General features: G+C 46.2%; 1 protein-coding gene and 1 long non-coding RNA gene across 3 annotated transcripts; one reads left to right on the forward strand and one right to left on the reverse strand.

The window, feature by feature from the left end:
• Window positions 1–30,208: 30,208 nt before the first annotated feature.
• On the forward strand, window positions 30,209–120,552 carry EPAS1 (endothelial PAS domain protein 1). Of its 2 annotated transcripts, XM_025405670.1 has the most exons (16): window positions 30,226–30,761; window positions 81,084–81,274; window positions 90,436–90,587; window positions 90,999–91,083; window positions 94,898–95,016; window positions 95,143–95,348; window positions 104,067–104,173; window positions 109,863–110,010; window positions 110,707–110,921; window positions 112,039–112,229; window positions 112,802–112,912; window positions 114,166–114,656; window positions 115,545–115,671; window positions 115,859–115,973; window positions 116,313–116,486; window positions 118,374–120,552. In XM_025405670.1, the coding sequence occupies exons 1-16, from the start codon at window positions 30,736–30,738 to the stop codon at window positions 118,523–118,525; spliced, it is 2,610 nt and encodes an 869-aa protein (XP_025261455.1). In that variant the 5' UTR covers window positions 30,226–30,735; the 3' UTR covers window positions 118,526–120,552. The 2 variants fall into 2 exon arrangements, with proteins under 2 accessions (XP_025261454.1, XP_025261455.1); XM_025405669.1 differs by lacking the exon at window positions 118,374–120,552 and having other exon boundaries at window positions 30,209–30,761; window positions 116,313–116,810.
• A 5,546-nt stretch (window positions 120,553–126,098) lies between these two features.
• Window positions 126,099–127,674, reverse strand: LOC112636976. Its single transcript, XR_003122362.1, has 3 exons — window positions 127,525–127,674; window positions 126,920–127,156; window positions 126,099–126,289 (listed from the first exon to the last, which is right to left on the reverse strand). It is a non-coding gene; the product is annotated as an uncharacterized LOC112636976 (long non-coding RNA).
• Between the last annotated feature and the right edge of the window lie 16,505 nt (window positions 127,675–144,179).

The raw sequence follows: 144,179 nt of genomic DNA on the forward strand, positions 1-144,179 counted from the left end.
TTACATATTAGTGCACATACTTAAAAATCCTATCTCGGCTGGGCACAGTGGTTCATATCTATAATCCCAGCACTTTAGGAGACCAAGGCAGATGGACCAGCCTGGGAAACATGGTGAAATGCTGTCTCTACAAAATATACAAAACTTAGCTGGGCGTGGTGGTGTGCACATGTAGTCCCAGCTACTTGGGGGCTGAGGCAGGAAGATCGCTTGAACCCAGAAGGTTGAGGCTGCAGTGAGCCATGTTCATGCCACTGCACTCCAGCCTGAGCAACAAAGTGAGACCCTGTCTCCTGGAAAAAAAATAATTATATATATATCCCATCTCTGTCTGCTGAAAGAGCCTAGAAGCAATAGCATCCCAGTGGCAATGAGCACACCAGCTCTCACAGGTTTGTTTAAAATATCATTCTCCAATAAGAGAAACCAGGGAGAAGTAGATGATTCCAGGTCAGGGGCAGGGAAAATGCAAGATGATCCTGAAGCATCTTGTGGTGCCAGAAAGATGTGAGACAATATGAAAGAGCTCCCAATAGCCAAGGCTGGAACAATGGGAGGAATAAGATAAATAATGGTAATAATAATATTATTAGATTATAACCATATAAATATCCATAAGTTTATTCTGATATAAAGAAATAATTGGAGAAATAAATAAGTGGGAAGGAAAAGAATCTCTTCCTTTCAGAAGAATTTCAACTAATAAATGTGGAAGGAATGAAGGAAATAGAAAAATCACCATTAGAACACTACAGTAATAATATCAAAGGCAAGATCCACAATAGATATTAAAATTAAGGGGCAAAAATTTGGGACGAAAGATATTTGCAAAGTGTCTTTCTCCAAATATTTATTAACTACAAAGGTTAAAATTGTAGCTTGACAGTAGGGAAACCCAGAAGACACCACCTCAACTAATTATCAAAGTTAACATCCTCAATAATAAAACATACAGACATCCTGTAGCCCCTGGTATGATAGACTCAGAAGAACACATTGGCTCTATGCTATTCTTGCCAAAAATCTATAACCACAATATAAACATCAGAAAACCTTATACAGACCCAAACTGAGGGACATTCTACAAAATGTTCCAGTCATGAAAAACAACGAAAAACAGAAACTATCACAGACTGGGCCAAGAGACTAAAATGACACGACAACTGAATACAATGTGGGATCCTGGCTTGGATCCCAGAGCAGAAAAAGGGTATTAGTGGAAAAACTAGCGGAAATCCAAATAAAGGCCATAGTTTGGTTAGTAGTATTGTGTCAATGTTACTATCTTAGTTTTGATCATGGTCATATGATTATACAAGAGACTAACATTAGGAGAAACTAGAAGAATGTATGAACACTCTCTTTCTTTTTGCAACTTTTCTATAAGTTTAAAATTATCTCAAAATAATATGTTTTAAAAAGAAGGAATAAATGCTTTGCTGCTCTCTGTATGTTTTTCAAATATACGTAGTACGTTAGTAAAGTGGTATAAATGTATTAATTTATAAAGTAATAACTATGACATACTGGTGGCATGTGTGCTAAGATATTTAACAGTGGGAGTTCATGGTTAAAAAGGTTTGAAGACCACTATTCTTCAGCACAAGCAAGAAATTCTAGACATACTTACTGTAGTCAAGCTCACATATAGCCAGAAAGTGAAATAGTGGCTCCAGGGGCTGGAGGAGGAGGGAATGGGGAATTATTGTTCAATAGGTGAAGAGTTTCAGTTTTGCAGGATGAAAAGAGTTCTGTGGATAGATGCGGGTGATGTTGTGCAACAATGTAAATATTCTTAATGTCACTGAATTAGACACTTAGAATGGTTAAAATGGTAATTTTACAAGTATCCTATCACAATTTTAAAAAGAAAAACAGGACTGCAGAGTTTATCACTCAGCTCTGCACTATCTCAGTTTTACATATTTCTTGCAGGTTAGATTTTGCTTCCCACAGGCTTCACGTGATCTAGGTCTGGAATACACCTTGTTCTGGAAGGCATGGCACCAGGCTGAGATCAGTTTATGCTTAGTGCATAGATAGAGATTGACAGGAGTTGGGAAAGGTCAGAGTGCACAAAGGAAAACTTACCACTTGTGTTCATTTGGGGGAAACCATTAACAAGGTTTCATTGAAGATTATCTCAATCTCCCAGAGACAAGAAAAGCTTTCCTCAGGTCTTTGAAGCCTGGCGACTCCAGGCTCAGATGTAACCTGGGAGACGCATGCTCCTTCTCCATCCTCCTTGACCACCTTTCTGAGGGCACTCAGCCCAGGCTATAGGTGTTCCTTGGTTCTGTGATATCTTCCTACCTGATTTATGTTTAACCGATTTGTATTTGTCATGAACCCATCTGTAGAGGCAAGGTTATGCCATGGTAATGAACAATCCCCAACATCAATGGTTTCAAACATCAGAGGTTTATTTCTTGCTCACTCTGCACATCTACCATAGGTTGGCTGGGGGTTCTCTGTGCTCTCATCCCTGTGGATCCAGGATGATGCCACAGCCACTTTCCAGAATGTTGTGGTGACCATGGGAGCTGGCTCTTGGAGCCTTTGCCTGGAAATGACCCAGGTTGTTTCTGTGCACATTTCATTGGTTAAAGTGTGTTACAGCCAAGCATGATTTAAAGTAGATAAGAAATTCTAATCCTCATGTTATCTATTATTGGTGAACAATAATATAGTCCACCACTCTTGTACTTTCCCCACAACATTTCCCTACTCCCAAGGGGAATAAGTTTTGGGGCTGGAGAGAATCCCCAGTCCCAGCCCCCCCCCCCCCCCCCAACCCCACACCACCGAAAGAATCCTTAATGCCTCTGCCTCCTGGAGGTAAGGCCACAAAGTCCAATTAAGATCATTTGTTTTGGGTTTAGAGGTCTCTGTTGCTACCCTGGGAGCAACAGAGACCTCTAAACCCAAAACAAATTTAGTTCTATTTGCACGCTCCAGGCTGAGTCCATCCAGATGGCTGTGAGGGTCCCACCCTACTCCTTCTGGGAGAGGACTCATGGCCATTGATGAAGAGCACTTGTGGGCTGCCCACCGTGGCCCCGTGTGACTCACTGGTTTCCCAGAAGCTAATCAGCCACTGGTGATTAGTGATTCTCCAGCCCTTTTCCCCTCTACCCCTACTGGGAATCCGTAGCTGAATCAGGAGCTGCAGTCCCGGAAGATTAGGAGAATCCCTATCCATTATTTGCATTTTTAAAGGCAACAGCACTAGTGAATTTTTTCCCCTTGTTTTTCTTTTAAGATAATGTAATGTAATCCTTATTTTAAGATTGAACCCTTAGCAACAGAACACATGGGAGGGTGCAGTGGGTGCAATGTGTCCGTGTGTATGCATAATTTCTGTGGTTTAGCTGGGTTTTACCTTACACTGATTTAACAAATTACTCACTTCCTATACAACTTCACTGCATTCTTAAAATAACCAATTCACGTTGTGCATTTAAAATACTAAATTGTCTCATAAAAATCCAACTTACACCCAACTTTTTGGGAGCATTGTTCCTTCATAAAGCAAAACATTACTTTGTTGATGTTTCTCAGCAAATTCCTAGAACTACAGACAATATGGAAATGGAGAGTCTTGGATATAACAATTGGAATATTTGTGACTTGCCCAAAACTTGCTTCCTTTTAGGATAGGGGATTTCTAGCACGGAGGAAACAGATTCATATATTTGTTCAACAAACGTTTGTTTGACTGAGTGTCTTCTAAGAGCTGAGCACTCTGCTAAGTACCCTAGAAGATAGAAGGAGTGATTAGCACCCATCTCTCTCTGCTAGGAGTTTACAGTGTGGATGAAGGATCACATTTCACTTGCAGGGCATCCTCCCTAGAGAAGTATTTTCCTACCCAAAGACCCAGTGAGGAAAGTGAGACCTAGAGAGATTAGGGCTCTGGCCCCAGCCCACACAGCCCCTGGCTGAAACCTCCTTGTGTCCAGCTCCATACTTATTCCACTGGACAGGTCCCTATGCAGATGGGAGCTGCAAATGCAGCCTTTACCCTACAAACAATCCCTACCCTTTTCTCCCAGGCACACATCCCCTTGAAAGTTATCCCTGGCAGATATGACTCTCTCCACCAATCCTGTGGCCTCCCAGGACCCAGCCCCGCCAAAGGACAGGCTGTGGCCCCAAATCAGTTAGGCACATGGAGCATGTAAGCTCAGGTTTCTCTATTTGCTTAAATTAATCCTTTGTTATTGTTCGACATTAATGTCTTATTAAATCAGGGTGGGCCTTCACTGGCATGTGAATGCTGGTAAAGGTTTGCAGAGCTGGGCATAATTGTGCTCTGGGTACAGAAGTCAGCATCTTAGTTTGCCAAGATGGGTGTGGTGGCAGCAGCAGTAGCCTGGAGCAGTCTTTCAGGATGTGGGAGATCTTGTCCATCACATAGCCAGGAGGTGATGGAACTGTCCTGGCTGAGAAAGGCCACTGGAAAAAGTTGGTCCCTCCTTTACAGTCAAATCACATGTTTCCCCCAAAGGGAAGGCGATTTTAATGTGAATGGCGCGATACTAATGAATTGAGAAATTTCTCCAAACCTGACCTGCCATTTGGTGTCAAGACCTCTTCTATGGAAGTTCTAAGAAGGGGTTGGGAAGATAAGTTGGGCGCCCCTGGAGGCTGATCTGAGGCCCCCAAAACTTCTGCAAGAACCCTTGGGGAGCCAATCATCTTAGAAAGCCAGTGAGAGTGCACACACCTCCACACAGGTAGGGGGCTAATACCTTTTGAATCCCTGCAGAAAGCAGCCACTTTGAGCGCAGAGGTGCTGGACAAGGCAAACTGGCTGATGTGGTACTTCTGTTTTACTCCTTGAAGGGTTATGGCTATAAACATAAACACCCCTGCAGTTATAGTTTAGAGTTTAAAGAAGTGGTCTAACCAGCGTAGTCCCCTGGGCAGGATGTTATTTAAGCTACATGGTTTTTCTTTTCTGTCTTTTTTTTTTTTTTTTTTTTTTTTTTTTTTTTTGAGACGGAGTCTCGCTCTGTTGCCAGGCTAGTGTGCAGTGGTGCGATCTCGGCTCACTGCAACCTCCAACTTCCTGGTTCAAGCAATTCTCTTGCCTCAGCCTCCGAAGTAGCTGGGACTACAGGTGCATGCCACCACACCTGGCTAATTTTTGTATTTTTAGTAGAGACGGCGTTTCACCATATTGGCCAGGATGGTCTTGATGTCCTCACCTCATGATCTGCCCGCCTCAGGCTCCCAAAGTGCTGGGATTACAGGTGTGAGCCACTGCGCTTGGCCACCACATAGTTTTTCTAATGCTTCCATGTATTCCCTCTCATCAGGCCTCCGCTGTATCTGCTCACCTTCTTTAGAATGTCTCCCACAGAAATACTGTCTCTTCTCTCTTTCTGTACTTTGTTCATTCCTCAATTCCAGGCAGCACAAACGACTTGCCTCTAGTTGAGAATGTTGAAGGCATTCTCTTCATCTTGCATTTCTCGTTTTAAAGTAGATAAGAAATTCTAATCCTCATGCTATCTATTATTGGTGAACAATAATATAGTCCACCACTCTTGTACTTTCCCTGAACATTTCCCTACTCCCAAGGAGAATAAGTTTTGGGGCTGGAGAGAATCCCCAGTCCCAGCCCACCCCCACCCCACAGACCCTACACCACTGAAAAAATCCTTAATGCCTCTGCCTCCTGGAGGTAAGGCCGCAAAGCCCATTGCACAGATCATTTCCGGATGGTAGCATAGTGCCAAGCACCAAGTGGCTGCTCAGAGGGTTCCAGAATTGACTAGAATGCTTCTCCCTGAGAGACTCGATGGACTCTGTCAGTGGCTGCTTTCCAACTCCCCTGGGCGCCAGTTCCTAATCCAAATTCTTTACCCCGGATCTCAACCATCTTTCACTTAGAAATAATTACTAGAGATGAAGGACAGCTTCTTCCTTAGTCTTTGGTTTCAATGAGGAGGGAATTATCTGTGCACTCCTGGCAGGTTACTCCACCATGCCTGACCCCTGACAGAGGTGAACTGCGGTAGTGACTGAGTGAGCAGTTTGGGAATGGATCAGGACCCAGTTGGGTGTGCCTCACAGCAGGTAGTTTGCACTCTAAGCTGCTCTGACAGGCGTAGGGGTAAAGGATGTACCAACTGGGGGTGCCTATAGTAGGTTGGGGGTCTGCTGAAGCTGGTCTTCTCAAGGGCCCCCTTGGGAAGTCCCTGGTCCTCAGCAACTCAGTCCATAACAGAGCCAACATCTTTCCATCCATCCGCTGATTCTGTATTTCAGAACTTTGGGCGTGGCACAGTGGTTCACACCTGTAACCCCAACATTTTGGAAGATGGAGGTGGGAGGATTGTTTGAGGTCAGTACTTCAAGACCAGCCTGGGCAACATAGTGAGACCCTTGTCCCTGTAAAAAAATTAAAAAATAACCAGGTATGGTTGGCGTGCATCTGTAGTGCCATCTACTCAGGAGGCTGAGGTGAGAGGATCACTTGACCCCAGGAGATAGAGGCTGCAGTGAGCTATGATCATGCCACTACACTCCAGCCTAGGCAACAGAGTGAGGCTCTGTCTCCAAAAAAAGAAAAAAACAGAATTTGGATGGGGAAAATATGATTGTTATGCATCAACCTCCTCAGGCTCCAACAGGCCCAGAAAGAAACTTAAGAGGCATTTTTAAGAACTGTCTTGGGGCCCAGAGGCACATGGGAAGCTGGGTGCCCAGGGTCTGGAAGCCTGTTTTACAGAGTGGCTATCTGGGTCTCTAAATCTGTTCTTGGTTGCTTTTTCTCCTTAGGGCCTCTTAACACATACAGACGCTTGGCTGAGTCCCGGAAGCTGCAGTGTTGACTTAGACACTGTTCTCAGCCCGGTGTAACTACCCAGGGTCAAAATGAGTCAGCAGGCACCCCAGGCCCTCATTCATTTTCCACAGTCTCCTGAAGGAAATCTCTGGGCAGACGGGGAGGTATTAAGGAACCACCAGGGAGCTGGGTTGAATTCTGGGTAAGGCAGGAAGGATGATGAGGTGTCTCAGGAAGAAAGTCAGGACACCCCCAGCACCCATTCTCCCTTTGTAATTAGAGCCCCCACCCATCTAGCTCTCTGGAGATCAGGAGTACTGGCCAAGACTTCCTGTTTAGAGCAAACATTTGCTATAGCTGAACTTTGTCTCCAATCCCTGAAATGGGTACATAGGAAGGGTACCCTGAAGCTGAATAAAACACATATCTTAGGGATTTAAGTCAGGCTAAACTTTCAGTGTGTACTTCCTGAGCCAATTGTGGAGAATTCTTAGCTTTCCATTTCCCTGAGGAGTTAACACTTGACAACTTTCACGGAGGAGTGATTGGAAAAACACTGCTCTAAAGAAGTCTTGAAATTTCTGGGCCCAGTGTGAGCCCCAAATTAAACAATTCTAGTAGGTCACTCTATCTTTAACCGGCTCAACTCTATGACCCAGATGGAGGGAGGGAGCTGCCTACCTTGGGGACGTTCCTGCCTTATTCAGAATTCAGACCAGCTCCCTGGTGGCTCCTTGATAACTCCCCATCTGCCCAGAGATTTCCTTCAGGAGACTGGAAAATGAATGAGGACCTGGGGTGCCTCCTGACTCATTTTTACCCTGGGTAGTTACACCAGGCTGAGGACAGTTTCTAAGTCAACACTGAACTTCTAGGACTCAGCCAAGCATCTATACATGTCAAGAGGCCCTAAGTAACTGGCACTGGGTGATTTTACAACTTGGTTAAACCCAAGTTGTCACTTCCATGGCTAGTGGATTGATCATTTACCAATCTTTAAAGAACAGTTCTGTCAAGCAAACCTAACCAATCCTTCTCTGATGTGTCAGACATATTTCAGGATCTCTTGGGGTTTCAGAGTACTCTTGGAACTATCATTCCCATTGCACAGATCTGTCCACTAAGAGAGTAGGAAGCTTATGGGAGGAGCTAGGGCATTTAGTCTAGAGAAAGGATGACTGAGTCTACAAATACAGGAAGGGCCAGACAAATTTGGTCTCTCCCAGAGAGCAGAACCATGTCCAATAGATGGAGGGAAGGAGCTGCCTGCCTTGGGGATGTTCAAAGAAAGACTGTATATGCATCAGCCAGGATGCACAGAGGGAGTGTTTATGTCTCCCATGAGGCCTGGTTTCCAAGACACTCCTACCTGTTATGGACTGTGTTCCCCCGAAATGTGTATGTTGAAGCTGTAACCCTCAATGTGATGGGGTTAGGGAGCAGGACCTTTGGGAGGTGATGAGGTATTGATGAGGTCATGCAGGTGGAGTCTCCATGATGAGGTTAGTGCCCTTATAAAAAGAGGATGAGATACCAGAGCTTCCCAGCCTCCAGAACTGTGAGAAACAAATGTCTTTGGTTTAAACCACCCAGTCTAGGGTATTTTGTTACACCAGCAGGACTGGCTAGGCTACCACCCATGAGTGATGGGGCTGAGTCTACACCAACCTTATGAGATGCCCTGAACATTATAAAAAAGAAAGAAAATGTGCTCCTTTGTCTCCTCCCAAAAGCAGGCAAAAAATTCCTATGGTTTGTACTTTCATTGAATTATGGATAAACAGGAATCTGACAAATCTTCATGTGCTTTCCTGGGATCTGGAAGGTGCTATTTAGCGATGGCCTGGGGGCAGAGGTATTCTGGCCTTCACTGTATCTTATGAGTCCATGAGTATCCTCAAAAATCCCCCACTTGGAGATTGTAGTGACAGGTAGAAACCCAAATTACCAGAAGGTGACATTGGCTGGACCACTACTGCCAGAGACCACCTCTCAGGTTTTCTTCTTTTCTGTTCATCCAACTTCTCCACCATCTAATTTGTGTGGCAACAATTGAGGTCTAGGTCAGAGGCAAAAAATAAAACATGCGGGAAGCCAAGGAAGAAAGGCAGGCCCTTTATGTGGGAAGAGCAGGTGGCTCTCTGCATGGTGAGCCTTGAGAGACACTTACAAAGTGCCTTTGTCCCCACTCCCACCCTTTCCATACTCCCTGACCCCTCATTCTGCAAAGCTCTGCCCCACCACACTGCCATGGTGCTTTGGTTTACCGACTGGTTATACAGCAACACCAAGGCTGGATCCAAGGTGTTCATTAATTCAGCAAAGTTCCAAGTAGTCATCATAGAAAAAAAATATATGAATCTTGTTGATTCATATATTTATTAGCATTCTTCCTTATGTTCTTCGTTATGTTTCCTTTATTTCTAACCTTGAAGTGTTTTAAAGTTACAGAAAAGTGAAAAGAACAATATAACCAGCACCCATATTTTCACCACCTAAAACAAGCCTTCTTTCTCCCATTTGCTTCTAATCACTTTATTTTGCAATAAATAAACATTTCAGATAGAGCTAAGTGTCCCTGTGTTCATGCCCCAATCCTACTCTTACATATCTGTTTGTGTCTCTTTCTTTTTATATAAACAAATATAATTATAAAATTAAGAATGGGTACCAGGACACTGGGATATTTTCAGTGCTTGGGACCCTGTTTAGGAGGACTTTGGGGTCCAGGAGAGACCTGTCATTCAGCAGTGAGGTGACCCGCCCCCTGGGCTTGTACCCAGCAGCCAGCAGGGCCTTGTGAACTCAAGTTCTCTCTCCTTCTCCAGGCAGGCAAGGCAAGGCAGGGTAGGGCTGCTTCCTAGAAAGCTCCGCCCAGGCTTCCCCGGCTGGCTGGGGGGAGGTGTTTCCGGGACGCAAGACCCCGGCAGCCTGGCAGGGCCGCCCCGCGGAGGAAGTGCTTTATTCTCCGAGTGGCACGTTCGCCCCAGGCCGTGCCAAGTGCCCCGCTGGGCGGCAGGGAGTAAGTGGAAACCGCGCCACTCTGGGGGGCCCAACTAGGCCTTGGGGCTTGCAGGGAAACCCGAGGGCACTCACTTGCTGGCGCCCTAATGATGGTAGCATTTCTTACACACATGCCTACGTCTTACAGCTCTGTGCTGGGCACTGGAATTACAAAGACGGTTTCTTCCTTCATTCATTTGTTCCACAGATAGTCATTGAGCCTCTACCTGTGCCAGGCACAGCTCTAGGTATAGGGGAAACAGCTGGGGAACAAAATATATAAAGATCTTTGCTCCCCTGGAGTCACATTCCCCAGAGACAGACAATGAGTAATAGACATAAGAAGTGAGCATATTCTACTATAGATGTTAAGTGCTATGGAAAGAAAAAAAGAAAGGAAGAGGATAGCAGGGTCGGGGAAATTAATAATAGAAGGGGGAGCGGGGAGAGAGTTGCCAAATTAGGTCTCTGGGGGAAGAGCATTCTAGGTAGAAGAAATAGAGCATGCAAAACCCTGACATGGGAACCCGCCTGGTAGAATGTGATTTATGCAGAGATGGTTTTCTCCCTCAGACACTTGTGCCTCATCTGGACTCCCTAAGCTCTCCTAGAGGAAAAAATGTAAAACTTCCCCAAGGCAGGTCCAACAGTGAGTGGCCACATCTGAGCTCCAATGGCTACTATGATCTACAGGATGAAATGTATACACCTTGGGACACCCACAGGTATCCTCATTACCTGGACCTTGTGTATCACTCCAGTTCCATTTCCCACCCGTTTCTACTTTCTCCCCTGCAGCTTGACCCGTGACTTGTGGTTCTGTAGTTGCACCATGATGCTTTAGTCCTTGGCTCAGAGCATCTCCTGGAATGCAATAAATGTACTTTGCTCCTACCTGTATTTACCCAACAAGCCCTTTCTCTTCCTTTAAGACTGTTCAACATCACCTCCTCTGTGAAGCTTTTTTTCATTTCCCTCTGAACATTCCAGCCCCATCCTCTGCTTGTTTGACACCTGGCACAGATCTCAGCCAGCAAGTGTCTGGCTACATTGCAGCCATGTGTTGACTTGTCTGTGGCCCCACTGGATGTGGTTCTGTCTTCCTCACCTCTGTGTCCTCAGCATCCAGCACCTGCCTCATGCAAAGTAAGTCCTCAAGAAAGACATGCTAGGTGACCGAGTGGGCAGTGCTTGGTTGCTTTGGGCCCCTGAGAGGGCCCTGGAGGCCTGCACCAGGCAGCACCTGGCCCGTCTTGAGCTATTTAGCAGACTGTATTCACAGCTGTGAACTCCCGGGACACGGATTTCCTGTGGGTGAGGGACTGGCGGGGAGAAAGGCCCTCCTTTTAACCACAGAAAATGGCAGGCTTGGGGGCATTGTTATCCAAGAGAATAGGAGGAGCCGCCCTTCTCCCTGACCCCACCCTTGCCCTGGGTGCCAGTCTGTACTGGTGCACAACTCCTGGAAACCCTGGTCAGAAATGTGCTTCCTCTCCCTCCCCCAGAGACTCTGAGCACTCCTGGGGCAGTGGCGCCTCAGCTGCTGAGACCAAGGTATACAAAGAGTGTGCTGGGCTGGCGGATTGGCCACCACTCAGCCCCCAAGGCCTGCCCAGTCTTCCCTTGAAAGTCCTTCGCCACTGGTCCTTTTCTTCCCATTCCCACCTCCACCGTCCTAATCCATGCTCCTGGCATCTCACCTGGATGGTATGAATGTCTCTGACTCACCACTTTGTCTATAATCCCTACCTGTTCCTACTGTCTCCTGCCAACGTTTAGAATCACCTTCAGATACCTCTTTTCAGAGTCACCTCTTTGTTTGGAAATTTGCAGGTGCCTCTCATTGTCCAAAGGACAAAGTCTGGACACTCAAACCTGGCATCCTTAGTCCTTTGCAAACTGACCCCAACTCCCTTGCGTGTACTTTTCCCTACTCCTCTCCTTCACCAACCTCCTTCCAACAGTCTACACACTGTCCCTCAAATGTCCCAGCTCTGTGCTTTACCTGTCCTGAAAGCCTTTCCCAGTCCTCTGTGGCAGTCCAGCTCTAACAATCCTTCTGCACTCCCAGACAGTCCTGGCTCAACCCATGTCTGAGCTCTGTGTCCTTTGTGCTTACACCTCTACAACAGTTATTTGATAACCAGTTGGAAGGTCAATCTTGAAAACTTTTAAGATCCCTTCAGTCCTGCAGTTCCACGCTACCATATGTTTTTGCTGTTATTTTTCACAAGTCTGTCTTAGTTCTCCATTTACAGAGTAAGAAACCTGAGGACCAGACCTTGCCTCATATCGGTCTGCATCTTCTGTGATATAGTAGTGCCTGGCACAGGGTAGCCTCAGTATGGGTTTACTAATGGAAAATTCCAGACCCCCATCCCCAGGTATGTCCATTCTCAGTAGTTCCCTGTTCAGTTCCCTTATGCAGGGGCTCTCACATACATGTCTTCTGAAGGGGAGCTGATAAATATATACATATCAATATGTGCATATTAATATGTTTGTCCTCCAAAGGGAATCTGCATCATGAAAGGTATCTTGAAAGAACATTCAGCTTTACTGGTGGGATGCCAGTTATCAGCAAAGGCGAAATGCTTGGTGTAGGAACCTTCCTTAGAGCCATCTCCCTACCTTCTTTCCCTGGATGTTCTGCTGGCTCTAGACTGGGGGGATAGAAAGAGGAGAAAAAAAAATCATTTACAAGGAAACTCCCTCTCACTCCTTCACTCTATGCAAACTTTACCTCCCTAGATGTCATCCTGAGAAGAAACCCTTAATATGGGTTGTCAGGGTGAAGGGAAGGAGGGATCATCCCCGTTCCTCCATCACTAGTCAGCAAGGCTGCCTGAGCTCCAGCTGGCACCATGCCTTGAAGGAAGGAGCTAGCTCAGTCCTCCTGGGCCAGCAGACCTGCTGAGAAGACAAATGTTACTCGAGTAAAGGAGAGTGAGACAGACTGTCAATGGCACATAGGGTTCAGAGCAAGAAAGATGTGTGCAGGAAAGAAGAGGGAGGCGGAAACAAACCTGCATTTATTTGAGCATCTGTTATATGCCAGGCACTGTGCTGGTCACAATCATCATCTAATGTTCTCAACAATCTTGATAATTGTCCTTAGCTCCATTCTCCAATATAGAAGTTCATTTCTTCTCAGACTCTTTCTCCATTGTTCTTTTTTCTGTTTTTTTAAATAAGCTCATGAAGTATTGATAGTCATTATAGATATGGTATATAAAAGAATATAAAAGTATATGGAAGAAAATAAAAATCATATATAATCCCATGCCCAAGATAAAATCATTGCTAGCATTTAAGTGTGTGCATTCCAGGTTTTAAAATTCATTTTAAACATATATTTAAAATACACATTTTAAATATATACAATTTCCTGTTCTTTTTTTAATGACTTTTATAACTGTTATAACTTTTATAACACAAATATTTCCATGTCATTAACATTTTAAAATATACATTTTAAATATATACAATTTCCTGTTCTTTTAACGACTTTTATAACACAAATATTTCCATGTCATTAAAATTTCTAACAAGCATCTTTAGTGCATTCACAGTGTCCCATTATGTGGAGATACAACTAGTTTCTTAACTGTTCTCCAACCGCTAGATACTTTGTTTTCCTACCTTTTAAAATTATAAGTAATGGTTTAATCACCATTGAGTCCTGGCTCTTTATACCAACATGTTTCACTGAATTTCTGATTTTTAAAATACATTTGAAGAAGAGGAATTACTGGGTCAAACAATGTAGTTGTGATTTTAAATAGTAGTTTATTTTCTCATTTTAAAAGTAATGCTGGTTTACTGTGAAAAGCTTAGAAAATATAAGAAAACGTCATGTATGACCTTTCAAATTACTATTGTTAACCTTTTGGGGTGTTTCTCAGTCTATTTTCTAATGGCATACATAATATGTAAGCATAAATATAGCTGCTTAAAATTGAGATTATACATTATGTACGTTATTTCCTGCTTATCAGCAAATATTGTATTGTAATCACATATCATCAATCTATAAAAATATTTTTATTAGCTATATAATTCCACTTTAAGAATGTATTATAACCAATTTAAACATTCTTTTACTCATGGCCCATTTAGATATTTTTCCAAAAATTTCCTGTTAATAACTCTGTGATGAACATCTGAACATCTGTGAATATTAATCTTTGACCTCATCTCTGATTATATCCTTCAAACAGATTCCTAGAAGTGAAATTACTAGGTCCTAGAAGTGAAATTACTAGGTCAAAATGCACGAGCACTGTTAAAGCTGTTGGTACATATTGCCAAATTGTGTTCCAAAAAGCATTCATAATAACCAAGTGGAGTCTCTCCATCTTATCACACCCTTGTCAATACTGATTATTATAGATTAAAAACTATAGTAGCTTTTCAGAAATGAAATATGTCTCATTTCTTTAATTTTCACTTTTATTATTAAGGATGCTAAACATGTCTTAAAATGTTATTAGCTACTTGGATTTCATCTTTTGGAATTATCTGTTTGTGACTCCTGTCCACTTATTGTTTTTGTCTTATATTTCTTTTCAAAATTTATTTATTTAATTTTTTGTGACACAATCTCACTCTATTGCTAAGTCTGGAGTGTAGTGGTGTGAGCTTGGCTCACTGCAGCCTTGACTACCTGAGCTCAAATAACGCTCCCACCTCAGCTGAGTAGCTGGGATTATAGGCACATACCACCACACCTGGCTAATTTGGGGGTTTAGAGACAGGATTTTGCTATGTTGTCCAGGCTGGTCTCAAACTCCTGGGCTCAAGCAATCTGCCTGCCTCAACCTCCCAAAGTGCTGGGATTACAGGCATGAGCCACTGCACCTGGCCCTTAGTATACTTCTTGTTGTTTTAGATTAATTCTTTATATTTTAAGGATGTTAACTCAATGCCTGTTATATTCATTCTTGAAGAGTTGTCCAAAAAAAGAAGAAAACAGCCCCATTTTTATAGAAGAGGAAGCCAAGACTCAATGAGGAAAGTGAATATCTAAGGTCAGCCAACTGGCAAGTGGCCTAGCTGGGATTTGAACTCAGGTATGACTGGCTCCAGGGCTCTTCATCAGAAAAAATAATAAGAGAAGGAGCAACAATAGCAGTAGCTGTGGAAGCCTCAGTGGTAGAACTTGAGTATGTTCTGTGGGATGACTAGAGGTCAGCTGTTGGAGGGGTTGGGGATACATATGGGGAAGGAGAAGGAACAAAATGCTGTAGACTTGGGAGCCAGAAAGGGACCTGGCTTGGTGCCAGCTATGCATCTTTCTACCCATTGCCTCCAAGCTGAGGAACATGCTCTTGGCACCCCTCATCCCTTCACAACCCTTCAGAGGATTGTCTCCAGCTACTTACCCACGTCTTCTCCAAATCTGCCACGTGTACAGCACTGCAATCTTTGACTTGCCCTCAACTGTATATTCCCAAGGCTTTGAGGGGGTCCCTTTTATCTCTTGCCCCATTATTTAGGGATGAGAGGGGCCTCAGAGGCAATATTCCCTGCAGAGTTTAGAATCTAAGGACTTCTTTGATCAACTTTTCTTACCTAATCACGCTTATTCCAACTCACAGTTCTATGATCCTTGCTAATTGGCAAGGAAAGAAAGGGGAAGAGGAGAGAGAAGAAACAAAAAAGAAGATTGGATTGCTGATTTCCTTAGGAGGGGTGCCCATGCTCTCCCATCTAGTCTATAAGCTCCTTCACTTCCCTGCAGCCTCTCCACCTCTGCCTTTCTCTTCCCCTAGCAGAGGGTCTGCACCAAGGAGGGGGCTTAGTAAATACCTGAGGATAACTGAAGGGGATCAGTCTGCTGCTGCAAAGGGCTTGATGCTCTCCTCCCTGGCCCAGGAAGGAAAGGAGGTAAATAATAATAATAACCATCATCATCATCCAGTAGTTTACTCTTGCATTGCAGTGTCAGAGAAGTCCCCTTTGGGGAGTATGGGGAAGGTGATGTAGGAAGGAGGAAGAGGAGATGCTCCTGGTTACTTGCCCTCTCTTCTCTTTCATGGCTCCATCTGGGCCTGTCCTTAGGGAGTTTGGAAATGCCTAAAAATTTATCTTGGCATTTAACTGCATTGTGGGAAATGGTTGGAAACTTGCAGGTTTTGGAGCTGTATGGAAGTAGGGATGGAAGGGTAGAGAGGCTGCGGTATCCCTGGTAGGGGAAGAGAATTGTGAAGTTCTGCAGGTTGAAGGGAAAGAAAACAGAAACATGACCTATGGAAATGAATGAAGAGCCTCAATAACCTACAGAAATGAATGAAGAGCATCAATGACCTACAGAAATGAATGAAGAGCATCAATGACCTACAGAAATGAATGAAGAGCATCAGAAATTGTTAAGTGTAGTGTAACTTTAAAAAAATACTTTTTCAATTCTTAATGTCTTTAAGACATAACTATCTAAAGCAATAACAACAACAATAATAGTGGGGCTTATGACATATGCAGTACTTAGGTATATGATAACAGTAGAACAAAAGATGGGGGTTACAAAAGGGAATGACACTGGTTTAAGTTCTTTTATGTGATTTCAATGTAGACTATGACAAGTTTAAGGTACGTATTATAATCCCTAAAATAAAATCAATCGAAACAAAGAGGTTTAGCTAAAAAGCAAATGGAGGAGGCAAAATGGAGTACTAACTAATGCTTGATTGATCCAAAAGATGGCAAGAAAAAGGAAAAAAGAACCAATGGGACACATAGAAAATAAATGATGGCATGTATTCATTGCAATATTATCCCCAAAGGGAAGAAATTCGATTATCTCTAAGGTCTTTTCTAGCTTTCAGTGTCACCAATTTTAGTCCATACCTCCCCCATCAGTTTCCACTCAGGGAAACTGAGGCAGATCTAGTTAAGGTTCAATATGGCAGGACTGGGATAACAGTCTGGCCTGCTTATGTCTAGGATTCTTATGGCTCTTATGTCTAGGATTGGCCCATTGAGTAGAGGGGACTGTGCTTATGGATTTGGGTTTGCCATTGAGATTAGAGTGCCAAGTTAAGGTGGTTATTAGGGATAGGATTAAAGTTAGAAGAAGGTGTTGTTTTCACAGTCAGGCCTAGGGTTAAGGCCACATTTAGAGTCAAAGTCCGCTCTGGAGTTACTGCTAGGTTTGGCTTGTTGGTCAGATTGGAGAGGGGGCGTGAGCCTAGGGCTCAGGAGCCTTAGATCAGTGGGGATGGGGTGACCCAGCAGAGCTTGTGCAATCTCTGATAGCAGCTATTCACTCATATTGGGCATATCGTTTCCCATCGTTAATAACCTCTTTTCCTTCATTCTCTCCCAGGACTTTTCTCTCTTTCTTTTATCAATGCAGTACAATATCCATTCATTCAAAAAAAACCTTCATTGATTATCCTGTAAGTTCCAGGTACTAATCTAGATACTGGGGATGCAGCATCAACAAAACAAAGGCCCTGACCCCATGGAATTGATGATCTGCTGATGGGAGGCAGGAAACAAACATGTAAACAGATAAATGAGATGATTCCAGAGAGCGAAAAGCAGGCAGTGGGACAGAGTGATCTGGAGGACAAGGAAGCCCTGGGATTGAGAAGGAGGCAGGCTGTGGAGAGTCAGTGGGGGAGAAGCATGATGGCGGCCTGGTGTGAGAGATGGGGAGGAAAGCAGCTTAAAGAAGGTGAGCCACCTGCACTGTGCTCTCTCTATTGGGAAGCCATGGAGGGTGTGAGCCAGGAGTGACACAGTCTCATTTGAGGTTTAAAAGATGACTATGGTTGATGTGTACAAACTAGCCTATGGCAGAAGAGAAAACCAAACAAAAAAAGAATAATGGACTAAGAGAGAGGAGCCCTGGATCCCTCAATATGCTGTGTGATCTTGGATATGCCACTTAGTCTCTAAATAAATGCTGATAGTAACATCTGTGTTGTTGATGTCCAGAAATAAGGCGGGCATCAGTGCTAGACTGTTTAAAAAGTTACTTTTAAAGAGCAAAGGGCTATACAAAAGCTAAGTCTGTGGTGATTTCCCTCCTCCTTGGTATATGGACACTTGCTAAATGCAATTGATGATGTGGGGTGTGTATAATAATAATTTGAGTTAATTTCCTCCATGAACATTGGGGCATCTGAGACATCACTTGCACAGCGGCTGGTTAGCTAATTTGGTTAATGAGGCCAGACTCAGCTGTGTAACCCTAGAGCTAGCCAGATTCTTCCCCTCCATTCCCAGACCAGGAATGCTCAGAGACCCTGATCGACAGCTTTTAACTGGATATTGCTGGTCACCACCAGCCCCACTGAGAGAGTGAAGACTATTTCCTGTGGCTTCACTGCTGAGGCAGCCCCTGGTGCAAGGAATTCTCACTCCTCAACCTCTGGGAGTGACACGAGCTTCAAGTCTGGTGGCCCCACATCTCCAAGGCAATTGGTGGGGGTGGGTGGGTGGGAGAATTCAGGGTCAACAGAAACCCCTGGGGAGGTGCACATGTTTATTGTGTTGTTGTTGATGTTGCTGATGAAAGCTTCCCTGTCCTTAGTGAGAAATAAGAGAAATAAAAGCCTGTGGCACATGAAGAAAGGTTTTAGTGTTCCTCCAGCAGTGTTATCTGTGTCCAGACCTGGCCCTGCAGGCCAGATCTCAGTGATAGGGCATTTTGTTTAACTACACACATGCACAATGCAGAAAACAATCAACTAAATAACAACAACAAAATGCAAGAAGCCAGACCCCATCTGCACATACACTTTGAGTGGTGCTATAGGTGATTTGTGTGTCTGAACACTGTAGAGGCCTTGGAGATTATTTAATCCTTACAGCACCCTCTGAAGTAGATAACTTCATCCCCATTTTACAGATAAGGAAATTGATATCAAGAAAAGTTAATGGATTTGTCCAAGGCTATAGGATGAATTACAGAGCGGGGAGGCCGACCACATCAGTCTGATTCCAAGACGCCGTGCTCTCTGGTCCTCAGGCTCGGACAGTCCCAGAGCATTTACTGTACCTTTTCTTTCTTTCCATGAAGCCCAGAGTTCCCAAAACCCTGGAAACTCCTCAGGCCAGAGATGATGGAGGACAAGCTGAGACCTCATAGGGCTGTTTGTCATTCAATCCATCAAAAGACAAATGCTCAATCAGCTGGGCTGCATTAATTGAGGTCTGTGAGGGGTCTGTCAGGACAGGCAGGAGGTATGCATTCCTATGAATAATTTGAGAGCAAGATGCAGCCGTGTCTGCAGCCAGTGGAGGGGTAGTGCTGGCCACTGGGAAGGAGCTGACCAGGGGTTAAGGGTGAGGCAGAGCCAAGGGATGCAGGGTGTATTTGGAAGAGGGCAATGCCATGGGCTCAGATGCCACCATGGGGAAGCCAGAGGTCTGACTGCTTCCCTTCCTGGGGCCTGGGACTCAGGGTCCAGGATTCCTCTGGATCCTAGGAGAGGCCAGGCCAGGGCCACTGGGAGCGCCAAGCAAAGCCTGCACCCACATCTCAGGCTTGCCCAAGTGGCCCAGGTGCCAACCCTGGCCCCATCCTCCTCTCCAGGGCCATCCTTGGCACTGCCAGCTCCTAGCTAATGTCTGGATGAGTGACGGAGGTTGCCAGGGTCTAGATACAGGAACGGGGCTAGGAGCAGGGGTTTCTTTCTATGTGCAAGGAGGCCCCGGAAGAAAAGGGAAAATCAGGGGAAGGAGAGGTTCTCATGGAAACACTGTGTGGGGCCAGGGCCATGCAGCACCCTCTAATTTGTGGGGCTGGGCTGACAGCTCCCCTGGGGTGACAGAGTGACTGGGTGTGGGGCAGGTGGGGAGGGAGGGCAGGAAAACCTGTCCTTCCTGTCAGGTGAGCCTCCCTGCCTGCCTGCCTCTCTCTCAACACTATTTTTAAAGCATAACCAGAGGCTTACCACACTCCCACCCAACTGCTCGGGGGGAAGGGGAGGGAGTTCACCCAAAGAGTCCTACACTAGTGGAGCGGGAAGGGAAGAGGGCCTTCTCCTCCAGAGGCAGGCCAATGTAGCAATGGCAACGAGCAGGGAGAGAGTCTTTCCCAATACTTAGAAATGCTTCTGAATTTTAATAGAAACTGATTTTTAAATGATCTTACATAGAAACTAAGTTTTAAAATGTACTGAATTTATATTACCCTAGTGTACAAAATGTAGTTTCTTTGGTTCCTTCCGAGGCTATTTTATCTTGCTAATGTTCTCCCTTTGGAAATCCATTGGTATAAGAAACACCAAGATATTAATGATAGGATATTAATAACCACATTTGTATTGTGGTTTATACAGTGACTTTGGGCTTAGTGTTGCATTTGATTCTATCCCTAAGTGTGTGAGGTGGGATTAGAATTCTCGTCTTGCAGATGAGGAAGAGGGGACTCAGAGATGTTGTTCGGGTTGGTGGAGACCTAACCTGGCCTCCAGGATTCAGGCTTCAAGCCCCGCTCTGCTCCCTCCCCTTCTCCCACAGTGAGCTCCACAGCATCATCTGATCCAGGGATTTCTAGGCCCACAGGAGAAAAGGGCAAGTGAAACTGCTTCCTATTCCAAGTCTGGCCCAGCTCGGAGCAGCTGAGCCCACACAGACCCAGTTTAGATGGGTTCAAACCCTTATATTTATATTGAGCTTTAGACTTATGTCTCATTTATTTCTCCACCATATGAGGAAGATATGTTTCCTTTAATTTGGCAGAAAAATAAAGTTAGGAATCAGTGGGAAATGGGACTTCATTGCATGTCCTAACGCCTTCTCTCAGGTTCTCTCTGCCATACCTCTCTAGCATTCCTTACCCTCAGGCTACCCCAGGACCACCCCCAAGGCCCAGCACAGTGTTGGGTTCTTAGGTACTGGCCTGAGTGACTTAAAGCCATTCATCTTTCCCTCCAGCTCCTCATAAGCAGTCTGGCCAGGCCTGCAGAGAGGAGCCTCTGCTGTCTGTCATCCAAAGACGGCGATGGAAATAGCCTTCTTATCTCTGTAATCAACATGGTCATTGAAACCTTCAAACTCAGTAGAAACTTCTAGAAAAAAAAGATATATTTACTGAGAAAGAGGAATGCGGAAATAAGAGAAGAATTGGAGAGGAGAAATAGAAGAGAAGGAATAGGTACAGAGAACAGGTGGGGGCAGTGCCCAGGGTGAGAAATTGAATGGAAACTTGCAGGGTCCAAGGACTCCCCACTAGGTCCACTCTTCCCAACTCTAGAGACCTCTCTCATGTTCCCTATGCCTAAGAATAACTCCTGAGTTGGGCCATAAGGGAGTCGGATTTGCTTTTGACCCCATTTAACATCCTCAAGATGCTGTGGCCTCCACAGCCATCCATCTGTACTTCCAGGCCACAGATACTAATCAGTGTCCCCTCCAACTTCAGGGCTGCAATAATTGGCTCTTTGCTTAGAGTAAAGTACTCTAGGAGATTCCATAACTCATGGGAATGTTGCTCTGATGTTAATGGCTACTGTGCAAAATTTCAGTTTTAAGAGAACATTAAGGTTTATAAAAATTGGGCTGAACAAGAAAGATACATCTTCTCGGGAAGAACTTGAAGAAGGTGACTGGTAACCTGAGTCAACTGCTGCACAGGTTAAAGGCATCTGCACTTGGTTCCACAGATGCTCCTGGAGTTTGCAGAAGAATACTCACTACCGTGCTTTGGTGTCACCACTGCTGTGATGGCCACTTAATTATTGGGAACAAACCCAAGGTAGGAGAGCTGGAATGTCATGACTAAAAGATGAGGGTCACATCCCATTCATCTCCAGCACAGGCATTACTGTCATCCTCAAAATGCCCTATCAGGCACTAACTTGGGTGGTCTAAGTACTGCACAAAGTCAGTAGCAGCTGATAGTCTAGCATGGGCAATAATACCTAAATCTCTGCAAAAGGTCTTTTGAGTTGCTCCTGTATGACCTGACGTTTGCTTTGTGGATTATAAGAGAAGACTCTGTCCTAATTCTCAACCCAGAATGCTCTTCCTTCCCTGTTCTAACTAGCAAACTCCTGGTCACCCCTCAAGATGCAGCCAAAATGTCACCTTTTCTAGAAGCCTTCCCTAAGTTCTCCTTCCTCCCACCTCCATCCCCAGGCAGAGTTATTTCCCATTCTGAGCTCCCAGAAAAATGGGGTTTTCTCTTTGGAGGCATGGTGGTGTTGTTTAGAAGTCTGTCTCCAACAGGAGAGAGTGAGCTTTAGAGGGTAGGGCCATGTGTCATTCAGCTTTCTCAGCTGAGTTTCCACCACGGCCATGCATATGGACTGGACAGTCAATAAAGGCCAACGAATAGAAGAATTAATAGATGAAATTTATTCAACAAAGATCAGAATGCATGCAGTCAAAGAGGATGGTGCCTCAAGCACAGTGGAATTTGAAAAGGAAATTGGAAAGCTGCATTGTGTAAGCACTATCATTTTATTACTTATAAAATGAGTTTTCTACTCTTAACAGGCAAAGCTAACTTGGAATTGTGTACGGCTCTTTTCATTACTCTTATAATTAGGCTCTTAATTATTCTTTAAAACCTTGGGCACATGAACTTCACTCTGTAATTCTTTCATACACAGTGCACTCTGGGCTCTCTGCCTTGAGGTCATCTACTTAGAGATTTACCCCTGACATGTTTTTAGGCCAGAAGGCATCTCTTCACCATAAATTACTATCTGATCAGGATGCATTTTAATCTAGTCTAAGATGGAAGTAATTAGGAGAGCTAATCTGGTATCATATAAAATTAACAATTAAAATTAAAATTAACATTTTAATCTAGCCTAAGATGGAAGTAATTAGGAGAGCTAATCTGCTATCATATAAAATTAACAATTAAGATAGGGCATGCTGGCTGGGTGCAGCAGCTCACATCTGTAATCCCAGCACTTTGGAGGCTGAGGTGGGCGGATCACTTGAGGCCAAGATTTCGAGACCAGCCTGGCCAACATTGTGAAATCCTGTCTCTACTAAAAATACAAAAAGTTAGCCAGGTATGGTGGCACATGCCTGTAATCCCTGCTACTCAAGAGGCTGAGGCACAAGAATCACTTGAACCCAGGAGACGGAGGTTGCAGTGAGCGGAGATTGTGCCACTGCACTCCAGCCTGGGAGACAAAGTGAAACTCTGTCTCAATACAAAAACAAAGAAGATAGGGCATGCCAAGACCCACTGCCTAAAGGTTTTGAAATGTCTGTATCTCGTCTTCCTTCCACTGGGTAGATCATTGAGCACATAGGGGCCAGATGGCCTTGAAACCCCAGGATTCATGCACCACAGACTACAACCCTCTGAGGAAACCAAGAGAAAATCCTCGGAGTTTAAAATCTGAAGTATTTACAGTCACATTCTCAGCATTGCATCCCTGGTTTTCTTCAAACGGCAAAGACAGAGGTATGCACTTAAGAGAAATGAAAAGTTTACAGTGAGGTTTGTGTAGAACCCTATTTCTGAGCTTGGCAGCAGCAAGGTATATAAGCATGTACAAGTGTGTATGTGCAGGTGCATCTGGGGACATGTCAGTGTGTGCTTTAGACATCACCCCTGTATCTCTGTTCTATAACACCATGACTTCAGAAGGACCCACATTCAGTCCCCAGAATGATGCAGATATAGAAGGCCCTTACAAAGTCACTGGGAATCATAAAGGGGCAAACATTTTCCTCATTCTTAGTATATTATTTATTGAGTGTCCATTTTATGCCAGGTGCCCTGCTAGGCATTGAGGACGCCAAGACATTTTCCCATCTAGCATCTCTACCCCATCCCCTTACTTGCCTCATCTTGGCCCCTGTAGGGTAGGAGGGAGAAAAAAACAAGGAGTAGGAGAGGCCTCCCTGTCTGCCTTCCTTCCTTCCTTTTTCCTTCCCTCTTGCCTTGATCCTTCCCTTCCTTTCTCCCTCCTTCTCTCCCTCCCTCCATCCTCCTTCCCTCCTTTGTTTCTAGCATGGATGAAATATCTCTTTGATCTTCCCTGGCCATGGCTGGTGCTTCCCTCTTTGGTATCTTTGTCACCTTGCATGTAACCTTCCTGGTCCCCTGGGACTGCAGTCCTCATGGCTCCAAAGGGGCCTCACCTTCAGCTGGTCACTTATGGTCCTCCTTCAGCCTCTATCTCTAGTTGCACCTCCACCTTTTTCTGCCAAGGTCTTTTTGAAGAAGCCCATGTGGACAGAGTCCCCTTAAAAATTGCTGGGCACAGTGACTACTTGGGAGGCTGAAGCAGGAGAAGTGCTTGAGCCCAGGAGTTCAAGGCTACAATGTGCCATGATCACACCTGTGAATAATCACTGCACTCTAGCCTGGGCAACATAGCAAGACCCTCACCTCTAAATTTTTTTTAAATTCTAGGTGGTTATTCTTTTCTTTCTTTTTTTTTCTTTTCTTTTCTTTTTTTTTTTTTTTTAGGTGGAGTCTCTGTTGCCCAGATAAGAGTGCAGTGGCGTGATCTCGACTCATTCGACTCACTGCAACCTCTGCCTCCCAGGTTCAAGCGATTCTCCTGCCTCCTGAGTAGCTGGGATTACAGGCACCCACCACCACGCCTGGCTAATTTTTGTATTTTTAGTAGAAACAGGGTTTCACCATGTTGGCCAGGCTGGTCTCGAACTCCTGACCTCAAGTTATCTGCCTGCCTCAGCCTCCCAAAGTGCTGGGATTACAGATGTGAGCCACTGTGTCTGATCCTAGGTGGTGATTCTTCTTGCAGGTTCCACATCCGGTACCTGCATGCCATGTGCCATACTGGACCCTGTGATCACTGCCCAGATCTCCCCTTAGGAATGAAGGACACATTCCCCCAGATGCTGTTGCTCAAGGTCACAGCCTTTCCCCAAGGTCAGCCAGAAACAATGATCGATCTGTGGCAGGGGTAGAAAGGTCCCTTGGCTCTGTCTTGGGACAACTCTGAAGGGCCATCCCAGCTTCAGATCTGGGCAGTGGGGGTCCACTTCTCTCTATGATCCTGCTTCTTCTCTTTTCCTCCTCTGGGTGCTATCCCAAGAGCACTCTCTAAAAAACCTTCCTCACATTAATCTTCCCCCTCAGAGTCATCTTCCAGGAAACTCAACCTGCCACACACTCCCTTTCCATGATATAGGCAAGAGAGAGTGACTTCCAAATGGAAACATCCTCTACAATAGGCCTCTTCAGCCAGCTGCTCACCAGTGGGCAGTCTCCTGTGTTCCACAAGCTCCAGGGACACATATCAAGCTCTGTGTGTGGTCTCAGGTAAGCCCTAGTCACTGGACTTAAGAGACAGGAGCAAAGCATGTCCTCTCTCCATGGTATGGGGAGGAAAACTGACCACAATGTTGACAACCCAATCCTAGAACTCCAACTTCGAGTCTTCTTCTGTATCAATCCATGCACTCCCTTGAGGTGGACAGTGGCTGGAGAAGGCATGCAAAATCATTTTCAAGGAGCTCTTTCTTGTGTTCTACATTTTGGAAGTGGCAGTAGTTGGCATTGATTGTCTTGGGAACTCAGCTGAAACTGAAGTAGGAAGAGGCCCATTTTAACATTTTGCTACAGGCCAAAGCAATGCCACAGGATAGGGAGGGTGTCTCTGACTATGCCCCCACGGGCCCTGTCCTCTATGCCTGTCTTAGCCAGGTGCCAGAGAAAATTGGATGCTTGGGGCCCAATGTCATCATTTTTAGCGATACAGCACCTTCATTTCTACTCATGCCTTTTTCTAAGGTGGGGCTGGCATGTCCTTCTTATCGGCCATTCCTTCCACATGGGTGTTATTTTATCACCTCAGAGGTCACACTCATTAGCCCGGCAGCTGGGCCAGTCCAGGCTAGGCTTCTCCGGGTCCTAGCAGTGGACGTGGCTGGGACTCCAGATTTTCTGGTTGTTCACCACCACTAAATTCTTACCACTCCTATTGTTTAGGCTATAAGATTTTGCTCTCAAGTTTCACATTAAACAATTTTAAGAGCATATCAATTGTATATATTTACCAATTTAAAAATTGGGGGAGGAAAAGGAATTACCATGTCAAAAGATACCTGATTTTGGAAGCCTTAAAAAATGTGTATTCAAAATCTGGGAAATGCAGTGTGTACCCAACTGAACTATGTTCTCTTGGAGGGAAGGAAACCACCAGTGCTCTCTTCCACAGACTGATGTCTTATGCTGTGGCCGGAGGCGGCAGAGCACATTGGCCCTGGACCAATGACTCCTTTACCATTGGTTGAATGACATTTATAAATGCACAAGCCCCTTCATAGGCAAAACTTCATTCCTAAGCCTAGGAATGGAAGGTGTTAGTCTCCAAGTCATCAATATACAGGCGTGAGGAATGGAGAAGCTGGGGTTCTTTAAAACTGCATCCTTCATACCAGTAAGTACTTAGGAATTCAAGTGGGAAAAAAAGTTTGACTCTTGCCTCAAAAAAAAAAAAAAAAAAATCACAGAACTCTTTTTGAAAGATGACAAATTCTAGATTTGTGGGGTCAAAAGTCACAACATTTAAAAGACGATACAGCACATGTCTGTGTGGAATATCTCACAACATTGGCCTAAAGCCAAACACAGGGGGCAGTTTTCTGGACCTGGAGTTCAGTGACAGGGAGTGTGAGGATAGATTTTGTAAAGTCACAAAAGGGGCTGGTTTCATTTGGATGGAGTAACATGCAAGTGCGAGGGAAGGAGTGACTCAGGCAAGGCTTTTCATAAAGGAGGAGCCTCTGCCAGCTTGTCCTCTCTCCCATCTCTGCTCCCTACCTCCCCTGCTCTCTCCACCCCAAACCAATGAAATAGACAGACAAGGGTCAGATGGGTATTACGTGAGATAACGCATGTGGCAGGACAGAGGCCAGTGTACTTGCAAGGCCTCTCTTGCCTCACCCTGGTCCCATCTCCAACATGTGACAATGCATTGGAAGTTGTAAGGTACTAATGAGATAGCCCATCCTTCCAAGAGCTCTTCCTGTTAGATCCTACCCATTCCAACCTAATTTCCAACCGCATCCTGGAACATACTGTTACTTCGATGGGACTACTGAGGCCATCTTTCTTCCACCAGCCCACTGCATCCCAGGTGCTTGCTCTCTGCCAGGTTTGTAAGTTCACACTTTATTCTATCCCATCCTCCTGAGGGCACACCCTACAAAGAAGAGAGGAAGCAAGAGAACCAGATTTGTCCCTTGTCAAAACAAATACGTGTTTCACTGGTGCCACAGCTTTTGTTCCCAAACCATCCAATCCAGAGCTGGGGGGCAGGTAGGGAGATTTGCTGGGAGGTGGGCAGTTTGCTCCTATTTTAAGCAGCTTGGAAGCTTTGCTTACTGGTGTCCTCTGCTGCCCTCTGTGGCCAAAACATCAGTGTCTCTAAAGACACCCCTCTAAATCCGGTGACCCAGCTCCCCATCCCCCACTCCCTCCCCTAGCATCACCTTTCAAAGTTTTTCTCCTTTAGTTCTCTACGGGCTCTAAAAAGTAAAATTGGATGTACCCTAGCCACAGCCTGCATCTGGTTTACACTCTCAGCTCCTTCCTGCAAAGGTTATTGAGCTGAGTCCTGGAAGAAATCTTAGGCCACCTAGCTCTGCTCTAAGCAAGAGCTTTTGAGAATTTATATACAGTTTTTGGTGAATCTCAGACACTGCCAAAATCCTAGACTTGGCAAGGCACAGTGGCTCATGCGTATAATCCCAGCACTTTGGGAAGCCGAGGTGGGTGGATCACATGAGGCCAGGAGTTCGAGACCAGGCTGGCCAACATGGCAAAACTCCATCTCTACTAAAAATACAAAAATTAGCCGGGTGTGGTGGTGCACATCTATAGTCCCGGCTACTTGGGAGGCTGAGGCACGAGAATAGCTTGAACCCGGGAGGTGGAGGTTGCAGCGAGCCAAGATTGTGCCACTGTAATCCAGCCTGGGTAACAGAGTGAGACTGTCTAAAGAAAAAAAAAAAAAAATCCCAGACTCAGTGCCAGCTGTTTGCCTTAGCTTGGGGAGCTTTCACTTACAGGGTGCAGTCTGGCCAAGAGGAAGGAGCTATATAATATGGTTGACGAAATTTCCAACCTTTAAGTTCAGGGGTACATGTGCAGGATGTGCAGGTTTGTTACACAGGTAAATGTGTGCCACGGTGGTCTGCTGCACAGATCATCCCATCACCTGGGTATTAAGCCCAGCATCCATTAGCTATTCTTCCTGATGCTCTCCCTCCTCCCACCCCTCACCCTCTGACAGGCCCCAGTGTGTGTTGTTCCCCCCAAGTGTCCACGTCTTCTTAGGTTGATGTGGTCTTGAGTGATCCCTCCTTGCCTTTCCTCTTTCAAAACAAGATCTAAAAAGTTATGTTCTCTATGCGTTGGAGGTATTGCCTTAATCTGTCAAGCACAGTCCAGGATGAAGAGGCTGCTGTGGTGAACTACTGTAGGCACCTGGAAGCCACCAAGGTGCCCTTTTCCCACAGCCTAGTCCCAAGTAAGGGAAATAAGCTTATGGTTAAGGGAGAACTGTCTACCAATTTGAATTCATTAAAATACATAAATGTGTCCACTAGAAATGGCTGGCTGGAGAAGCCCAGTACGAAATCACCCCATTCCTGAAACCCACCAGCCCCATGAAATAGTTCACTAGAGAGCAATTTGCAATCTTTGAATTCGTTGACTATCAACCTGTATAGGTGCTCCGTGGCCCCGAGATCTGAGAAAATGACAAACTACGTCTACTTCCCGGCCGGTCACAGTGACTCACGCCTGTAATCCCAATACTTTGGGAGGCCAAGGCGAGCAGATCACTTGAGGTCAGGAGTTTGAGACTAGCCTGGCCAACATGGTAAAACTCCCGTTTCTACTAAAAATGCAAAAATTAGCTGGTGGTGGTGGTGGGCGCCTTTAATTTCAGCTACTCTGGAGGCTGAGCCACAAGAATCGCGGGAAGCGGAGGTTGCAGTTAGTCGAGATCCAGCCACTGCACTCCAGCCTGGGCGACAGAGACAGAGCGAGACTCAGTCTCAAAAAAAAAAAAAAAAGTATTTCCCAATTCTTCGTCCGTTTTCCCCTGTCCCCACTTTGCCTTCTCCAGGTTCCTGAAAAGTATCTCCCCCAACCCTTTCTGTGTACACGGGGAAAATACGCGTTCATTTTTGTTGGGGCACTGAAACCTACCCTTCTCTTCAAATCGTTTACGTAGATTGTTCCAGTATAAAATGTGGCAAGAGGTTAAAGGGAGAGATACAGACCAGTTCTCTGGCCCTCGCTTTCCCTTCAAGTTACACCTGTGAAACTCATGGGTCCTTCCACAGGCTTCAAAAACTAAGGGCGTCCCCTGTCCTCTCTCCAGATGTCCCTTCCCCATCGCCAGTAGCGAGTGGGAGACAGCTCAGCGCGGGGGAGGGGAGCACTGGGCCCGGAGATTTAAGGCAGCGTCAAAAGCGCTGCTGGAAAATCCCTGAGCGCTAACCGTTGCCTGCATAAGCCTTAACTCTACGAATTTCCAACACCTGTAGCCTTTGCGTTCCCCAGGACTTCAATCGACCCTGGCGATAGAGAGGGCAGGCCTGAGATGCTGTGACTTGAGGGCACATGGCCAACTCTGTCACTCCAAGATCACACTGGGGAACCAGACTGACTTCTCCAATTCTGAACTCGCCCTGGCCCGCGCAGGAGCGGCGGGGTGCCGAGAGCAGGGACAGAAGGTCGGGCGGCTCAAAGGGCCTCCTCTCCCGCATCCCCGTCAAAACCAAATCGCCTAGCACAAGCCCGTAAGCAACCACTGTACTGGGAGAGGGAAGGAAGGGCAGGCGCAGCCTAGATCAAGTGATCCCTAGATCAATTTCCTTGCGCTGTTTCTCCCAGACAGTCAATTCAGCTGCGTCCCACCGAAAAGGGCGCATCGCCCACGCCCGAAACGCAGCCGCTAGGGGCCGAGAAATCATCCCCACCTGGCCCGAGGCCCACGTCACGGGGCCAGGGAAGCGGGAGCGCAGCAGCGTGGAGGGGCTCCGCGCCGGCCGGGCGCTGCCCGCGGTCCTGCCCTCGTTCCAAGGGCACAGCGCCGGTAGGAGGACAACGACACTGTGGCGGAACTGCCGCCCCCGGCAGCAATCCTGGAGCCCCGCTCCCGGCCGCCCCTCAGCCCCGTGCAGGCCGCGTCTCCCTGACGCGAAGTCCCACCCCACTACCCGCCGCCCAGACGACCTCATAAACAAGTCCTGGAAGTGCGGAGGCAGGAGGCGGGGCGCAGCGCGGGGGCAGGGGGCGGGCCGGGGTCAGGGCAGAGGCTGCGGCCGCGCCTCCCCATTGGCCAGGACGCAGTGAGCTGCCCGGAGCGCGGCGCGGGCGGGGCCTGCCGGCGCGTGCCCGCCCCCACCCCCGCGCCGGTGCCCGCCCCCCGCCCTCCGCGCCCGCCCAGTGCCCGCCCTGAGCCGGCCGACGGAGTTTTTAAAGTGGGCTGGCGGCCGCGGGAGCCTTACACTCGCGAGCGGCCCGCCACACAGCTCCGGCGCCCGCCGCTCTCCCGCCCCAGCGCTACTGAGGCGGCCGTACAATCCTCGGCAGTGTCCTGAGACTGTATGGTCAGCTCAGCCCAGCCTCCGACTCCTTCCGACTCCCAGCATTCGAGCCACTTTTTTTTTTCCTTGAAAACTCAGAAAAGTGACTCTTTTTGCAGGGAAAAAGGAACTTGGGTTCCCTTCTCGCCGTCCTTTTTTCGGGTCTGACAGCCTCCACCCACTCCTTCCCCGGACCCCGCCTCCGCTCGCAGGTTCCTCCCCGTCACCTTTCTCCACCCCTACCCCCGCACCTAGCCCGCCGCGCGCCACCTTCCACCTGACTGCGCGGGGCGCTCGGGACCTGCGCGCACCTCGGACCTTCACCACCCGCCTGGGCCGCCGGGAGCGGACGAGGGCCACAGCTCCCCACCCGCCAGGAAGCCCAGGTGCTCGGCGTCTGAACGTCTCAAAGGGCCACAGCGACAATGACAGCTGACAAGGAGAAGAAAAGGTAAGCGGGCGTCCGGGCCGACCAGGGGGCCGGTCAGGGGCCGGTCCGAGGCCAGTGCCGGGCTGCGCTGGGCAGGCGCGACCGAGAGTGTTTGGGAGAAGAGTGCGGAGAGGTGTTCGGAACTCGAGGCTCGGTTTGGAGGGCTGTGAGGGGAAGAGCATGTGCCCGGTTTGGGGGCGCGGAGCAGCAGCTTTGCAGTGGAGACTTCTGTGGCTCGGAGGAGTCGGGGATCCGCGCGCGCAGCGAGGCCAGGAGGCCGAGGGAGATGGCCTGGAGGTAGGAGGTGCTTCCGCGGTGCCTTTGAAAATCTCCCAGCCACCCTGCACCAGATTACCGTGGCCACTGGCGCTTGGAAATGTTTGTGGGTGCATGTCCTCGACTTTCTCTGGTCTCTCATGTTGGGGCAGCATCCACGTCTCTATTTTTCTCTGGATTCCCGGGGTCCTTCCAAAGCGCTCCTACGCCCGCGCCGTGGCCCAAATGGGCAAGGGGGGCGGGAGGCGGAGAGCGGCTCAGGGACAGGATCCCACCGAAGAGCCCGGACCCTTCAGAGCGCCCCGCTGCCCGGCTCCACACCCCACCGGAGGTTGGAGAACCCACTTCCCTCGTGCCGCACCTTAACTCTGGGGAGAGTAGGTAGTGAGTGACCTGGATTGCCCTGCGGGGGCAGGTGGTTCGGTGTGTAGGGAGCGGACAGCAACACTGGACGTCCCTGGCAGGTCCGGGTGTCTGTCTCCTAAGAGGACAGGGAAGGGCAGCCACGATCTGCCCGCCTGCTCTCGCGAACCTCTCGGCACTGGGTGAGAGGCAACTCCGGCCAACTCTTGCTGCCCTCTCGCCCTCTCCCGGCCGCTCCCAGTCCAGCCGGGCCTGGCGCTACCCGAGCGAGGGTTCGAGCCCTCTGCGCGGCCGGGCAGAAGCAGGTAGGGCCTCATCTTCTGCATATGTGTGCGGCTCGCCGCCTGTCCCCTTTCTCCTCCTGTCTCCACCCCTGCGGCCCCAGTGGCCTGGAGCTTCCAGCCCCGCGCTCGGCCGCGGCTTGGCGAGGCTATGCTGCGGGAAGCTGGAATCCAACGCGCGGCCGGCTGAACCGCCTGAGCCGCAGGAAACCAGCGGCAGGGCGGTAGTGAAGAGGTGCGAGGATGAGGAGGGCCCACCTGCGAAGGAAGGGAGGTGACTGGCCGGGAGGGCTCACTGCCGAGGTTGATTTGCTCTTGTTCCAACTTCCACTACGGGACTGGAGCCAGAAACCTTGTATCCTCCGGTCGAAAGCGGCGGTTCCCACCTCGGGGCACCGATAAGGATTTGATAAACGGGAGCGAATCGCGCCTGTCCTGGCTCGGCGCCCGGGCCCTTCATTGCGGGATCGCTAGGGGAGGGGACTGGGTCCTGCTCCCCTTTCCTGGCCGCAGTCCCCCCTTTCGCGTCACCGTCGCGCCCTCACACCCAAGACAAGTGAGGGAGCCTTGAGACTGCAGCCGGCACATCCCCAGGGCCCTCGGAGCCGTCCTGGGGTTCCGTGTCTTTTGAAGGCAGCAGAACAAGGAAAAGACTCTAAGATTCCAGTGCGTTTTGTGAAAACCAGTTATAATGCTAATAATGACTGAACCATCGAAAAGCAAAATTATAGACAGCTCCTCTGCAGGCGCTCTCGGGTCCGGAGCCGGCGAGGGAACTTGTGTATTTTACAACTGCGAAGCCTATCGGGAATGTGCCAATCGCCAAGGTGGGGCCTGATAGTAATCTTGACAAATGTGTGAAGTGTCAGCTCCTCCTGCGCGCCTTAGCGCCGGGTTTTGTGCAGTTTTGTACCGTATATACCGAGAAACTTGGGAGCAGGGGAAAAATGATTTCGACACACCTGGCTACAGTACCTGCTTCGTTAGCGGGCTGTTGGAGAGAGAGAAGGAGCAGGAATGGGAGCGGGAAGAACGTTGACTCCCAATTATTGGCGAGGGCGGCCGCTTTAAGAACCACTGTCGGGACTGCCTGCGAAACTTCTTGGAAGCCGCTGTGTGAGCTGCGGCTCTGGGCTGGTGGCCACGCCAGGGTGTCCGCCCTCTTCGACCTGCCTGGATTTTTGTGCTGCAGAATGGCAGGGCAAACAGCGTGTCCTTCACCATCTAGAGCCCCTTAAGGGGCTGTCCAATTCCTGTTGGACTAACCATTTTGAGACTCATTTACTTTTCCTGCCTGGGTCTGTTTGCTGGCTACAGCTTCTTTAGCGACTAAGATGTAATTAAAATATGTGAACCAATGCATTGAAAGTTGGTGGTGTTATGTAAGTGGGTGCTGTAGCTTTCCTGAGTGCCTCACAAGGGCGATGTGACGGTGAGGGGGCTCTCGGCTGATGATTCTGCCCACTAGTTCTTACATTTTGTGTTTCTTTGGTTTAGCAGAGCAATTTCTTCCCCCAAATGCAATGTGGGCAGAACATTTGGAATATTCCTTCTAACAACGGCCCCTCAAAAAGTGGGCAGATGATTGTGTCCCAAAACGTTAACGCGTCGATAAATATGTTAATGTTTAATAATAAAAGAGTTTGCTTTCTAAACGGTAGTTGGCTGGCTGGCCTCGATAGTACCAGTTTTGGTGGTAGTGGGCATTTGCGATGACATCACAAATGTCAGAAACTGAAGCCTGGTGGGTGGGGGTACTGCACTTTCACCTTTTTGTGCATGCATCTATTAGGAATGCCCAAGTCCTTTCCCTGGGAAAAAATGTGGAAATTCTGGGGTGCATGGCGTTTGGGGAGTGGTTCAGGCAAATGTAAATGAGATCCTTGGATAATCAGGGATCAAAGTCCCGTCCCAAAGCCAGACCTAGGTCCAGACACCTCCCCGGAGTGCCTGTACAGGTCTAGCATGGAAAGGGAATTGGAGACACCTGGATCAGAAGTTTTCAAGCTCTCTCCCCTCTTTCTGACAGCTGGACTTAGTTGTTCCTCTCCTAAAATCAAATCAAACTCCATCATTATTCCAACTCTGAAGGGAAAAAATATTGTTGGACAATTTCTCTCAATTTAAACATATTTCAAATAAATATTCCCTCAACACTTGATATGTTTCCATTGTATTACGAGTAGTGCAGGATGATACAGAATTGATGTAACACATTGTTGGCTTGAGTATTTAAGTTTTAATTCATACAGCTTTCATGAAGTTCAAAAGAATGCCATCATTTCAAGTTTTTTCAGTGGTGCTTATAGGGAGCCTAGAAATATTTTATAAGAGACCATGGAAACCATCTAGTCAGACTTTTCTCTTTCTGAATAAGGAGACTGATGCCCAGAGAGGTTAAAAGACTTCTCCAGTCATAAGGAAAATTAGTGCTGATAAGAGTCAGGGCTGGTAGTGGTGGCTCACGCCTGTAATCCCAGTACTTTGGGAGGCCGAGGTGGCGGATCACCTGAGGTCAGGAGTTCAAGGCCAGTCTGGTCAACATGGTGAAACCCCATCTCTATTAAAAACACACAAAAAATTAGCTGGGTGTGGTGGTGGGTGCCTGTAATCCCAGCTACTCTGGAGGCTGAGGCAGGAGAATTGCTTGAACCTGGGAGGCGGAGGCTGCAGTGAGCTGAGATAGCACTGCACTCCAGCCTGGGCAACAGAGTGAAATTCTGTCTGAAAGGAAAAAAAAAAGTCAGAATCCTGGTTTATTACTTTCAGTTAAGTATGTATGTTCCTGTTGTTCACAGGCGAGTACCCCAGCCCAGAAATATCTCTAGATAGTGAGGATGATTTCCAAAGGAGTGCTCTCCCCATCACAACTCTCAAACCACTGAACCTTATAGAAAGGAGATTTGCTTTTCCAGATAATTAATCAACACCTTTAGGCTGCAGTAGAAGTGATTCTGTTTGCTTCTTGCGGAAAAAAAAAAAAAAAAAGAAGAAGCAGAGTTGGAATTGATGCTATTCCCAGTGTCTGTAAACTTTGGAAAGTATGAATTCACTGTTTTAGTTAGAAAAAATCTACTTGTATAGGTAGACCTCATTAAACAAAACCAATGCAAGGACCACTCCCAGTGGAGCACATTGCTGTGGGAGGTAGAGAACATTCAAGCAGCTGCTAGATTGATTTTCATACTGGGTGAGCTGGCATTTTCACTAGGAGTGAAAACCATGAGACTAAGTTTAATTTACTTAGAATGTCCCTCTTCCTTTCTCTGTCTGCGTGTGTGTGTGTGTGTGTGTGTGTGTGTGTGTGCGCGCGCGCGGGAGGGGGTGATTCTCAACTTTCTAGGAATGTATTAAGTGCAGTGTTTAGAAATGGAAGGAACCAATTAGATAATTCTCAGTGCTCCAGGATTTTAGGCTCACGCATTTGAAAATACTTGCTGTCATTAATTGTCTTGAGATTTAGGCTTTTCCACTTTTCAGGAAATCTATCTAGTAGTTTTTTGGGGGTTTTGTTTTGTTTTCCCTGGTTCTGCCCTATGCCAACCTGCTAGTTTCCCTTTTCATTTTAGCCTGATGAATCTTCCCGTTTGCTTTCAGTACTGACCATCGCTGGTAGTTCATAACAGGTCTTTTACCAATATTGTCAAGTTAGCAATATTGGCTCCTGGGGCCCTAGTACTCTATATTTCCACCACCCTCCCCACCAATACCATGCTGCCTGTTCACATGATGTACACCAGCTCTGATACTCTCCCTAAGATATAATCCATAAGACAACAAACTTGTATTGAACACCTACTCCTAATCTGGCTAAAATGCTGAAGAGAATACTAAAAAATAGGGGATATGGTCCTGGTTATCAAGTTGCTTAGTCTGATTAGAAAAAAAAAAAAAAAAAAAAAAAAAAGGAGATACAAGGAAGCTTAAGTGAAAATATAAGGGGTTGGGCGCCGTGGCTCATGCCTGTAATCCTAGCACTTTGAGAGGCCGAGGCAGGCGGATCACGAGGTCAGGAGTTTGAGACCAGCCTGGCCAATATGGTGAAACCCCATCTCTACTAAAAATATAAAAAATTAGCCAGGCGTGGTGGCACGTGCCTGTAGTCCCAGCTACTCGAGAGGCTGAGGCAGGAGAATTGCCTGAACCCAGGAGGCAGAGGTTGCCATGAGCCAAGATCACACCACTGCACTCCAGCGTGGGTGACAGAGCAAGACAATGAAAGAAAGAAAGAGAGAGAGAGAAAGAAAGAATATAAAGAGCTGACAGCCTACATGCTTTTCTGTAGAAATCTATTATTTTGAAGCAAAAGATAAGCTCTGAGTAGCATTTCAGGTAATAACCACCCCCCCACACACATAAGCACACACAATTATTTAAGAGTATTATATGTATTTAGAGGTGGAGAAATTTGTTCCTAGTGTCCCTGGAACCACACAGGGTAGGTGCTGATCACCAGCTTAAAGACTGGCTCAGAAGGAAGGTCAAATGGGAGAAGGCAGTGTTTGGGGGATAATGAGAAGAAAGAAAACACACAGGGCTCCCTGTGATGTATTCCTTTTCGTGTACTTCGACCCCATACACAGAAAGGCCCCTGAAATGGAATGTTTCCTGTTCTTTACACACTTGCTTTGGGTGGGGACATGGAGAGGGAGCTGGCGGGGGTCCACAGATGACATGGGTAGTAATTTCTGTCCCCCGAGAATATCAGTGGAGACAGCTATGACTCCAGGAAGGCCAAGAAGGCAGAGGGAGCTTCTTAACCAGGCTTTGTGAATGGGTTTCAGAGGCTGGCGTGTACATCTCTGAAACTGTGTGCAAGGCATTGTGTATAGAAGCAACTTGTTCTGAAGGAAGTCTGTTCAGCTCTCAGTAGCCTTTCGAAGGTTCTAGGCTAGGGAAAAGGCAAGCCCTTGCTCTCGGATGCCTGATTTGGTGACTGCCTTATGTTTCAGAATCTTTCTATTCAGATCCCAGGCAGTTCTTGTGTTTCACTGCCATTGCCGCTCCCTGTGGTGGAGAACGGGGAGGAGGATGGTGTATCTAGTAAAGGTTCTGAGGTGCCGCTTAATCTTCCCTGTCCCTGGCTGGCGTGTCTGTCCACCTACGTGTCTGCCCTCAGTCTTGGAAGGACGGGAAGCTGAGTGCCCTGCACAGGGTAAATACTAGTATGATTCATTTTGTTAATGCTTCTGAAAAATGACTGTGAAAACAAATTTATTGTCAAATATTCCATCATCCTCAAACAGTTATTTGGAGGACCTTCATGTACTAGGAATGTATGTGTTCTTAATAGAAATTATATTTTGCAGCTGGGCGCGGTGGCTCACATCTGTAATCCCGGCACTTTGGGAGGCCAGGGCGAGCAGATCACGAGGTCAGGAGATCGAGACCATCCTGGCTAACACGGTGAAACCCTGTCTCTACTAAAAATACAAAAAATTAGCTGGGTGTGGTGGTGGGCACCTGTAGTCCCAGCTACTTGGGAGGCTGAGGCAGGAGAATGACATGAACCCGGGAGGCGGAGGTTGCAGTGAGCCGAGATCACGCCACTGCGCTCCAGCCTGGGTGAAGCGAAACTCTGTCTTAAAAAGAAAAAAAGAAATTGTATTTTGCATCAGGACAAAACAAAAAACTGACAGTCTTATTTGTGCCAGTGCCCTCCTCAGAACTTTATGTGGATTAATAATCCTGTGAGATAAGCCCTGTTATTATCCCCACTTCATTGATGGGAAAGCTGAAGTCTAGAAAGGTTAACTGCCCAAGGTCATATAGGTAGCATGGGCAGAGCTGCATTCAATCTGAGTAAAGGAGGTCCCCAGAGTCTATACTCTCAATGGGTGTTCCATATATCCTTCCCTTACTGAAGATATCTATAAAGTATGTAATACCGCTTCTGACTCACAATAAGTGCTCTATAAATGATAACTGCCTTTGTTGTTTTCCTTATAATTATTATAATTACTTTTGTTTTTGTGATTTATCACTTGCATCAAACCTCACAAGCAGATAGGGATGGAAGATCTGAAAGGCCAACATGGAACTCCTGGAATTTCTTATTTTTCATGGGTTTTCCTAGACCCTGACAGGAGGTGGTTCTCTCCTGCCCCAAGAAGTTCAAAGCTTTCCACCTCCCACCCTTCGCTGGTGGCAAGACTTCAATAATTACTTCAGCCTTCGGACTCCATTGTGCAGGAGAACCTGTTAGAAGCTCTTCCTCTGTGGCTTCTGAAGAACCATCAAGATGCACAGGACTTCCTGTGGCTCTTTTGATCCTTTTGAAATTGCGAGCACAGGAAGGAAAGAATGGATAGGGGGATAAAAAATAGCTGTGATTGTTGTGATAATAGCATGTTGCATTTCTATAGAGCCCTTTCGCTGATGAGTCCTGAGCCTTCACAGCCATCACACTGTTGGCCTCTGCACTGTGAACCTAGAGGGTACCTTGAGTTTTTCCAGTGCTGTCAAACAGAATTGCATTGACACATACTTTAACCAAGAGAGAAGCGAGCCGTGTTGGCAACTGTGCGTCACAGTCCATGTGGTGGTCATCCACGGGGTGCCCCTAACAGCATCTGTAATTTTCAAGTACATGTTGGGTGTAATTTGGTGACCGTTGTCTGTTCCCACTGTTGGAAGCCACAGAACTGATCTGATGAAAGCATATAGTGAAGAAGAGTGGCGAGACCCTTTGTGAGATCCCTGGAGCTGAAGAGTCAGGTGTGGAATGGACAAGAATGTTATCCTCTTCTAAGTGACCTTGCTTTTTCTAATTTCTTAAGAAATACCTGTTTGCTTGACTGCCTTAGGCTGTTTGCAGGGGCCACTTGTACGTCAGCAAAACTCTTACTAGATAACATCACTGCCAGAAGTTCCACGTTTCCAGGAGGTACATTTCCCACTGCCCCCACCCCCCCGAACTTGGAAAGATTCCTCAGTTTTAAAGTTGTAAGTAATTTCCATGCCAGATAATGATCCTGTGAACAGACCCTTTTCTCATGTGGAAAAATATTTCAGAAAGGGTGTCTTGTCAATGAGAAAAATGACCCCATTAAAACACGTTTATTTGCCATGTACTCATCTGACATTTTCTGAATTCTACAAAGCCATGGACTTGGATTGTTAGAAGTGTCTTATACACCCCTAGTGACTTCTTGAACTGTCCCCCCCATCCCCAGCCATGGAACTCTACAATTAAAAAAACCTAAGAGATAAGTGGTAGCAATCATAACAAATTAGTGATTTTATGTGGTTAGGCTGTGTAATCAAACACATGGTCAGGAAAGTGGGTCCAGTATGTTGTACTCTTGATTGTGGTGCTGAAGGTAACCCCCATTGCCCTGTAGGCTGCCCCCAGAAGCAGGGGGTACAGCCGATAGTATTCTTACAAGTTAATCAATTCTGTAACAGCTTTAGTTGAGTTTTTTGGTCTCATTTTTAGTCCAAGGTGCCCTGATGTTGGCCTGTGACTATGGGGAGTCAATGGCTTGTTATGAATAAGAGGCACATGAGCTGAATCTGAGAAAGTTCAGAAGCATTTTATACGTTGTTTAAAATACATCTGTTAAAGTATATGATTATTTTTTGGTAATCACTTAAATCATTGTGCTGTGTGTCTACCCAGGCAGTATTTATCTGTCTCTCCATGTTGTATTAGTATAGTGTTAAAAAAATACACATATTTTACTCTCGATAAAAACTTTGCATACTGTCACTACTTTGTATAAGATTTTTCCTGACTGCCTCTGGGTAGGGGGCAGGGAGCAAGAAGACCATCATTCTTTCCTTCCTTTATATTTGGGAAATGGAGGTGCTGAGAGAAACAAGCCACACTGTCTGAAGTAAAACCTACAAGTGGACCTGGGTGTCCATGGTGAGGGAAGGCCCATATGTACCACCTTGGGCTCCAGTTACAAGGTAATGAGCCATGAGCACAAAAGGGTGACTCAAAATTCAATGCCAACCATTCTCATTACTAATGAGTAATTACAGCAAATATTTACAGGCCTCCTTCCTACCTTTACGACTTCCTGTTACTGAAGCACTTTGGAGTATTGAGAAAGATTGTCCTGGAAAAATACGTCACACACAGTTGCAGGAAAGAGTGCCTTTAAGCACACAGAAAAAATCGGTTACTTGGCTTTGTTTATGAATTCCACATAGAAACAACAGAAAATTGTGCCTTTTGAGGGACTGCATGAGAATCCTTTCTTCTGCATTTCAAGATAAGATTTAAAAAATCACATATATCAAATATATGGGGAAATGAGACACAATGTTTTAGAGCGTGTCTAGAAATAATAGGACCGTGCAAGTTAGTACAGCAAAATTTGGGATCAAAGCACGGGTCATTTGATAAACTCTCTTTTATGAACGTTACCTCTACAATATTTTTCTAAATGAAAACAATCATGCTTAATATAATTAATCAGGATGGGAGCTAGAAGCATATAATTCACTTTACACAGATTGGAGTCAATCCTCATAATGCCCCTTTCCTGTATATTTAGTTAAAAAAGCACTCCAGTAAGATTGCTTTCGCAGTAAGTTTCTGCAAACCACTGTACCCTTGTATTTCTCTCCTGTGTTTCCAAGAGTTCTCAGATGCTATTTTCGAATGGCAGCATTCACTCCAGTGCTGGCTGAGGTCGACGAAGCTAATTTTGGTGCCTTGGTGCCCAGGGTGAAGGGAGAGAGAAGTCCTCTGCAGAGCTAAAAGGACTCTCTGGGGCCTGGGTTTGGAGCAGTGTGGTGGTGTTGGACACACCACATTTCACCTTTAGAACCTTTATTTGTGTGCTTGCACAACAAATGTTTACCCAGATATTAAGATAAGGAAAGTATGAAGGTCACATTTCACTGGTGACAAGAGAGCTTCTATAAATGTAACCATATTGTGCGGCAGGAGTCTGTCTTTTATTCTGTACCTGGGACTTAGGGGGAGTTATTGGTGGGTGGGGCATGGGAGTTGAGGCTCTTCTTGGTTTTTTGGCTTTCTTGCCATCACTCTGTTTGTCTTGCCTCAGCTGACGTGTCCCTCCCATTTGGTGAGGGCCTTTGTCATGGCCAAGACGTCTAAGGAAACCCTAGTCTGTGTGGCTGGGCACTGTGTGGTCCCCTGACTCTCTCGAGTCTTCCGGACTTCCATGGAAATTAGTGCCCCCGTGCATTTCCCTGCTAACTGACTGGAAGGCACCCTGGCTGCTGGGATGCCCTCCTAGTGCCCCAGAAGAGGTCCGCGTGGTGCTGATCCTGCAGCTGTTTTGGGCCTCCTCAGCAGGATTGTCCTGTCCTCGGAGCACGGAGAATCCTGAGTGGGACAGAGGTTTCTTTTGTGGATTTGGGTGTTTCTCTTAGGGATCTCCAAAGACTAGCTAGACACTCAGGGCCTCAGTGAAAACATGGGTCCTTGGTCTAGTTTTCTTCCCAAGGGCAGCCACCATGGCAGTGGGAGTTCACCTTGCTGACTACAAGGGACCCCACCCCACCTCTGTCGCCCATTCACCATCATTCACTGTGCCTCCTAAGTTCCTAATACACAAGCCTCCTCCCACAGCCTCAAAGGCAGTGCTTCCGTACCCATTCCCACTTCTGTTCCCTCACACTAGCTCCTCCATTTGGATGCTTTCCCCCTCTCTTCCTATTCCAATAGCTCCGACTTTTCTGTTGTGAGCCCAGGCTTCCCGAAATCTTGCACAAAATCACTAAGGGAACGTAGAAATTTCCACAGTGGCACTCCCACTCCCTGCATTACTAGCTTCTGGTTGTTTGCCAAAGAGCCCGCTTATATTTCCTTGTTATCTAATGACACTTTATTTGTTTTTGCCTTTCTAACAATATAGCATGTTCCTGAAGGCCAAGGATGTCTGATTTTCTGATGTGCCCTAATACCTTACTTTTTTTTTTTGGCTCTGAAATCGTGCTTAGTTTTTTTTAAAAAAAATAATAGAATTGCTTTGTTCATGCCCCTTGGGTTACTTGGAAAGCTTGCCTCTTGTGCTCTGCTTTCTTCATTTATGTAGATTTGACCCCTTTACTTATTTCCCTTTAAAAAGAAAGAAAAAGGAAAAGAAAAAATTGGGGGGACCACAGTCAGGTCTTATTGATACATAACTTTATATCAGATGCAAACATCAGGCTAGTATTATATTAGTTCTTCACTTCAAGAATGCCTTATACACTAAGGTGAGTACAGCCAAACAAAATACTCTAGCTTAATCTCAAAGCTAAAAGCAAGATGGGGAAGTTGTGCAAGAGGGCACTAGCTCTCAGTTCAGAGATCATCTTCCCTGGGAAGCCTTCCCTGATTAACTGCACATTGGTTACCCCTGTGTTTGTATATGGTCTTCAGTCTGTGTTTTGTTATTTGTATGACGCTTTTACAACTTGCTTTTGAAGGCTGGGGGTGGCATATGTCCCTGATCACCACTTAAGTGGTAAGCCCTTCAAGAGCAAGGACCCAGTCATTTTTTCCTGTTATTTTTTTCCCCACAGAAGTCAGAATAGAGGTCTCTTTAGGTGCTCAGTAATTATTTGTAGACTGAGTAATTCTGTCTGTGTCAGGAACTTTGGGAGTTTGGTGTAGAGAACTGGAAGCACAGGTAGACACTTTGCTCACATCAACCTAACTTATCCTCATTGGTTATCCACCATGCATATAGCAGGGTTTGTGGGGATCATCACTGTGTGTAGACATTTATAGGTTCCCTCCCAAATTCAGGTGCTATGCTGTACAGGGTGAGGTTACAAAGAGGCGTTAGATGGACCCTGAACTCAGGATGTCCTAAAATGATTTGTTTAAGCAATATAAGATGGTTTATGTTAATGGATGTCCAAGCTCTGGCTTTACAATGTTGCCATCTTGTTAGGAAGTCAAAACCAACTCAGATAAAACATTGAGCAAACAATGGAAGATTGATAGTAATAAGGTGAGAGTAAGGGTAAATAGATCTTGTGTGCTGGGAATAGTTAGGGAAGTGATTAGTGGAGATTACAGAGAGGTTTCCTGGAGGAGCATGAAGATCTAGGTCTGTCTTGAAGATTAGGTAGAATATGGATAGGCAGATGAGTATCGGGCATTCCATTTGAGGTGAATTGCATAAATAAAACGAGGAGGCAGGAATAAACAGAGTGTGCAGGCCAGGACTGGTGAGCCAGTTCCTTCCAGAGCTGGATCTGGAGCTCTGTTAGCAGAAACGAGATGAGGACCAGGCCTGGGCTGGCATTGGGAAGTTTAGGGGCAGGCCTTCCTGAGTCATGTTGTGATGGAATCTTTGGGTTGCCTTGGGGCCATGGGAGCAGCGCATGCCTCTTCTGGCACATGAGAAGCTGCTCAGGACATCTCCATTAGCCCTCCAACCAGAAGCCTGGCTCTAGTGTGAGCACCAAGTGGGTGGCTGTAGGAGGCCATGATTTGTCTTCTATAATATTGACCTCAAAGCCTCCCCTGCTAGCCCTTAGTAAATCAGTCATGTGTGAATGTGCCCAAATCAGTCCGATATATGTTTCTTTTTGGCCTGTACCACTTCTCAGGGTAATAAATGCCATGTCTGAGTCTCCTAGTCTATGGAGTGGGAGCTGGAAGAGGACTGCTTGCTGTATCCTTAAATAGCAGTGACCCTCATCCCCATGTTCTCTTTCTGACGGTAAAACCTTTGTCCCTCTCATTATTTGATGAGGCTCTCATTCTTTTCTCATTCTGGATTCTAGGTTTTTGAGTCTAACCATTATGGAAAGATAGAACAGTCCCTTCAACATCCCACTATTTGTAGGGCATGAAACAGCCAAATCCAAGTCAGACCATCCCTTTTATGAGTTTCTACCAATAACTGTTAATTGCACACCCTGTACAGAGCACTGTGACCAAGTTGTTCCTTGACCTTCCCCTTTCCTAGTGTTGGTCACAACATTCCCTAAAGCCCTAACTCAAGTTCTTGGGATGATACCGCCAGAAGAGGGAGAAAAGGAGCTGTCTTCCTGAAGGCACCTGGGTAGAGCAGCTGGGGGTTTTCCCTCCTTGAGCAGGTGTAACCTTTTCCCTGGAGGAATTTAGAAGCACTTAAAGTCACAGCTGAACACTGTGGGCCTAGGCCTTGGCCAGAGATCCCAAATCACTGGAGAAGATTCCATTCCAGGGACCAGTAGAGGCCAGCCGGTCTCATCCAAGTCACTGTAGCTCACTCTGTCCACTGGTACTTTGAGGGAGGCCATATAACTCCTGAGTACTTTTGGCTTGGAATTTAACCTCACAATGACAACTGCATGTTTGGTCTTTTTTTTTTTTTTTTTTTTGGGGGGGGGTGGGTAGGGAGTCTTACTCTGTTGCCCAGGCTGGAGTGAAGTGGCGCGATCTTGGCTCACTGCAAGCTCCACCTCCTGGGTTCACACCATTCTCCTGCCTCAGCCTCCCCAGAAGCTGGGACTACAGGTGCCTGCCACCATGCCTGGCTAATTTTTTGTATTTTTAGTAGAGACAGGGTTTCACCGTTTTAACCAGAATGGTCTCGATCTCCTGACCTCGTGATCTGCCTGCCTTGGCCTCCCAAAGCGCTGGGATTACAGGCGTGAGCCACCGCGCCTGGCATGTTTGGCCTCTTATTCCTTTTCTGTCCCTCTAGTAATAAATGCCTGTAGAACTGGGAAACTGCTGCCTGGTCCAGGCAGGATTGGTTGGTTCAATCACCTACTCCACAGTCACCCTCTGCTCATTGCCTACTCTGTGCAGGCTGCTGAGCCTCAGGTCTGAGAGCAGGGAAGGGCCCTCTGCAGTTAGGTGGAAAGGAGCCTGGACTGTCAGAACCAGGACCTGCAGTCCTTTCCTGCACTGGAGCACAGTGCAGCCCAAACTAAGGGAACTCGTCTCAAGAATCTCCTAAGAACTCCCCTAGGCCAGAAAGTGTTGTTTACCCAAATCTTGCCATGGCTAGAAATTTGAGTCTAGCCGGGCGCGATGGCTCACGCCTGTAATTCCAGCACTTTGGGAGGCTGAGGCGGGCAGATCCCAAGGTCAGGAGTTCGAGACCATCCTGGCTAACATGGTGAAACTCCGTCTCTACTAAAAATACAAAAAAAAACCTAGCCGGGCGTGGTGGTGAGTCCCAGCTACTTGGGAGGCTGAGACAGGAGAATGGCGTGAACCCGGGAGCGGAGGTTGCAGTGAGCCGAGATCGTACCACTGCACTCCAGCTTGGGGGACAGAGCGAGACTCCGTCTCAAAAAAGAAAAAGAAAAAGAAATTTGAGTCTAGCATCTACCTTCTCACAGCTCCAGGTGGACCTCCAGAAGGAAAAGGAAGATGTCCTACCAAGCTAACCTGTGACTAGATCTCTGTTAGAGTGTGAAACCTATGAACATATCCATGTTTATTCCGTTGTGTTCATTTCCTTTTCTCTTCCTTTTTAAAGTAAAACATCCTTTTGAAAAGTTCCAATGTTGCCTTTGCTGAACTCCTAGGAAGTACTTTTCCCCACCTTGGCTAGTGAGATGTTGAGACACGGGCACACCTGAGGGTGGTGTGGTCACTGTGGCCGTCAGCCAGCCCAAGGCCTTGGGAAAGCCTGGTGAGCAGAAAACCCAGGCAGAAAGGAGTCTGGGTGACTGTGAGCATTGATTCCTTTGTTCCTGAGCCATCTCTTTTGAGCACATTTGAAACCATTTTCCATACCCAAATCAACATAAGCCTGGTGATTCCAGGCCACCTGTATCTCCTTGTATGGCTCCAAATATTACCAGGGCAATGACGACAACTTAATTCTTCTTGAGTTAGATCTTCAGGGCCAAGGCAGAGTACATGTTTATTTTGGAGAGAGACAAACTTTCACCCACTTGAATTTCTTTGCCTCCAAAATTAGCGTTGGGATGACCACAGGGTTCTGTGTTTCTTGGCTTTTATCTTGCCAAATGGATTGTAAATGCTCCCGAGTCACCTTCTCTCTTTTTGTGTCCCCGGCAAAGCCTACCTCCACATGGGGTTCAGAGGAGCTCTCAAGTCTCTAGGAGTTGGAAAGACTTTTCTAGATCTTTCTATGATGTGTGTGACCTAGGACAGGTAATTTAACCTTTCTTTCTTTAACCCCTTTCTAAATGGGGTTAGACATATTTGCTGCTTTCTCAGAGTACTATTATGAGTTTGAAATGAGCTAGAGTTTCATAAAACCATGCATTTTTAAAGTCTATTATCTTTTAAAAATCACTTTTGCAACTATTATCTCAATAGAACTTTGAAAAGTATAAAGGGCAGACCTTCAAGGCATCATTATTAACAAGCACAGCAATATAATCATTAGGTACATTATTGCCTGTTGATGTGATTTGGCTGCAGTTGGAAGGGAGCCTTAGGAAAAGCTAGGAGACTCTTGCTCTCAGGCCTTTAAATTTCTTACCTGGCTGGGATTTTCAGAATTATTAGTTTTTGCTAACAATGATTTTTGGCTATAAGTTCTATTTTTGCCCATACCCTGAGATGTGAGGAAATCTGATTATACCAAGAGACCAAGGACACTTCCAGGATTCTGGATAAAGGGTCTGACCAGTTATGCTCCTTTCCACATCTGACCCGTTTTTCCCTCCCCTGTGGAGATGGAGATGGTTTGTGCCAGATGTGATTCTGTCGAGAATGGGAATATCCCCCCTTCAACTCAGCACACCCAAATCTCTAAACCTAAAGAGCTACGTCTGTACCATGTCTGCTCAGGTCCTACTTGTTGCTTTGCATCTTATGAGCAAGACCTAATTGTGGGCTCCCAAAGAAGGCAGATGACTTGCCCACAGTCTTTAAGAGGTCAGACAGCTACTAGCCAATAGAGAAATAGAGTGAATGCTGACACCTAAAAGACACCTTGACCTTCCAGTGTTTCTAACAGTGGAAAAAAGGCTTTGAGTGCAAACGTCTGGCTGTGCTACATACTGACCATGAGATGTGACAGGCCACTCAGCTCTGGCCTCTGATCCTTCATCTGTAACATCTCTGATGCCCCTAATGCCTAAGCTTGCTCATCCCTCAGCCCCACCCATGAGGCTGGCCAGCTGACTTCGGCCTTCAGGTCTCAGCTTAAATATCACCTCCCTAGGGAAGCATTTTCTCAACTCTTTTAGTTAACCTCCCTCCTGTTTTGTTTTGTTTTGTTTTAACAGCATTTCCCACGTTATTTATTTATTTATTTATTTATTTATTTTGAGACAGTGTCTCACTCTGTCACCAGGCTGGAGTGCAATGGCGGAATCTCAGCTCACTGCAACCTCCACCTCCCAGGTTCAAGCGATTCTCCCACCTCAGCTTCCTGAGTAGCTGAGATTACAGGCGTACACCACCATGCCATATTTGTATTTTTAGTAGAGATGGGGTTTCACCATGTTGGCCAGGCTAGTCTTGAATTCTGACCTCAGGTGATCTGCCCACCTCGGCCTCCCAAAGTGCTGGGATTACAGGCGTGAGCCATAGTGACCAGCCCCACATGTCGTAATTGATTTGCTTATTATCTATCACCTTTGCTGCCCCCTAGTTTGTAAGCTTCATGAAGGCAGGGACCGCGCATTACATGCTTACTGCCATATCCTCTGGGTTTGGGGCGGTGCCTGCACACAGGAGGTGCTTCTTAAATGTTTGTTAAGTGAAATAATCTGGGGTTGTTGGGTCTTTGTCTTCAACATTATTATTTCTTTTCTTTTTTTTTTTAGACGGAGTCTCGCTCTGTCACCCAGGCTGGAGTGCAGTGGCACAATCTCAGCTCACTGCAAGCTCCGCCTCCCGGGTTCACGCCATTCTCCTGCCTCAGCCTCCCGAGTAGCTGGGACTACAGGCGCCCGCCACCATGTCCGGCTAATTTTTTTTCTATTTTTTAGTAGAGACGGGGTTTCACCGTGTTAGCCAAGATGGTCTCGATCTCCTGACCTCGTGATCCGCCCGTCTCGGCCTCCCAAAGTGCTGGGATTACAGGCTTGAGCCACTGCGCCTGGACTATTATTTCTTATATTTGTTTAGTGCCCATTTTTTTTTCAAAGCTCTTTATATAGATTGAAGCTTTTGTCATTTTTTTGTCAAATAGATGAAACAACTGAGGCACAAAAATGTGATCACAAAACCAGAGAGTGGCAGTGCCTACCTGAACAGCTCCCAGACCCAGACTCTTTCCACAGACCCCTGCTGTCTCTCTTGGCACCTTCTTTTTCTGTCGTGGTGATGTTATTGTTTGTCTTATTTGGCAGTGTTTACACCAGAGGAGTAGAGGCCATTGTGTGTTGGTGGCGTCTGGAAATACACAACATAGTCCCAGGAGAATGCCACTGTCAGTTCCTACCACAATTAGCAATTATCAGGCCAGGGGCAGTGATTGGGTGGGTGTCACTCTCTACATGGCTGGCTCTGCATGTTGAAACGCCACTGCCTGCTCCTCCACAGATGCCAAAGGGATTGGGGGTCCTAGGACTACAGCCCCATTTCTACCCAGCCCTGACTATCCGTCCACTCAGATCTAGGTCCTTTCTGTTCGGGAAAACATCCTATTTGCATATCTATTCCTGTGGCCTGCTAGTCAGCAAAGGCAAGTGCTAACCAGCTGGATGATAGCTCTGGGCCTCAGTTTCCCCATCTTCCAAATGGACTAGTACATGGGAACCAGTCAAAATTGGCTCAGAGATCCCCAGTAGGGTTCCAGCTCCATTGTGAAGTAAATTTCAAGTGGAGCCTGGTCCTGACTCCTGTTTTCACATGCTCCCTTAGAGGGAAGGAGGGTGGATGATTAAAGATAATTGGTGGGAGGTTGTAGGAAGGAACTCCCCGTTCTCCAAGAGGAGGTTCTGTTGTAGAGGGGGAGAGACTTGGAAGTCACTGTTGGGCATGGCCCAGCCCACTGCCATGACAGCAGCAGGACCACCACCCTCAAGAAGGAGGTGGGCGAGGGTATGAGAAGCTGGGCTGCCCAGTGGTTTCTACAAAAAGGGAGAGTTGTGCTTGTAGGAGGGGTAGCGTCTCCATCTCCCGATGCCAGGGAGAAGGAGGCAGGCTGCTGGGGGGATGGTGAGCACCCTCAACTAGGTCACACTGCACTCCCTCTGTGCCTCAGTGCCTTTCTACTTCTGTTAGATGGTTAATATGATCTCTGCCCTGCCAGTTGGATTGGGGCTTCCAAAATATCAACTACTGCAAAAGAAGAGGTTGTGGCCGCTGTGACTCATGTACACGTACATGAACGTATCTGAAGTTTTCAGCGCTGATACTGATGTGAGCCACCCCCTGCAGGCAAGCCGGAGGAACTGTGTCCCTCACTCTGAGACAGTGAGAGAGGACTGAACTGGAAAGCTGGTGGCCGTGAGAGGAGCAGGTTTGAAAATCACTGAATGAAGTCATGTTGTACAGAGGGGGCGGGGGTGCATACTGTGGGACGGAGGTGAGTCACAGTGCATAAGTGTCGGGGAGTCACCTTGAACTTGGGCCAGAAGAGTAGAAATATTGAGACTTGGGTTTATCTGCCTCACATCAGGTACATCAAGTTCTGGATGGCTGCCCACTGGCCAGAGACATGAGGTGGACGGCTCCCTTTCGCTGCCCTGGGAAGGCTTTCTGCTGGCTTCGGCCCCACTGAGCAAAGTCTGCTTGTTCACTGGAGTTCACACAGACTCCTTGCCAGGCCTGCCCAGAATCCTGTCTCCTCTGACTTCCTGTGCTCTTGCATAATATTTCCTTGCTCCTTGAATGGCTGGCCCCAGTGCAGGAGCAGCTCACTCACACTGCTGGACCGAGGGCAGGATGTAGAGGGAGGACAGGGATCTGCAAACGTCACCCAGGGGTGCTCTGGGCTCTGAGGGTAGAGGGCAAGAGGGGCAGAGCCCCCTCAAATTCTTTGGAAGATTATAGCACAAGGGGAGTTAGGGAGGCTCTGGGACCATGTACACACACATCCATCTCCATGAATTATCTCTCCTGTAAAATTATTTTTAAAGTTGCTATGTTGTTTTCTTCTGATTATAAAAAATACACGTTGCCCATAAAAAGTCATAGTAAAAGAAGGCATGGAGATAAAAATAAAAATCACCAAAATTCCACCACCCAGAGATAACCACTGTTAACTCTTTGGTGAACATACTTTTCTCTGTATCATGAATATTGATATATAATTACAGAATACAGGCATACTTCTAAGATATTGTAGGTTTGTTCGAGGCCACTACAGTAAAGTGAAGATCACAATAAAATGAGTCACATGATTTTTTTTGTTTCCTCGTGTGTATGAAAGTTATGTTTATATTTTAGCATTATGTCCAAAAAAATGTATGTACCTTTTTTTTTGAGAGACAGTTTCACTCTGTTGCACAGGCTGGAGTACAGTGGGGCAGTCCTGGCTCACTGCAACTTCCACCTCCTGGATTCAAGCGATTCTGGTGCCTCAGCACCCCCGAGTAGCTGGGATTACAGGCATGTGCTACCACACCCGACTAATTTTTGTATTTTTAGTAGAGATGGGGTTTTGCCATGTTGGCCAGACTGGTCTTGAACTCCTGACCTCAAGTGATCTACCTGCCTCAGCCTCCCAAAGTTTTGGGATTACAGGCATGAGCCACCGCACCTGGCCAACAATATCTATACCTTAATTTAAAAATATTTTATTGCTAAAAGAAATGCGAACAATCATCTGAGCCTTCAGTGAGTCATAATCTTACTGGGAGAGGTTCTTGCCTCCATGTCGGTGGCTGCAGAACTGATTAGTGTGATGGTTGCTGAAGGCTGGGGTGGCTGTGGCAATTCCTTAAAATAAGACAGGAATGAAGTTTTTTACATTAATGGAGTCGTCTTTTCATGAAAGACTCTGCAGCATGTGATGCTGTCTGATAGCATTTTACCCACAGTAAAACTTCCTTCAAAATTGGTGTCAGTCCTCTCAAACCCTGCCACTGCTTTATCAATTTAGTGGATGTAATATTCTAAGTCCTTTGTTGTCATTTCCACAGTGTTCACACCATCTTTACCAGGAGCAAATTCCATGTTGAGAAGCCACTTTTCTTTGCTCATTTGTAAGAAGGTCTGACTCATCTGTTCAAGTTTTATCATGAGGCTGCAACAGTTCAGTCACATCTTCAGGCTCCACTTCTAGTTTTCTTGCTATTTCTTCCACATCTGCAGTTACTTCCTCCACTAAAGTCTTGCACCCCTCAAAGTCATCCATGAGGCTTGGAATTAACTTCTTCCAGACTCCTGTTAATGCTGATATTTTGACATCCTCCCACAAATTACAAGTGTTGTTAATGGTATCTAGAATGGTGAACTCTTTCTGGATGGCTTTCAATTTGCTTTGCCCAGATTCATCTAGGAATCACTATCTATGGCAGCTGTAGCCTCACAACATTTCTTGAATAAGACTTGGAAGTCAGAATTACTCCCTGATCCATGGGCTTCAGAATGGATCTTGTGTTAGCAGGCATGAAAACAACATTAATTTTGTACATCTCCATCAGGGCTCTTGAGTAACTAGAAGTATTGACAGCGAGCACATACACATATGTGCTGTCATCCAGGTTTTGTTGTACCACTGATAGAGCACCAATAAAGTAGATTTGGCATAATTTTTAAGAACCCTAGGATTTACAGAATGGTAAATGATAAGTGGCTTCAGCTTAAAGTCACCAGCTGCATTAGTCCCTAGTAAGAAAGTCAGCCTGTCCTTTGCAACTAGGGATTGGTTTCTTCCCTCTTGCAGTGAAAGTCCTAGATGGCGTGTTCATCCAGCGTAAGGCTCTTTCATCTACACTGAAAATCTGTTTAGTGTAGCCACCTTCATCGATGATCTTAGCTAGATCTTCTAAATAACTGGCTGCCGCTTACATATCAGCACTTGCTCTTTCACCTTGCATTTTCATATTATGGAGATGTCTTCTTTCCTTAAATGTAACGAACCAACCTCTGCTAGCTTCATACTTTTTTTTTTTTCTTTTTTGAGACAGCATCTCACTGTGTCACCCAGGCTGGAGTGCAGTGGCTTTATCTCGGCTCACTGCAAGCTCCGCCTCCCGGGTTCACACCATTCTCCTGCCTCAGCCGCCCGAGTAGCTGGGACTACAGATGCCTGCCACCATGCCTGGCTAATTTTTTTGTATTTTTAGTAGAGACGGGGTTTCACTGTGTTAGCCAGGATGGTCTTGATCTCCTGACCTCGTGATCTGCCCGCCTCGGCCTCCCAAAGTGCTGGGATTACAGGTGTGAGCCACCGTGCCCGGCCGCTTCATACTTTTCTTATGCAGCTTCCTTACCTTGCTCAGCCTTCATAGAATTGAAGAGAGTTAGGGCCTTGCTCTGGATTAGACTTTGGCTTAAGGGAGTATTATGCCTGGTTTGATCTTCTCACTAAGCTTAATCATTCCTTAACTTTTGATTTAAAGTGAGAGATGTGTGACTCTTCCTTTCATTCGAACACATAGAGCCCATTGTAGAGTTATTAAAATTGGTCTAATTTCAATATTGTTGTGTCTCAGGGAATAGGAAGGATGGGGGGGTGGTGGGGAGACACACACACACATGCACACACACACACAGTTAATCACTGGACCAGTCAGAACACACACAACATTTACTGAGTAAGATCACTGTCTTATATGGGTGCAGTTTATGATGCCTAAAAACAATGACAGTGGTAACATCAGAGATCACTGATCACAGATCATCATCATAATAGCTATAATAATGAAAGTTTGAAATATTGCAAGAATGACCAAAATGTGACGCGGAGATATGAAGTGAGCACATACTATTGGAAAAATGGCATGGATAAACTTGCCTGACAAACCTTCAATTTGTAAAAAGTGCAATATCTGCAAAGTGCAATAAAGTAAGGCATAATAAAATGAGGCATGCCTATGTTTCTTAACCACTTAACATGTATAAAACTGTGCTACCATTTTTATCAAGTTCCCATCTTTTTGTGTTGCTGAGAAAGTTTTTGAGTGTTATACCCTAACCTCTTCTTTCCCATAAGCTCTGTGGTTTTTATTTTTGCATAGTGTAGTGATTTTTAGAAGCTCATATGCCATGTTGTAGCAGAACTACTTGTAAATTCACATGACATGTCTCCCCTAAATTCACCATTAATTATTAGTTATTAATATTATTAATTGTGAAACACAATAAAATGAGGTATGCCTGCATTATGTTATATGCTATTGTAAAATGCATTTTTTATATAGCAATATATCAGAACTATCTCTTGCTACTAAGTTACAAAGATTTAATACATAGTTATATTAAGTTCCACTTATGGAGGTATCATAGTGAAACTCTTATTCATTGTCCAGGCTCAGAAAACAAGCTGTAACCAGCCCAACATTATTTTCAAACCTGAAAAGCAGCATCTTTTCTATATTTCTGACTAATGTGTTACCTGAAAAGTGGCATCTTTTCTATATTTCTGACCAGTGTGTTGTCTATGGTGCCCCAGAAATAGCTACAAAATAAAAGGTTAAGTGCCATGTAGGCCTTTCTCTAGACTTAGAATAATTCACTTGATTACATAGGAAGAGGCTGCAATGATGACAGCTTCCAGGGCTGGGCCAGACCTTATTCTGGGTAAAATGATCCTCCAGTGTGGCCCATATATGTATTGCTTTGAGCCAGGAGCTGCTAGCTGGGAGAACAAGTTTTTCTTCAGTGGTGTTCCTGTGACCAAGATTTCAAATAAGCTCCATTTTTAATTTTAATTACTTATTGTCCTCCTGAAATTTTATGACACAATCTGTATCTTTAAAAAGGCACTCTTTCTTCTTTATACAATTGTTTCCATGCTATTGAAAACTTTAAAGAAAGTATCATTCAGATTTGCTGACAGTTGGAAGATTATTTTAAAAACCCAACTAGTTTAGCTGAAAAAGGTGCTATCAGTGTTTCTATCTCATCCTTGGAAATGGTATATTTTTAAGGGTTGTGATTAGCTTTTTCTCCTCCATTGCTGATCGTGGTTGGAAGTGTGGCAGATTTACAATAAACTTTGATATTCTGGTGATTCCTCTTCATTTTGGAGCCAGGTGTCTGTGGCATTTGCTTATTTTCTTTGATTCATTTTTAAACTGAATTGAATGTTTGATTTAATCAGAAGTTATAGTATGAGGCTGGGGATGATCGCTTGTGGCTGGGAATTGCTTGTAAAGTTTACTGTTTAGTCAAGACAAATCGTTTCCTAAGCTCTCTTTTTCAGAATTTTTTGTCTCTGTGGGAAAGCATGATAATGCCAGTTAGTTTAAACATATTTAAGAGTTCCCAGGCATCTTTTAAAACAAAAATTTGCAACAAAATTTGGCGACAGCAGAATGCGAGGATTTTGCCTCATTTTGTTTATAGTTGTCTGCTCTTCAGGCAAATGACTTATTACAACAATTTGAATAATTATAGTCTCTCCTTCAATTTATTCACCCTGGACTCCTTTTTCTAGAATTACTGGCCAGACTCTTATTACATCAAATTCCTTGACTCTGTATTCCCGAGGAATGAGGATGGGAGTAGGAGTACAAGTTAAAGAGAGGAACTAATTGTTGCCTGCTTTTCAAAATTTTCGGTGTGCAGACATTTGTTGATTTTGTAATTCCTCCCTTAGTTGGTCATTACCTGATTCTGGTGGGGTCCTTGCCATGTGTGCACATTTGGGGAGTGCAAAGGGACAGTAAGACTGAATTGGTCCTGAGAATTGTTGAACGGGACTTTGTTGAAATGGCTACTTCTGTACAATGCACATGGAGCAGCTGTTGGCATAGCAACTCCTACGTGGAAAAGTGCACGCCGCTTGCAGATGACTTTTGCAGTACTCAGTGTTAATTTGATAAATGGCTTTTCTAATAGTAGTTTGTGGGCTAATGGAAAGATCGAAGCAAACCTTCATTAATGGAAAGGAGAATAGGGATTTTGAAGCCACTGGATGAACACACTGGACAGCCAGAGCTAAATCTCCATTTTCAGCTGTGTCTCTTTTTCACAGCAGATATGCTTGGAGTGTGGCAGATGAAAGTACATTAAGAAAACTGTCTGCCCGTGCCATTATCATCTTAGATTTCAAGCAGGGAGAGGTTTTGGAGTCTTTTCTATTCAAGATACTTACTTCATGTGAGAGTTTAGTTTAAGAGTACTGTAGAAGCTTTGCATTGTGTTGTTGTTTTTCTTTGCTGGTAGTAGTGGGGTTAAGGTGGTTAAATCTTCTTTTTTTACTGTGGTAAAATATACCTAACAAAATTTTTTTTACCATTTTAACTATTTCTAAATATGCGATTCAATGGCATTAAGTCTATTCACATTGTTGGGCTACAATCACCACTGGTCATCTCAATAACTTTTTCATCATCTCAAATGGAAACTCTGTACTCATTAAATAATAACTCTTTATTCTTCCCCACATGCTCCAGTCCCCGATAACCACTATTCTACTTTCTCCATGAATATGACTATTCCAAGTAGATTGTATATATAGACATATAAAATATTTGTCCTTTTATGTCTGGCTTATTTCACTTAGCATAATGTTTTCAAGGTTCATCCAAGTTACAACATGTATTCGAAATTTTATTTCTTTTTAAGGCTGAATATCCTATTGTGTGTAGACACTATATTTTGTTTATCTTGTCTTCTGTCAAGGGACATTTGAGTTGTTTCCACCTTTGGGTGTTGTGAATCATGGTGAACATGGTGTACAATTTGAGTCCCTATTTTCAGTTTTTTTGGGTGTAGACCTAGAAGTGGAATTTCTGGATCATATGGTAATTCTGTGTTTTTTTTTTTTTCAGAAACTGCTGTACCATCTTCCATAGCAGCCATAGCATTGTACATTTGCATGAGCAGTGCATAAGAGTTCCAGTTTCTTCATTTCCCTGCTAACACTTGTTGTTTTCTGTTTTTTGTTTTGTTTTGTTTTTTTAAGATATCAGCCATCCTAGTGGGTGTGAAATGGTATCTCATTGTGGCTCTGATTTGCATTTTCCTAATGATTAGTGACTTGTCTTTATAAACATATTGCCTGTTTTCCCCGGCACCCCCACAACAGCCTGAGCAGGAATGGAAATCACTGCCCCGTTGTTTATACCTGTGAGGCAAACAAAGACTATATCAACATCATGATATTTGGGAGAGAAGGGTGTCAGGGAGAGAAGGATGGAGGCACCATAAGTTTATTGTATATAATACCTGGTATATAGGATATAGTACAGGCACATCAGTAGACCTATTTTCAGTTCGTCCTGTGGAGCATGTGAAACTATTTTAAATAGAGGCCTTTGGGACTTAAGTAACTTCAACTCTCTGAATGAGGTTTAAGGCAAGCTTGCTGTGGGCTGGATCTGAATCCTTCCTGATTTGGGTGATGTATAGGTACCCTTCCCTGAAATTCTTCCCTGAGAATAATTATTGTTGTCAGCTGCTACAGAATCCTGGGCCCACTTACTTCCTTCTTCTTGGGGGAGGAAATCTCCCAGACATCTTGCCAAGCATTTGCTTAAGTCTTTGAACCACCGCACTAGCTAATTTCTCCACCTGAAACAATACACAAACCCCTTCTCTTCCCCACCCGCTAGGTTCTTATGCTGGCAGCTCATATTTTTACAAGAAAAAGAGGTTAGAATGTATTGAGCACCTGCTATAAGCCAGGCTTTGCTAGTCACTGTGTGGCAGATGACTACATCAGTCGTGACTGATAAAACATAACTTCTATCCTTATAAGTACTGCAGGACTTATTTGTGACTCTTTACAACAGGGGTTCCAAACCTTAGTGTGCATCAGAACTGCCTGGGGCTTATTAAAACTCAGACTGCTGGACCTCATCCCCAGAATTTCTTACTCAGCCCCCAGGTCTGAGGTGGGGCCTGAGAGTGTGCATTTCTAACAAGTTCCTAGATGATGCTGATGTTGCTCATCCCTGGACCACACTTTGAGAACCACTGCTTTCCATCAAGCCTGTGAAATAGATATTATTCCCATTTATAGATGAGGAGCTGAGATGTAGAGAGGCCAAATGACTTGCCTCAGGTCTTGCAGACAGAGCCAGAGCCCAGATTTGAAGCTGAGAGGCCTCACTCCAAAGCTTCTGCTGTTTCCATTATATCGGGGATGGCAAATGCATAGATACCACTTGTGCTTCCCTCACCCAGTCCACCCCCAAAACAGGCAATATTAATCAGTTACAGCACCTCTGAGCCCAGAGGTGTCTTCGGAATCTTTCACACACTGCTCCTGATAGCCAAACCTACCTGTCAGTGGGAGCTGAAGTTTGCAATTTCTGTACTAACCTGTATGGCCTTTCTAAAATGGAGACATTACCAAGGAATCAATCTATTAACAGCTGAAAACAAACCTTGCGTGAGCTCCAGTCTTATCTGCCTCGGAAGGAAGTGGGTGGCAGACTGTGGGCTCTGTGAAGCACAGCACTCCCAAATTGTATGGCAACCTCATGGATCATAACTAGAGTCTACAGTCAGCACACAGGCAACACGGGGCCGTTACCCTTGAAAAGTTTAAAAATCTAGACGAAGTTAATGAGGAGACTTTTTAAAGCTGCTATATTTTGTCTAATTCATATATGCTACATTTTATTCTAAAAATAGTTATTCTACTATTTGGTGCTAAGTTTGGTGATGGATATAAAATAGTGCTCAATAAACAGTTGTTAAGAAAGGTAAAATAAAGTAGGTGCCAGAGGCAACTGTGTCCACAGCTGATGAGGTCTTTTAACAAATGGATGGAAGAAATAAACAAGACTGAATAGGGAATAACACCTTGAATTTACAGAGCCTCTCTGAGTCCCAAAGTCATCCACAGATTGATGTCTTGCTTCTCTTCTTATGGCATAAGAGACTGGTAAAAAACTGACCAAACTCATCAAGAGAGTAAGACTTTTCTTTCCTCTGAAAGTTGTGAATTGTATCAGATATTGCAACTATTATGCCCCTATGTCACTTGCTCATCTGTTTTCCACAGGGAAGTCAAAACAGAATTTTACAAAGATACACATGAGTAATCGAAGGAAACTGACTATATCGGGTGTGATTCTCCTGTCTTCTGAAATAACCCACCATGATCTTTCGCGTGTTTCTGCCAGCCCATACAATGTCTGGTCTCACCACCAACAACAAATATTTAGTCTATGGTTACTGTGTATACAGGGCAACCTCTTGTCTCATTTGCTGTTTGTGCAGCTTAAAAGCAAGGGCAGGATGAATTATGGGGTTTTTGTTTGTTTTTGAGATGGAGCCTCGCTCTGTCACCCAGGCTGGAGTGCAGTGGTGCAATCTTGGCTTACTGCAAGCTCCACCTCCTGTGTTCACACCATTCTCCTGCCTTAGCCTCCCGAGTAGCTGGGACTACAGGCACCTGCCACCACGCCTGGCTAATTTTTTTATATTTTTAGTAGAGACAGAGTTTCACCATGTTAGCCAGGATAGTCTTGATCTCCTGACCTCATGATCCACCCACCTCGGCCTCCCAAAGTGCTAGGATTACAGGCGTGAGCCACCACACCCAGCCCAAATTACGTTTTTATATGTCTCGCGCACCCCACAGTTCTTAGCAAGGCCCATGGGCAGTAGATGCCCAATAAATATTTATCATCTGAAACTACAGCTCTTGCTTGTGAAAATACAAAGCATAGGTGCATGCTGGAGGTAGGGAACAGTAACCCTGAGAACAGACTGGTTTAAGGCCATCTCTGGCCAAACCAAGACACAGTTAGAGGGAGCATTTATGTCCCCGTTTGGCTGTGATATGCCATAGAGACTGGGGCAAGACTGTGGCAGCCTGGCCAGGATGAAAATGCTCATCCTCGAGCTGCCCCTAGATGCCAAACTTTTTCCACCTAAGTTTTCAAGGCACGTATTAAAAGCAGTTACGTAAGTGGGAAACTAACTGCACCTTATAAAAGGCTTAACAGGAGAGACAGAGTCCTCCGTTTGGAGCCGTTTTGTTAAATGTTGAGAATAGAGAAATCCAGAAGTGGTTGGTGTTTCTGCTCTACACTGAAAATGAGTTGGGTTGGAGCCTATCTCACAGCCTTTCTTTCTTTCTTCTATCTCACCCAGCTTGGGCACAGGCTTTCGCTATACTGTTGGATTGGGCAGTTCCCCATTGATAGAGATGTTGTTTAATATTTAAGTATGTTGTGTAGCTCTTAACATCAAAAGAGAAGAAAAAAGGTCCAGTGTATCTTTAGGGTGAGCTGACCTTTCCAGATGGAGCAGGGAAATCTCCTAAGGACAGGACCCTGGGAGGAATCCACTTCCCTGCTTAAAAAGCACAGCGAGGAAGGTTCCCCTGGGCCTGTTGGATCCAGTACTCTCCAGTGGGCAGTGCTCTGTATGTTCTAGGCTAGAGTCTTAGATAATATGGGATTGAAAACCAGTATTGTATTACATTAGAATATTAATGCCCTTGGGAATTTTTTAAATAGTTCCTTCTGGGGAGAGAATTGTTTTGTCCTACCCATTGGAGATGGGAGCAAGAACATACAAAAGAGCATAAAGAAAAATTCTGCCACTGTGGGCATTTCCTTGAGGCTGAGGGACTAGGAGAGGCACCAAAGGGTGTGCTTCATTCATGGTAAAAGCCCTAATAGCCTTGGTGTAAGAGTATCCTGTAGGCAGGCGAAGGATGACATGACTCACTTTGGTGGTGACCTCCTAGTAGTTCAACTGAGAATCCAGGCAGGATAAGATCAGTGCAGGGTAATTGTATGGTAGCTAGTCAACCTTTCCATTGCTTAGCAGGAGAATTCTGGCTTTTGTGCTGGTGATGTCAGGCAGGTGTTGGAGGAGGAGTTCCATAACCATTTTCTCTGTTCCTGCCAACCAGAAAGCTCCACTGGGACATGCAGGCTCACTTCCAGGGTGTTTTATATTCATCCATAGCTGCTGCATGGATAAAAAATTTGGTGAAAAACTTGAAATCCTATTACCGTGATGATCATTAGAACTCATGTTAGGGCTTTTTGTTTTTAAAACAGGGACACAAAGAAGAAACAGAAGGCTGCTATATACAAGGTTAGTGAAAGCCCCTTACCTTCACCCTATTTAAATCCTGAAGACAGAAAATAGCTAAGCTGTAGTGATTACTTCCTGCAAAGAAAATCATAATTATGGCACCCAGTTATTCTTCATAAGGGGCAGCCTTGGAATACTGTGGATGCTATTTTGAATATTTGAGAAAAGAGTGGCATTCAATGTGAAATGGAAATAATTCTGTGCTGCTGGGATTGGGTCAGTTCCTTCTAGGCATCAGTTGCCCCTGGGGTTAGCCTAGTTCCCCCTCCTGTGTGAATCTGGGAAACACTGGAATCTTGTAGTTGTTGCTGACTCTCCCACCAGCAGGGAACCAACTTATGCTCTTGGGAGAAGTAGGGGAGTGGGGAATCTGCTTTTCTCTTTTAAGCTTCCAATCTCAACTGCCTAATAACAAGGGAATTAGACTATCAAGATTTCCTGGAGTGGCCTAACTTAAGTATGGGAGCCAGGATGAAGTCTTCTATACAGAGTGAAAGAAAATGGGGGTAAAAACCATGATGAATAGGTGCAGAGAGGAGTGGCTAGATCACCTGCCTGGGGGGGGATGAGCCTCCCACGTGACTTTAAGGTTGTGCAAGAATTGGGCAACGTTTGGCCAGGGTGGAGAGGCCTTGACAAAGGCATTTGTACTCCCAATAGATTCCTATCTCCTCCATGGGGAAAAACAAGTATTTAAAGTTCTACACAGTGTTTTAGGAGGAGGAAATGGATTGCCTTCTACCCTAGCATACTTCATTTGTACATATTTGGAGTTCTATTCACTAAGCACCCACTGTAGGAAGGGCACTGGGCTGAAGATCCCAGAAAATTAAAGGAGACACCTTTGTTCCTGCCCATAGGAAGTATAGTCTAGTAGGGGACAGGTAGGGGTAAGACGAGCATATAGGTGATCATACTCAAGACAGGAGATAGTAAATACCCTGATATGGAAATAGGGGAAATGGTTTAGGGGTTCCGGAGAGGAGAAGTGAGAGGGAGGCGGTAAGCCTGCAGGCCCTGGAGCCAGATTGCCTGGGTTCCAGTCCTAGATTTACTACTTACGAGTTGTGGTATCTTGGAGAAGTTACTTAAACACGTTGTACCTCTGATTCCTCAACTGCAAAATGTGGATCACTGTTGTACCTGTGTCAGTAGGTAATGGTTTACTGCCCGTAAACATTGGTCTCAGCTTCAGGACCAGGAGGGGCTGTGCTGACCTTGAGCTCATGACTTTCAACCTCCAGGTCTCAGTTTCTTCATCTGTACAATGAAGGGATTCGACTGGATAAATGCTAACATTTTCTTTATTCTAAAGTGCCATGATTTCATGGTTGAATATGTATTAAATGCCTGCCGTGCCCAACACTGTGTTGGCATAATGAAAAAGAGAGAAAGTAGAATATGTGGTCCCTGCCCTCAAGGAGCTATAATCTAAGTGAGGAGAGGACATTAATATACTGGAGAGTATTAGAGAATTAGAGAATATTAGAAATTAAAAGCTAGGTGGTATGGGCAGTGAGAATATAGGAGGAGAGATTTTAGAATGGACCAGAGTAGTGAGGAGATTGACAGCGACCTATATACTGTTTAGAACCACAGAGACTTTAGACAGGAGCTCAGACTTGTTTACAAAATCCATGAATTCTGAAGCGTGGAACACTGCCATTAATATTTAAATTAAAGTTGAACTGCAGAAAAACAAAAGTTACCTATTTGGAATGTAAGGTGGGACAAAGTTTATAAAACATATCTAAAACCGGCAGTGTGGATGGAAGCTATAAAGAGGCTCAAACCAGCTTCCCATATGTCCTTGGATGACAATTCCATTAGAATATAGCCCCTGGCACAGAGTAGGCACACACAAAAATTCATCTGTTGAGTGACTTGTGGAAAAACAGTGTTCTGCCCTGTTCGGCTTTGAACAGCTGTGGGCACCCTGGTGGTGGTCTCAGCTCCACCTCCAGAGGGCAGTGCACAGAGGAGGCCCCGCCAGAGCCCTCCTGCCAAGTCTTTGGGAAGAGCTTAGTATTGCCTCATGCCTCCTGAGCCAGCCCTCTATCAAAGGTGAATTCTCTGCTCCCAAATGTTAACCCACCTCCAGGGGGGCTACACGTAATCCCTCCCCACCATTGTCTGAACTTAGGTTTTGAGAAAACTTGGCAACAGCCTCAAATTTTTCTTCCAGTCTAACTATCCCATGGTCCCCCAGGGTCCATATGCAGATTGGGCTGTTAGTGACCCTGGCTTACACAGGTAAAAACAGACTTAACAAAACTTGGCAGAGACTGCTAAGTGCCAAAAGAGTGGTGTAGATAGTAAGTGAGGTCACCCCGGCCAGGAAATTGGGGGCACCTCCTGGAAGAAGGGAGAGCTAAGAGTTTGAGTGGGTCTTGAAGAATGAGGAGAGGCCACGCTGGCAGGTAAGACAGGTGGAGGCATGACGGACTTCTGTCCCCACAACCAGTTCCCCCCATACCACTCTTCATTAACCAAACATGGGAGGTGGCAGGCTGTTTAGATGTAGATCTGCTGCTTTATTCTAGGGGAGGAAATGAGATGGAAATGACAGATGAAGTGCAAGCTTGAACTCCCTGGCCTCAACCAGTCACTGAGAATGGCTGCCCATCACCCAGTCAGTGATGGCCTGCCTTGATGGGCCAGTTTATGACCTCCTCGCTTGAGAGCAGCAGACCACAAACCTTCACAGAGCTCTCTGCTGAATTTCCTTCCCAGTACAGAACCCAGAAGTCCTGGTTATACATGTCACTACACTTTATTTATGTAGCATCCTCTGTGAAAACATGAGTACATATCATATCTACCATCAGAACACACCTTCAGCACTCACTCAGAACAGTGGGGAGGACACGGTGGGTCTTGGAGGTTCAGAAAGGTGAAATGTACAATATCTTCCCATTGTAACTCTTCAGAGCAAATCAGAGGTGAAAATGTTCAGAACACAAGTCTGCCTTCCAGGCCAGTCTTCTAAGCACCTTTTTCTTCTCTTTCACATTTTACCCTTGTCTCAATCCCTGTTCCCTCCTCCTTTTTGTTCATAAAAAAGTTATTTCTTTCCAAATAAGCAAAATGGAATCAAACTTTGCAACCTCAAAATGTATGAAGTAAACATATTCCTAATGAGCCTCTGGGAAAGTGCTCACCTTTGAACTCGGCCAAGGATTATGGAGCAAAGAAAAAGTCTTAAGAACTTGATAGAGTGTTAGAGCTTCCTGGGTTTTTAAAGTCAAGTTGCATATTACATTTCTTTTCCTTAATAGGGGCAGTTCCAGAAACCCTTCCTGGTTGAGTAGGCCAATGTCTCAAAGTGAAGCACTGGGGTTGGTTACTGACAATCTGGTTCAGGGATTGTCATCTAGGTGCCAGGCAACCACAGGGTAGGAGGCACCATTTCTAGAATGCTTGCTCTTTCCTAGGACTCAGCACCTATGCCGACAGTCCTTGCAAGACAGGAGAGGAATGTGTGGCTATCCTATTTATGGTAAGAGGAGTCCTAGGAAAAAACAGGAAGATGGTCAAGGGAAGCTGGCAGCAAAAAGGCAATGAGACCAAGGAGTTCTCCCTCTAAGATAAGCTCTTTTCTTCTTGGAGACTTTGCCTATTCATTGGCCTGTGCTCATCTCTGTAGGCTTTCTTATTAAAATACACACAAGGCCAGGTGCGGTGGCTTGCGCCTGTAATCCCAGCACTTTGGGAGGCCGAGGTGGGTGGATCGTGAGGTCAGGAGTTCGAGGCTAGCCTGGCCAAGATAGTGAAACCCTGTCTCTACTAAAAATACAAAAATTAGCCAGGTACCATGGTGGGCGCCTGCAATCCCAGCTACTTGGGAGGCTGAGGCAGGAGAATTGCTTGAACCGGGGAGGCGGAAGTTGCAGTGAGCCGAGATTGCACCACTGCACTCTGGGTAACAGAGCAAGAGTCTATCTCAAAACAAGCAAACAGACAAACAAAACACACACACACATCCTTCTTAAAGACAAAAACACCACTGGCTGTCTGCATAGCTTCTGCCTGCTTCTGTGGAATATTATACATTTTAAATTCCCCAACTATTGCCTCACAGCCAAGAAGTTCACTTATAAGCACTGAGATGAAGCATTCACAGAATGACTTAAATCCAACTAAGAATGTGTAACTGCTGAACACATTCTGATTGAGGTTCCAGACCGTTTATGCCACATGTTTGTTGTAACACGTAGAAGCATCAGTAATATTTTGTTTCTCTTTTCTTGAAACTTTCCCTCTAAGTATCCATCTTAATGCTTTAAATCATGACAGAATCAAGCAAGCTCTGTGCCCTCTGCCCCTGCCCCCTGTGATGGCATGAGCTTCACCAAGCACCCCCATTCCCACAGAGATCTGGGATAAAAGGCTTTACAGAATCCAGAATCCTGCTCCGTTTCTGAGCTGTTATCGCTTCATAGCACAGGCTGCCTTTTTCTCTTCCCTCAAATCCCTACCCATCGAGCTAGGCACACACAGACGTGTAGTGCACTGTCCCTGAATTGAGGCTCTCTCAAGTCCAGGCTACCATCTGCCCAGCACCTACTTAGTGTAGCTTATCTTTTACAAGAAGCCATCCTGCAAAGAGCAGGGTTCCCAGTGGCCTTGAGGTTTGTCAGAGGTTCTCTAGAATTGGCAACTTAGCTGTGACCTCAGAAGTCTCGGCTCTGGCAAAGCAAGGTCTTTGCGCTAAAACAGGCTCAGTGCCCATGGAGATAATCACCTCTTGTAATATCCACACAATCATCTCATTGTCAAAGCACAAGGAATGCAAAAATAGAAGAAATGCCACAATAGGGTTGCCCCAGGGTTCAGCTAAACCAGGATTCTGCTTCCGGCTGAGGGCACCTTGGGACACCTCAGGAGGGATGGTCCCGAACATTGTTCTGGAGTTCAGCCCCTGTTGGCAAGACCTGTGCTCCTACAACCATAGCCTCACCAGGCCTGATTTTGCCCCATCTTTTTGGGACTCCTTTACTACTTCCTTGTCCTGGCTAACTCTCCTTTGTCCTTAAATTCACAACTGGGGAAACCCTCGAGGAATCTTTTTTTTCCTCCCCACTTTGGGTTATGTCATCTTTCTTGTTCCCAGAGCACTTGCTCCTGACTTCTGTGGCAATGGCCTCAACACTGTTGGGTGTGTAGTATGTGTTAGACATGATTCTCAGCGTGTTACATGTATATAGTATTTATTCCTCACAAGGGCTCTGTAAGGCAGGCACTCATAGAGTAACTGTTTTTATAGGATGCTGAGGTTTAGGGAAACTTAAGTAACTTGCCCCAGGTCATACAGTAAGTGTCCAAGCCCTCAAGCCCGGGCAGTCCAACTGCATCTGCATGGCACATGCCCTTGGCCTGGTCTGCTCAGTGTGTCTCCTTGACTGGGCTGTCAGCTCCTGGAGGGTAGGGATCTGTCTTCCCTTCTCTATCCCCAGTGCCTGGCATGTAGTAGACACTCGGTAATTGTCAAATAAATGAAAGCCATAGCTCATCAAACAAAGAACAGATGTGACTGAAATTCCAAGGAGCCATACTTTTTACAAAAATGTTAAAATGCCAAGAAGTACTTTTTCATTAAAACAAAACAAATCTGTTTTAGCTATGTAAGGGTGGCCTTTTAGAACTCTGATTGCTTTAGATCTTTCCTCTAGGTGGCATAGAGTGGTGGGGTTTGGCAGACCACCATGGGAAAAGAACAGATGCATTTGTCAGAGTCTCTGTGGCCATCAGACATCACTCCAATGAAGCCAAAGCTCCGAGGCTTAAAAATAATTAAGGGAAATAACTAAGCAGAGAGAAAAGACCACTTCTTCGTTGATTCTGGAAAAATGAACCTTTTCTTTCTACCAACCGGCACCAAAATCCAGAGTATCCTGGACACAGCTGAGAGACAACTCAGGGAGAGCCACTGCAGTCACACCCCACCTCCACTTAGGTCTCTCTACAAGGCTAATCTTCTAAATCGTTTAATCAAACACGGCGCTGCCTCTGAGGCTTCAGGACTTTCGAGCTGTTTTTCCCCCGGGCTTAAAGTCTTTCTCTGCTGCTGACTCACATGTTAATTATTGCTTTGCACAAAGTAGAATTAACAGTGCTCCTGCACTCACCTGCCTGGGTGTTATACAACTGTTTCATCTGCTGGGCAGAACTGAGTGTGCATGCCAGCCGGCCGCGGTATCACCAGCAGCCCCTTCTTGAGCTGTCAGGGCAGTAAGCATCACAAACACAGAAACCAACCATTGTTTTAGAGGCTCTGGGGAAGAGGCTGTAGGGTGTGCTCTGCTTGTCCCAGGAAAAAGAGGGTTAAGTACCAAGTTTTGACCAAAATCTTATAAGAATGGCCCAGAAGTTTCAGTTCCCTGTCACCTGTCAGTGTTAATGGACAGAACTGGTGTTTCACAGGAAAAAAAAAAAAAAAAAAATATATATATATATATATATCAACTTGTTCTCTCTTTGACCGCTGGGCTGGATAATGAAGTAAAGATGACATTATCTCTAATAAAAGTGATTTGCAGAAATCACTGACAGGACCTCAGTAGCAGAGACTCGCCATTAGCGGACTAGCCAGATAAGAGGGGCAGCTGGGTTCTGTTAACCCCCTCCTGGTCTGATGTGTGTCTTGCAGGGAAGTCAAAGGCTGGGGAGTGGAGTGGAGTGGGGAGTGGAGGAGTGGAGTGGAGTGGAGTGGGGAGTGGAGTGGGGAGTGGAGTGGGGAGTGGAGTGGGAAGTGGAGTGGAGTAGGGAGTGGAGTGGAGGAGTGGAGTGGGGAGGGGAGTGGATGGGGAGTGGAGTAGGGAGTGGAGTGGAGTGGAGTGGGGAGTGGAGTGGAGCAGGGAGTGGAGTGGAGTGGGGAGTGGAGTGGGGAGTGGAGTGGAGTGGGAAGTGGAGTAGAGTGGGAAGTGGAGTGGAGTGGGGAGTGGAGTGGAGTGGGGAGTGGAGCGGGGAGTGGAGTGGGAAGTGGAGTGGAGCGGGGAGTGGAGTGGAGTTTTTGAAGTCTGGGCTAATGAAGAGTGTTTTTTCAAAGTGTGGGCTGTTCTTTAGCCCTACTTGGTGATCTTTAGGGTTGTCATTGGGTTTTTAATTTTTGTTTTGTTTCTTAGGATTTTTGTGTTAGTGGCTTTTTTCCCCTGAGGCTTGGCCCATTTTCTCACCTTCATGTTATATCACCAGAAGGGTGGAACCCTGGCCAAGCCCTGGCATCCTCTCTGCCAGAAATCTGAGTCCAAGCAGGGCACCTACACATGTGAGGTGAGGGCTCTGGGCCACGGGTGTTGGGCAACAGATTGTTCTGTAGTGTCGAGGAGGTGGGATCTGAGGTGGAAACCTCCCTGGCCTCTTCAGGATGGAACCGGTCGGTGGGGGAGGGGTCTGCCCTTGTCAGGACTTGTTCACCTGTGTCAGTGAGAGCTGACTAGTAGCTGGCTCATGAAACACACCCATGATGTGGACAGCAGGCACAGCCAGCTACTTCTGTGTGAAAACATCCTTAGGACATGGGGATTTGTTTCCTGGGGACAGTGAGGAGTCATGGGTTGTTAAGCAACCTAATGATGAATATAACCACCATCACTCCCCTTTATTAATCCACTTTCTACTGGAAAGCACTAAAGCATTGGAACTCTGCAATACTGATCCACAGCTGGGGGACCATGACTGATTTAATCTTCATGTCAGCTCACCATACCATAACTGAAAGGGCCATATGACACTATTATTGTTGGAATAAGGTACTTGGATACATGAGAAGTTTGACATTTTGCCTGTGCCCTCAGAGAACCTTAAAACAAGGACTAACAAGGTGACGGTGACTTGTAGTCAAGTAGCACAGATTGTCTAAGTGTTCCAGGCAGGAGTGAGGAGGAGACACCAGTGTGGGCTCAGTGAGATGCTCAGAAAAGCCTCTGTGGAGGTGGCAGGTCTATGTTGGCTCTCAAACTATGGGGTTTAGAAGGTCAGAAAGGAAGAAGCATTTCAGGTGGAACAAAGCAACTGGGGACATGGCTGGGCAGCAGAAAGGGGTGCTGAGTTTGGGGGTGGCGGGGCATAGTGCGGTCTGGCTGGAGTAGGCATAGAGCTACAGGATTTTAGGAGCTAAGTTTGGAAAGGGCTGGGAGACCTCAAGGAGCATGTCCAGCTTGAACTTCATCACGAGGATAGGAGCAATTTTCATTTTAAAATGGGGGAGTGACAAACTGAAAATGGTTTGAGGGAGAGTGGTGGGCTGGCGAGCTGTTCCTTGCTCCAAGGTCTGACTCAAATTTTATTCTTGGTCAGTGGTAAAGAAAGTGAGGGGCAAGGGAAACAGAAGATGGGGACTAAGGTCTGTGGAAATAAATAAAACACTACCGGAGCCAGAGGAGGCGTGTGCCCTGGGTGAAGTTTGTTTTTCATCCCATGGGTAACGTTTATGAGTTACTGTTCAGCAAGAATGCCTTGCGGAGGTCTCTGTGGACTGAGCTGAGGCTCCAGCCTGTGGCAGCCCAAGGGTTGCTGCCATATTTAGAGCTTCCAACAGAGGGTTTCATTTTCCTTGGCTTTGGTGCCAAGAAAAGAGGGGTTCTCACACTTGCTGTCCAGCAGGGCCAAAGCATGGCTAGCAGGAGGAGCATGGAGGTTGGGTTCTGGCACTGCCCACCATCTGGCACCTCAGCCACTGATCAGACAACAGGCTAGGCAATTATCTGGGCATCTGACTTTAGCTACCTGTCCTTTTGTTTAAAGCCATTTTTTGTGCTTGGCACCTTATGGATACTCAACAAGGGCTGTTTAATGAATGCGTTCTCCCCACCCCTGTCTTGCTCTGTGTTCTCTAGCCTGTCTCCCGACCACTGGCACCTCTGCTCATTCCTACAGTGTGTCTTTGTCATCACTCTGCCATCCTGATTGCCTCCCCATATCCTGCTCTTCCTTCAAAGCCTACCTCCAGCAGAAGTTCTCCTTCTCTTCTCCAGTCTTGCAGGCTTTCTCCTCCCAAACTCCTAGAGCCCTGACTATTCAGCCCATTCTTCAGGACTTGATTCTTCACCTCTCTGCAAGCTCCCTGAGGTCAGGGATAGTTGTTCCACATTTCATTCTACTGCTCACAGCCCCAGCATAGGAAGCGGGAATCATTAATATGTGTTGAATGAGCAGAGGGAATAAGCCATTGCTGGGGGAAAAATACAGTTTTATTTCCCAAATTGCTCAATGTTATTTGAGAGCATGATAATAAATTTGGAAAAGACTTTTAGCATTTCCTGTGGCTTTTGATGACTTCTTTACAAAGGAATGGAAATGTGCACAGACATCTCACTTCTCATCAGAGCAAGAGGGGGCAGAACTAGGGGAAAGCAAGTGTTTGCGCTGTGGCATGAATCAGATCCCACAATGCTGGACATGTGACCATGTGAACAGGCCTCAGATCAGGGTTCTTTATAAAGGAAGCCCAGGAGAGATTCTCTACCAGCTCATTCCTCTTTCACTTTTCCTTTTTCTTTGCTTTCCTTTTTCTTCTTTTTTTAATACAGAGGGGAGAAGGGGTTATGGGATGGGGGTAGGAGAGTGAGGGATCCGTGTTTTCTCCCCCTTCTCTTTCTGTTTTGAAATACTTTAAATTCCGGGAACCAGAAGTTCTGGCAACATGTTGGGATTAGTAAGGCAGATCCTAGGATATTTCACTATTAGCATGTGATCAAGCATCAGTCCTGATTAAAAGGCTAAACAAATGTTGTTTTCTTTGAAATTAAAGTGTCTGAAATAAAGAAGAGAGAACTGACCCTTCAAATCATATTCTGTACTTGAAAAGAGTCCCTACAACTGTCTGTCCCGGTTATGTGCACCCCCACCCCCTGCCCGTCTTTTTCCATCCAGAATGTTTGACGACACTGCCAGGGGAATTTCTGCCCCCTCCTTCCTGTATATACCCAGTGCTGGCCTCTGAGGCCGTCCAGCTCTGTTTTCTCATGACACAGTGATTATTTTTGGCATTGCAGATATTTTCTCTAATGTTATTACCCACCCCCCTTCTTGGTTGCCTTTTGTGGAACAATCTTTTGGGTAACTCCCTGTAAATCTGAGGGTTAATTTTAGTTCGGTGTGGTAGAGGAGGCAGTAGGAGAGAGGAGGAACGACTTCTACTCCGAAGCGCCCCACCCCCACCTTAGAAGAGCCGGAGAGGTCCTCTCACGCCCTGCTCATGAAAGAGCTTGCTTTCACCAGCTCTGTGCTCACCATTCATCCTTTCTGCCGGCGGGCTTGAGGATATGGATATCCAGAGGTGACGCTGGGGGCTGCACCTCGGGGATGGCATCTTAATGACTTGACTTGGCGGGTGTTAGAACAGCCCCATTCAGAGTGAGTTCACTCCCTGCGCAGTTGGCTCACTCAGCCTCTGTCCATAGAGTTCTCTTGTTCACGCTGCAGGAGGAAATGGAGATTTCCAAGTGGGAAGGAGGCTTCCCGATGCTTTAACTCTTCACTGAAGGGAAGAGGAGCTGCAGAGAGTGAAATAAAATCTAAGCCGCCCCAGCTGCAGCGCCTGGGAGAGGAGCGAGGCTGGGCTGGGGATGGAGGCCAAGGCAGCTGGGATCACTTTTTCTTGCCTCCTTGAGAGGGAAAGGAAAAGAGTAAAGGGCATTTTTGATTGTCTTTCACAATCAGCAAATATTTATGCAGTTTGTCCGCCCTAGCCCAGGTTCCAGGGAAGGATACGCAAAAGTGGAAGCTGTTGTGTCTGTGCCCTTCCCCCGGTACTTATAGTCCAGTTATAGGAGCAGGACGTTTGCATAGAAAAGCCACCAAGACAGGGAGGCCTTTAATAAAGGCCTGTGAGTAATGTGGGCAGAAATACCCTGGATTTCTGGGGCCAGGGACACTGCTGGAAGAAGTAGGGCTTGAGCTGGTCTTGAGGGGTGGGTTCTGAAGAAATAGGAAGGAATAAAATGATGCAAATAGGGAAGACGTGAAGGAGGAGAGGGACATTAATGTAGGGCTTGGTAAAATCCCATAAAGCAAGACACAAAGAGAACAGGATTCTTCCTGGCAAGAGAGAAGATTGGACTTGTTGGACTTTACGTGCCTCAGATTAGGATGGCAGCTGGCAGCACTAACCCTGCCAGGTGGCATCTTCAGTCTCAAGATCGCATGTGTTCCTGGGTCTCTTTCTACTCAAAGTGTGAGGTCACACACCAGTAGAATCAGCATCATCTGAGGGTTGTCAGAAAGGCAGAATCCCAGGCTCCAGCTTAGATCCTACTGAGCCTGCACCTTAACAAGATCCCTGCGTGATTCCTGGCCACAGCAAAGGTTGGGAAGTGCTGCTCTGGGTAACTCCACAGGCAGCTGTCAGCAGCACTGGTTCAGACCCCAGATTTGATTCACAGAGGTGAGAAAACACCGACAGACACACACACACCTTGAGTGTCTGCAAGGTGACTCTTCCCAGATGGAAACCGCCTATTCTAGTTAAGAGCTGAATTAGAATTCTTAGGAAAGATCTAGAACAGTGAGCAGCTTTGAGGAATCCACAGAACTGAAGTCATTGAAGTGGTTTTTATCTGATGTCTCCAGTTTGTACCACTTTGTACTACTGATGCTTTAGAGGACACCAAAAGAACAGGTGTGGGGTTCTTTCTCTGAAGAGTATGTGGTCCAGTTAGGGAGAGAGAAGCCACAGAAGTGAAATCAAGGGAGAGCAACACAGGGCCGAATCGTGCGTGTGTCATCTGTGAAGTGGGACTTGGAGGAGAAGCCAGTGCAGGTGAGGCGTGAGGCCTTCCTAGGGAAACGGATGCATGGGAGACCTTGAAATATGAGCCTAGTTCAGACAGGCCTAGGACATGGAGAGAGTATATTCCAGGCAGGGAGTGGGAGGGGCAGCAGCAGGAGCTAAGTCCCCCCTAGAGGCTGAAGTGGGGTGAGAAGCTGCTTCCCGCTTGCCCTACGGAGTTTGCTTCATGCCGAGGAATCCGTTTTACATCTCAGGCCCTTTCTTCTTGATTCTACTGCTGTGCAATTTGTCAATTTTCTTAGCTGAAGGCAGTGTTGTAGGAACAGGATGGCAGCACAGGCAGAAGGGTTTGAGCCAAACCACAGATTGTGCTGTTGGAAGCTTGTGAGATCCAAAGGAAGAAGGCTGCTGATGGGTAGATGCCCTAAGGAAAAAATCTAAATCAGATCTGGTAACAGCCTGATGTGGGGAAATACCTTCAAGCCCAGAGAGGTGGCACCAAAGAAAACAGTCTAGTGAAAAGGAAACAACCTGTGGCAGCTGTAGACTCCGCAAGCAAAGCACAAATCTTTTTTCTTTTTCTTTTAAAGTCAGACTTCTCCAAGCTGAGAACTATCCCAAGGGGGCTGGTCTGCCAGCTGAGGGGCTGACCTCAGGCAAAAGGGTGGCCAGCGTGTCTCACTTTGCTGCTTCCCAGACCAAGTGTGTGTCTCAAAAAGCTCATCAGATTTAGTATCCTAGAAGGCTTCACCCTCAAGATGCCCAGCTCCCCTAAATCTTTTGAACCTGTAATAGGGACTTGCTTATTGGCCTTGTAGGGAAGGTCACCCAATTACAATCAAGAATATGGGATTTAGGGTCAAATGATCCAGGTTTGAGTGCTGGCTCTATCACTGGGTGATGGCTGGGCATGCCACTAACATCCGTGGGGTCTGTCTCCTCGTGTGTAAAATGTGAGTGATATACCTGCTCTGCAAGATTGATTCAAGATTAAACAGAAGCAACATGCTGAGAGTTCTTTACTAGCCAGAAAGAGTCACACGTGGTTGTTTCCTAGTTGTATAGTCAGTATCTCAGCTTGCGGAGGTTAATTAGTCCCTTAGCTGAAGCCTGTATGGTGTCAAGGGTCGGGCAGTGGCAGACATCAGAGGCCACAGAGAGCAATGGAGAGCCAGGCAAATGCCTCCTGCATCTGCTGGCTTTCTCCCCGCTTTTTCATGAGTGAAGACAGCACCAGGTCTTTTCTGTACATCCCTGCAATGGATAAGATGAGGGGTGGGGAAGATGGAAAGAACACTTTATTTTACACTGGGGGAAGAGGTCCTGCTCATCAACAAGGGTGACCCTCTTCTCAGAACTGGATTCGAGTCAAAGGAAGCCACCAGTTTTAGCACAGCTGGTGTTCTCTTCAGATGCTTTGACCTGTGTAGGCATAAGGAAGAGAAGCAGTCTAGAGAGAGCTGGCCATGGGGAAAGGAGGCTGAGCCTGGTTCCAAGGCTGAGACTGTTGCATGTTCTGTCTTCCTTCCCTCTGATACTGCCCTCTGAAGCACCGCAACCCGTGCTCTGTGCTCAGTAATGCTGGCCGTGGTCCTGAGGATGCCGGTGTTGCCAAATCTGCCGACTCAGCTTTCATGGGGTGGGGGTGGGGTCACTGCGAGGTGGCTATGGGGAGCTGGCAGCAAGCTGGATACATATCTTTTATTGTAAAATAATAAGCAATACCTGATGCCAAGGTAGTCACCATGGTGTTATTTATAACAGCTAAAAATTAGAAACCATAACTGAAAAGCAATCAGGGAATAGTAAAATGCATTGTGGTTCAGCCACATGATATGATATTGCCGGCTATTATGAATATTTTGAAAGAATTCTTAATGGGACATCCTGTTCAGTAAAAAGAGCAAAGTATTAATTTATAAATCCAATGAGATCTCAGTTTGTTTTCTTCATACCTTTTTGTATTTTTGAAGTTGCTTATGCTAAATATGCATTACCTTTATCTTTACCAAGGCATTTTTAAAAAGGAAATTATGTGTTGGGAAAAGCTAGGTTATAGATGGACAGATAATGAAGGTCTGTTTCTAATCGTGCCACATGTCCAGCGCTGCTTGTCAGCAGGCGCTCTGTTCACAGGTTCTTGAAAAAGCCAGAACTCGGGGCTTTTGTTCCAGTTCCACATATTCCCATTATCTTTCTAAACCTCAGTTTTTCCCTGTCTCTAAAATGGGAATGATGGTAGCTGCTCTTCCTATCCTACTGTGTGAAATTTACAAGGTTAGTCACAGATTTCCAGATTCACTCACAAGTGTTTTACAGACTGTAATGTGTGATCCAAATGTAAAGTGGTATTATTCACTAATATGTACAATAAAGAATGCCCCACTGTCTTAGCCCATTTGGGCAGCTACAAGATACCATAAACTGAGTGGCTTATAAACAACAGAGTTTCATTTCTCATGGTTCTGGCTGCCAGGAAGTCCACTATCCAGGTGCCGGCAGATTCAGTGTCTCGTAAGGGCCCACTTTCTGGTTCATAGCTGTGTCTCCACATGGTGGAAGGGGTGAGAGCGTTCCTCTGGGCCTCCTTTACAAGTGCACTAATCCCATTCACGAGGACTTCACTGTCATGACTTAATCACCTCCCAACGGTTCCACCTTCAAATACCATCACAATGGGAGTGGGGATTTCAACATAAGTATTTTTGAGGGGACATAAACATTCAGACCTTGGCACCCACTAAGGCTTGGGCTTGAGGAAGCCCAGCACAGGGACAGTTCATTATGATTATTCCTGTGTATGCACAGCTTTTCCCAGCTGGGCTGGGGAGTCCACGTGTCCTCCGGTTACGTAAGGAGCTGGGTTATCTGGAGCCCCAGATGGGCTGCTTAGTAATTGAATCTGCTGCTCTCTTCTATAAGGCTGCCTGGGGCTGAGAAGGCCAGAAGATAAGTATCTCCAGTCAGCCCAAGCAGAATTGACCATTAGAGGGCCACGCTGGGTGAGCCCCAGACATTACTGTCAGCTCTGAATGCAGTCCAGGCCCTCTGCTCCAGGGACACAGACCGTCAGAGTAGGTCAGAGAGCTGGAGGCTCAGCCCCAGCGGAGGGGAGGTTGGGAGGCTGAGGTATGAGACGCTTTCCAGGATTCCTCTTTCAGGGAAGTGGCAAGTGAAAGCATTTGTCCCTGTTTCAGCCACTCCAGTCTCATGTCTTCTCTCTTCTTTGTCCCCTCTTGTAGACTTTTGATGTACTAGTCTGGATTATTAGTCTTATCTCCCAGATGGTCTGTGGTCTCTTTTCAGGATAGAGACCATGCCCCTCAGGAGAGGTGTGTATATTAAAGCATATTAATACCTTTTTTCTCTTGTCAAAGTCTGTCTGATCTGGCCAGCTCCTCCTGAATTTGCTAATTTATATTTTCTATTCTGAATTTGTAACTTTTTGTTGTTTTGCTTTGAGATGGGTTCTCACTGTCACCTGAGCTCGAGTGCAGTGGTGCATGGCTCACTGCAGCCTCGAGTTCCCAGGTCAAGGGATCCTCCTGCCTCAGCCTCCTGAGTAGCTGGGACCACCAGTGTGTACCACCATGCCCAGCTAATTTCTAATTTTTTTAGAGATGGGGTCTTTCTGTGTTGCCTAGCTGGTCTCAAACTCCTGGGCTCAAGCAGTCCTCCTACCTCAGCCTCCCAAAGTGCTGTGATTAATAGGCATGAGTCACTGTGTCTGGCCTATTTTCGGTGTTCACTATCTAACACTGATACCTTTCCTCCCCTTTGTGATAGATTTCCCTACTGATCACTGCAGCCGTTGGACATCAGAATGTATCTAGAACACTGACCACTGGAACACTGCCTGCATCTCAGACATTTCTGTCACTCCTTTGGAATGGCCGTCAGAGCCAAGACCATTCTTTTCAATACCTTCAATTGTGGCAAAGTCTTATCTTTTGAGGGCACATTTTATCCTATCAGACAACCACAATCCATCCACAGCTAAGTCCGGTGAATAACGGGGTGGTAAACTGGATATTGTTTAGGGTTTGAAATGAAGTGTGTCCTTTGAAGAGTTGTGACTGATTTTCTTATGTGGCTCTGAAGTTAATTGTAAAAAGACTTCCCAAAAGACAGAGCAATGGCCACCCACCAGCATAAAGTTACAGGCTTCTCCCAAGGTGGCTTCTTTGAAGGGTAGCCACCTTCTGTGTGGCATCCATTTCAGATGTCTCATTACTTTCATCTCTCTCTTCCTGTTAGCCATAGCGCCTGGTACAGTGGTGATCACGCCAACTCCTAGATAAACAACTATTTGGCTTGTGATGGTGACTTCAGATTTGCTGGACACAGTGCATGGTAGAGGGAAAGAGTGTGGTTAGGTTTTGGAAGTGGATCTCGGTGTCAGTATTCCATAGACACATGATCACAGGCCCAGAAATCTATGTATTAATAAGTCCTCCAGGTGATTCTGATGCAGGCTAAAATTGAGAACCACTGCTCTGCAAAAATGGGGCCAATAACACTTCATCATTTAAGTGAGGATCAAATGAGACTGTTTATTAAATGCAGCTGGCCCCAGTGCTAAATAAACGTGTTTCCTTTTCTTCCTACTCTTTGAGAAGGTGACATAGCTGTTTGCATCTCCAAAAACATTTAAGTCCAACCCCATCTGCCCCACCCACCCTTCCTTTAAAAACTGGCTGCTTTGGAACTGTGGTCCTCAGCCCTGGCTACACATGGGGAGCTTTTAAAACTCCCATTGCCCAGCCTGCACCTGAGACATTAAATCTGAATCTCGGGGGTAGAGCCCAGGCATCTGTTTTTTAAGGTTCCTCTGGTGACTCCAGTGAGCAGCAAAACTGAGAACCACTGACTTTGGTTCTGCCCCAATAAGTATGGGGACCAGTGACTCTTCCTCATCTCTGGAACCTGGAGCTGGGTGTGTTTCTCCCATCAGACAGCCCCTGTACAGCAGCCACAAGCCTCATGGAAGTGTCACTAGACCTCTCCCAATTGCATTTGACCTTTATTTCCTCCATTCTCAGCTTCTTGCAAATTGGCACCAGCTTAGAATTTCACCACCAACCAATAGACTGATCCCAGCTGGCTTAATTAGCTTCAGTCATCTCTACCTGCTGAAACCCATTCTGTTTCTAAGCCATTTAACCTTATAGGGTAATAGGCATATTGTTCTGATACCTGAGTGGCCACAGGCATTAGGCATGTGAGTTCTAATCACTCTACAAGTCTAGCTCATTAGGCAGCCAACCCCTCGGTGTTACTGGTGACAGACATCTTGGGGCCTCACTCCAGGCTATGTTCGTATGGAAGTCAGGAACCAAGGCCATCTTGACCAAGAACAGATCATCCTTAGATTCATGACTTAAGTAGGGATCCCTAAGCCATGCTTGGAGCAGTGACCTAAAAGAAGATGTTTTTAAGATAACGAAGCTCTGGGCAAAGAGGTTTATCCTGGATGAATTGTAGCATATCTCTGCTGACAATTTTAGGACGTTCAGTATTGTTTTATCTTTTGACTGGCTGCCTGGCTGGCTTAAGTGGTTGTTAACTTCAGCTGGGATCAAATGTTTCAGAATGTGAGCTTCCACCTCGGGGAGACTAATTATAAATTTGTGCATATTAAAATGTCCAGGGGAAAAAAACCAAACCCAAAACAAACAGAAACAGCTTGTTCTTCACCTGCGGCATAGATAGATACTGCGGCAGGGTTGGACCTGCTGCTTTTATGGAGCACTGCCGAGCCACATCTGATAAGATTCTACCACATTCCGAGCACTACTGTGACTGGCACCTGTGTCTGCTAAGGCCCACAGCACTGAGTCCCTTCTTCCCCCTCCGACCCCATCTGAACTCTGATGCTAGTTCTTAGTCCTACTCTTAACATTCCAGGTGTTCTTCTAAGGTGAATGGGTGCTCGCTTAAAGACAGGAGGCTCCCCTCATGAAATTTTTGTCACTGTATTTAAAAAAGTCTTAGCCTCTGCTTCTCAAAGTACGTGTGAACATCCAGGTTGTGGGAAAGTATCAGCACAGCACTGGGAACATCAAAGTTGTACAGTAAATGATAGTTTCCTTGCTGCCAATGGAAAAACTTTTGATCTTGGACCCAGAAGAACTAGGTTTGAGACAATGTTTTTAGCAAATTATTTAATATCTCTAAATCTCCACATCCTCATTTATTAAATGGGGATGATAGTTTCTATCTCTCAGGGTTGTGAGAATCAAATGAGATAACACATGTTAAGAAAAAGTGCTTTCTGCAAAGGTATTATTATTTGTCCTTTTAGTTTCAGCTGACATCTCACCTCCCTGACTTTTGAACCAAGAGGCTGCCTTAGATTCTCAAGCTTTTTTTTTCTGGAAGTTAAGATGTTGCTGTTTCTTTATTTCTTGCTAAAGCCACTATCTCCTACCATTAAGCAGTGAGAAGAGTATCCGCCTAGGAAGAGCAGGGTTCTAGCCCTAGCTCTGCCACTGATTAGCTGGATTGCTCTAGGCAAGTAACATACCTGCTCAAGTGTCTGTTTTCAGAGCTGTGAAAGGGGAACAGTGACAACACCTGTGTTGCCCACCTCACTTGGTTGCAAGGATGGAATTAGATAGGAATCCCCTGTGTATTTCAGGACTTCTAAGTGTCTGCTCACTGACTACAAAGCCTTCAATGGCTTATGTAGGCGCTGGCTTTGTGACATTGGGCAAATGACATACTATGTCTGAGCCTCAGTTTCCACATCTCTAAATTGTGTAAACAATACCTACTTTATTTTGTTGTTAGGAAGAGTATAATGAGCTAATATATGAAAGGTTCTTGGTATAGCACTAGGCACAAAAATTATAGCAAGACTCACATATCAGATACCATTGTCAGAGCATCGACTCCAGATTGCCTTTTCCCTACCTGGCTTTTCCTCTCTGCCTCTTCTACTCCAAGGAAGGGGCCAATGGCAGAGGGAAGCCTTGTGCATGCAGATATTGGCGTTAATGCCATAGCCTGTGCTGGGATTGCTTTTGCTTCAGGATGGCTTATCTTGGCCCCTGATGATGAGGTTATGTGTTGATGATGCTTTTGTTGGAGAGCCCAAGAGTTAGTGCTAGAGAATGAAATCCAGCATCTTTCACCTGACTCTCATGACCCAAAGGCATGATGTGTGTGGTTTCAGCATCCTGCCCTCTTCCCATCTTCCTTTCCTGTGCCAGAATACGTGCAATTCTTTAACTTTTTCTCCACAATCAGGTCAGGATTAAAATGCAAATGGGAGGGACTAGTATAAAAACTGCCACTAAAGGTCTAATCAGGGCAATTCCTGAGAAGGTGGGGAAAGAAGGGTGCAGGAGTAGGTGTCCTGAGGGTTGGAAGTCAGGGAGAGAGGGAAACAGGGATTAGGTAAAGGAAGCAGAAAAGGGAGCGAGGACAAGAAAAATAGTTTCACTCATTTCACAATTTTTCTGAAGGTTCTCCTTGCCCATCAACAGCTGTTGGACAATTCGTCCTTTAATCCGAGTATATGATGCTTAATCCATCCACAGAGCTGGACAGTCTGTCTTTTTAAATGAAGCATGTTGTAAAATCAAAACAGTGCTTCTGCCCCAAATCTTGAGGGATTTGAGAGGCATGTTCACATTCCATGAATCCCAAAATACAGATTTTCTGTCCAAATAACAGGCTGCAAAGCCAAACAAAAGGAGGAACAGTCTCTGGAATCTCAGATGGCAGGACAGAGCAAGCCAGCTGGAGCTAACTGAATTGAGGCCTTGAAACCTATGAACCGCGCTGGACACTTTTTAATTTTATCTTATTTATATTTTTATAGAGACGAGGTCTCACTATATTGCTCAGGCTGGTCTTGAACTCCTGGGCCCAGGTGATCCTCCCATCTCACCCTCCCAAGTACCTGGGACTATAGGTTCAAATACTACCATGCCCGGCTTAGATGCCTTTTAAAAAAATAAAAAACAGATTTGTTTCTTTATTAAATATGCAATATAGGTTATTTATAGAAACACAAGAAGACACAGATAAGCACTATAAAGCAAAACAAAAACCAAAAAACTTCCTGTAACCTCACTACCCTGCAACTGCTAACATTTGTGAGTAGAAGGAGACAGGACAGTCATTGGTGGTTAAGTGCCATGATTCTGGGGCCCACCTGCCCAGTGCAAAGCCCAACTTCCCCATTTACCTGCTGGAGGCCACAGGTGAATTACTTGGCCTCTATGGGGCAGTTTCCTCATATGTAAATTAGGTATAATAATAATAATGCCTACTTCCAAGGCAGTTGTGTGAGTTTAAATAAGCCAAGATGAACATCACACACCGGGTCCTATTGTGGGGAGGGGGGGGGCGGAGGGATAGCATTAGGAGATATACCTAATGTAAATGATGAGTTAATGGGTGCAGCACACCAACATGGCACATGTATACATATGTAACAAACCTGCACATTGTGCACATGTACCCTAGAACTTAAAGTATAATAATGAAAAAAAAGTACTTGTAAGAACTATTTCTGTGATACCTATAATAGTAGTTATTATACATCTAGCCTTTCTCCTATATAAGTTATAGAAGTATTATGTATAATACATTTCTATGAAAATAGAATTGTCCTGTACTGTTTTGTAACTTTTTAACTCTCATGATTGCCTTTTCATGGCCATCTTTTTAATTAGTATTAGCTAACATCAATTGCTTACAGTTGGTGGAACAGGCTTAGTGCTAAAGATTTTATATAAATTATCACATTTAGTCCTCACAATTAACTCTGTAGGGTAAGCACTATTGTTGTCATTTTATAGATGAGGAGACTGAGGCTAAGCAATTTAAATTATTTATTTACAGAGCTAACGAGCAGAGAAGTTAGAACTCCAATCTAAACATTCTGGCTTTTAAATTTGCCTGTGTTAGAACTTGCCATGGACTTTCTTATAAAGTCCAGGATTTCTTTAGGACTTCCTGAAAAGAGGCAAGCTTCAGTGCGTGTCATCTTTCCTTCCATCCTGCAGCAAAGAGGAGAATGCGGCTGAGACAGCCTGGCAACCTATGCTGGCAGTGCTTAGAAAATGTTTGTGCCCACTCCTTTTTAATCCTTGACAGAATGCCCGTTGGTACTCTAGACTGTTGGGTGTCTGGCTAACTGTTCTTGGGCTGTAATGGTATTTTCAGTTTTTACTGTGGAAATCACTCTCGGATATGAAGCGGGATCTAGGGTTCAGTACTACTCTTAATTTTTTCTGAATGTGTCTTATGCAGAAAAAGAACCTTAAAGCAGTTTTTTATGTTGTTCTCCAGAGCCCTTGACAAAGCCATCTGAGCCACTGACCATAGCTTCCTTATCCTTCTCTTTCCATCCCTGGACATTCACCCCTATCCCCAGATAATCCAGGGCCAGGTCCCAGGCATTGACAGTTAATTTAATCAGCAAGTCTTTGCCCAGACTCCACCCATGTGAAGCCCTGTTCTGGCCTTCACAGGGCATGCAAGAGGAGGACGTTGGTTGCAAAGACACCAACACACACAAAAGCAGAGCTAACAATACAAAGCGGCTTGTGTGTGGCTCAGATGACTGGTGTGAGCCCAGATCAGTCCAGTGGGGGAGTGTGGCTGCGCTGTGGGTTGGGGCCGTGGGGATATCCTGGCCAGAGGTATGATAGGCTGATAGTAACCTTACCGGGACTAACCCCTTCTTCTCCACTTAGGAGTAGCTCGGAGAGGAGGAAGGAGAAGTCCCGGGATGCCGCACGGTGCCGGCGGAGCAAGGAGACGGAAGTGTTCTACGAGCTGGCCCATGAGCTGCCTCTGCCCCACAGCGTGAGCTCCCATCTGGACAAGGCCTCCATCATGCGACTGGCGATCAGCTTCCTGCGAACACACAAGCTCCTCTCCTCAGGTAAGGCCAGCGGGCTCCCCTAGGCTGGGCAGATGCCAGCCTTACCAGCATGTTCCTATATGCAGGGGACCCTTCTGCTGCCAGAGCTGGAAAGTCTTCCCACTACAGAACTTTCACCCACAGAATCACCATCGTGAGTGCTTTATTCCTTCGTGTTAAACATCTCTCTTCCAGCAGTGACCTTCACTGTGAATCCAGCCGTGAGAGGAGGGCAGGGACAGGACCAGGGAAGAACACGGGCACCCAGAGGCTGGGGAGAACACAGGCTGGGAGAACCAAGGACAGCTTTTGCTGACTTCTCAGTTTGTTGCCATCTGGCCCGTAAGACCCATCCTCCACACTAGATTGAGTCTGTAGGACGCCTTCTCATCCTTAACTTCCAGTGCCTTCCCTAGAACAGCAAGTAGGCGTGCCCAGATGATCTTTTCCCTCTGAGAAGCCAGTTAGGCCAAGCAAATCATTTAGTCTCTCTGAACATTGGTTTCCTCATCTATAAAATGGCGTTAAACGTACTTCTTGCCCAGGCTGTCGGTGAGAATGGACTGAAATGATGTCTGTAAATCACCTGGCCTGGCTGAGCTCACTCACACTGGGGAGTCCTTGACAGCTGACAGCCGAGAGCATCACCCCTCCCCAGAAAACAACTGGTTCTCCCGTCCCTGGTACCTCTGCAGCTCCACAGTTCACACAGCATTTGCTTTTTCTCAGTTACATTCTTCAGGAAACCATTTCCTATGCGTCCTGACCAGAAACAGGTGTCCTGAGAAGTCTTCTGGTTTCAGATCCTATGTGACATTCTCGTCAGGGGTGTCAGTTCTGTCAGGATGCTGGGCAGCATGTTGTGCTCCTCCCTGCCTGGTCTGGTGCCACAGGTGGGGACAGTGTCTGACGGGTGAGCGTGAGGGAGGCACTCGGGGAGGGAGGGTTCTTTGGTGGTGGTTTTTCAGTTTTCCGGAGTAAGCCTGGTGCCTTGGAGACGGTGGATTCCGCCATCCTGTTATGAAGTGGCTATTCTGGGAAAGAGGGAATCCAGTGTGAGGCTGGGAGGCCAGACCAGAATGTACTATTCTAGTCCCTGGAGTACAGGAAGGATATGGGGGGCAGACTTTCAGAAAATAGGACGACAGTTCAGTGGGCCTGGGGTTGGAAGGCTAGGTAAAGAGGCGAAATGTGCAGACGAGAGCAGGAGAGCCAAGGGGGGAAGATAGGGTCTATAAATACTTTCAAAGAACAATGCAAGACAATGGCAGATACATGGGCCTAGATGCTGCAGAGAGAGAACAGTGGGCTGAGCCCTGGCAAGGGTTGGATTGCTGGATATAAGAAAGGCCGGGAGACTCCATCACAGGGCATTTGTGCACCCCTCCCTTTAAAAAGGCTTGTCTTCCTGGATAACTGAGGGCAAAGTCAGCTAATGTTGCAGTCATCTTTACATATAAAGAGTAGACAGTGGAGGATTTCATGACTGGATGAAGGCCCCTTCCCCACAATGAGACCCCTCTTCCCTGCTTTCCTGCTGTGGTACTTGAGATTCTGCTCTTAGACATTAATTCCTTTGGATTAATCATTGCTTCCTTCATCACCACTCCAATTCCTCCACCAACACAAAGCCCCAGAAGGGGTAATACAGGTTGAGTATCCCTTATCCGAAATACTTGGGACCAGAAGTATTTTTGATTTTTTAATTTTTTCAGATTTTGGAATATTTGCATTGTATTTATCAGTTGAGCATCCCTAACCTGAAAATCTGAAATTTGAAATGCTCCAATGAGCATTTCCTTTGAATGTTGTGTTGGATTTTGGAGCATTTCAGATTTCAGATTTTCAGATTAGGGACAGTCAACCTGTATATTAATTGTAGAACGCCTCTGACTAAATTTGGACTCGTTGAGTGTTTCTCCTTGTTACACAGATAAGTGAAGGACAGACAGGTTAATATTGCTCAAAGTCACACATTTAGCACATGGTGAACCTGCACCTGGAATTCAAGTCCTTTTGAATTTTGGTCCATGGGAAAACAGACATGGGACGGCAAGAGCATTTTGTAAACCTGGTCAGGCTAAGATGTTGACAAAGATGTTGACAAGGGCTGGGGTGTGGGATGTGGGGGAAGGGAGAAGGTAGGGGAATGAAGGTCAACAGAGGCAGCTGGGGGCCAGTGTGATGGGGAGGAGGTCCTCACACATTCAGAGAATTATTCCTGTCCTTCCCCCTAGTGCAGGGCTTCGTTTTCCATGCTTGCCCTCCTGGGCCTGGCTGTCTGTCTCAGTGGTTCAAAGGTTGGCCTGGAGAAGGCCAGGAGTTAGGCTGGGCTCTCTGAGCACATCTACCCGTGTGTGTGCTGGTGTGAGCCCTCGTGTGCTGATGAGAACCCCTGTGTGCTAAACACACCCACAGAGATAGGACCAGAGTGGCCACACTGGGACATCCCTTATCTGTCCCATCTCAGGAGCCTATTGAAAGTTGTGGACACAAACTTGCCTGCCCTCTGGCTGGGCTTGGCCCTATACCAGCTAGAGCCCTTAGCCTGTCAGCTCTGGTCCTCTCTGTCCCAAGGAAAGAAATGAAGGAAAGGGATAAAAAGTTTCTACTTTTGGCCATGTGGTCCTGGTGTCCTTGAAGGAGAAGTTCTCACCGAACGAGCACAGACCAGGGAGGAGGAGATGGTTTCTCAGCACCCGCTTTTCTCTGACTTCTCTCTTAGACTTCTGCTACGCATTCTCTAGACTGATTGTTGAATTACTTTCAGAAATTGTGAGACAAGATCTTTTTCTTTCTAAATTGTATTTTGCTTTTCCAACACATGTAGCATCATGAAGAAGAGTACAGGATTCGTGGGCAGATAGACCTGCACTGGAATCTTAGTTTGGCTGCTTTCTTTCTCTGGAATGTTGTAAAAATTTCTCTTTGAGCTTTAGTTTTCTCATCTGCACAAAGGGAATAATGGTGCTTACCCTGCAATGTTATTTGAGGATTGAGATAATAGATATAAAAGGCCTTATCCTCTAGCCTGCCACATATTAAGGTCTCAATAAGTTACAGCTTAGAAATAAAAATTATTATAAACAAATATATTGATTTATATTAAATATAGGCTTCTGGAGAAATGATGTAAAAGAAAACCCAATGTAAATTCTTACTATCCTGTAACCTACCTTCTAGCAATTTCTATCAAAATGCAGAGTTGTCAAGCTTTTCCAAGGCAAAACAACCCACACATTCATTATTTAAGCATTTCTAACAAAGGTGAGTACCAATTTTGGCTCACTTTATAATAGGAAATAGCTGGTTGCATACCTCAAAGTTCAAAAGGCTAAAAAATACCAGGTTTTTCTTTAGAAAAGTTTCTCTTTACTTAGTAACATGTTTCCCTTTGATTTTCACAGTAGGCTGTTCTGTGTGGGAATGTTGGAGAGGAAACCTCAACGTTGAGAAATTCAGGCTGTGGGTCTGGGCTGCCGATTGAGATTCATATCACAGGAAGCAAACTGAAACAATAGCTTTATGATATTAGCTTCCACGCTGGGCTGAGGACAGAACACACTCTTACAGGAACATCGGTGGAAATGCCACTTGATTGTCTTAAATCCTCTTTCAAGATGAGCCCCACAAACCATGAGCGAATCAGGGTCAACTCTGCATTCTGAGGGCATTAAACCGCAGTGAATATACAAAATTTGCTTTTCATTGTAAAATTAAATTTTGGGCTTGCCCAAACTCATGCATGATGAAGTCAAATTCATTTTCCATGGAGCTGGAGATCAGCATGAATTAAGGTTTCTAAAGAGAAGTGTCAGTTGCATTATGGATTCATCATTTGCTTAGCAAAGACATCAGTTATAACAAGAGGTTGTTTTCCTGATCTGTAGACTACTAAGGGAAAGATACTAAAATGTGATTTTAAAGTTTTTAAGGCTTGATATGACCTTCCCATGCAGGAAAAGTGGGACAAAGAAAGAACTGTGCAGGCAGATACATGTTCTGGTACCCTCTCATACCCCACTTTCAGACTTCTGTTCCCAGGCTTTCACCACTACCTCCACCCCTTTGTCCCACCTACTCCAAATCAAGGCCTTTTTCTGTCCTGTTTGGAAAGAGCTCAATAAGCTGATTCATGTGAGGATGTTAATGGGTGAGAACAGCTAATATACAATCTCTTCTAGAGATACTGACTTTGTTCAGATCATTCCTTTAACTTAAACTAAAAAGTCTGCTCAGTCAATAGATGTTTGCTGAACCCAGTCCTGTACTACATCTTATGGAGGGTAATGCAGAGAGGCAAGATAGGATAGTAAGATATATGCAAAGAACAAAGGCATGAATCTCTCCTAGTGGACTTTCAGGACTTCCAGGGAGCCCAGGAAGATCAGGAAGAACACAGTGCCTTCTGTCAAAGGCATCAGAGAAGCCCAGGCCTGCTAATGGTGGCATTTAAAGGTATGGCTAAGGCTCCAGTAAGCAATCCCAGAATGATTTCCCTATAGTTTGACTGGCACTGCTCTTGCAGTCTGCACATCCGGGAGGGCGGGGATTGGGGGTCAGGCTGTGGGTCAGGTGGAGGGGAGGAATCGGTTTAGGCAGAGCCTTAGAAGGAAGGCCCCTGTGGTGGTCACAAAGTGGTGACTGCCAAGCACGTCTGAACCAGGAAGACCCCGTCAGAATGGCTTTGAGAACAGTCAGAGCAGTCCTGGAACTTCTCGGAGTAGGAAACAAGAGGTAAAGTGACCTTGGTCGAATAAAATTGCAGCCAGTATTCTGACCAGCAGCACCGTGGGGCAGCCTGGTCTCTGAGACCACTCAGGAGGCTCTGCTCTGCCACTCTGCCTGCTCTCTCCCAATGCACAGCCCCTGCTGCCCAGGAAGTCCCACCCCACATGGGCGGTGCTGCTTGAAGGAAATGAGCGATGCTCCGGAAAAAGTGCTCCAAAACCTCAGCCCGCGCATATCCTGGCTGTGGGGAGTCATCAAAGCCTGTTTACTGGGGCTATTTTTAGCATTAAAGAATCTTGTTATGCTCCCCAGGATGGGCATGCGCCGTCTCAGCAGAGCACCTCTGGTTTTAATGACCCATCTCTCATCTTTGGGGTCAAACCCTGCAGGGTCCTCGGAAGCAAGTAACTGAGATCTAGAGCCCAGGATGATTTACAGACCCAGTTGGTGGCTTATTGAGCACCTACTCTGGGCTCCTCACTTGGTTCTGACCAAGAGTTGATGCTGGGTTGTTGCATCACCTTACAGCAGTTTATCTCTGTCTTCCCCACCAGTCTGTCGATTCTGAGGGGATTGCTCTTACACCTTTCAGTATCCCTGATTCTCCTTAGGACAGGACTGAGCACAGAGTAAGTGACACTTGTGGACAGATTACCTTGTGACTAGCATAAAGCAGACATGAACACAGTAGAAACTTCATAACGGTGTAGGGAATGAGTGCATTTTTCCATGTCCCTAACACTGAGCAGGATATTAATGGTACATCAGGGAAGACACAATGTTCACAGGGGAAGGGGCAGAGGGGTCTTCAGCCAATTTGTGACATGAGCCTCCAGAGTGACTAATCCCCCAAAGCAATGCTTTAGTGCCTCCAGGGTGAGGGTCTACCTCCTGGCTCCACAGCTTTCATTCTCAGCTGCAAGCTGGGAGTGACCTGGCCAGATTCCTTCAGAAGCTCCCAGGAGAATAAGCAGGTGCTGAGGGCAAATAGTTCCACAGAGGGAAGAGACCCTGCCCCAGCCCTGCCGTTGCAGGGTTCCTGAGGCCAACCTGGTGGCTTCCTGCTCCTCCAGCCATTGTGACCTTAGTCCCAAGACATTCTGTTTCCCTTCGTGGCCCTAGATTGCCCCTCTCCCTCCCAGAGGCCAGCTGACCCGAAGCTGCTGTAGCCAATTTCGCCACCTCCTGGAAGCAAATGCACTGGGCATGGGTGGAAACCAGTTTGGCTGTGTTGGAACCGTTAAAAACAGGAAATTTTAAGCAGGACTATTTCCTCTGGGACTAGTTAACCCAAATAGGGTTGTCTTGGGATTACTCCAGATTTTGAAGTCAGCATTACCACTGAGATCAAAGAAATTGAAGAGAAAATATCTTCTCAGTTGGCTAGAAACCACAGGGTTGGCCTCTGTGTATCTATAGAAGGTGGTCACCTATCTGGTGTGATTGAAGTGGCGCTGAAAACCTCTCCTCACTCATCTCCAAAATAAGTCACCACCTGCCAACACAGGCTAAATAAGGTCACTCATAGGACCTTTGAGTTGAGGCAGTAGCTCTCAGCATATGGTCCTATGAGTAGAAGGGTCAGCATCACCTGTGAGCTTTTTAGAACGAACAGATTCAGTTCCCACTAAAGACCTACTGAACCAGGAACCCAGCAGGGGCTCATCCAGGGCCAGCTTCATGGGCATGCAGCACAGGCGGTCTTAGAGGGCACCACACTGAGAAGGTTCTCAGGCTTGGTTTAATTTTTCCAATGAGAGGTCTCGCATTTTTATTTTGCACTGGGCCACACAAATTATGTAGCAGTCCTGGTCCCAGACATTTTTCTTTTAGCCTGGCCTATAGATGATTCTGATGCATACTCAAATTTGAAAGCCCTGAGTTAAGTCATTTTCTCCCCTAAAGCCCCCACTCAAAAGAAGATTTTAGCTGGGAAAGCTAACATTCACAGTGGCATCACCCACACCTGGGACATTGGTTCATCATCACTTCAGCGGGCTGGTCAGCTGGCAAAGAACAGGTGTATCAGCAGAAACCCCAAGCAGGGATCAGGTGTGTGTCTATGTATGGTATAAGGCCATTCCCATGACCTGTGGTTCTCCTTTCTCCAGGCTACCCACCTGAAACAGGGTGTAGAGAGGAAAGAATTTCCCTAATTTTGTTTCACCATTTTAGCAAAACAGAGGGAAAGCCACGGGGCCTTACTCTGTACAGCCCAACTCTTGGCTCTGAAGGCTTGCCCATCCCTGGACAGGACCCACTGTGATGCTGTGCAGAAGGCATCTGTGACTCCGGCATGTTCTCTCATCCTGTGTCCTGAAAGGTAGCTGGTCCCCTGTGCCTCCACTGAAGCCTCTTGGTAGGAAGATCTTGTAATGTGGATTTGTTCTTCTTGAGGAATAACGGCAGGTAACCCAAAGCTTAAATTTAGAGGCTCGAGGAAAAAGATAAAAGAGAAATCCAGTGCCCTTGCAGAAAGGCCCTTCAATGACATTTCACAGCATTGATGTATCCCTGGCCAAGTGGCCCATACATTGAATTGCATTTTGCATTCCTTAGAATAGTCTCCATTTGAAAGACTCCTTTTAGTTAAGTGAATATTAATATTTGCAAGTGACAAATTATTCTCTAATCTCGTTCTGTAAATCAAGTGAGGCATACTTTGATTGATGTTTGCACTGGATAAATACAAATTTTCATAAGTAAATTCTTTGGAGTTAAATAATGAACTAGGAGAAGTGGGCTGAAATAAAGTCTGTGGTCTGTGTATAATAACCAGAGACCTGGAGCCTATGAGGTTTTTTTGGTCTGGGACAAGAGCCGAGTCTGTATTTTTCAGATAGCAGAGGTATACTAGACAGGCGAGGATACTCAAAGTGTGGGTGGTTCGGGGTGGAAGTTTTCCCAGGCTGCACCCAGCAACCACCTGTACAGCCTGCTGAGAATGCAGTTGCCTGCTCACTCTGTTTTGCACCTCTGGGCTTCACTCTCTCCAAACCACACTGTATGCCATTGCCAGACTAATCTCCCCAAAGCAGTGCTTTGAGATGCACTCCTCTGATCACATTTGCTTGACACGTGAGGCCCCTCCAGGACACTGGGCCTGTCTCACCAGCCCAATCTCTGAGACTGGAAGATGGATTCTCCTCTTGAGCCAGATGGGCCTCTCTTCAGTCTAGGAGGGAGCTTGCTCCAGGGGTTTTCCAGTGCTCACACAATCCCATCTGGTTCAGAAGGCCCTTCTTTCATTCCACAGAGTGAAATCTGTTTTTCTAAGTCTCTGCAAATCGTCTTTGGAACAGTTAGTTGTCTGTGATCACCCCAAAGTGACCCCCTCGTCCTCTGACCCTTAGAGCTTGTCCCATCTACACTTTTCCTTGGAAGCCCAGCTATGACACCCTTGAACTTTTACTTAGCTTTGCATCTCTGAGTGCTATATATTCCTCACCCGGGATCTGAGCAATTTGAGGGTAGTGCATGTCTTGGAGTAGAAAGAAGAAAGAATTTACTGTTGTTACAGTTTTAGGCACTTTACATACTTATCTAATCCTTACAATTCAGAGGTGGAAATTGTTATTCCCATTTAGCTGATGAGGAAAGTGATATCCAGAGAGGTTGTTCCTTATTCAGAGTCATAGCCTAATAGGAGGGTGATCTAGGAAGAGAACCTGTGTTTAACTCCAAAGCCTATGAATGGTTGAGTGTGGCTTCTGGATTCAGCTGTCAAAGCTTGCTAACTTTGCAATCTTTATACCTTCGGACAAATGGCTTAACCTCTGTACACTTCATCTGTGAAATGAGATTAAGAATAGTATCTACCTCGTAGGTCACTGTGAAGATTACATAGCATGCTTAGTGCAGTACCTTTCATGTTGTGATTGCAGTATATATTAGCAGCTAAAATTTGTTCCTGCTTCTATGAGTACCGTTATATTCAGGCATACTTTGATTGATGTTTGCACTGGATAAATACAAATTTTCATAAGTAAATGTCTTTGGAGATAAATAATGAACTAGGAGAAAAGGGCTGAAATGAAGTTGGTGGTCTGTGTATAACCACCAAAGACCTGGGGCCCAAGAGGTGTTTTTGGTCTGGGACAAGAGCCGAGTCTACAGGCTGTACAGGTGGTTGCTGGGGGCAGCCTGGGAAAACTTCCACCCCGAACCACTCACACAGCAGCTCCTACTGCTCCCGTTACTAGTGCCAGAAGTACTGTTGTCACAACAAGCACACCGTCCTCACAGCCCCTGTCAGGGTGTCCTCTGTAGCAGTGGTGCTCATCCAGTGCCTGCTGCCAGGCTGGGGCAGACATTCAGATGGTCGGCAGTGCGCGTTTCCAGAAGAGTCTACCCGATGCCTTTGCGCCATCCCTGGCAAATGCCTATCTGTGCCAGTCACATCTGTTTTCACTCCACATTCATGTAACTGTCCCACCCCCCTCTCTTTCCAGTTTGCTCTGAAAATGAGTCTGAAGCTGAAGCTGACCAGCAGATGGACAACTTGTACCTGAAAGCCTTGGAGGGTTTCATTGCCGTGGTGACCCAAGATGGCGACATGATCTTTCTGTCAGAAAACATCAGCAAGTTCATGGGACTTACACAGGTGACACCCTCCTCTATCTCTTTCAAAAGAAGAAATGTTTCCATTTGGGGGTAGAAATGAGTAGAAGGTGCTAGCCACAATCCCACTTGACCTTTCCCTGTAAATGGCCCCTGTGACCCTCGCTGACCTCAGGCCACATGCCTCAGGCCACAGTCCCACCCCCAAGCATTGGGTTTGGCTTTGCTTATGTCCATCCTGGCAGACAGCTCTCTACTGACTCATTAATAGACTCTGTCATCAGTAATCCCCCATTACATCTTTCTGTCTGTGGACCTGAACTGGACTGGGATTATGAGAAAACCCAATTCAATCTCCTCCCTGCCTCCAAATCTGGAAGGTGGCTCAGCTTCCTCTTGGAGTCTTTTACTTCACTGTTAGGAATAATGATGCCTAACCTTGTTTTTGAAACAGGTGGAGCTAACAGGACATAGTATCTTTGACTTCACTCATCCCTGCGACCACGAGGAGATTCGTGAGAACCTGAGTCTCAAAAATGGTATCCTTAATTGTGTTTATTTCCTTCTTGCCCCCACTGGGTGGGAATCTGCCTCCCCTTTGTCTACAAGTATAAGGGAGATAGCTCATGGCCTTGCAATGCAGGAAAAATGGATGTCCTTAAAAAATTTAGCTAGGCTGGCCCTCCATTTAAGTGTGTAGCCTGTGAGATGAGATTGGGGCATTGAGAGGACCCGGTACTCAGAAGTATCTCCTGCTGGCCCCGCATGGTGCCTGGTGTCCCACTACTAGGGGACTCCTTTGGGTTAGGACACTGTCTCTAGGAGGTTTCATCACCCAAGAGTCAAGCATCTCTGCCAAATGACACCACCCAAACCAGTGAGAAACCAGTCTGTGCCAAAGTGCTTATAGGAACTACTGTAGTTCTCTATGGCTGTGGAACAAACCACCTAAAACATAGGGCTTTGATGATTATCTCCCAGCGTTCTGTGGGTTCAGTGGGTGGGTCTTATACTCCATGTGATGTCAGCGGGGCTGCAGTCATCTGGGGGCCAGACTAGGCTGGGGTGATCAGGATAGCTCACACATGTCTGGGACCTTGTGGCAGGTGGCTGGAACCCTGGATTCAGCTGGCATGCTGGGACAGTGGGACTGTTCTCTCACTCCATGGAGTCTCAGAGACTCTCCCTCTGCATACGGTGTCTCTAGGGTAGCCAGACATGTGGCAGCTCAGGGCTCCCAGAAGCACTAAGGTGGAAGTTGCCAGGCCTTCCCAAGGTTTTGTCCTCAAATTAGCAGAGCATCACTTCTGCCCCATGTTGTTGGTTAGAGCATGTTACAGGACAGCCCTGGCTCATTGTGGGAGGAAACTACACAAAGCCATGAGTGTCAAAAGGCATGGCTTGTTGGAGCTACTTTTGGAGATGAGCTACCACAGGAAATGGTACCCTGATGAGACATAGGTCAAGTAGGTTTTGACGGAGAAGAGATTTAAAAAGATCTAGCGTACAGGACCTTACCCATGGGGATACCCAGCAGGTGCCAGTGGATGAGAGGACCCACACAGGCAGAAAGCACGTTGCAGTGGTAGTGGAGCTTCCTCTCTCGTAACTGTGGCCATTCAACAAAGGCATGAATAGGGACATTGTTAAGAGGACTGAAGCTTTGGGCAGAAGTGGGGCTTAATGACTGTCAAGGTCCCTTCCAAACCTGAGATTCTGTCACTGGTCTGGGCAGATTCTGTGCATGTCTAGATGTCCTCTTTAATAATATCACCTGTCACTGCCATGGGGCTTATGCTCGTCCAACCTGAATAACAGAGGCAGTGAGGCTAAGCCTACAAGGTTTGGCTCTTATTACCACACATGCTGCAAAAGCAGATACTTCATTGGCTCACCTCCACCCTGTTACAGACTGAGCCTGCAAAGTACAGAATTACAACCACCTCCTCTTCTACCACTGCCACAGCTCCCTCACCCAGCTCCTCTGCTCTCTCATCTGCAGGCCTTAGGCCACCTGGGTCCTAGAGTACACTGGCAGAGAGCACCCCATCGGCTGCTCAATGTCTTGTCTGGTTCTATGGGGAAAGGGCTACCACACTTTCTAAATTTCTCTAAAAAGAGATTCATGTTCTGAATGGGTAGGTGCTTAAAGCCTGAGAAAGCCTGAGGAAACCAAAGATTGATTTCTTCTCCACTCCAGAAACCCTTGGGCCTTTGGGTTCTTAGTCTCAGTTCAACCACTGACCATAGTCTTGAGTTTGAGTCTGTGACCAGAAGCAAGTACCCTACTTCTCTGTTCCTCAGAGTCTGTCTTTTCAAATTGCTGGTATTGGACTAGGCAAAGGCGACGACCTTTCAGTTCTCAAGTGCCATGATTCACAGCCAAGTGACCTCTAATTATCTGAGTAGAACTTTAGATCTCTTGATCTGCATATTGAGGACTTGGGATCAAACTCATGAATCAGCAAGTCTTCACTGAAGGTACTAGCCTGTGGATGGACTCATAATGTAGACCTAAAGGGTTAGTGTGAGTTCCTAGAGGAAAACAAAGCCATGAGGCAGATTGCGGAAGGTTTTGAAGGCCAGGGGGAGGGCCTTGAACTTTATTCCATAGACAATGGGGAACTATTGAAGGTTTTTGTGCAGGGGTGGAGTGATCTGTGTGGAGCAGTGTTTAGAAAGAATGATCAAGGCCGGGCATGGTGGCTCACGCCTGTAATCCCAGGATTTTGGGAGGCTGAGGTGGGTGGATCACGAGATCAAGAGATCGAGACCATCCTGGCCAACATGGTGAAACCCTGTCTCTACTAAAAATAGAAAAATTAGCTAGGTGTGGTGGCGCATGCCTGTAATCCCAGCTACTTGGGAGGTGGAGGCAGGAGAATCACTTGAACCCAGGAGGCAGAGGTTGCAGTGAGCCAAGATCATGCCACTGAACTCCAGCCTGGCGACAGAGCGAGACTCCATTTCAAAAAAAAGAAAGATCCAGTGTCAACATGGGGAGAATCTAGAGGTTAGCAAGTTAAAAGGCCTCAGTAATACCCAAGCAACAGCCACAAATGAATCCCTCCAGCCCCCTCATACCCAACAACTGGTCTGGTCCTGGTGGTGGGGCCAGATCCCAAGATACAGGTATATCTCATTGTATGCTAACCCCACCTCTGAAAATTAAAATGGCAAGAATCATAATTTGGTGTGGGAGAAATGGTTTTATAATCGTGATGAAGGAATGTTCTCTCCTTTTTTTAAAAAAATTCACCATTCAGTCTCTTACTGAGTGGGGTCCCCTAAGGGTGTTGAAGTTTTGTTCAAGGGTGCCACAATTCCTTTGACACATAACTGTTCAGGAATATGTCAGTCAAGTCAAGGTCCTCTGGAAGTTTAAGTGCAGGGGCTGGTGACTGTTCCTGGAGGAAGGAGTGTGACTATTTGAAACAAGGCTCCAGATTGTTCTATGATGCTGGGTAGGGGCAGGATTATATCTTTGAAAGTAGGAACCAGAGATGGTGGTGTAGGCAGGATTTGGACATAGACAAGTGGGATTCAGCTGGCACTCTATTCATTACTTTGTTTTACAAAAAGTGGAAAATGGTTCTGAATGGGTAGGCTGTTTGGCAACTATAAGGAAGGAAGCTATATTGCTGGTCTTGGTGATTTATTTAATTCTTGCTGAAAGAGAGGATATGATCCAGGTTGAGTTAATCTGTAAAGTAGACTTGCTCACCAAATCCACTGTAAGGAGATTCCTACCAGAGGTCTCTCTAGAGCCTTAATACATATGTCACTTCAGGGAGAAAGCTAATGGCATGGTATACTGAACACAGCTATTGCATTTTGCAAATGGAGTACGGGAGGGGTTAAATTCCTCCTGAGAGACAGGTTATATAAAGGAAAGACGGGAGTGTCTGAGAGACATTTCTAACCTGTGAGGCTTACACTCTTGGGGTAACTGTGGCCTCACCCAGATTGTCCCTTGGAATTTCTGCAAGGACCTGGTCCTTGCCCCAGAAAAGGGTTGCTGAGTTAGTGGCTGATATGCACTCATTGTCTCTGAAGTGTTGCTCTGAAGGCACCACTGACCATGTTTCAGAAGCAATGGGAAATCAAATGATGCAGCAGCTCCTACCTTGTGGGAGTTAATGCTCCAGTGGAGGAGATAAGCTGGAGAGTGGGAACCATTAGTCCACAGGCCATGATGCAGCTCAGTGTTGATGGCAGACTACAGGTGCTAAGAGAGCAGATATTTGGAAAATACAAACAATAGGCTGCCAAGAAAAACTGCAGCTGGGCCCCTCTCATGAATATCCATACAAAACTAACTTCAGCTGGTTCTTCCCATCCTTCCACATTCAGGCTCTGGTTTTGGGAAAAAAAGCAAAGACATGTCCACAGAGCGGGACTTCTTCATGAGGATGAAGTGCACGGTCACCAACAGAGGCCGTACTGTCAACCTCAAGTCAGCCACCTGGAAGGTAGGGCAACATCAGGCCTGGGTTGGAGTCCCAGGCGTAAGGCGATGGCAGTGTGGGGGATGCCTAAGACCCTACCCCCACCCCCAGCACTCGGCCCCATGTCTGATCCTTCCATGCCTATCTCAGGTCTTGCACTGCACGGGCCAAGTGAAAGTCTACAACAACTGCCCTCCTCACAATAGTCTGTGTGGCTACAAGGAGCCCCTGCTGTCCTGCCTCATCATCATGTGTGAACCGATCCAGCACCCATCCCACATGGACATTCCCCTGGACAGCAAGACCTTCCTGAGCCGCCACAGCATGGACATGAAGTTCACCTACTGTGATGACAGGTAGGGGGCCATAAGTGTGTATGCTGTGGGCAGAGATGGGTCTTACCTGTGTGTGGGGGGAGTTGTGCCTGTATTAAAGGTACGGAACTAGACATAGATGTGGTATTGCCGGGTGCCATGTTCATGGACCTGTGCCACTGTTTCATTGCATCAGTGCCCCTCAGAGGTTCCTGGTAGTGTATTTGGTGGTCTCCCATGGACAGAGTTACAGGGTCCATCTGCAGAGCTTTCCTGGTATGCAACTCTTCTCATCATTGTGGTGTGAACATATTTCTCCATACATGTATCAGGCTCCTGAGGAAATTCTCAAGGTGGTCTTCTGACCCAGGAGAAAGAGAAGAGTCTAGAGACTTCCATCTGTACTCCTGCTTTAGAGGCCAGTAAGGAGCATCAGCTTCTGCCCTGGAGACTGACCCTCTTCCATTACTGACTGAGCCTTTCCCTCTGCCTTATTCCTTCCTGCATGCAACTCCATTCTGGCCGTTGTTCAGCCATTTTGAAGGCTAAGATGAAGGTAGCTAAGCTGGACGCTAAACCCCCAGTGTCAGGCCCAGTGTCTCTTGGCAGTCACAGTAGTGATTAAGAGCATGGGCTTCAGGTCTAGATGGCCTAGGTTCAAATTTAGTAATAAATGTTCAGTGTTAGCTCTTATTATCACCTTTATTAGAGTTGTTGAAAGAATGCCTAAGACTGCTTATGTAAGTCATGCCATCTCGGGTTCTTAGCTCATTTAGAAGATTGAAGCAGGTGGGGAAGAGGCTGGAGTTGTCATAGGAGGGAGTATTTAGACACCCTATAGCTCCTAACTCCCCCACCAGCCCTGCCTCTGGGACTGTGGAGCCTGATGATGGGAAGTAGGAGGAAGATGGGGAGAACCGATGCCCGGAGCAATGCCCGGCCCTAGGGAGGGCAGGAAATGCAGAAGACTGGGCCTAGGGTAGGCCTGGCTTGAGTAAGTGCCACTGAGGCTTGCTGAGCAGCACACCCTGGATGTGCCCTTCCTGGCAGAGATCTCCCCGCCCGACCTCAGCTTTCTGCAGCATCTAGAGCCGCCATGTGTCCCAGGGTGATAGTTCCTGTGGCAGCTCTTTGTCACTCTTTTCTCATCTTCTAGGGTTTCTCCTCAGGAAACCCTGAGATCTCAGTTTCCCCTTCTCCAAAATAGAGATAACACTTTCTCAACCTGTCTCATGGGATTGTTGTAAAATGAGATAATGGCTGTGCAAGCACTTTGAGAAGTCAAGACACCACAACACATGTGAGGCTTCTTGTTATTGCTTATATCTTACTTCCTGTCCTTGGCCTCCTCCAAAGCAAAATCTTCCACTAAACTCAAGGAGCTGAAATCACTTCTGAAGGCAGTTAGTGGCTGGGGGGCAGGAAGAGGAAGAATCTGACCCCCAGATCAGCAAGAATCTGCCTTGTCTTAGCCAGCAGGAAACCACGGAACCCCAGGAAAAAAGCTCCTGCTCAGCCTCCCCCAGGCCTATCCACTTTTCTCTTATCAGCTGGACATCCCAAGGGCATCTGGTTTCTTCATGGGAGGGACCCTTCTCTCCAGGATGGGGTTTCTCTCCTCTGATTCCAGACTGGTCTGGTGTTGGTTGGTCGCCCCTTCTTAGAGTTGGCCACCACTTGTGGCATAATTTCAGAACTTTTGTAAAAGTATCCTTGAGTCATTCCTGTCCTTCAATTCTGACCACAGTAGGGCCAAGACTCACAGCTTTTGCAGCTAGTGGGAAGTTATATAAGTAGAAAGAAATGCTCTAACCTCATAGGGAGAAAATGTCATGTATGAAGCCTTTCGTCCTGGAACTTCGACACAGTCACCATTTATTGCACTTGGTGGTGGTGGTGGTGGTGGTGATAATGATGGTGGTTCAAGAAGAAGATCGCCCTTTTAGTGACAGGCACTGTAGGAATCCATGTTATAGGTAAAGTTATTTATCAGATGCAGTCTTTGTATTCAAGTGAACATTCTGGGCAGAAGACACAGCTTCATGCACCCCTCTCAGTAGTCTTGTGAGATAACATGGACAATCCCAGTGCATAGCTCCTGTGTCACTGGCTTTGAGGTGAAGTGGCTCAAGCTGACCTAGCCATATAGCCTGGGAGCATATATAGTGCTGTGGATGATGAAAGTCAGATATGTGCTTCACCCTGGTGAGTGAAGCACATCCGTAACGTGACTCCATAAGCACTCGGAAAACCCTACTGTCCCAGAAAATAACTTGGCATCCCTAGATAATAGAAGAGTTTTTTTTCAGTTTAAGATTTTGATCCTTGTTACAGTGAGAAGAAATCCTCTGGAAAGGGTAATTCAGCATTATCCTTTATTCATTATCTTGGTTTAAATGAGTTTCAGGTAATTTTCTTAAGGTACTAACCTTTGGACAAAAGAAGAGGGGGAGAAACACAAGGAATTGGATGTCTAAATGTGGCTGGAGAGGAAATGTACATAGAAAGGGGAAAGACGCTCTGCTGACTTCTTAGTTTGGCTCAGGGCTGGTAGGCAGGGTAGCTTCTGGCTTAAAGGAAGTATCAAGCCTCGTGATTTAGGACTTTGTGACTCATAATGTAGAGGGTGATATTGCTTATAAGTTCTGTGGGACACACTGCATTTTCAGCAAAATCTTGCCTTTCAAGAAATCTAATTACATGGCCCCAAGTCTGAATTCAGTGGTGCTGGAGAGCTGCATGTAGAAGCATTTAAAGACATAGAATGCTGTGTCACACAGAAGTTGTGTTTAACCGATTAGCAGATTAGTTAACAAGGGCACAGACATGGCTTAGACAGTTGATGAAGTGACTATTTTAAGTCCATAATCCCTAAGTGTTATATCTTAATTGCTTTGATGAGGCCTGGGATTTTTTGGTTTTGGTAGCTCGTTTTGTTTTCACTCGTTGTGTTGGGATGGGGAGAAGCATATGCACATGCACACATATACACACTCTCTGCCTCAATTCCCCTTCAGAGACAAATGCTGCAAAAACCAATGCCTGTCCATGATACCTAATGGGGTGTGAGGGGTTCTCCATTTTAATCAGAAAATTCACTAGGTTTAATGACATCTGCACAAGGGGCTGTGATTCCCACAAAGGGGATTGTTTTCCTACAAGAAAAGTTAGAATCTGAAGAAAATGTAGGGCAGTTAGAATCCACAAAATCAATTTTGAAGCAGTTTGGCACTTGTCTTAGATATACTGAGACCATAGACACGATCAAGCAAAAAAAGAAAAAGGGTCATGGAGAAAAAGATGAAAGCAGACAGGAAAGAAGGGAGAGAAGTGGAAGAGAAAAAGACAACTCTAATTTTACACTGAACTCTCAGGTCAAATCAGTTGAATCTGAAACAACCTATTCTGAAACATCTGAAATTGAATAAAGGAATACAGATAGTTCAAAATGCATTTGTCCTCCTGTTAATGAGGGATCAGAGTACCATATTAAGTCTTGCATTAATTATTTTAAAAATAGTAAATACTTTAAAAAGTAAATTTCATAACAGTTATGTCAATCACATTTATGTACCTATGGTCAACTGCTCTAGACAAGGGAGCAAGTTCAGTAGCAGGGTAAAAGAAAAATGTCCTGATTATTGATGGAATTAATGATCTTTTCTTCATTAATGACTCAGATATAGGCATTATACTCTGTTTCCCAAAATACTGAGCAACCAGTTACGAGCTGTCATTTATTGAGCATCTGCCATGTAACTGTGTGCCAGAGACCATTACATCAAAGTAAAAGAGATGATTCCTGATCTCCAGGAGTTGAGAGTTTGAGACATAAGCCATTTAATGAAACCACAGTGAATGGTACAAAATACAACATTCCATTTACCCAAAAGGAAGATAAAAGTTGTTCCCAAGTAGTTTAACTTTAAAATAGGGTGGTTCATTAAATTCATGTGGAGGTGCCATCTAGTGGTGAAAGAGAGAACTGTGAAGGAAGCCAAGCCATCAGGGAGATAGAAGCAAAGCCTTTCTAATTATCATATAATCCTACTAAGATTCTGTTAGTTTTAGGAGTCTTCCTGTATCTTAGAAATAAATTATAAAACCAAATTATGTGGATAGGAGCAGTGTCACGAGGGGAAAAGTTTTCAAAATTACAGTAAAAATTTCAAATCAACAAAGAGGGTCATACAATTTTTACAGGTAAAGAATTTGAGGGCAACCCTGTTTTATCATTGGATTCATGCAACATAGGACATACTAATATCAGGAGTTACAGTTTAATAAATCAAGATGCCTACATTCCAAGTTCTGTGGATAAATTTATGGTGAATTGTTTTTGTACAAAGAAGTTGAGAATAAGTAAAAATGGTAAAAGTGAGGGAAAGGTTGAGGATCCTAAAGATAATGTCAGTAAGGATAACTATAAATAAAGAGCCACAAGTTGTAAAACACACACACAACCTTCCTACGTATACACTTACCCCACAGGTACCCTGTAACACTCCACAGACAGGATAGAAATGGATTTCCCATTAATTACAGAGCTGGTTGTATAGATTTCATATAACCATGTAGTATTTGAGGAAAACACAAAGCTTAAGTACCGTTTAAAGCAAACAAAATCTAGATGAAAATACATTAAAACCAACCAACCAAAGGCACTGAAATCTGAGTTAGTGAACAGTGTAGGTATTAGTAAGGAAATGCAGTGTCAAAGCTTATAAGCACATATAGAAACCAAAATGAGATAAATCACGGGGTGCTGAGGAGAGGCGATGGGCAGAGTGTGGAAGGAAAGCAAGCCGACTTGAAGTATTTATTAGCAGATACATTCTTTGGAAAACAAATAGGTGGTTACGAAGTGTTTAAAACTTTTATCCTCTTAAACAGTTTAAATACTCTCTCACCATCTTGCTTACATGATTAATTTACCTAGCAAATCCTTTACTCGTGTAGGGAACGGGGTAAAAACTGCAGCCAGATCTTGCGTGACTCCAGGCAGTGGCATCTGAAGTCAAGGACTGTGGCGCTGCACCACACATGGATGGGTGCTGGCGATTACAAGCGGGGAAGAAGAGCGAGCCTTCTCAGGCCTTTGGGTGGTTTTTGTCTGCCACTTGAGGTGGCAGCACTCACACTGAAGCCAAGAGAATAATTTTTTTGCAAGCACTCTGCTATAGGTGGTGTATTTTGAATAGAGCTTCTAAACAGTTTTGAGAGTAAAGGGCAATGAATCATTCATTTTACATTTTGAAGGCACATCTCACTCTGAAGTCTGGAGCTCAGAGAGCTGGCCCACATATGCACTTGGGGTAACACCAACTTCAGAGTTTAACAACCCCCTTTAAAACCGTATTTCCTATTTCCTTTCATCCTTCCTCTGCCTCCTTGTGGCCGCCTATCTATCTGCATCTCTCTCCTCACTGCATCTTGGTCTGCTGTTTTTTGACTTTATTATTAAAAAGTATCCTCTGTTCTTATGTTTGAAATCTGGTGAATTAAGTCCTCGTACATTTCTCTCTTCTCTTAGAACAGCCCTACTGAGTTGACTTTTAAATTTACGGGTGACCTCCAACTGATTTTCTTTTTCCCAGTGAGTCAGGGGTCCTTAATTAGAAAGAAAGAAAGAAAAAAAAAAACAGTTCCCTGGCCCCTGATGGAGAGAGCAGATGAACCTGTGTTATCACAGCCCAGCTTGGAAGGCTTGTCTGGAGCCTGGGGGAAATGAGCGGGGAAGGCCCTTGTGTGCCGTAGGAGCGACCTTATAAACAAGCTCGGTTCATTAACCTCCCCACTGGCGTCTACGTGCCTGCACATGGGGGCGAATGACCATGAGCTTTAAGTTGGGGTTTCCTGGCTTTGTGAAGTTTGACAACTCAAATGTTCTTCAATTGTGTTTGGGATGTGGTGTATTTCCCAGTTTTTATAGTAGTCTGTTTAAAGGAATGAAGAAAGACATTAAATATTTATTTTAGTTGACAAGATAAATGAAAGCTGCTACTGGGAAGATATCTGGCAGTTCTGAAATCTAGGTTTGTTTGTCCACTTCCAAAACATGCCCATTGTGTGCCTTTGAATGGATGATACATTAATTAGATAAACATTTTATTATGAGGCTGATTATAATAAACATCTACTTTGAACATTTTAATTTAAAGATTGTAATCTCGAAAGGAAATTTAATTCCTTCGGAGAGTAGAAAGACATCTTTCCTAGCATGCCAGTAGACTCATTTTGGAGGGTCTCTAGAAAATTCTATACCTGCCCAGGAACAGAAGCAGTTTATCTGGCAAGTCGGTGAGCCTGTAGATGGCCAGGCCATTGTCAGCAGGGCTCACTCATGCAGTTCTAGTTCCCAGGCTAAGCTTGAAAGTCATCTGACCCAGCAGCGAAGCTAGTTGATCGTAGGACCAGCACTGTTCTGTCTCCTTGTTCCCCCCCGTCTCCACCTTTGCCAAGGTGTACTTGGGTGCCAGCCCCAGGGTCAGGTTGCCAGATAATGTATCCATTGCTAATGAGTTCAGAGACCTCTCTGCTCAGGGTCAAGTGAAGGGACAGATCCTTCTGCTCTGAGACTAGCTGGCTGGCACAAATGAGCTGCTAGGATCTCACTGGAGAAATCTCCATTGGGCTGAATCAGCTGAGACCTAAGCCTCTCAGCCCTGTTGAGCTGCTCCTTGTTTGACAAAGGCTTTAACCTCCAAAGTCTCACCCAAGCAGAGAACTTGTCTCTTCTCTGCCCACTTCAAAACCAGATGCCTTACAGAATGAAGAAAGGATAGACAGAATATCATGACAGGTTCTGCGTGTGTGTGTGTGTGTGCATGTGCGCATGTGTGTGTGCATGCACATTGAGACAGTTAATCGCGTTATTCTAGAAAGAAAAGTAGATCCTTAGTGCCCAGGTTCCTTAGCAGTGCTGGGATAGACAGGTGTCTGTCTGTACCGTAGGTTCAAAGAGAAAATCAATCTACTGGTCAGCTGTTGAGGTTTTTACTAAGCACCCATTATAGAGGAAGCAAAAGGAGAAAGTGGTCGCTGAGTTCAGGGGTTGACAGCCTAGGATGTGAGGAGACAAATGCATAATTTTCTGTAATACTGTGCATACTCCTTAGGACTTCATGAGAGATGTCATGCTGGAGGAACTGGAGAGGGCTCTGGGAAGAAGATGAGGCTTTGAGCTGGTCCTGGAGGTGTCAGGGCTTGGAGAAGAGGGGAGAAGAGAAGGCATAAAGCTTCTGCAGCAAGAATGAGTTTTCCAGGCATGGGGAACTGAGGGGAGAGGGGTCTTCCATGACAGAGGGTGCATAACATTTTACAGATGAGTTGAAAATCGAATTGCTCAAAAGGTGGAGAGTAGGTTCTCGGGGGAACTGAAAGTTAGGCAGCATTTACTCTTGGTCTGGTTGGCAAAAGTGAAAGTTGTAGATACTCAAATAGGGGTGTGGCAGGATGCAAATAGTATTTTAGGGCAATTTGGTCTGACAGACATATGAAAGCTGAACTGTTTGGGGGATGGGTTTAGAGTAGAGACAGGAAATAAGGAGCCACTGCTTCCGCTTTCCCCTCCGTGTTATTGATCCCCTACAAGGATAAATTACAGGACTGTATCCAGGAGTCATGCCTTCTGAAGTAGAGTTGTAATAATGAGACTGTGGCATCACTTCTAACTTGTGATAGGCCAAGTAAACAAGACAGTGAAGCCATTATTTAAAGTTTGTGAGAGAACCTAGATTTTGAGAGATAATATGGAGGTATGATATAGCCTAATATAATAGGACATGATATTGGGTAAAGCGGCCAACCTGGTGGTTCTCAGGCAGGGCTTTTTTTTATTTTAGGGATTCCAGCACAGAACAAAGGGTCCTAAGAGTGTTAAGTGATCCTTCATGGTTCTCCACATGTACCCCTTCCTCTGCCCACTTCCCATCAAAACCAGATACCTTACAGAATGAAGAAAGGGACACTGAAATGACAGCCAAGTGCTGTCATCTCAGAGCTTCCTAATGGAGTATGATAAGGCACATTTCTGTGACTATGATTTAGTATTTCTTCCTCTCAGCACCTCCTTGCCACCCTCCTTTCCTTGAAATGTGGGGGACAAGTGGAAAAAGTCATGGAAGGCAAACCTGGTGTCTGAAGGCACCTGAGGTCACAGGCAGGCCCTGCAGAAAAGTGAAGGTTTAAGCACAGACTGCCTCTGCCTGCCTGGACTCCCTCTCACATGCTGGTTGACACAGAGACAAAGGTGGCTCTACCTGGGGCCACATCATTTTCATGTTTCATTTATACTGCCTTCTACTAGAATGAGCTTGACCTAGCAACTAGAGGCCCCAGTTTTCATTCTTGCTGTGTCCCTGGACACCTGTGTAGGCATCAAGCAATTGTCTGCCCTTCCTGGATGTCTACTCCCTCATCTGCAAAAACCTGGAGTTGAGCCCCTTCCAGTGGTACTTGGAGAACAGACATGTGTGTGTACCGGGGTGGTGGGGAGAGGGAGTCCTCAGAACTGGTGCTTTTCTCTCCTCCCAAACATGGCTTCAGGAAGGGCAGGACCAACAGGGGTTTGGTTAAACCTGCAATTGTAGATTGAGCACAGTGTTCTTTTGCTTGGATACATGGTACAACGAGAAAGTCTGGATTGTGTTCGTCTGCATGTGTGTGTTTGATTTGCCTTCTGGGGTTAGCTGCTGCCTACATGCTGTGCTAAGTTAATATGGTCTTTTTTCCTTACATGCTGCCTTTTTGAAAACTCAGAATCACAGAACTGATTGGTTACCACCCTGAGGAGCTGCTTGGCCGCTCAGCCTATGAATTCTACCATGCGCTAGACTCCGAGAACATGACCAAGAGTCACCAGAACTGTGAGTTCTAGGAGTGCCCCTTGTGGCTTCCTTGTGTCTGTGGTATCTGGCCTTGCGTAGGGGGTGATTGGTGAGAAAGAAGACCAGGTCACTTCCTCCACAGAGCTGCTGTCTTGTGTGGCAGACAAGACTCATGCCCTCAAGATGGTTAGAAAACCAAGGCTGGCCACCAGCCTATAGACTCCTTGGTGCATATCAGAAAAAGGACACTTCCTCCAGGGAGACACACCCGTGCCAAGGTCCACAGCTGAGACACCTAGAGGGTGGGTTGAGTCTCAATCTCCCATACCACCTCCACGGAGTGCCTGTGTGCAGTCAGTGGTTTGTACACCCTGTGGAACAGCACTGTAGAGAGTGACATGTAATTCAACATATCATCAACTTGGGTGCATGCTGTACATTCGAGTACATACGTTCACAGAAGAGGAGGGCAGGGGGAGTTGAGGCAAGGACACTCGAGTTGGACCTTGAAGGATCAGGGAGGCTCAGGCTGAACAGAAGGGAAAATATTATGGGTCCAGCTTAACACATGTGTTGAGGTAGGCCACAGTTCTCAGAGAGCTTGCTTGCTGGATCAAGGGAGCTTTAGAAAAGGCTGTCCAGGCAACCCAGGGATGGCGTATGGAAACTCTGCTTTGCAGTTTGAAGGAAGCCTGAGTTGTGCAAGGACTCTAGAAGAGGGCTGCCCGATAGAACTTTCTGTAGTGGAAATGTTCTTGAAATGTGGCCAGAGAAACCGAGGAACTGAATTTTATACAATGTAGTTTTAATTAATTTAAATGTAAATATCCACACTTGGCTTGTAGCTACCATATTGGACAGAGAAGTTCTAGAGTGTATCCTTGGCTATGTTCCCAATTCAGGCTTCCTATAGGCAGGTGATCCAGGACCATTCCCTTGAATCCATGCAACTCATCACTGTGCAAGGGCTCTGGGCCTATAACCCTGTACTTGGCCCACTGGGGGTGATGTAACTTGGTAGAATTGATTCCTGCCCTAAGGGGTCTTATTTCTGAGGAAAAAAAGAGGACTGTGGGCTCTGTGGGAACAAGTGGCTCATATCTTTAACCTCAGTATCTAGCATAGGGTCTGGTACAGAACAGGCACTAAATGCACTATATAAACCCATGGGCAAAACTATATTTGGAAAAGAATGCTTCAAAACAAGTGCCCACAGTGGTACAGACAGTGGTGCTGAGAGGATTATGGGAGGATTAAAAATGGGTAAAATAAGTCTGAGAAGATTCCCAATGGCCCTGCTGGCAAGGGAGAAAATGAAGTGCAGCCATTTGTCCATGGTTCCTAAATCCATCCATCTATCCCAAGGCTAGGGCAGCCAAGTTCAGAGCAGCCAACAGAGCCACAACCCCGCAAGCTGTATGTGAACATGGTTAACACTCTTAAGGAGTGAGATCTTTTCTTTCTTATTGGTTCCTCTGCCTCTTCCTCATGGCTTTGGGTTTGATTTGACAGTACAACAGGGCCCATTATGATTATCTCAGAGAAGCTTCTCACTGTGCTCTCTGGCAAAACACACACACACACACACACACAACAACAACAGCAACAACAACCACCACCACCACCTAGATTCAGCCCCACTCAGGAACCCAGAAATGGGGTAGGCGTGGAGGTACTCTTTTATGCCTGTGAATGTGACCCCACCTTAGCCTGCCCAAGCTTTGAAATTGTAACATCTGGTTCCAGCCTTCCCTTTGGGATTCCTTCATGCTTCCTGGTCCCTGAGGGGTTCCTGTTTTCAAAGGCAGGTGACAGAATCATCCAGGCACTGGGACTCAGGGGCCCAGGCTCTGGCCCAGCCGACGCACTGATTTCCCAGGGCCCGGCTTTCTGGACCTTCCTGACTTTAGATGTAAAACTAGGGAAAAGTCTAGCCTTCCTTCCAAGCTAAGGGTGAAGCCAAAGCAAGGGACAAATGTAAAAATTTCTGGGAATTCTTGGAGGACGGTATTGTCTTTTATCTTCTAGGATGGGAAAGCAGAAGAAGCTACTGTCAAAGGAAAGAAAAATTGTGACTTCTCACTAGGCATATAAAAAGGATTTTCCCTCTTGTTCTTCTTTAGAACATCTTCAATCTATAAAAAGGGTTAGGATAAAAATGGTTCATGTTTTCTGCTGACTCTAGAGAAAATAAGGTGCTTTTCACTGAATCCATGTATTTACGCATTAGGCACACTAAAAGGTAATTCACAGCCCAAATAGAAATCACAGGCTCTCTCTCACCCTGATGGAGCCAAGTAAAGCTGCCCTGAGCTCAGAAACCCGTAGCTAGCAAAGGGACAAGCCCACATCCAGCAAAGGGAAATCTGCATGGGTTGGAAATTGGGTTAATGACAGTTATAACTGACAGGAGAGCTTGCCCCTTGCCCCTGACCCGTGTCTCTCATTTGTCCTTGAGGTTTTGCAAATAAAGTTGCACTACAGAGTCACACACATGCTCTAGAATAACTGGACGCTCAGGTTTGAGACGGGTCCAGAGTCACACACCGGGGTCCCCCACTGACACCCATGTGTGTCTTAGTCTGTAAAGGTTTACCGTTGAAATGCCTGGAGAAGCTCAAACAGATTTAGATCATTGAAAGCTGTAATTTCCAAATGGATTAATAATTTGTACATTGTTACTCTGGGGGCGAGGTTAGGGGTCAGTTTGCCTTTGTTATATGAGGATATTATGTGCTGTTAGGCTTTTTATGGCCTTTAATCTTATTTTCCTATCTATTAAGCAGCAGGCCCTTCACTAAGGCTGGCATTAATGACCAGATGATTAGAAAGCTGGCGTTAATTATATTCTACTGACAGAGCAGGCCCTTGCCTGCAATTGTTAGAAATGCAGTTAAAACCTTTGCTTGCTGCACTGTTTGATCAAAAAGAGTAAGAGCCCTGAATTTGGTTTGCATTAAGGAGCGTCTAAATAAGTTAAATACAGGCACTTGAAATTGTGCAAGAATCATTTTAGTGCAGCAGAGGAGCCTCTGGCACAGCTAAAGGGAGAGCAGAGAGGATAAAAGTTATTTCCTTGGTTGAGTCCATGATGGTTTAGGACAGTGGCAACAGCAAATTTGGTCTTCCCAGTGATTTGTGGACCCAGTTAAGAGACCGTTTGTACTAGGAGCCACAAGACGTGCTGTGTAGCTCAGACTCTGTCACTATTGTCTTGTAAGCTGTGAAGCAAATCATAACCCTCTAGCCTCAGTTTCCTTGTATTAAAAGAAAATATTTATCCTTCCTGTGGCACAGGATTTTGTTTAAAAGATTAGACAAGATGATACAACCACTTTGGAAATAACTTGGCAGCTTCTTACAAACATATACTTTACATGTAATCCAGCAATTGCACTCCTAGCTGCACCCACGAGAAATGAAAATATGTCCATACAAAGATTTATGCACAAATGTTTACAGCAACCAAAAACTGAAAACAACTCAAACATTCATCAACAGGCAGATGGATAAACAAATTATGGTACATCCATGCAACGGAATACAACTCACTGATGAAAAGGAATAAACCACAAATGCCTGCAACACCATGATGAATCTCAAAACATGCTGAGTGTAGAGAAGCCAGACACAAGAGTAGATACTCCTATACAATTCCACTTACATGGAAATCTAGAAAAGACAATTCGAATATATAGTGGCACAAGCAGAAGAGTGGTTGCCTGGAACCAGGGTGGGAATGAAGACTGCCTAGAGGCATAAAAAATGGGGTAGTGGGGGTGGTGATGGAAAAGTTATACGCCTTCACTGTACATGTGTCAAAACTTGTTGAACTGTATACTTCAAATGGGTGTGTGTTTTATTGAAGGTAAATTTGACCACAATGACATTTATTTTTAAAAATTAAGAGCAAACAGAAAAAGCTTAGACTAGGAATCTTTAATTTGAACTATAATTCTGTCTACTGTTTCCACTGAGGTGGAATCACTCAGTAGTTTTAAGCCTCAGTTTCTTCAGCTGTAAAGTGGGAATAATAACAGGCACCCCATGGTGTTGCCTATGAAATGCAGTGATGATGACCTAATCCTTAGTGAGTGCCCTATGTGCCAGGCACTGTTCTAAATGCTTTGCAGAAATGAATTCATCTTATCAGATAGTTTTGAACACTATACAAATGTAAGTTACAGGAATTCTTGCACCTTGCAGGTGCTTGTTAAATTTTGAAGAGGAAAGCAAAACGTAAGTGTAAAGGATTACTAAACTGCACTAGTATGAAGACAGCCACATTTTTCAGCTGGACGGGGCTGGTGAATGGGGAGGAGGCCTGCAAGCCTACCAGGAGAACCTGGATATCCTCCCAAGTGGCCCCTCATGACACTCTCTACCAACATGTAACAAATTGTGACAGGGCATGGGCACAATACGTATTAGCACCTCTAAGAAAGAGGTGGCTTTTCCTATACAAAATTTGTTGGTGACAGTTGGTCAACACTTATGTACCTGATAAGCCATGTAGATACATTCAATCCTCAGTACAAATGGCAGTGGTATACTGGGTAGCTAATGATGACGATTATTACCATTACTACTATTATTATCAATATCCTACTTTGCAGAGGAAACCAAAACCAAGAAGGATTGTTCCTTTCTCAAAATCCCCAAACTAGCAAGATTTCCCAATCCTCCCTCCATGCTCTTTCCTAACGTCTCTGTGATTTGGGAGCTTCTGAGCTGGAGTTCTGTAAATTCCCGAGGAATGGGCAGTTCAGAAAAATACCAAAAATTCTAACATTATTAGACTTTAAAGAGATGTATTGATTCATTTTGAATGGCAGAAGATGGAGCATTCTGGACTGGGGAAGGACAGTCCTGTGATGTGAAACCCTTCCCCAAGGTAGACAATAAAAGCACTTTTTAAATGAACACTTAGTAGAACAATCTAGAAGAGGAAAAACCTCATAAGCAGGAAGCCTAGCTGGGCAGCTGGGAGAAGGAGTGTAAGAGATTTATTACAGCTTATGAAGAGACTGTGTGGGCTGCCAGGGTCCCAGACCTTTCTCAACCCCAACTGAGAAAGGGTGAGGTGGTTTGCCTCTGCCTTTGCTGTGGATCACAAACCTTCACCGCACCGAAAGGTGGCAAGCCTGACAGATGACCTGGAAAAATCAAAGATATCAATTTTTTAAATGCTTTTATTCATAAGCAGGTATTGGTGGTGGGTCTGCTGCAAAGAAAAAAAAAAAAAAAACTGCCCTGAGGTTAGGCTTTCTCCAAGCTGCTTAGAAGTCCCCCAACCTGAAGTGCTTGACAGGGGATGGCTCCCCTTACCCAGTGTGAAGGGGCTTCTTCCCATTGAACCCCGTGAAGAAAGCAAGGCAGGTTCTGGTCTTGGTTCTGCTTATAGCTGAGCTGGTCTGTGAGCCCAACTTGTCCAGGGATTGGGGATGGGCCACTGCACCGCTGCACAGTGAGTGGGTCCCTCCCTCAGTAGACAGCCTTGGGCAAGTCACTTCACCTCTTCTCACCTCTTTTTCCTAGATTTAAAATGAAGAGTTGGCTGAGGTGATCTCTAAGCTCCCTCCCAGGTCACTCTGCCTGGTCCTCACTGTCCTGGTGCCCTGTTCTGTCTGTTCTTCTGCAGATTAGACTGCCCTCCCATGGGATGTGCTGAGCCTGTGGTGCACACCCCTGCCCCACCTCCCTAAGCTCAGCTCTGTTTCTCCCCTAGTGTGCACCAAGGGCCAGGTAGTAAGTGGCCAGTACCGGATGCTCGCAAAACATGGGGGCTACGTGTGGCTGGAAACCCAGGGGACAGTCATCTACAACCCTCGCAACCTGCAGCCCCAGTGCATCATGTGTGTCAACTACGTTCTGAGGTGAGTGTGTGAGGGCTGGCAGGCCTTGGTGCAGGGTATGTGGGGGTGCCCAAGCTTCCCAGATTGAGGATGATAGGCCTAGGAGATGCCAGGCCTCTCAGCGCCCTGGGCACCACCTCAGGGAGCTCTTGCACGGCTAACGCTAGTGACTGAGAGGATTCCTGTGGATGTCTTGGAACAGTGGGATACTGGGTTGGGATTTTTTTTCTGCCCTTTCCCTGTCATCTGTCATTTATGCCATGCATCTGACCCAGGTGGGGAGGCAGATAGCACACAGTAGTCAATATTTTCTGAATGGGGGAAAAGGAAAGAGAATTGGTCATGCTTTTGGGAAAAAAAGATGTCATGCCTTCACTCTATAGTACCTGGAAAGAAAGCTAGAGGAGGTCATTTCTAGTTGTTTCTAGCAATAGGGAAAAACAAAAGCATTCAGACCTCATACATACTACCCCACTCAAGTGCAATAATATTTAATAAAACACAATCCGAAATGGACATACATTCAGAGGATACCCCTGTTGTCACTACCTCCATGGCTCACACACTTCTATTGTGTGGTTCTTTATAAGATGCCAATGCCTGGGGTCCTACCCATTTTTTGTCTGAGAGCTTAGCTGTCAGGGTTTCCATGCATCTAGGGAAGCAGAAGTTTTCTAGAAAATGTGGAAGGTCTGAACGGCTCTTTTCCCCCATTAGTGAGATTGAGAAGAATGACGTGGTGTTCTCCATGGACCAGACGGAATCCCTGTTCAAGCCCCACCTGATGGCCATGAACAGCATCTTTGATAGCAGTGGCAAGGGGGCTGTGTCTGAGAAGAGTAACTTCCTATTCACCAAGCTAAAGGAGGAGCCTGAGGAGCTGGCCCAGCTGGCTCCCACCCCAGGAGACGCTATCATCTCTCTGGATTTCGGTGGGTGCTTCTTAGCTAAGCCAGGCCCCTGGAACCCTGTTGGGGCTGGGAAGAGTTCTTACCATAACAGGCCTCCCTGGCTACAGCTTTTTCTTAACCAGAGCTACCCCAGCCCCTTCCCCAAGTCTTGTTAATCACCTGTTAGAGGCCAGGCTCTGCTGAGCACAAAAGACCACCACACGTTTCTGCCCTGATAAGACCATCCCATATCCGACCTCAGCAAGTGCTGTATGAGGAGGGGTTAAGAGAGGACGCTCCCCTGAGGAGTCGATTCTCCACCACGGGTGGTGAGAGTCTGAGATGAGAGGGAGGGGAGAGGTGAGGGATCTGCTCCGAGGCAGCTTGGACACTGTCAAAGAGAAGGGGCCAATTCCTACCAGGGTCTGGAAGGACAGATTGCTTATTTAGGCAGAGAGCTAAGTTGGAATAATGTTGGGAAGGATAATTCCAAAAACACAGAGAACATATCGAGGCCTGGGATTAAGCCCTCAAACCAACGACTTCATTAAAGTGTCTGCCTGTCTCTAGGGATGTAAGTCACTGGGGACCCCAGCAGGGTTTTCAGCCCTCTGCTGCTCCTATCCTGGAAACACCCTTGAAGCCCCATGCTCCCCAGTTAGCAACCCACTGCCACCCTCTCCTGGCCTTGCTGTGGCTGCAAGAGTGGTGCTCACCCTGGACTGTGTCAGCCCCTTTTAGATGCGTTCCACAGCAGCCACGTGAGGATTGCAGCTGAAGAGAATTTCAAATGCAGCGGGCCCTTGGCCAGTAGGTCTCGAAGCTTGTTTGTGGCAGTACTGAGGCAAATAGCCCAATTCTCCTCTCATACCTTCCTTGTCTACCCTTCCGGATTGCTCCTTAGGGAACAGTGGCTCCTACTATATTTAGTCTCTGAAAATTAAATGTTCCAGGAGACTGTTCCCTTTACAGGGAGTCTCTACATTGACTCAGCCAGAGTCAGAGGCCCGTGTGTCCCAGCTAAGCCCCAGGGTGTGCCTAGCCCCAGGCATGCCTTCCAGACCCTCTTAGGGCCTTCTCTGCAGTGTTTGGGACTCGTCTGCCTTGGGGTGAGCCCGATGGTTGTGGGTGTTCACCTCCCAGGCCCTTGTCTCCACAGGGAATCAGAACTTCGAGGAGTCCTCAGCCTATGGCAAGGCCATCCTGCCCCCGAGCCAGCCGTGGGCCACAGAGTTGAGGAGCCACAGCACCCAGAGCGAGGCTGGGAGCCTGCCTGCCTTCACCATGCCCCAGGCAGCCGCCCCGGGCAGCACCACCCCCAGTGCCACCAGCAGCAGCAGCTGCTCCACGGTGAGCAGCCCTCTTAAGGCGAGCACACAGAGAGGGCTCCTTATGTATGACTGCTGCCAGATGGCTGAAGGGACATTTGGGACAGGTACTGTCCTTCTCCTTCTCCAGTTATCACAGAGCCCCCTAGCGTGGCCGTGACACTTACCTACCAGGTATCAGAGCTATTTCCTTCCTTTCAGTGTTCATCCCCCAACCCCACTGAAATAAGCTCCTTGAAGGGCTTTGAGCCCCCAGCTCAGGGTCTGTGCAGGGCAGTAACATCCCATATGTGGCATAGAGCTGCAGTTTGCACAGCCCTGCTGGCCGCAGCCTGTATTCTGTTTGTTCTTCAAGAAGGACAACCTGTGAAGCGATAGTAGCCTCATTTTATGAGGAGGAGACTGGAGTTGAAAAAGGTTGATGAATTGACCTAATTCATACAGCTTGTTAATTAGTGGCCCCTCTACAAATAGTTTTGTGGTGGAATGGAATTGAACCTTTGGGTCCGGGAATGCATTTCTTCTTCCGTGCTGGAGTTCTGGGGAGACCAGTGCCATATCTTTGACTCTGTCCCCCTCCTTCCTGGCCCCTAGCCCAATAGCCCTGAAGACTATTATACATCTTTGGATAACGACCTGAAGATTGAAGTGATTGAGAAGCTCTTCGCCATGGACACAGAGGCCAAGGACCAATGCAGTACCCAGGTAGGTGGCTGTGGAGATCAGGGTAGGGTGTGTGCCTGAACAAGGTGAGAGTGCAGGCTAATGGAACCTGTGGTCACCCCCTCCTCCCACTGTCAAATCCAGTTCTTCCAGCATATCTATCTCCTTAGATAACTTTCTTAGTGCACATGAAAACCGAAATACCACTGCACCTTTCTTTAAACAGGCCCTACATTTAACAAGCATAGCCAAATGCAAAAAACATGTATAAACATAGGGGACAATCCCTTTACAAACACATTCATCTTGTGATTTAAAAAAATGATCATTTTATATGAAATGCATTTTAAAATAACATCTGTTTGACAATTTTGCATTTACATAAACTTTTCAGGAACACATTTATTACATAAGGCCAGTGTTCTTGCAAAAACTATGTAAACAAGGATAAGGTAGAGGGAGGGGTACATGTCTTACAAAACCCCAGGGAAAACCATTAATCCCCCATTTATCTTAGTCTTGAGTTCAACCAGATTTCTGCTTTACCATTTAGTTTGTATCTTGATCCTACTTGGCACAAATCCCAGCTACTCTGCAAAACGTTCCCTATTTTAGCTTTTCTATCACCCTCCCTCCTCAGAACTCCTGTAGTATGTATCATGTGGCACTTAATCACAACTATCTGCTTCTGCTCCTTAAAGATTGAAGGTAGAAACTGTTTTCCGCATCTGCTTATATTCCCTGTAGCGTCCGTCATGATACAGCCATGCTAAGGGATGATCTGAGTATCTGCTGATTGGAACCAAAGTCCTTCTATCCCTGGGGTCTGGCTATTCCTCTGCAAGAGTCCACAGATGGACCTGGACACTCATTGCTTGCTTAGGCCCGCGCCAGCTTACAGGAGGGAGAAGAGGACAAAAAAGCCACAGTGTGCACCACAGGCCTAAGCATTGTAGGACAAGGACAACCACCACAGGCTGGAGTAGACAGGGCTGGCTCGGCTTCAAGAGAGAAGGCGGGCTCTGGCAGGTGGGATGGAGAGAGGAGAACATTTCTCAATGTGCAGGGTGAAGAGGGGGTCACCTTGGGAGAAGGCTGTACATGACACAAGGTCATGTACATGACACAGCGAAGTCTGAGGTTTTCCTGATAGGCCCTAGGGAGCCAGTGGAGGTGTTTGAGCAGCACTGTGAAATGGTACTTGAGATGAATGGCTCTGCAGGAGCCGAGTTGGAATAGTGTTTGTGAGGTCGTACCAACCCCCTTGCCTCTTTGCCCGTGCTGTCTCCCCTCAGACGGATTTCAATGAGCTGGACTTGGAGACACTGGCACCCTATATTCCCATGGACGGGGAAGACTTCCAGCTGAGCCCCATCTGCCCCGAGGAGCGGCTCTTGGCGGAGAACCCACAGTCCACCCCCCAGCACTGCTTCAGTGCCATGACAAACATCTTCCAGCCACTGGCCCCTGTAGCCCCGCACAGTCCCTTCCTCCTGGACAAGTTTCAGCAGCAGCTGGAGAGCAAGAAAACAGAGCCCGAGCACCGGCCCATGTCCTCCATCTTCTTTGATGCCGGAAGCAAAGCATCCCTGCCACCATGCTGTGGCCAGGCCAGCACCCCTCTCTCTTCCATGGGGGGCAGATCCAATACCCAGTGGCCCCCAGATCCACCATTACATTTTGGGCCCACAAAGTGGGCCGTCGGGGATCAGCGCACAGAATTCTTGGGAGCGGCACCATTGGGGCCCCCTGTCTCCCCGCCCCACGTCTCCACATTCAAGACAAGGTAAGTGGCAGACACTCGGCTGCACCAGTAGGGCCGGAACAGAGAAGCACCCACTAGTGAGATAGCTGGACCCCCAGGGAGGCCCCTGCCCCTCTCCACAGCCATCTGATACCCCATTTAGCCCTTCTCTGAGCTCAGACTTTGGGGAATCACCTTGAGCCATGTGAGGCCTAGCGTAGGACAGGTTTTTATCTGGGCTGGAGGAGACTGAGGGCAGGCAAAGAAGTGGCTTGTTGAGAGCCCTGTACCTCAGTGTCTCCCTCCGAACTATCACCAGAATGCCTTTCTTATCTGGGTTCATCATCTGAGCCACAGAACACAGAAAACTGAGTGATGATTTTCCCTGGTTGAAAAAAGCAAAAAGATGCCCATGCCTCCCCCTTGCCTTTTGACTGCCCCCAGGTCCCCACCACTGCAGCCTCTCCGAGCTGTGCCCAGGCTCCAGAAGTGCCTTCCCATCTCCCCAGCATGCTCATTTCACCAGCTGAGAGCTCGCTGGGCTAAGCCACAGTGGTTGGTACATGACCTGCCACTCCCAGGGGCCGGTGGTACTTGACCTTTAGAGAGCAGCCTAACTAGTTTTCAGTGGGAGCAAAAGGCAGGGGAGAGATGGAGCAGAAGAAACCACCTAAGGACTAACACTACCCAGCCAAGCGGCCACCGTCCCCAGACCAGGAGGCTTGAGCCCTTCAGCATCTTACAGCTGAGGAAGGAGGCAGAGCTTGGGCTTGGCCTGCGGGTACACAGCCTGCCTCTGAGACTCTGTCTTTTGGGTCTTTGAGTCATCACAGGCATAAGCATTGGGCCTGGAAGGGCCCCTAAGATGAGAAGGCACGGGGTGGCATGAGGCTTCAGACTCCCTCATAGCCTGCTCTCTCGGGCTTGCAGGTCTGCAAAGGGTTTTGGGGCTCGAGGCCCAGACGTGCTGAGCCCGGCCATGGTAGCCCTCTCCAACAAGCTGAAGCTGAAGCGACAGCTGGAGTATGAAGAGCAAGCCTTCCAGGACCTGAGTGGGGTGAGCCATCCCGACTGGCCACAGGGGCCTGTCCATAGACCTTAGGGAACCCAGGGCTGCTGAGAGGGGTGGGGATATGGCCCTTTCAAGCCAGTGACAGCCCTGTTTCAGGCCCACCCAACCCACCCAGTCTGGGGACCTGGTTTTCTGGCCCTTTCCCCTTTCCATCTGCCCTTCTTACTCCCAGGGGGACCCACCTGGTGGCAGCACTTCACATTTGATGTGGAAACGGATGAAGAACCTCAGGGGTGGGAGCTGCCCTTTGATGCCGGACAAGCCACTGAGCGCAAATGTCCCCAATGGTGAGCAGCGGCCACAGGCCTAGGCCTCCTGGGGGTTCTGCTGGAAGGACTGGGGCTCAGGAGCCTATCCTGGTTCTTCCATTCACTCACCACAGACCGTACCTGCCTCTCTGAGCCTTGTTAGAATGGGGTGATATCCTCTGTCCCTCCCCCAGTCCCACACACCCAACTTTTCCATTTCCACTCTGACTTAGATGATGCCATCAGAGGGTCCTGAAGGCTGGCTGTAGTTCTGGTGACTCTGAGCACCTTTTATAAAGGAAAGGGATGCTAGGGCTTCCTGGCCTCTCCCCTGCCTCAGGCCAGTGCTACCGTCACCCTCTGACTTTGGTCTTTCAGGTAAGTTCACCCAAAATCCTGTGAGGGGCCTGGGCCATCCCCTGAGACATCTGCCGCTGCCACAGCCTCCATCTGCCGTCAGTCCCGGGGAGAACAGCAAGAGCAGGTTCCCCGCACAGTGCTATGCCACGCAGTACCAGGACTACAGCCTGTCGTCAGCCCACAAGGTGTCAGGTGGGTGTACTCAGGATCCAATGCCGGGGGAAGCCCACCTCTATTTTTTTTTCCAGCGTCTGCACAGTGCCAGGCACAGGGAAGTGCTTGACTTGAAGTCACATGTCCAGGACTCAGGTCTCCTTGGATTTAGGGAACCTCCTCACAAGTTCCTTGTGACATCAGTGACCAGGCCCCCCACGGGGTGGGTCTGAGACACAACTAAAAAACTCAGGCTAGAATACTGAAGGAAGAATGCAGACCACTACTTGCTGCCCACAGTGGGCTGAACACTGGGTTGGCCACCCCTAGAACACTGTCCCACTGTTGACTGACAAGACCACTTTCAGAAGAAAGAGCGGGCAGCCACAGTGGTGAGGGCCTGTTGAAGAGAAAGTTCAGAGAGTTGGGAAGGGGTCTGGGCAGAGGATCTCTGGTCTATGCAGGGACGAGCTTGCTGCGTGGAGAAGGGAGTGCTCCTTCCCTGGGGCTTCAGAGGGAATCCTCCCATGATCAGGTGCCATCCAGGGCTCTTTCCACCCTGAGAATCCCGGAGCCTTCCCACTTCCTCAGTTCTTCATGTGGATGTGTTTTTTTTAAGTCCCTTGGGCACACTGGGGTGTCACTCTGAGTTCGGGCAGGTGCTGAGAGCATGCCGAAACTTGCTGCAGGGAGAGCAGCCTGGAAAGCTCTGGTAGGCCCACCCCACTGGAATTGGTTCAACTGCAGGCACCGATGCCTGCCTTCAACCCTGGGCCACCTTCGTCTTGATAGTATCTTGTGAAACATAGATGTCTTCATGAGGTTTCTGTTTGGCATGAAAATAATTCGTGGTTTACGGAAACACATACCAGGCCCCTGTCCTAAAAGGCAATTTCCTCAGCAGTAGAGTTTGGGGAAAGTTCTAGTTCTGTGCTTCAGAGTCCAGGCTGTAGAACCGCCAGACAGCCCTGGCTTAAATTCTGGCTCTGCTGTTGAGTTCAGTGACTAGTATACATTTATGTGCAGTAAGAGGTAGCCAGCACTATTCTTCCTGTTATGAAGCCCACAAGTTACCTTGAATATTGAAATCAAGGGGAAATCATATTCTTTTCAAAAGAATTGAATCATATTAAACTCTCTTCTGACCATGAATAAGAGAAGTTAGCAAGGGATGGTGAGCAGGTATCCATTGATACTGTCCACAGGAGCAGTCAAGTTGGGGAGGCAGGCATGGACCCCAGCAAGGACCTGGGCTAGGAGGTGCAGGAGGGAATGGCCTCCTGCAGAACGAGGAACGAGGCTCTGCAGATAGGGCAAGGGAAGGAAGGTGGGCATCTGACATGGGAGGGGCAGAACGCAGGGCTTCCAGGCTCTCTGCTGCCACCTAAGCCTTTCCTCCCTGGGATGGGGCCTGTGTGCGTACTGGGAATGTCCCCTCTGCCACTCACTGGTCTGCCTCCTCAGCAGAATAGAACAGAGGCAAGAAGAAAGGACTGCTGAGGGTGGTGACTGGAAACTGGATTTTCAGACCCTTGAATCTTGAGGCAGTCTGTGTATGCGTGTATATGTGTGTGTTCTGCATGCTCTGTGTATGTGAGCATAGATGCCAGGTGGTTCAGAACTCCCTCTCAGCCTTTCCTCCCTGCTGCCAGCAGGCATGGGGTCAGCAACCCCAGGCTCTTGCTGAAGCCTCCACCTCCCTGTGCTGCAGCCCGCACCTCGCGCTGTCCTCTTTCTTGGGTCTCAGCCCCCCACCTGAGGCAATGGGTCTGAAGGCAGACACGTTCCCCAGGCATGCAGCAGACCATGGGGGAGACACCACTGAAGGAGCAGAGTGAAATTAGGGCTGCCCTGTTGGTATTGCCCAGTCACTTTTCCAGATGTTTGATTTAGGCCTTTAAGTTATGGTACCAACCCTTCTTTCAGGCATGGCAAGCCGGCTGCTCGGGCCCTCGTTTGAGTCCTACCTGCTGCCTGAACTGACCAGATATGACTGTGAGGTGAACGTGCCCGTGCTGGGAAGCTCCACGCTCCTGCAAGGAGGGGACCTCCTCAGAGCCCTGGACCAGGCCACCTGAGCCAGGCCTTCCACCTGGGCAGCACCTCTGCCGACACCGTCCCACCAGCTTCACTCTCTCCATCTGTTTTTGTAACTAGGTATTTCTAACACCAGCACACTATTTACAAGATGGACTTACCTGGCAGACTTGCCCAGGTCACCACGCAGTGGCCTTTTTCTGAGATGCTCACTTTATTATCCCTATTTTTAAAGTACACAATTGTTTTACCTGTTCTGAAATGTTCTTAAATTTTGTAAGATTTTTTTTCCTCCCCACCCTTCAATTACTTCTAATTTATATTATCTATAGGTTTCTCTCCCTTTCTCTCCTTCTCACACACAACTGTCCACACTAACAAGTTTGGTGCATGTCTGTTCTCCTGTAGGGAGAGCGTTAGCTTCATTTTACTAAAAAGATTCCTCGTTACTGTTGTTGCCAAAGAGAAACAAAAATGATGTTGCTTTCCCAGCTTGTGGCTTCTCCCTCGCAGAGCCCTTCTCCTTTCTTTTTTAAAACTAATCACCATATTGTAAATTTCAGGGTTTTTTGGTTTAAGCTGACTCTGCTCTGATTTTGGAAAAAAAGAAATGTGAAGGGTCAACTCCAACGTATGTGGTTATCTGTGAAGGTTGCACAGCGTGGCTTTTCCTAAACTGGTGTTTTTCCCCCGCATTCGGTGGATTTTTTATTATTATTCAAAAACATAACTGAGTTTTTTTAAAAGAGAAAATTTATATCTGGGTTAAGTGTTTATCATATATATGGGTACTTTGTAATATCTAAAACCTTAGAAACGGAAATGGAATCCTGCTCACAAAATCACTTTAAGATCTTTTCAAAGCTGTTAATTTTTCTTGGTGTTGTGGACACTGCAGACTTGTCCAGTGCTCCCACGGCCTGTACGGCCACTGTGGAAGGCCTCCCTCTGTCGGCTTTTTGCCATCTGTGCTATGCCATAGGTGTGACAATCCGAGCAGTGGAGTCATTCAGTGGGAGCACTGCGCGCTATCCCCTCATGTTCTCTATGTACTATGTATGTATGTATGTATTATTATTGCTGCCAAGAGGGTCTGATGGCACATTGTGGGGTCGGGGGGTGGGGCGGGGAAGTGCTCTAACTTTTCTTAAGGTTTTGTTGCTAGCCCTTCAAGTGCACTGAGCTATGTGACTCGGATGGTCTTTCACACGGCACATTTAGACATTTCCAAAACTACCATGAGATGGTTTAGATGGGAATTCATGCAAATGAGGGGTCAGAAATGGTATAGTGACCCGGTCCACGTCCTCCAAGCTCACGACCTTGGAGCCCCGTGGAGCTGGACTGAGGAGGAGGCTGCACAGCGGGAGAGCAGCTGGTCCAGACCAGCCTTGCAGCCCCCCTGAGCTGGCAGCCAGATGGCCCTGCAAGGCCTCCAGGGATGGCCCCGAGCTGCAGGCCCTGGCTGAGGTCTCTGGGTCGGGCAGTGACAGGTATAGGTAGGAAGCACTGAAAATAGCGTTCCCACAGCACATTGCAACTCACTGGGTAAGAGGGACGACACCTCTGGTTTTTCAATACCAATTACATGGAACTTTTCTGTAATGGGTACAACGAAGAAGTTTCTAAAAACCCACACAAAGCACATTAGGCCAACTATTTAGTAAGCCCGGATGGACTTATTGCCAGAAACAAAAAGTAGCTTTCAAAAGAAATTTAAGTTATATGAGAAATTCCTTAGTCATGGTGTTGTCTAAATCATATTTTAGCTGCACAGCGTTACCCCACACAGGGTGGCAGAACTTGAAGGGTTACTGACATGTAAATGCTGGTATTTGATTTCCTGTGTGTGTTGCCCTGGCATTAAGGGCATTTTACCCTTGCAATTTTACTAAAACACTGAAAAATATTCCAAGCTTCATATTAACCCTACCTGTCAACGTAACGATTTCATGAACATTATTATATTGTCGAATTCCTACTGACAACATTATAACTGTATGGGAGCTTAACTTTATAAGGAAATGTATTTTGACACTGGTATCTTATTAAAGTATTCTGATCCTACCACTGCTGGTGGCTCTTATTTCCTGTGGATTTATCATGGGTTATGCCAATGTAAAGTGAAATATTTATTAAGTAGTTTATAGAAATTGAACATTAGCACAGACCTTTATGAGACTACTGAAGTGAGCTGATAAGACTGGTGAAGGAAAGACTGTTGTTAAATACTCGGCAGTTGACTAAGTCTGAAAATTCATATTGTATCTTCCTTATTTCTGCAAGTATTTTTCTATCTGCCTCAGAGCTTTTTTTTTGTATCCTATGGGGAACCAAAGGAAAGAAGTCACGGTCCCTGCTTTCAGAAAATTACATGAGAGTCGTCTGAGAGCCACGCTGCTCTGTATATTCACATACCGCACTTTGGGATGGAGGTCCCCAAGGGAAAGGGGCAGCCTGGGCATTAGTACTTCAATTTGGAGGTGGCTGGGCTTGAGTAGGGTCTTCCCAGGTAGACTGTGGTTGGGAAGAGCAGAGATCCCCTCAGCCAGAGACAGAGCACAGTGAAAGCCCAGAACTGGACATGAGCATGATGTGTTCCCCAATTCAGATTTCACTTTTCCAAATCATGCCCTGCTTGTGAGCAGGCCGTTGTCTCCATGGAGCGATGGGGGCAAGGGGAGAGACTGTGCAGCAGCCTGCACTCTCACTGCCCATCCTGGAACCAGCCACTCCAACAGCATGTACTTTGCCTACGCATTTGGTCCACATAGTGTAGTCTCATATGTTAGCTTGTTAGCTCACTGGATCCTAGGTCTAAGCAATGCCATGAGCGCCCATTCTACAGCTGAAACTGAGGAACTTGTTAGATGACTTAGCAAATCACAGCTTGTTGATGGGAGAAAAAACTTAAACCCCCTCCTGGCCAGTGCATCTCTCCTCTCACACCTCAGACTGATGGCTGGGAGGCTGGTTTTACGACAGGACCCTGTTCTCATTTCTAAACAGAAAACTCATGTCTTTATTACTTTAGCCTTTAGACCTCCTTCTGGTTCTTTTGCTTACTCTTCTCTTCCAAAACTTGGGGCCTGGACCTTCAGATCGGAGTTTCTAGGCTCTGCCAGGTTCCTACCCGCCTTTGCCTGCCATCTGGGACTTCTGAAAACATCTGTCCTTTTCTGAAGGTTTTCTGTGAATGACACATCTCAGCCCATCCTTCAGGAGCAGAGTTGCCTCTGAGCACTGGCAAATTCAGGATTCAGGCCTGGAAAGGTGCTATCCCAGCCCCCTAACACCTGCAGGGTCCCATGGGGTCCACAGTGCTGTCCTTGGGCCATGATTGTACCCTCCTGCCCCTGGGGGTGCTGGGCAGCTCAAAGCTCCTCTTGCTTCCAAGTCCAGCAAGCAAGCCAGAGAGGAGCACAACGAAGCCATTGTTCCTGATGGGTCAGAGGAGCTCAGCCTCCAACCACAAGACACAAGACCCACACAAGCCATCACTGCTTCACGTTTTGCCTCAAGCAATCCAGTGAAGACTGACTTAAATGTTCTGATTTTATATTTTCAAAACGTAGGTGACTCAGGAGTAGGTACATGCCTGTGTGGCCAGATGTGCAAAGACCAAGGCAGGGGCCTGCACAGAATTAGCAATCGTTCAGCCACTGGGGGTCCTATTGACGCTAGATATGTTCCCCTCCAGGCAAGCAAACCCTGGTGGGCTGCGACAGCATCTCAGCACTTGTCTTGGTTGGCAGGCTTATGGATGAGAAATCTCACTGGGAGAGGGACTCTGACCCAAGGCTGGAACATCAGAAGGCCCTACCTGGGAGAGAAGGGCCAACCCTGCCCCTTCTGATCATGCAGGGCAAAACTGATCCCACTCTGCAGCATGGGCATGGATGCCCATTTTCAGTTGGGGATGGAGAGTGAATGAACTGTGTTTTTTCTGGAGATCAAGGAAATGCAGATTCATTTCTTTTACAATATGCAAGATTCAACCACTTAACATCCTTCCCCTCCTAGATCCCGCACAAAAGACTCTCTGCTGTTTTGTGAAAAAGAACTTTTACCAGGAGGCCTGTAGAAGAACGGTCAGGTTAACCTGGCTCTTCCTTCCCCGAGGCAGTGGCCCAGGGTAGACAGCACAGGATGTGTTATCTCAGATGCACTCGGGATACTGAGAGGAGCTGAGAAACAATGTCACCCAACCCCATCACTTCTTTTTTTCAACCTCCTCATTTTAGAGATGAGGAAACTGAGGCCCAGGGAAACAAAGCAACTTGCCTGCAGTCACACAGGGAGTTAGTGGCAGGGCGGGGACTAGAGCCCCGGCCAGCATCATGGGAATTGGGGCTGAACTCACGTAAGTGAAAGGGCAGTGTTCTCTGCCCCAGAGGTCACTGCTCACTGTCTCAGCCAGCACTGGGCCTCCCACATGGCCCTTCCCACTTCTTCCGTCCAGTCTCCTGCTCCTCACTTCCCTCCAGCACTCTCAGTTCTTCCAAAAACGATCCTGTCACCCCCGTTTCTTCCAAACATTCCTTTGAGCTCAGTGACCCCTGTGGGAACTGCTCAGCCTCTCTGTGACCTCCAAGAAGTCTAAATTAATTCTTTCACTACTGGACTGAACTTTCCTTGGCCCCCCAAGACCCAGGAGAAAAGGATTTTGAAGTACTTCCCCAGGCCCACCTAATATACACAGTGTTTAAAAATGATACTTATTCAGCACTCATGATCCTTCTTTCTAGAAGCTTCCCAGTTAGTAGGTAAAACCAAACAAAGCCTGCCTGGATGACTGAGACCCTGTCTGAGATGGTGTGTGATGATGGAGGCCCATGGCCCAGTTTTCCCAGCCAGTCCCAGCGTTAGATCACGTGCTTCCACATCCCCGTGGGTGCAGCTGTACTTGGGCCAAGGGCCCCGTCGTGGGTTCAGAAAGCATGATAACTATTGATGCAAATGAACCCTTGGTTGTTTTAGGGTAGACTCCAGCACCTGCAAGTGTCCAGAGGAGGCCAGCAGAGATCGGCCTGGGTCTTAAGAGTGGAGAAACTCCCACCAAAGCTGGGATGGAAGAGGATTAGACAGGCAGGGGGAAAAGAGGTCATTCCAGGAGAAGTGGACCAGGGAGACAAAGGCCTGAGGCCAGAATGAGCAGGACATGCAAGAGGCCCTGGGGAGCAGGTAGGACGGGGGCTGGGAAAGGAGGGGGTGTCCGGGCAGCCTGGCAACTCACAACACAGGCCTAGAGTCAGACAGACCTAGGTTCAAATCCCAGCCCTGCTGCTTCCTGCTGTGTAACCTCAAGGAAGTCCCTTAAACATCTGATAGCCTAAGTCTGCTGTTTCGTAGAATGGTGGTGACAGCAGTCCCTACCTCATAGGGTTTAAAGCTGGAGATACAAATTTGGGAATGTGCAGTAGGTTAATTGTACTGAACTCCATGAGATGGGATGAAATATGCCTATGAGATAAGAGTGCAGTCAAAGAAGAACAGAGGTCCGGAGACAGAACGTAGGCCACTGGTAGAAGCCAGACGGAGCGGGAGCAGCCAAGGAGCAGGAAGAAATCCAGGGGTATAGTATCCCAAAAGCCAAGTGACAAGGGTGCTATGGGAAGGAGGGCATAGTGAACTGGGTTACACACACACTAGACTGAAAGGGAAGGGAAGGGGAAAAAATGGACTCAGATTTGCCAACATGGAGCTCATCATCAACCTTAATAAGAGCAGTTTTGGTGGAAAGCTAAGGACAGCAGATTGGAGTGGACTGAGGAATGAGCTGGCTGGAGTGGGGAGATAGAGACCGTAGCAATATACAACTCCTTTGGGAAGGTTCCCTGTGCAGGAAAGCAGGGAAATGGAGTGAAGCAAGAAGATGACATGGGTCAGGGGAGTGTGTGTGAGTGTCTGTGAGTGTGTGTGGTTTCATATTTAATCAACTTTTATCTTAGAATAGTTTTAGGTTTACAGAAAGCCTGTGAGACTATTGTAAGAGTTCCCTGCACTCAGTGTCCTCTGTTATTTTATTTTATTTTAATGTTAGAATAGAGACAGGGTTTCCCTATGTTGCCCAGGCTGGTCTCGAACTCCTGGGCTCAAGTGATCCTCCTGCCTCGGCCTCCCCAAGTGGTAGGAATATAGGCGTGAGTCACCGTGCCCGGCCTTCTCTATTGTTAACATTACTATGGCACATATGTCACAATTAATGAACCAGTATTGGTACCTTATGACCTAAAGCCTGTACTTTATTCCGGTTTTTAGTTTTACTTAGTATCTTTCTTTTTCTGTTCTAGGGTCCTATTCAGAATACCACATTACATTTACTTGTCACGTCTCCTTAGGTTTCTCTTAGGTTTTCCCTGCTTTTGATGGCCTTGACAATTTTGAGGTGTGCTAGTTAAGTATCTTGTAGAACATCCTTCCATTTGGATTTGTCTGGTGTTTTTCTGGTTGGACAGAGGTTGTGGGTTTTGGAAAGGAAGACCACAGAGGTACATTCCGCCATCACGACTCGTCGCCTTGATCACCTGGCTGAGGTGTTTGTCAGGTTTACTCCACTGTAAAGTTACTGGTTTTAGGTGGCCAGAAGGGACATTATTTTTGAAGATGCGCTACATTAGGAAATGTATATATGGCGATGGCAGAAAGAGAAGTTGATGAAGACAGGAGAGGGGATACTTGCAGAAGGAAAATGATTGAAAAGGCAGGATGGGCAGATGGAATCCACTGCACCATCGAGGGGCTGGCTTCAGACAGAAGCATGGACAGCTCATCGTTTTAAAAGGCGGAAGGCAGAGAAGGGAGTAAAGCCTTAGTCCGTCAGATGGAATTGATGGTGGGAGGATAATGAGCAATCTCTAGTCTGATCGCTAGTTCCTCAGTGATATATGAGGCTGTCAGAGGTTTGAAGAGATATAAGTATGAAATAGTCACTAGAAAGTCAGACCGATCGATGATCAGTATCAGAAGCTCAGGTGAGATTTACGGTCATGAACTCGCCTGCGGCACAGTTGCGTTTTCTTCCAGCCACACTGTTCTACTCTAATGGAGGCTGAATGGGTGGGTAGTTGAGTTCACCAGGTTGTGGTTCAGCCAGGAGGGTATGTTGAAGGGAGTGAGGAAAGTTTCCAGTAGAATGACTATTATGATGGATCACTAAGTTGTGTGAGAAGGAAAGAAAATAATGAATAGGTTCATGATCAATGAAAAAAAATGGCTGGCTCAGTGAATTGGAGGTCTTAGTGAGGTCACAGTGGTCAGTGTGATATGTTAGAGAAAGGAACCATGTGGATGGGGCATAGTTGTCAGAGGAGAGGAAACTTACAATTGAGATCTCACATACATAGGACCCAGCAATGACCACTTCTAGGTATTTTAAAGAAGTCAAGATTTTAAGTCCACACAAAATCTGCACACAAATGTTCATTCTCACCAAGAACTGAAAACACCCAAATGTCCTGCAGCAGGGGTAGATTTTTTTTAAAAAAATTGTAATATATCTACACAATGGACTACTACTCAGCAATAAAAGTTAACATGCTTGATTCAAACAACAGCGTGGATGAATCTCAAAGGTATTACTCTGTTGAACAAAAGAGGCCAGTACCAAAAGGGCACATTCTACATAATTCCACATACATGGCATTCTAGAAAAGGCAAAAATGCAGGAACAGAGAACAGCTCATTGCTTGCCAGAAGGCAGGGGTGAGGAGAGATGAGGGCGTTCTCTGGAGTACTGGAACTGTTGCATGTACTGTCTGTGGTGGTGGCTATGAGAATCCATGCACGTCTAAAAAACCAAAGCCCTGTACATCAGAAAAAGAATTTTACGTACGTAAACTTAAAACATTTTTTAAATAAAAGCAAATGTTGAGATCTCAGAGGTGGCTGAAATCAAATGAGGGCAAGAGTCTGAGGAAGTTGGGGAGCCAGGATGTCGTCAGAGTGCTCCAGGTGGGTGTCAGCGCTAGTGAGAGTAAAGGTGGACGGAGAAAGCAGCTGGGGACTGAAGTCACTGGGGGAAGAAACAAGAGTCTGAGGACTGAGGGGGAGGAATGAGTAACTCCTCCACATCTGGCCCTGCCTGACACCTGCCTGTAGGCAACAGAAACCAGCCTCAACCTGAGTGGTTGCAGGGAGCAGGGACCTTGAGGACAGGCAGGCTTCAGTGAAAGACGGTGAAGGCCCCTTCAGAGGAGGGGAGGCTCTAGGAGACAAGAGTTCCAGAGAGTGCAGTGGAAGGGTCTGGAGGCTGAGGAGGGGTAAAGGAGGAGCTGATGTGCAGAACTCCCCAGAACAAGGGCCACATGGTGACTGATGACCTGGAAGGCTTGGTCTGCAGTGGTGACCGGGGCAGACAATTAGGAGGGACAGCATGTTGCCCAGAGGTCTCTCAGAGGTTCGAGCAAGCAGGCCAGCGGGGGCAGGGGGCTGACCTCTTCTGTAGCTGGAAGGAAGATCCAGCATGCTCCCCATACACGGGCAGAGCTTTCGAAATGGCCCTCCTCTTGTCCTGCAGCGCCTAGAGACCAACATACATGCACACTCACGGAACGCAAAGTGGGTTTGTGTTTGTTCGTTGATTTCCAACAACAGGTATCAGGGTGGCCAGGGGACAGCTCCCTCCCTCTCTGTCCTGATCTTGGCTTTAGACTATGTGGGTGGGCCCAGCACTTGTAGGAACAAAAAAAGAAAACAGCTGCAGTTAGAGAAGACCCATTTGGCCTAAAACAAAGAACGTTTTCCCCATCCTCATTAGCCTGGTTGAGGCGAGGGCAGCTGAGCATGAACACTGACATCATTTTGGGGGCCTCACTAAAGGCCAGGGCAGTGCTCTAAGACTCAAGTCTGGATGGGAAAGATGACTCAGACCGGGGTGGGTTGGCCTGCATGGGTTTGGGAGATCCTGGGTATTTGTGACCCGGTCTCTGCTCAAGGTTCCAGGAGCCAGCTGTGGGTGGCATCTGCAGCTCTCCAGCGGTGGGGATGGGGAGGATACGACTGATAGATCTTTAACTTCCTGGGTCCAATAATGACTCACATGGGTGAAGGATGAAATTCCAGGCATCAAAGCAGGATAGCAAAAGGCATCTTCTAAACAGGAGGAGGTGGACGGGGTCTTCTGGGTATTCCTCAAGTCACTCCAGGTGGACCCATCCCCTCGCATAAATCTGCTCCTTTTATTTCTACAAGCAGAGGTGGGGGTGGACTGGTAGCAGTACTCACAGTCAGAAAGTAGAGACGGTCACAGTGACTTTATTATTTATTAGGCTGAGCTTGACCAGAGTATCTCATTCATTCATCACAAGAGTCCTGTGAGCTCATAGTATCATAATTATTGCCATTTGGAGATGAAGAAACCAAGACAGAGAGAAATACTTTGCCAAGGAAGTGCCTTTGGTATGCAGTATGGGAATTTCTGAAAAATATCTTATTAATAAATGAGTACTAGTCTATAAAGTAATCATAGTAATAATGTGACCCTAAAATGCATTAATAGAAGAACAATACTGAGAAAAATGAACGAGTAATCCCGCAATACTGTGGGCTAGGAAGCCACCCTGATATATGATATCCCTCTCCGGGCACCAGGTTTTAATAAACAGGAATGTATTCAAAGAAGGATGACTAAAATGGTGAGGAGACTCTCAACTATGTTACAAACACTGACTAGAAAAGCTGAGGAAGTTTGTACTGGAGAAAGTAAGGTTTGGGGGAGCTCAAAAGCCCACCTGCAAATATCTGGAGAAGCAGAAGGTGTAGAACTTTTCTGGGTGGCTCCACAGGATAGGATCAGGCCTATGGGTGCAGGAAAACAGAGTCCAGCTGAACGCAAATACACTCGGAAACAAACCTCACCCTTTCCCTAATGTTTCAGTGTTTACGTGCTCGGAATGACAGAGGAATCTCTTTACTGTGATGACCAGAGAAAGCTATTTAGAACACAACGGGCTAAGAATAACAGGAAAAGGTAATGAAAAACTAGGATTGCAAAACTTCACTCACATCTCTGTGTAGATAAAGCTTGGTCGTGAAAGACAGATGGCCCGTACGCAACCCAGGATGACCAGAGGGGAACTGGCACTGCCCCTTAACTGTGAGCCGAAAAAATGGTGCAAATTATGGTGAATTTAGAATTTAAAATGTGTTTCTTCCTTAATAGAGATTTAGACTGCATGGCCTTCATGGACTACTGTTTCTCTTTGGGAGGTACTGTGGCATTGCATCTGAAGTTAGGAAGAAAGCAAAAAAAAAAAAAAAAACCCACCAAGTCAGAATTCCCCTCGAAAACCCCTAAGGAAGGTGTGACCACGCTGAAAACCAACACCCCACTTCTCCAGCACAGTCAGCTTTTCCTCCGGTATCAGAACAACTGTGGTTTCTTTGGATGAGCACCAGATGAAACAGTTGGCTCATATCTAGAGATCACCTTGTAAAGAAAACACATCTTTAAACACAGCTATACTCAGCACAGCAAGATGCTCACATCTCCAGAGGGATGTGGCGACTGAGATTCCCTAAAGAAACATAGGATCCACAACTCCTTTCTCAGGGGCATATGGTCATTTCCTGGAATGATCTGTTAGCATACTTACCCGTATTCAGAGGGAGATCTAGATTTTGAAGGGCTTGTTAATGGTATGTGCCTTTGCTGGGCATGGTGGCACACACCTGTAGTCCCAGCTACTTGGCAGGCTGGGGCAGGAGGATCACTTAAGCCCAGGAGTTCAAATCCAGCCTGGGAAACATAGCAAGACTCCATCTCAATTTTTAAAAAATGGTATGTACCCTTGACATGATATAATAAAAACCATATTTTACCTCTACGATTCTTCCCCCTAAAAACTTTTAGGGAATCTCAGTCTAATAACGAGAAAGAGAATCAGACAAGTCCCAACTGAGGAACATTCTACCAAAAAACCTCATCAGAATTCCTCAAAACTGTCAAGGTCATCAAAAACAAGGGTTGGCCATGTGGCTCACGCCTGTAATCCCAGCGCTTTGTGGGGCCAAGGCGGGAGGATCACTTGAGCCCAGGAGTTCAAGACTAGCCTGGGCAACATGGCAAGACCCTATCTCTACAAAAGAAATTTAAAAATTAGCCAGGCATGATGGCACATGAATAGTTCTACATTTACTTTGAAAAGTGAGTCTTTAAATAAAACCTTCTAAGAAAACTTCAGTATCCAGATGGCTTCACCACTAAATTCTCCCAAACGTGTGAGGAATATCTTTCTGTCTCCAATACATTTAGAGAATAGAAAAAGAGGGAACACTTGGAACTCATTAGTGAGGCCAATATATCCGTGACATCAAAGCTTGGCAGACATACAATAAGAAAAAAAATTGCAGGCCAATCTCTCTCACAAGCCTCAATTCAAATATCTTCAAGAAACTATTATCAAATCAAATCCAGCGGTACATGAAAAGGACGATGCATTCCAAGTAATCTGGGTTTATTACAGATACATGGTTAGTTTAATAATGAACAATTGGATCAATGTAATTTACCATATTAACAGAATAAAGAAAAAACCTATCTCAAGAGATGTAGAAAATACATTTGATAAAATTTGAAATGCATTATTTTGTTAAAAAAATTCTTAGCACACTAAGCATAGAGAATAACTTCCTGAATCTTATAAAGAATATTTATTTTAAAACTTATATCAAACATCATACTTAATGGTGAAATCTAAAAGCTTTCCCCTGAAAGAAACAAGACAAGGATGTCAACTATTGTCACTTCTATTCAACATTAAATGAGATAGAAAAACACAAAGTCAGTTTCTCCTATTCTTTACTTTCACAGGCACTCGACACAAAACTTTTGACACACCAACCAACCAATTTTCCAGCAGACGCCAACTGGATGTCCTATAATTCAACACAATTCTGACACTACCTATCTGGAGATAGTATCAGATCCCACAGGTTGAGGGCTCAGTCCCACAGTATTGCCTCCGACTTCAGATGCTAGTCACAAGTAATAAGCTCTACCTATACTTCTGTTGGACTGGCAATACATTGGGGCTTCTCGTAAACCCCTTGTTGGGCTCTATTAATTTTCTAGAGCATCTCGCAGAACTCAGGGAAACACTTTACTTATGTTTACCCATTTACAATAAAGGATACTACAAAGGATATGAATGAACAACCAAATGAAGGAGATGCATAGGGCAAGGTATGAGAGAAGGAACACAGAGCTTCCATGCCCTCTTCAGCAGTGCCACCCTCCAGGAATCTCCGTGTGTTCAGCTATTCAGAAGCTCCTTGAACCCAGTCCTTTTGAGTTTTTATGCAGTATTCATTCCTTAGGCATGATTAAATCATTGGCCACTGGTGGTCAACTTAACCTTCAGCCCCAGAGGTTGGGGGGATAGGGCTGAAAGTCCTAACCCTCTAATCATGTCTTGGTCTTTCTGGTGACCAGTCCCTACTCTGAAGCTATCTAAGGGCCCTCTGCCACCAGTCATCTTCTGAGCATACAGAAGACACTCATCATCACTCTGGAGATGTCAACACTGACAGGTTTAGGACCTGTCAGGAAAAGGGGATGAAGACTAAATATATATTTCACAATATTACAAATATTGTACTAAAAAAAACCTAACCCATGTAATAAGACAAAAAAAAAAAAGGTATGAAGATTAGAAAGGGAAAAAAAACCTATTATTATTTACAGTCTACATGACTGTATATACAGAAAATGCAATAGGATCTTCAAAGAAATTATTATGGTTCATTAGTGAATTTAACAAGATTGCTGAATTCAAAGATAATATACAAAAATCAACTATCTCCAGCAACAAATAGCTGAAAAGGTACATTTTTAAATGGCTGTACATAAAAATGTACATTTTTATTGTACTAATTAAAAATAAGAAAAAAATCTAAAAGACATATAAGAATGCTAAATACAGAACTTTAGAAAATATGGAGAAAAATAAAACACCAAAATAAATCCCATGTTCACAGATGTCACCATCCCATGTCTAAGATATCAGTTCTCCTCATATTTGGTTATATTATTAAGAACATTCCCAATCAGAATACTAGTAGTTTATATGTATATGTATGTTCACAGTCAAAAATTTATTCTAAAATTTAGGTGGGAATGCTAACAGCCAAAAGTATCCAAAACAATATTGAAAAGGAACAAGCTGGAGAATTATGCTACTGGATATCAAAACTTATTTTATTAGCTGGGCCTGGTGGTGTGACCCTGTTGTCCCAGCTACCCTGTAGGTTGAAGTGAGAGAATTGCTTCAGTCCAGGAGTTCAAGACTGTAGTGCACTATGGTACCTGTGAACAGCCCACTGCACTCTGGCCTGGGCAACATAGTGAGATCCAGTCTCTTCATTAATTAATAACAATAAAATTCAAAACCTTATTTTAAAATGACAATAATTTTGACAGTGTGGTATTGTGTATGGATAGGTGAATACATCAAACAGAAAAGAAAAAAACTACCACTGTTATCATTATTAAAAAATTATCACTAGCCCAGAAATTAACCTACTCATATATGGACACTCTGTATGATAAAGGTAACACCACAAAGCAAAGAGGAAAGGTCAGTCTTTTCAATAAATGCACTAAGTCAATAGGACATTCATATGGGAAAAAAATTATTCTTGACTCCTACCTCACACTAAATATAAAATTTCCAGGTCAAATAGAGATCAAAATGAGAAAAATAAATTAGACTTCTAGAAGATAACATAAGAGAATGCCTTCATGTCCTCAGTAGGCAAGACTTTTTGAATATGAAAAGATGATCCACAGAATGGGAGATGATATTTGAAATATTTACATCTAACAAAGGATTCATATATCCAGGATAGATAAAGAACTTCTCAAATTAGTCCCAACAAAAGAAAAAAAAAGACAAATGACCCAACAGAAAAATGAACACAAGACTTAAATAGTTACTTCACAAAGTTTTTATGGCCAATAAAAGTAGTGCTTAAACTCAGTAGTCATTAGGAGAATGAAAATTAAAAACCACAATCAGAAACCGCTTACATACCCACTAGAATGGCTACAGTTGAAAAAACACTGTCATAAGTACCAAGTCCCAGAGAGGCCATGAAGCAACCGGAGCTCTCAGATATTATTGGTGGAGGTGAAAATTGGCACAACCACTTAGGGACGCTGAATGTATGCATATTCTCTTATGCGGTTATTCTACTCCTGTGTATACCCAAGAGAAACGAGTGCATTTGACCTGCAAAAGACAGGTTTAAGAACACATCTAGCAGCATTATTTCCAATGACCCCAGACTAAAAACAGCCGAATTGTCCATCACTAGTAAAATGGACAAAAAAGTCATGACCTATTCGTAAAATGGAATATGCTATAGCAATGAACATAAACGAACTACTGCCAATTGCAACAACATGGATGAATTTCTTATATGCTGTGTCAGAAACCGGAAACGACAGATTACAAATTGTGTAAATTTCATGTAACAGAACAGGCAAAACTAACCTAGACCATTAAAAGTCAAATATTAGTCATCTTTGGGCAAAAGGGTGGGTTGTGACAAAGAGGGACAGGAGGAGGGCTTCTAGGATGCTGTAAATAGTCTAGTTCTGACCTAGAAGGTTATACAGATATGTTTCACTTTGGGAAAATTCATCTAGTCAAATACTTACAATTTCTGTGCTTTTCTGCGTGAATTTTATACCTCAATAAAATTTTATCAATAGAAAAAAACGTTGATAAAATATTATTGATGAGTATGTAGTGAGACAGGCACCCTATATGTGGTAGAAGTATCAACTGTAAATATCTCTGAAAGGCAAATTGGTCATATCTACACAAACTGAAACGCTATATATATCCTTTGAACCAACAACTCTACCTTGGATATTTACAGTTATACTTCCACATACGCAGAAAGATACACATAAAAGGATTTCCATCCTTTCATGGCCACATCATTTTTAAGCCTAAACATCTAAAGGCTTGTCTGAAAAAATCACAGTGCATTTAAACAAGAAAATACCAGTGTTTAAAACAAACAAACGAATGTCAACCAAATCTGGCCCAAATCCATGAAGTCACATTCTAGGTTTACATATGTTAGGACATCTCTGAAAGGGCACACAAGGAGCTAGCAGGTGTGGTGGCCTCTCTGGCATGCACTAAGGGATGGAACCTCAGGGTAGGAGGAGGATGATCCCTTGTACCCTTTGCAATTTGCACCATGTCAGAATATAAACTTGTTAATCAAACCAGAAACATAGTCCTAGCCTTACAGTGGAGTCCAGATGTGAGAGCATATAGGATGCCAGAGGGCAGGGTTTCAGAGGCCATAGCATCCAACTTTCCTTTACACAGGTGAAGAGACTACCTATGATCTGCATTCCTTCAGAATGGAAAAACACATTACCTGGGAGGTAAACACACCCAAGCCCCACCACCCTCCTATCTAAGTGCAGATGAAGCTATCAGATAGCAGCTAAGGCCCCAGGAGATGTGCGCAGGAAAAGCAGGTTTTCTGGGGAAGCAGGGGGTGGGTGGGAGGTATGGTTGCAGGTGACAGCAGTGGGGTAGGAGGCAACCACAATAAGGTCCCGGTGGCACCCTGGGCAGACTGGAGGTGGGAAAAACAAGAGGCAACTACTGATAAAGTTCTCCTGCTTCAAAGTAGGCTCGGGATACAAGAGCTGGTTTCGAATCCAGTCGCTTCTCTTAAATGTCTACATCCATTCATTCACTCAATTAATCAATTATTCATCCATCAATTTTGTGCATGAGTGATATGCACTAGGATGTGGGCTGGGCATGAAGAATATCATCAAAAACAGTCCTTGCAAAGCTCAGGAGTTACTATAGCACTTACTGGCCCAGCGCAGATAAACTGTGGTAGTCTATTGAGATGACTATTGACAACCCCCTCTCCTCTTTTTAATGTTCTTTTGTAATTCAATGAAATGTGAATGTAGCATGAAAGTATACTGTCATCCTTTGTGCTCAACTGAAATATCTTTTTAATCTTTTCCCAAAATTTATTGTGGTATAATTGAAATTCAATGAACTGCACACACTTAAAGTATACAAATTAATCACTTTTGACATATGTATACAGCTATAAAACCATTACCACAATTAAGATAGAGAACATTTCCATCACCCCAAAATGTTTCCTCATGTCCTTGTGTAATTATTCCCTCCTTCCATCCTTATCCCCAGGCAACTGCTCTCCTCTAGAAAGCCTTTTTGGAAATAAGGAAGACTTCTGACTGCTATCAGGCCAATCCTTGGAGGGCAGAGGTGAGGGAGGATAAAGAAGTATCAGGAAATGGGGTAAGTGTGGAGATATCACAGGCCCAAGGCTTAAGGAGACCTGAAGGGCAAACAGCTTTAGCAACATATAGGCATTTAACCCTTGCAGCCAATGTAAGGGAAAGGTTCATGATCCCCCTTTTTATGAATGAGGAGACAGCCTCACAGAGGGTAAGGAACTGGGTGAAGATCACACAGGTAGCATGTGGCAAAGCTGCAGTCCAAAGCTCACACCTGCCCAGCTAAGTGCTTTCCCTCCAGGACTTGCTGAGGTCCCCACCTGTGCCCCAGGGGTAGCCTGCCCAATGTGCACTGAGCCTAGCTGTGTCCAGTGGGATTCCTAGTACCTCTCCCCTCATCAAGAACACGGACTTCCCACCCACCCCTCATACCCCAGCCCCATCTGATGCTGAGACCAAGGAGCCCCAGCCACGCAGGGAGACCGGCGCCTCCCCAGGGAATTCCCCAAGCTGCAACACTCCGGCACAGGACCGATGTTGGAATAGTTTAATGCCACCTAAAACCAAAACAACAGCAGGCACATGCATCCAAAATTTAGCTCCTGAAAAGTTACCAAGTAATATGCAAATGCTTTCTTCTTCCCCACACCCGCCTCATCATCATGTGAAGATCAAGCAGGGGCTGAGAAAGTCAGGGTCAGGGCAGGGTTGAGGAAGAGGAAAGGGAGAGACCAGGTGGGGATGACATGGCTTACAGAGATCCCTGGGAGATACTACTTGGTAACTTAAAAAGAAGTTTAAGTTACCAGTGGTTTTGCATCTGGGCAAAGTCATTTTGACACAACCACACCAAAATGGCTACATGTAGGTGGCTGAAAGAATATTCCAGAGCCCTCACTGAGCCTTAGCTTCCATAAGCAGTGTCGGGTAGAGGCTGCAAGAAGCATCTGGGAACAAAACATGTCACAGGATTCCATTCCTCCAGAAGCTGAGAGACAGAGGCAGGGGACACATCCACTTGGTGGGACAGAAAACTGAAACGAGGAGGAGACATGTCCTAAATTTTCAGTGACTGGCATTAGAGTTACCAGACTTTCTGGGGTGGACACTTGATGGGTAAAATGATCCCTGGCTCAGTTTCCTTCTCTGCACAGTGGACACGATATCCCAGCTCCTAGGCTTTCAGGACTCAGTGAAACCAGGTGTGCCATTTGCCAGTCCTAGCACCAGCACAAGACCTTCAGCAGTAGCTCCCTCCTGCCCCACTGCCACTCTTGCCCACACCCCTGATACCCAGGTCATCAGTCTGAGAGGAGCTCTCTGGATGCTGTGGGAAGTTGGCATTAGCCTCACAATGCCCTTCCTGGGTCCATCTCCTTTGTCCTGCGTATGGATTGGTTACAGTCATGGGGACAGGGTGGCTGCTTGTTCTGCATTTGGATTCCTTGTTACTCTTTTCATCATTTGAATTGGGAAGCAAGGGTCTGTGGTGACAGAAGAATGTCCCAACAGGATGCACTGCTGGTGTGTCTCCTGCCCTTACCCCCAACACCTTTCTGCACTCTCCCTTCCTCCCCCAGCTGGGCAAGAGCATTAAGGCGTGATCTGACCCACTAAGCTGCCTTCTCCCAAACAAAAAAGAGCCAGAGCTTCTCCCCAGCCTGCTGGCAACGTATGGCTCCTCTGCCATCAACAAACCTAATCAAGAACTGACCACCAAGAGTTCGAGACCAGCCTGGCCAACCTGGTGAAACCCTGTCTCCACTAAAAACACAAAAAATTAGCTGGCTGTGGTGGCAGACACCTGTAATCCCAGCTACTTGGGAGGCTGAGGCAGAAGAATCGCTTGAACCTGGGAGGTGGAGGTTGCAGTGAGCCGAGATCATATCGCTATACTCCAGCCTGGGCAACAAGCGCAAAACTCTGGAAAAAAAAGAAAAGAAAAGAAAAAGAAAAAGAAAAAGAAAGGAGGGAAGGAGAGAGGGAAGGAGAGAGGGAGGGAGAGAGGGAGGGAGAGAGGGAGGGAGGGAGAGAGGGAGGGAGAGAGGGAGGGAGGGAGGGAGGGAAGGAGAGAGGGAGGGAGAGAGGGAGGGAGGGAGAGAGGGAGGGAGGGAGGGAGGGAAGGAAGGGAGGGAGGGAGGGAGGGAGGGAGGGATATACACATGAGCCTTATGCAAGAGAGAAGGCTTCCAGCAAAGGAAGAGAGTGAGGGTGAGTGAGGGTGAGTGAGGGTGAGTGAGGGTGGGTGAGGCTTCAGGAAGGATAAGTGTTGGAAACAGAGGGCCAAATGCTGATGGAAGCAAGAAAGCATTCTGTCAAGTCCTACAGATGACACTTCATTCACCAGCTCTTTTGGTTTAACAAACATCTATTGGGCACACACCAGGTGCCAAGCACTGTGGGCCATGAGGATGTGAGAATGAACAGAACACAGTCCTTGCCCTCCAGAGGTTCGTCGGAAAAAGCACTGTGACAAACAAATGCTGTGGCAAAGCAACAGTAGTCACCAGCACTGAAGGGAAGCACCAAATAGTGCCCGGGGAGGCCAAGTGGGCATCGGTGGGAGGGCAGTGCCTAAGAGGGGCTTGAGACAGAGTGTAGCTGTCAAGCGCAGGTTCTAGCACTGGCTGCATGGGTTTGCACCCAGGCTCTGCCAGTTACTAATTCTATGAGCTTGGTCAACTTACCAACCTCTCTGTGCCTCAGATTCTTCATTTATAAATGGTGCCCACTCCAAGAGGTTGTTGAAAAGATTATAGGAATACATGTAAATCACAGTTAGTATAGCGTCTGGCTACTGGGTCTATAAATGTATTTATTAAGATTGTCTTTCATGCAATTTACCTAACAAATGTGCACATGTACCCCGCACCTAAAAGGTAAAAAAATTTAAATTTAAATTTAAAAAAGATTGTTGTCTTGATGGCAAAGCAGGCATCTAGCAGGTAAAGGATACAGGAAAGATGTAAAGCAGAAAGCAGGAACAGCAAGAACAAAGGCAAGGAGATGGAAGTGTGGGTCATGGTTTGGTATGGCTGCTACAGGGAAGCGTGTGGTGAGAATTAAGCCAGAAGGGTGGGCAAAGGCCAGGTCTCGCCAGGCTGTGCACACCTTGGAGGTTGTGGACTTGATTCTGGAGTTGATAGAGAGCTCCTGGCCGCCTTTTTGTAATGATCAGATTGGGCCACTGTATTAGGATTGTATCAGATTTGGGGACTGTGTCATGCAGCTGGCTCAGGAGCTAGGAACTCACTACTACAGAAAAGAGAGAAATAAAGAGGCCCTCAACTAACACAGGGCCACAAGAATGGAGAGGCAGTGAGGACTGGGGCCTAGAGATGACTAGATATGCGCACGGGCAGGACACAGGGTGGCCTGGGTGAACCACTAAGCCACGAACCAGGACCAGGAAGACTGGAGCACGAGCAGGTTTGGGGCTGGAGTAGAGAGACGATAAAATAATAGGTGCTAGGCAAAGATCTAGGAGCTTTATATGAATTATTTCATTTAAATCCCACATTGGGGGACCTTTGAGAAGGGCATAGCTATCATCCACATCTATAGATGAGAAAACTGAAGTGTAATGTGATTGAAAACCCTGTAAGAAGCAGAGCCATGATGTGGTTTTCAGAGCCTGCATCCTCCTTTCTGGGCTCCACGCTGACTTGGAGACACCTGAGGGCAGAGGCTGGGCATCTAGGGCTAAGCAGAGAGGCCTGGGCTGGAAGCTCTCTGTCGAGCCACAGGAGAGATGAGACTGAGATTGGCAGGGAGTGTGAGAGAGTGAGGAAGAAGGCAAGGCCGGACCATGGAGAGAGGGGCTGTCACAGAGGGTGGTGGGTAGGCAGAAGTCCCGCCAGCCAGGAACCCATCCCAACCCCGGAATCCAGCAGGAGCCTTCCTCAGCCCTCTCCCCAGCCCACAGGGAAGGAGTCCAGCCCTAAAATTTGGCCTTTTGCCTACCTGCCCTGCCCACAGCCCACATAGCGCACAGAGGCGGCCTGGCCCTCCTCCGGTGCCTGGAGCTAGTTGCACAACCACCTGAGCCGGTGAGGCAAGGATAGCGTTCCCTTCCTCCCCCAGAGGAGTCCAGAGGCAAGGGCTGAAAGGATTAGGCTCAGCTTTGGGAGACAAAACCCACGCTAAGTGGAAGCATGCCAGCCCTTGCTGGGCTATTGTGAGGCACAGTCATGGTTCCCAGTCCACATGCGGACAGGGCTTAGGATCTGTTGACAAAAGCGACTCAGGCGTTTACCTCAGGCCCAACACCCGCTGGCCCAGGTCCCGCCTGGGTGTGTCATTGGCTCAAGTGAGGTCCCATGAATACACACACACACACACACACACACACACACACACACACACTCGGGAGCCAACTCCCTGAGTCACCCAATCCCAGCCAAATTCACCTGAAGCACCTGGCATTTCTCTCAGCACTCAACAGGTCATTGTGCTGAGCTGTCAGTGCAGAGGAGGCTTAGCCGGCTCCATCATTCACATCACGAGCTTCATAAATTCCTGAGGAGAGTGCCAAGGGCCGAGATTGCTGCAGCACTTTCACCGGAGGAAGAGGAGAGGCTAAGCAGGCAGGTGGTCGGGGAGAGCCAACAGAGGGAGCAATTCCAGCCTCCACGTACTCTCCTTCTGCCACTAGGTTCCATCACATGCAGGGGCAGTGTCTGGCCTCGGTGTGGTGCGAGAAAAAAGAGAAAACACACACAGAGAAGCGGGGATCACAGAACATGGAATGTGTGTCCTCAAGGGCCCTTCCAGACCTTTAACTAGTGTGGCTCCCTCATTTACAGATGAAGAAACCATTTGTCAGACACTCAACGGGTGAAGCATGAACAAGAGACAGAACTCAGGGCTTTCAATGTCCTCTCAGTGCTCTTGCCCCTACATCACACAGACTCCAGACAAGCAGGACTGGAAGAGGCTAAGAGGACCATGAGCCTGACCCCACACCTGCTACTGGAAATACCCACAGCCTCCTCGTCTGGGCTTTTCTGGCCATATGGCACAGCCTGGTGGGCTAGGTTTTACTCACGGTGGCATCTCCAGTACCTGGGGCACAGTAGATTCTCAGAAAATGTTGCATGCGTTAATCTAATGGAATACCAGTTTCTCCCATATGGAAGTATGCTAGCCACTCTTTTGGAAGCCACAACAAATTTAAAGCAGACTTTTTTTTAAAAAAAAAGCAGGTATCACTTCGCTTCAGCCTGACAAGAATTTTTTTGGCTGGACAAGAATTCTTGACAAATATGCATTTAGGCAGATAAGTTCATCTTGTGGCATACCTGAACTGCTCTCTCCCCCCCGCCATGCAGGTGCCCAGGAAGCAAGGGATGGAGGTAGCTGAGACAAGGCCTTCCCAGCTAGCCGTGGTGGTGGGAACACCATGATCAGCTTCCCCACTACATCCCCAGCAAACAGGAATCTTAATGCCACTGCCAGAGCTGCCCGAGGCACATGCCCTGCTCCTCTCATCTTTGGCACAGCTGAGCATGTGTTGGCCAACAGCCCATGCTCTACCCAGAACGGGTGCCCAGGATCAAGTGGAACCTTCCTGGTCAGCTGGGAGAACAAACGCTGAGAACGTTTCTTTACCAAACATTCCTGAGTACCTCTTCAGGACCAGCCCTACTCCAGGCCCTGAGGATACAGATGTGAAGGAATGTAGGCCTGCTCCTGCTCTCATGGGGCTCAGAACCCTCCTTACTGTTCCAGAAACACAAGTGCAGCTGTGTTGATGTAGCCACACTGGCTCCATTAGATGAAGATGGACATAAGGATGGATGAATGAACACATGTAGTGAAGAGGGGAGGTTCAGGGCCTTGCTAAAAAAGATGACTATTAAAAAGCAAGTTAAGAGATAGCAATGCTTGAGAATCATCACAGCAAACACTCGCTGAGCCTTTCCAGTGTGCCAGGCCCTGTGTGGAGTCCTTATATGTCTTTACTTACTTAATCCCTTACCTACGCTGAGGCCATTAACTGTTATCATCCCCGTGAAAAAACTGAGCCCAGGGAGGTTGCTAAATTTGCAAAAGTCTCACAGTTGGGAAGTGGCAAGTGAGAACTGGAACCAGGCACCAGGGCACTGGTGCCCAAATGCCCAGCTGGCATACTTCATAGCTTCCTTCGGAGGCTTCTAGCTGTGTTAAAGCTTTGAACTGAATCAGGTGGGGGTCACACATGAGGCGACAAAAGGGTGGTAACACCAAGGGATCTCAGAAGGTGACACTGCTTTGGCATTTCTTGGCAAATTTACCATGATCATAGTCTGGCCTTAACTGACCAGGAAGAGGTCTCTGTCATTCATGCAGAGATGAAAATACTTATTAGTAATCAACTGATGCTGATCCAATGCAGAAGAGATCTATAAAATCCCATCTAAATGCATTCATTTACATTGGGTGGGGTATATGAGTAATAGTGACCAGAATGCTCACTCCTGTCAGGGGTCACCAACCCAGGAATGGGGCATGGCCACTGTGAGACAGGAGTGAAATCAGCGCACAGGAAGCAGACAGCACAGGAAAAACAGGTCTCTTGCTGAGGCAGTCTGCCCCCAAGGCACAGCCTACCTCTCTGGTCATGGCCCATTAGACCTTTTGCTGGGCAGTGGAGAACCATCTAAGAACCAGACCAACCGAGGCCCTACCTCACTGAGTGTATGGTCCTAACAGAGAAGCCAGACACTAAACATGTCATTACGGGCGGGTAACAGTTACCCAAACACACACTAAGGAATGCTCTTGCAAAAGAAAACTGAATGGCACGCATTCCCCAGAACTGAGTCTCCTCTTGCCTGGGTGGACCTATTGGGTGCTTACCATCAGATTTTTTCCTCTGATCCCCACTTTCTTATATCCCATGATATAAGACAGATGACACACTCCTGAGCTCTAATGGACCTAAATGACTCTCCTGTCTCAACCCGGGACATCCAAGTGAGCTCAGTTCTTTCCCTGCTTTTGTTACAGGAGGACCAATTCATTATTTTGGGCTGATTCCAGCTCTGCTGAACCTGCATCTGCTGCTGGAGAGACCCCAGAGCACACTTCCCAACCTCCTCCTCAGAGCTCTCAGGCTGCATGGCTCTGCCTATGTCCTTGTTCCCTTCATTGCCAAGTTTCAGGGGTAACTGTCAGCCCCATATATCACCAGCTGCCAGTGTCTATCACAGAGAACTGGAAAGACACAGAGTGATCCAGGTTGTTGGAACAGAGTGATCCAGGATGCTAGGAAATGATGTTGCTATACCATGTAGACAGATGATTACACATGAGCACCCTGGACAACCCAGGAATGTCCTGGAAGCACTTGCTTCACACCCAGCCCTGGTAGACAAATCACACATTTGGGCAGCTAATTTCTCTGTTATTTTCTCTGCCAAGCACAGAAATGAACAGCCCAAAAAGGGCAGGAAGAAACAGAGCCAAGAGTTTATATGCTCCTGATTTAAAACATAAGAATAAGAGAAATATTCCCACCATGCAAATAACAAATAGACCAACCCTTACTCCCCAGCCAAATATTGATATTTCCTTTAAATTTTTGACGAAAATATCTGTGCTTGGGGGTAGGGAGAGACTTGTGGTTATTTGGCCCAAAGCTGTTCTAGGTCATAGGCAGCCATTAAAATTATGATTTTCAAACAAAAGTTACAGATTTAGATTGACTTTTGAGCCCAAAGTTATTTTGACATTTCATAAAATAAATCATCAGATAAGCACATCACATTATGTTGACAACAGTGCCCAAAATAGTTTCACTATTTTTAGTATTTATATCATTTTATTTTTATTGATTTATAATTATATAATTTATAATTAAATAATATCTATATTTGGGATTTTAAACAGCCAGTATAAATAGACAAGAATGGAACAGTTATAGTCATGTATATGGCAGGCAATATGTAAGGCATCAGTTTTCCTGGAATGTGTGATTTCTCTCCTGAATGGTGATTAAATTCATCTCCCAAGAAGCTTTTGGTTTGAATCCAGGTAGACCAAGCAAAACAAAAGACAATACAGCATCGGACCCACAGTTTTAAACTTGTCAGCTAAACAATTCAGATGGTCTCTTTCTTCAGTCATGGCCACTGTGCGCTCAATCAGCTCAGCCTGTAATTGATTCCTGTCCTGAATCAAATGCCAAGGACCCCGTTCTTAATACTCCTGCCCTGACTTCCCCCAAAGGTGTGGCAATGGCAGTCTGAAGTGGGAAAGCTGTGTCTGGAGCCTGCCTGCACCTCTTGTAAAAAACTGAACTGAGAAACGCCAGCTTGCAATTCAATGCACAAAAATTGACATCCATTTCAGAAGCAATGCTCAGTCAACTAACTTGGCATTTGAGGGGGTGGAGAGTTGCCTTTTCCAAAAAGAACAAGGCTACATGGGACAGGATCCTGCCTGTAGAGGTAATAAAGAAAAGGAGGCTGGGTGTCGTGACTCACACCTGTAATCCCAGCACTTTGCGGGCCCAGGGCCAGAGGATCACCTTGAGCTCAGGAGTTTGAGACCACCCTGGGCAACATACTGGGATCCTGTCTCTACTAAAAATTACTTTTTAAAAAATAGCCAGACATGGTGGTGTGCACCTGTAGCCCCAGCTATTCAGGAGGATGAGGTGGGAGGACTGCTTGAACCCATGAGGTAAAAGCTACAGTGAGTTATGTTTGCAGCACTGCACTACAGCCTGGGTGACAGTAAAAACCTGTATCAAAAAGGAAAAATTAAAGAAAAAAAAAAAGCAGAGGGACAGGATTCCAACATTCTGAGTAGCTCTTAAATGGCTTGGGAATAAGACATCTTCTCAAGGCGAAACTGTATTTACTAGCAAGAAAATAGGGACCAATTAAATTGGTCCAAGTTCTGCACAATTTGGAGCAGTTGACCTTGATTTGTAAAACTGCATGTTAATTGTTATCTGAGCTTTTAGGAGCTTGGCCCCAAAAATCATACCTGAGGTAAGGGAGCCCTAGAAACCATTGAATGACCATACATAGGTAGTACAGCAGAATGGTTAGGCCAGCCTCCAGAACAGTCAGGATTTGAATAGCAACTCTATTCTCTACTAATTGTGCCACCCTGGGCACATATACCTCTCTTTTTCTTTGTAAAATGAGAAAAATGCTACCTACCACATAGTTGGTTTATGGATAGAAGAGAAATCCAAAGATCTGCAGAGGGTCCCTGTGGGTTTTCAGCTGGGAACAAATCAATGCATTCCTGTGAGGAAGTTACCTGATGCTAAGGAAAGGACCACTAAAAAAGAAAAAGCAAATCACTGGAGCTCACGCAGCACCAGCAGCAGTTTGTATTTCCAGCAGCCAGAATAGAAAACCTCATTATCCGTGATATACCAGGTGAAGGACTCAGATATTGCCTCAGTAGTATAGAGAAATGTAACCCTAGACTAAAGA

The sequence above is a fragment of the Theropithecus gelada genome, chromosome 13, assembly GCF_003255815.1.
Source record: "Theropithecus gelada isolate Dixy chromosome 13, Tgel_1.0, whole genome shotgun sequence".
NCBI lineage: Eukaryota > Metazoa > Chordata > Mammalia > Primates > Cercopithecidae > Theropithecus > Theropithecus gelada.

Coding starts and splice junctions, on each gene's coding strand:
- EPAS1 (XM_025405669.1), top strand. CDS start 30,736: ATGACAGCTGACAAGGAGAAGAAAAG. Junction 91,084..94,897: donor GAACCTGAGTCTCAAAAATG/GTATCCTTAATT, acceptor TTCCACATTCAG/GCTCTGGTTTTGGGAAAAAA. Junction 115,974..116,312: donor GAGCGCAAATGTCCCCAATG/GTGAGCAGCGGC, acceptor TTGGTCTTTCAG/GTAAGTTCACCCAAAATCCT.